This window comes from Pituophis catenifer, unplaced genomic scaffold (assembly GCF_029215685.1).
Source record: "Pituophis catenifer annectens isolate HBS135680 unplaced genomic scaffold, rPitCat1.0.hap2 SCAF_1, whole genome shotgun sequence".
NCBI classification, from domain to species: Eukaryota; Metazoa; Chordata; class Lepidosauria; order Squamata; family Colubridae; genus Pituophis; species Pituophis catenifer.
The window spans coordinates 145,152,870-145,277,238 of record NW_027256881.1 but is presented as its reverse complement, the minus strand read 5'-3'; the positions used below and the strand labels follow the sequence as shown (position 1 = coordinate 145,277,238).

General features: G+C 40.2%; 3 protein-coding genes across 4 annotated transcripts; 1 reads left to right on the top strand and 2 right to left on the bottom strand.

Moving 5' to 3' along the window:
• Positions 1-46,586: 46,586 nt before the first annotated feature.
• ESD (esterase D) lies at positions 46,587-66,165 on the bottom strand. Of its 2 annotated transcripts, none has more exons than XM_070956091.1 (9): positions 66,002-66,165; positions 60,173-60,245; positions 57,805-57,893; positions 56,354-56,452; positions 54,965-55,089; positions 53,599-53,718; positions 49,087-49,185; positions 48,030-48,197; positions 46,587-46,824 (listed from the first exon to the last, which is right to left on the bottom strand). In XM_070956091.1, the coding sequence occupies exons 2-9, from the start codon at positions 60,238-60,240 to the stop codon at positions 46,744-46,746; spliced, it is 849 nt and encodes a 282-aa protein (XP_070812192.1). In that variant the 5' UTR covers positions 60,241-60,245; positions 66,002-66,165; the 3' UTR covers positions 46,587-46,743. The 2 variants fall into 2 exon arrangements, with proteins under 2 accessions (XP_070812192.1, XP_070812185.1); XM_070956084.1 differs by having other exon boundaries at positions 66,064-66,165.
• A 155-nt stretch (positions 66,166-66,320) lies between these two features.
• Positions 66,321-82,931, top strand: NHLRC3 (NHL repeat containing 3). Its single transcript, XM_070956071.1, is given in 8 exon segments — positions 66,321-66,339; positions 66,342-66,475; positions 71,550-71,702; positions 76,033-76,186; positions 77,992-78,192; positions 80,329-80,420; positions 81,116-81,228; positions 82,388-82,931. Coding segments are annotated over 8 exon segments (1,095 nt in total). The 3' UTR covers positions 82,617-82,931.
• Positions 82,932-87,321: 4,390 nt separating this feature from the next.
• LHFPL6 (LHFPL tetraspan subfamily member 6) lies at positions 87,322-114,949 on the bottom strand. The gene is made up of 4 exons (XM_070956059.1): positions 114,839-114,949; positions 112,017-112,615; positions 89,866-89,964; positions 87,322-88,742 (listed from the first exon to the last, which is right to left on the bottom strand). The coding sequence occupies exons 2-4, from the start codon at positions 112,411-112,413 to the stop codon at positions 88,624-88,626; spliced, it is 615 nt and encodes a 204-aa protein (XP_070812160.1). The 5' UTR covers positions 112,414-112,615; positions 114,839-114,949; the 3' UTR covers positions 87,322-88,623.
• Positions 114,950-124,369: the final 9,420 nt, after the last annotated feature.

Genomic DNA, 124,369 nt, shown 5'->3' with positions numbered 1-124,369 from the left:
CAACCGTGTCAGTCATTTCACCACTACTTCTCTTCATCACGGTGACAAGATAGGGCGCAAAACGTAAAATGTGAGGACAGTCGTAAGTTCAAGGACTGGTCAAAAGTGCGAGGACCGGTCAAAAATAACTTTTTCAGCCCTCTGAGTAGTCCATTTACTACCAGTTCTGTGGGCGTGGCTTGTTTGGTGGGCGTGGTTTGATGGTCATGTGACTGGGTGGGCGTGGCCAACTTGACATCACTCACGTCAAGGGTTAGGGTTAGGGTGCTTGGCCTCTCCTCACCTCAAAGGGCTCAACGAGATACAATTTCCCTGTTTATTTATTTACTACTACTGAACATCCAAAATATACTATTTAATCCTATGTACATATGCCATATGCGTACATACATATTACATAGTAGAGAGTGTATATAGGCACACAAAAGGATACATTACCTACTATATATACTGTATGTGTATGTACACAGAGAGCTCTTTTAAAACTATACACATTCAATCTCACTTACTACATTTGGAAAAACACACCCAGAATCCACTTTCTGCCACACATTTAACTATAACTTCTATACATTTAGAACATTACACACACCTTCAGATATTCTTCCCTATCTAGCTTGCACCTGACTGTTAGAGCCAGGAGAGGTCATGGATTGAGTAAAATGTGGTGAAACTCACTTAACAACGCTCTTGTTTAGCAACGAAAATTTTGTGCTCAATTGTGGTCATAAGTCAAGGACTATCTCTGCCTTCCTCCGCATGGCAGCCTTGTCCTAACTTCTTTTCCTTTCTGGCAATTTTCCTCTCTGTTGGAGGCACCAAAACAATCTAGACGATATAAAGTTTCCTGCTGGAGCAGGGGGTTGGACTAGATGGCCTCCAAGGTCCCTTCCAGCCCTAGATTGCTATCCTGTTTCAAAGCATCTTCTGAAACCATGTCTAGTGCCATGGTTTGTGGTCCTTCCTTCCTGCCTTTCTCTTCTTTCTTTCTTTCTTTCTTTCTTTCTTTCTTTCTTTCTTTCTTTCTTTCTTTCTTTCTTTCTTTCTCTCTCTCTCTCTCTCTCTCTCCCTTCCTTTCTTCCCTCTTTCTTTCCTTCCTTTCTTTTTTTCTTTCTTTTTCTCTCTTTTCTCTCTCTCTCTTCCTCCCTCCTTTCCTTTCCTCCTTAAATGCCGGCAAAACCCACTACTTTGCTCCTAAAATGGTCTAGGGCAGAGGTCCCCAATCTTGGCAACTTTTAGACTTGTGGACTTCAACTCCCAGAAATCCTCAGCCAGCAAAGCAAAGCAAAACAAAGCTGGCTGAGGAACTTTGGGAGTTGAAGTCCACAAATCTTAAAGTTGCCAAGGTTGGAGACCCCTGCCCTAGGAAAACAATCCATGTTGCTAAAACAAACAAACAACCCACATTGCATCTGTTTTAGGGGAGGAGGTTCAATTCATTGCCCAGTTGGAAGACTGAAATGAAATGCTCCAAGCTGACAGCATTGCTTCTAATGACATTTAGCTCCAGATCAGATCGGGCTTTTTTTTTTTTTGCATGAAAGAGGAACACAGCGAATGAAAACAAAAAGCCTCCAGCCTCCGATGTGAAGCAAATTAAAGCCTCTTTCTGTCCCCCTCCCCCTGCTTCCCTTTTACCTTTGTTTAATGCTCTGGAAGTTTTTCTCTCCCAGGCAAGAAGCAGCAGGGGACAGAAGCAGCAGCCACTGACTTGCAGACCACATGGAGCCGTTCACGTGTTCTCCGGCAAGCTGCTTTCTCTACCCTGCTCTCTTGTGTCCGGAGCCGGTGGGGAACCACGTGGCAGCCCATGTGGATCCCAGGCAGTGGAACTCGGGCTAGGGAAGGGGTGGGCAATTGTGGCTCTTTTACAAGCTGTGACCTTCAACTCCCAGAATTCCTGAGACAACCAAGCTGTCTCAGGAATTCTGGAAGTTGAAGTCCACAGGTTGTAAAAGAGCCACAATTGCCTACCCCTGGCTAGAGTAGGCTGGCGCCGTACGGGTGGGAGGCGGGGCGGGGCGAGGGGCGGGTGAGCCAGCAATTTAACAAACGGTTCGGTGTGCTGCAGGGCCAATAAATTACAAAAAAACACCAAACCGTTTGTTAAATTGTTGGCTCGCTCGCCCCATTTATTGGCAATAAATAGTAGTGCGGAGGGGCGGGGCAAGGGGCGGGGTGAGCCAGCAATTTAACAAAGGGTTCGGCCGAACCCCCTAGAACCGGCAGAATCCCACCACTGCTTCTAGATAAGGGTCTTATTAGCTATATTCTATTTTGTATTTTGTAAATGGGCATAAGTGATCTAGATAACATGATTTTCTATTTATGATCATATACCTTCCCTATGTCCCACTGACTTTTCCTTGAACTAGAAAAAGAATAAAATAAAATAAAATAAAATTGAAATATAAATAAAAATAAAATTTAAAATAAAAGCAAAAGAATGGCTGAAAATATGACTTTTGTCTCTGTTTGAATATATTGCATGGATGCTGTAAAATATTATCAGCAAACCATAGCAGGAATTTCATACCACCTGCTTTGCCAAAACTAAACCAACCAGATGGTGGTTTAATTTTACTCTGAACTGAACATTGATATGGAATGTTGTCCATCCCGTTTACTGAATACAGGAAGGGGTTAATGTTTCCTCTCTGCACTATGAAAATCCTGCCAGGTTTTGCCCATCAATTGACTGACAGAGGAACTAAGACACAGGGCATTTTGTTTTCTTTTAGTTTTTCTGCCAACTGGCAACTCAAGGAGGGGGCCCAGGCTGTGCCACTGCTTTGGAACTTCTAAAGGGACAACAAGCAAAAATGCTAGGAATGTGATGTTTTGCATAGTTATGCAAACTATTCTGACCAGATTTCTCCAAGCTTGGTCTCTAAGATGTGCATCTAGAACTCCTATCATCCTTGACCGCAGGCCTTGATCTGGAATCCACTAAGCTGGCAAAGTGATTCAGGCATTGAGAAATCCGATAAATTCATTCAGAGCAATGTCTCTGTTAGACTAGTTCAAGGTCATGAGAGATTGTTGGTTGTGTTTGGACAACACACTGAACTTCAAACCAGTCAACCTCATACCACAGTAATGGTACGACTATAATATTACTAAGAAAACAACAACACATGGTTACCCAGTTGTCAGCATGCTATTCTTTCACAATCACAGACAGCAAAAAAGAAAGAGTGCCGTGTTGATTTTGCAGCTATCCTTTTGCAGAAACTGTTCGGACTTTTTGCAGATGCCTAGAAAATTGCACACAATACATGCTGGGATGAGCACTGGCAATTTATTTTACATCTTTTTAGAATAATGTGGCGAATGCACGATTTTTTTGCTGCTCCAGCAAAAATAGTGGAGGGGAGGGGGGTTCTACTTTTCTACTGGTTGGCTGGAAGGATCTGTGATTTGTTCATGCTGTTCTCTGCATTTCAGATTAGGAGAAATGAAGAACAAATTTGTTCCGAATTGGTGGAAACACTGGTGTGAATGTGTTCTTAGTTAGCTGCAAACCTGAAGCCTTTCCCTTATTAACTATCAATCTCTATTTTTCTCTCTCCTTTATAGCTGTTTCTGAGCAGATCAGGCTACCCAAGGATCATGTCACTTCTGGAAAGGGAACTTTTCTTCTGCACAGTAATTTGTAACATTAAGCGACTTCTGAAATGAGAGAGAATATCTTTGGTGTCTGGTTGTCACAAGCAAGTCGGTACAAGTAATATGTCAGAGTTTGATCTTGTTCAGCTGTCCTGAAGCAAGCTTACACCTCAGTTCTCAAATGTTCATGTACTTGTAAAAAAATGATGATAGCTATTGCTTGTAGCATAATTTCTTGCTAGGTTACATTAATTAACTATTTACTCTGGTCCAATATGATAGTGAATCTTTTTTCTATATTCTAAACCAAGAGGAAGACATTTGTTTTGGTCTTGTTCGAAGAGAGAAAACTATAGTTTATAAATAAGAGGATTCTCGAAGCAACTGAAATTCGGGTCCATTGCTACCTCTGGTTCATTTGACATGTCTGAGTACATCTTTTAATCAATATTTGCACAATTGAATTGACTTTAGTGAGGCAGGAATCACCAACAGCTTTTATGTAATCAAATCACAGCCACTTCCCTTAGACATCAAGCAACCTGCCAGGTTTCAGTTAATTTAGATCAGGCCTATCAAACTGGTGGCCCACGGGATGAATGCATCATGCGTAGGCCATGCCCACACCGGCTGCACAAATGCAAAAAAATGTCACATGACATGATCTTTCTTTTATAGAAAAACTGCTGTATACGAAGCTGGCCAGTGATCTAGCTTAGCCTGGTGCAATTGACACAAATTGGTAGCACCTCATCAGATCTTCCAGCTGATTTTTTCCCCTCCCTTATCTCTAGATGAAGATCCAGCCTTAGACCTTCTGCATACAAACCATGTACTCCAGTTGAGCAAAATCTCTCTTTACTATATTGCATTATGTCATATTAAACCCGTGTTTCTCAACCTTGGGAACTTGAGGATGTGGGGATTTCAACTCCCAGAATTCCCCAGCCAGCATGACTGGCTGGGGAATTCTGGGAGTTGAAGTTCACACATCTTCAAGTTCCCAAGGTTGAGAAACACTGTATTAAAGTATATGCAATCTCTGAGATCCTTCAGAATTTTTTATTTAAAGAGTAATAACTTTCAGAGGCTTAGTGTATGTTTTGTAGTTTAAGACCTCAACTTGTATAGCATCTTAGTCTTACAGACAACTTAGTAAAATAACAAGCCCGTAATAATGTGTTATGCTATAATCAGAATATATAGAACATTCACAAATCTTATTTCCTTAGACTGTAAAGGATATAAAAACCCATGTTTTGTTTCTTTGTTGCTGAACTGACTTTCTTTTCTGATGTTAAAAAAAACCAAATGCAGGTTGAAAACAAAATTGAAAGTTAATTTGGATAAGGAAGAAGATGGGATAGGACAGGGGTGTCAAACTCAATTTCATTGAGACCCGCATCAGGGTTGTGTTTGACCTCAGGAGGCCGGGGGGATGTGGCCAGGGTGGGTGTAGCTAGCTTGACGTCACTCCTGTCAGGGGCGCCTGTGGTGGCCCGAGCACTCTGGCAGATAAAACAGGCTCTCAAGCTCTATTTTCACTGGCAGAGGGTTTCAGGAGGCCATGGCAGATGAAAATGGAGCTCAGGAACCTGTTTTCGCTGGCAGAAGCACCGTGGGCCAGTCCTTTGCTGTTTCCAGGGCGGCCCCTTGGGCCAGATCTAAGTACCTCATGGGCCGCATCCGGCCCCCGGGCCTTGAATTTGACACCTCTGGAATAGGGAATCCATTGAACATGACGAGGGATTATTAGTAAGAAGACTGAGGATAATTGAGCAGTTTTAGATGAAAGGTCTGGATGCTGTTAGCCAGTTGTATGTTTTCCTACTCTTTCTTCCACATTTTTTCTTTGCCCCACACAAGTATCTCAAATGGGAAAAGGTGGAAGAGCTGCAGAATGATTTTTGAAGCTTACAGACTGGAATATAGATTCATCAACAGAGTGAGATGACACCGCTCCTGCTATACAGGTAGTCCTCGATTTAAAGCCATTCGTTTAGTGACCGTTCAAAGTTGCAACAGTGCTGAAAAAGTGACTTTATGATCATTTCTCACACTAATGTTGCAGCATCCCTGTCACGTAATTAAAATGTATATGTTTATGACAGTTGCAATGTCCCAGGCTCATGTGATCAGGGCCAGAGTGGTGCAGTGGTTAGAGTGCAGTATTTCAGGCTAACTCTGCCCAGTGCCTGGAGTTCGATCCTGACAGGCTTGAGGTGGGCTTGTGGTTGACTCAGCCTTCCATCCTTCTGAGTTGGTAAAATGAGGACCTAGATTGTGGGATCAATATGCTGATTTTGTAAACTGCTGTAAAGGACAATGAAGCAATGTATAAGTCTAAGTGCTATTGCTACTGCTATCACCTTTTGCATGGTGATATGGTGAATGGGGAAACCAGATTCACTTAATAACTGTATGAATCACTTTAACAACTGTCTTGCTTAGCAACAGGAGTCTGGTGGCTCAGCAGACTAATAGCATTGTGATTAACACCAGCTGTCTGCAATTACTGTTAGTTCGAATCTCACCAGGCTCAAGGTTGACTCAGCCTTCCATCCTTTCTAAGGTAGGTAAATTGAGGACCCAGTTTGTGGGGGCAATAAGCTGACTCTATAAATATACAAAAGTATGAAGGCTATTGCTTAACGCATTGTAAGCCGCCCTGAGTCTCCGGAGAAGGGCAGCATATAAATCAAATAAATAAAAAAAAATAAAAAAACAGAAATGTTGGGCTCAATTGTTGTAAATCGAGGACTACTTGTATTCCCATGATAATACTAGCCCAAGACTTGTGTAGTAATGCTAACTTTAAATTAATTACTTTACACCTACCACCCACCCCCTCTCTCTCTGAATTGCTTCCTGGTCTGATTTAGTCCTTCCAGTTTTCTTGGCATGATTTCTGGCTGGAGAATTCTGGGAGTTGAACTCCACATATTCTAAAGTTAGCAAGTTTGAATGACACTGATCAAGCAGGTACCAACAGGAGCTGCTAAGAGTCATTTGACCATAAGCATTCCATGTAGGAGAACAACCATCACTATGAACTATGGCTTACAAATTCTGCAAGAGGAAGGTAGAGGAGATATGAGCATTCATTTTTTTGGCCATCAAGCAAGATGAATAAAGGTGTGGTCTGTTTTCCAACCACACAGGAGCAAAGGGTTAGGGTTGCTTGTTGTGCCTTTGGAGCCTTTCTGTAGAAGGAAGAGTCATATGTATATAAGATATATATAGAAGAAAGCGGGGAAGATGAATGAGAACCAGAGAGAATCAGTATTGAAAATAAAACATCTAAATCCCAAAAATCCTGAAAAGTTCTTCTATTTTTAATTTAATGTGAAAGGTGATTTTTAGGTAGGTTCACAACAGTAACAGAGCAACCTTAATCAAGAACCCAGGCCTCACTGCATTTCCCCCCTTATTTTAGAACCCTATGTGTTTTAGGAGCAATATTTTGCAAAAGGCTAGGAAAGGGAGTTTTAAGCGAAACCCATCAGCACACAAGAGTCTCACAATGTAAACCCCACAGCCAGACAAACCCCACCATCCTCATATTTCATAGATCATATTATCTTATATTGGCAGCCAGGCATGAAAGGATGTCGGGAACAGGATTTGTCTGCATGTCCGCAGCACAAAGCCAAAGTAGATTATTTTGAAGAGCAGGTGAATGTGATATCTATATAGAACTGTTATCTTTTGCAGGTTGTAAACTGATAGACTCCTTTCTTACAATCTTTGAGACCAATCTGCACCATACATTTGCCAAAAGAAGATCCACTCGATGCATCTCAGTTGGATACTGATCCACAAAAGCATATAATACCATAATCTGTCTGTTAATTTCATATGTCATACACAGTTCTTGTTTGTGCTTTCTTTTTAAATTTTATATTAACACTTGGTTTGTGGTGCAAAACACTTTTGAATGATTAAGACTCAAACAGAGCTTTTAAGTTAGTTTTTGGATAAAGTCTGTATTTGGTGGCGTGAATGTAAGAGATCACCATTTTGTAGTATTTACTATATATGTTGGCTTGGAGGGCTTTTAATGATAATTTATAATGAAAAAATAGTTCTTCTAAAATACCCCATGGTTGAGTAATTGTTGGTTTTTTTACAGTACTGGGATATACTTGAACAAGCTCAGTGTCTGGAAGGATGTCATTCTATCTGTGATATGTAAAGAGAAATTACTACAGTACTGACATCATGCAATGTTTATAATATTTCTTAAGTTTCTACAATTTACTATTTTTCCTTAATAATATGAGATAAAAAAATGCACCAGGTATGTCACTAGGTGTAATATATGAAAACTGAAATGAATATTGTAATTTAATAATAAAGACTTTATATAGGTAAAGAGGTATTGCCAGAGGTGTTATATATTTACTTATCAGCTTTGTGGAGCATATCAACTAGACCAGGGGTATCAAACTCAAGGCCCGCAGGCCAGATCCGGCCCATGGGGTGCTTAGATCTGGCCTGTAGGGCTGCCCTGGAAACAGCAAAGGACCAGCCCGCGATGCCTCTGCCAGTGAAAACGGAACTCAGGAAGGCTGCATGCACTTCTGTGTTTGTCTGCAATGGCCTCCACGCAGCCCTCCCAATCTCCATTTTTTCGGGCAGAACATTCAGTCCCCCACAGGTGCATCCGACACGAGTGACGTCAAGCTGGCCATGTCCACTGGGCCCCCCGAGGTCAAACACAACCCTGATGCGGCCCTCAATGAAATCAAGTTTGACATCCCTGAACTAGACTATATCAAATGCACGCCTGTTTTGATTCTCAAGTTAAAAAAAAATAAAAAAATACTTTTCACCATATTTACTAAGATCTAGTTCATTATGCTGAGCATAATGGGGGTCTTTGCCTTAAGGTCAATATTTATATAAATATAGTCCATCGGCTTTCATGGCTTTGTATATATTGTAAGAATCTGATCTAAATCAGAAGGCTACAACATGTGCATTTACTGAAATGGTGGGAAACAAGTTCCAATTCTGGAAAGTCCACTGCGTTTTTCATGGGTAGATTTTTATATGAAGCTCCTCTGTTGATGACCCTTCCTACCTAAAATCTTTCCGTGTAGTGTGTTCACTGGTAGGTGAAGAGAAGAATCATAATTTTACTTTTCTTCCAGTTATTTGGGCTAAAAGGGAAACTTGACAGAGCCAGTTACAAAAGAAGAATGGGGAGAAGGAGGAGAACATCTACTATTCACTGGTCCACCAGTGAACCTGCTTTTTAAAAAAGTTTCACCAGTCCACTAATGGAAAAGAAGAAAAGTTTTTGACTATTTATTGCCTGTTTGACACACTAGTTGCACAAATGGATAGGAACTAGTAAGCTGAGCAAACATTAGGAAATATATAAATAATCCATATAATATATCTAAGACCTACATCATAGAGAACGGTGGAGTGCAGAATTTATGTGTCCCTGTTTTTTTTTCTTAGAGATATAACACCTCCAAAATGGGTAGCAGCAACCAGTGACTAGAAGGCATGCCAGCAGCTCCATACAGCAGCCAAGAGGAATGCAAATGTGGCTTAGATAAAATTAAACTGTGGAATCCATAAAGCTGGTTTCAATCTGGTACAAGTTGTAACACACCAGTTTTGAAGCAGAGTAGGAAAGCATGATTGTCATTGCCTCTACACCACAAAAGGATAAGCTGAGGTGACACTGCCATTGAAGGCACTTCAATGAAATCGTTAAAGCATTGCTAGCTAGCAGATTATGTGGAAGAGCCCCACTTATAAATTGGATTCACAAATCATAGGTCATGTTTATGAGGAAACATAGGTAAAATTTATGAGGAAAAAAACCCCCCATTTAACTAAGTTTTCCTAACATTCATAACCATAAACAACAGTTTATAAACTACAATTCTTGAATCCATATAATTCTCACAAATGGAGCAGATTTGGAGACAACCCTATGGTTGTAGTGATGTTCACATTTATAATCTCACCTGCTACATGTCCTAGATTAACCACTGAATAGTTTTGAAGCGGTGGTGGAATTTAATTTTTTTTTACTATCGGTTCTGTGGGTGTGGTATGACTTGGTGGGTGTGGCTTGGTGGGCGTGGCAGGGGAAGGATACTGCAAAATCTCCATTCCCACCCACTCTGGGGCCAGCCAGAGGTGGTATTTGCCGGTTCTCTGAACTACTCAAAATTTCCACTGCCGGTTCTCCAGAACCTGTCAGAAGCTGCTGAATTTCACCCCTGCTTTGAAGAGCATCTGGAATCCCACATTTATTCCATTTTTCTATTTATACAATAGTTTTTACATCTCTACTTAACCCAAAGGTGTTTTTTTAAGAGACAACTGGACTTTCTTTGGTTTTTCTTTGAAGATGTTTTGTTTCTCATCCAAGAAGCTTCTTCAGTTTTGACTGAATGGTGGGGAAAAAACAAAGAAAGTTTAGTTGCCTTTTGAAAAACCATGTTTAGGACAACCACAACCTATATGACTGAAAATCTCCACAGGCATCTCCTCTTAAGTCTACAGTGATCTACAGTGTGTGAATCAGTTCCCTTACTGATTATATGGATTCTTCTTCCCTTCTGATTCTTTCTAGAATGGAATGCCCATTTATTCCCTTAGCCAATCACAAAGACCCTTCCGACATATTGTTCCTTTGTCTCCCAGAATGTTAGGTACACCTTGCCAGTGTTTAAGTCCAGCAGAGCATTGCTCCAGTTTACAATTGGAAGGTAAGAATTCACTAGACAAAACGGCACACCATTAGTTTCTCCATTTTCTGAGAAGAGCTAAAAGGGTTAGATCACATGGGACTGAAAAACACTTCCTTTTCCACAACTAATTTCGGAAATCAGCATTGCAAAAGGATTTTGTGTTTATGTGATCCACCACCCGACCAAAGAAAACTGTTTAGATGCAACCCGAATACCCCTGAAATAAATATTTTGATCCTTCTTAACAGGTGCTTCTGATCTATATAGGCATTCTGAATAGACAGCTGGGAGTTGACTAAAGGAAGTTATATACACAGTTTGAGAGCTACATCTTAGTGCTTCTTCTATAGAAATGGGACAAAATTGTGTTCAGGAAGTTTTATTTTAATCAGATCTTCTGAGGCAGGAAATTTCAGGACTGAGTGGATTACTAATGTAAAACATGACATAGATCTGAATCGACTTTCAGGGTCTATACTGATGCATGTGCCTATTTGCATGAATATACAGTTGTTGAGGGCCACATAATTTTAGGTAAAAGTTCTCCCTGCTCTTTTTTTATAGTAATCTATATTACTTTGAAAATGGGGTAAACCACCAGCCTGCCCTTTGGCACTTGGAGATTTCCTGCTCATTTCAGAGGCTTAAATTCCTGTTCTGCCTTTCTGATCACTTTCTTGCACTTAAGCCAGTGATGGCAAAGCTTTTGGCCTTGGCATGTCAAAAATTTGGAAATTGCCTAATTTGACTCTGCTGGTGTGTCATAACCCTACCCCTGAATAAAATACCAAATGGGAACAATTTTTTCTCTTCCCCTATGTAGGCTACCCAAACAGTAGCACTCAGTGGCAGTGCCAAGGCTGGCCCTGAAGTAGAAACCTGGGCCGGCTTTAGCTTCAGCCCTAGTGTGTCACCACTGCCACTCAAAAAGGCTGCTTCTCAGGCCATTTCCCCAAAAAAGTGCAAGCCTTGAGGAATGGCACAATTGCCCTCCAAAGTTCAATGCTTCCCAGGATCTGCCATGGGTCACTTACCTTCAGGCAATGTTATTCTCTGTTGACAGGCCCCTGTAGTAGACTCAAAGCTGCTCCGGATTGCACAAGGCCTTTAAAACAGTGTTGGTAAACACTACTGTGTCACCGAAAATATTGTGGTGTGTCACCTTTGACACGTATATCATAGGTTCACTGTTATGTCCTTATAAGGACATCCGCCCTGATTGGCTGCCAGCCATCGGGCGGGAGATTTGAATCCCTGTCAAGGGGCGGTGCGTCTGCCGGGAGTGAATATAAGGAGAGCTCCGGCAGCGCGCCAGCAGTCTTGTCTTGTTACTTTTGTAGCTAATAAAGTTACTAAATGTATCGAGCTGGTCACGTCTTCATTTCCTGCGCCTGATCTAACACTGGCGACGAAGGACTAGAGAAGAGAACCTGAGCAAGACTCGTGGCACGATCGCCCACCGAGCTGAAGTCACTACACCACAGCGACTTCCAGAATGGCAACCCCGCAAGCCCCGATGACCGCGCTGAACCCATTCGACCCATCCCGGGAGAAGTGGAGGTCATACATGGTCCGTTTTCGACAGTTCCTGCGAGGTAATGGCTACCAGAACCTCGACGATGAGCGGAAAAGAGCCCTCTTCCTGGCTCATTGCGGATCGGACGTCCTGGAGATGGCGATTGACCTCGTGGCACCCAGGGATATTGAGGAGATGTCCTGGAACAACCTGCAGGAAGTCCTACAGGAGCACTACGCACCCACAGGCACCCCTATCGCAAACAGGTTCACCTTCCAGCAAAGAAACCAGCGGGAAGGTGAATCCATCAAGGAATTCGTGGCAGCGCTTCGCCAAATCGCTGCCAACTGCGAATTCGACAACGTGGATAATGCCATCCGAGACCGCATTGTTTTTGGAATGCGAGATGTGGGTCTGCAGAAGAAGTTCCTCAGCCGAAAGAGGATTCCGCTCAAAGACGTCCTCGACGAGGCAACAGCGGCTGAAACATCTGAGCAAGCAGCCGCCGCAATGGTAAAGACTAGAGGGATCCATAAGATCCACAAGTCGGGCCTGACCTCATCAGACGAGGCAACCACGCAATCCGAGTCAGATGAGGAAATGGCCGTCCACAAGGTTTCCCGCTCCCCCAGGCGGGAAAACCCACAGCATGGCGACCGGGGAGAACGATGCGGCAGCTGCAGAGGCGACCACCCCAGGGCAACCTGCAGATGGAGGGACGCGACCTGCCGCCGATGCCTAAAGAGAGGGCACATCGCCGAGGCCTGCAGAGCCACAGATCCAGCCCCGGAACCGCCCAGACCACGATTCCGGGAGAATCGCAAAGACAATCAGAGGACATCCAAACGGTCCTCAAACCAGTCCCGGCGCGGGGAGGAGGAATATCCCCAAAATAGAACGGTGCACCAGACCACCATCGCTCACACAAGCGACGAGGGGACCACCAAGTTCCACGTGACGCTGCTGGCAGAGGGGTCACCGTGCAAGATGGAGGTAGACTCCGGATCCGCCTACTCCATCATGGACTGGCAGCACCTACAGCAGCTGAAGCCATCCTACAAAAAGGCCCAGCTGAAAACCCCGAAGTCGAGGCTTGTGGACTTCAACGGAAACCCCATTGGAATCCTGGGCAGAGCCACCATCCACGTAAAATACAACAACTTCAACGGAGAGCTGCCCATCACCATCGTGGAGCACAGCCGACCGAACCTGTTAGGTGTGGAGTGGTTTAAGCCGCTGGGGCTTTCCATCGAGGGCATCCACGAAATCCACAGGGACGAACTCAACACCATCATCGAAGAGTTCAAGGAAGTCTTCGATGGTAAGCTGGGGAAATTTGTGGGGAGGCCAATCTCTTTTAATCTGGATAAGGGAATCACACCAATTAGGCTTAAGCCCCGCCGAGTTCCGTTTGCCCTGTGGCCTAAAGTAGACGAACAGCTGGATAAGCTGATCGCCCAGGGCGTCCTGGAACCGATCGATCATGCCTCATGGGAGACCCCCATTGTGACCCCACTGAAGCATGATGGGTCTGTGCGCATCTGCGCCGACTACCGTTGTACCATCAACAAGGCGTTGGCACAGAGCGCATACCCAGTCCCAGTAGTGCAACACCTGCTGCATTCCCTGGGATCTGGCTCAATTTTCGCGAAACTGGACCTGGCCCAGGCTTACCAGCAACTGCCAGTGGATGAAAAAACGGCGGAGGCACAAACAATTGTCACGCACAGGGGGGCATTCAAATGTAACCGCCTCCAATTTGGAGTCAGCGCTGCCCCCGGCATTTTCCAATCTATGATGGAATGCCTCCTCCAAGGCATTCCAGGGGTGGTGCCTTACTTCGACGATGTGCTCATCTCCGGTGACTCAAGAGCTCAACTCCTTGAAAGGCTCAGGCTTGTCCTGCAGCGGTTCAAGGCCAAGGGCTTGAGGGTCAGGCGGGACAAGTGCATCATAGGAGTACAGGAAGTCGAGTTCCTGGGCTATCTCATTGATAGCACTGGCATCCACCCCACCAAATCAAAAGTGGAAGCAATCCATGAAGCTCCAAGCCCAAAAAACAAAACGGAGCTTCAGGCTTTCCTTGGGTTGCTCAACTTCTACGCCATTTTCTTGAAACAGAAAGCCACAGTTGCTGAGCCACTCCACCGCCTGCTGGGGAAATCGGCTTCCTGGAAGTGGGGCCAGGAAGAGGAAGCAGCATTCCGGGCCATCAAAGGACTATTGACGTCCAAAAGCGTCCTCATCCAATACAGCGAGACGCTTCCCATCAAGCTGACTTGTGATGCGTCGCCATACGGGGTGGGGGCAGTCCTCAGCCACGAACTGCCCAACGGCACGGAAGCCCCGATCGCCTACTTCTCAAAGACGATGTCCGGCGCGGAACGGAACTACAGTCAGCTGGACAAAGAAGCCCTGGCCATCGTGGCTGGAGTGAAGCGTTTCCATGAATACCTCTACGGAAGACGCTTCACCATAGTCACCGACCACAAGCCACTCCTGGGACTCCTCGCAGGCGACCAACCCACCCCGACCTTCATGTCCCCACGGCTGACGAGATGGGCCATCTTCCTAGCTGGCTACTCCTATAGGCTCGTGCACCAGCCAGGCACAGCCATAGGAAACGCCGACGCGCTCAGCAGATGCCCGTCGAAGAATCCAGTCGAAGACCCAGCCCCCACGCTCCACCTATTCCATATAGATGACGACGCCAGCTGTCCAGTGTCATCCGCAGATGTGGCCGTTCACACCCAAAAGGACCCCACACTCCGCCAAGTGAAGTCCTGGATCCTCAGAGGGTGGCCATCGGAAAAGACAGAGGAGAGGTTCAGCCCATTCGCCAGGAAACAGAAGGAGCTGTCCACCATAAAGGGCTGTCTGCTATGGGGAGACAGGGTGCTGATTCCAAGCACTCTGCAACGGCAAACGTTAGAAACTCTGCACAAAGGGCATCCGGGCATCGTCCGCATGAAGGCCCTGGCACGGAGTTATGTCTGGTGTCCCTCTATGGACAGAGACATTGAGCAATGGGTCTCCAGATGTGACCCGTGCCAAGAAGTTCGCCCAGCGCCGCCGCAATCCGAAGTCACGAAGGGGAGACCCCCAGCAACCCCTGGTCGAGGATCCACATCGACTTCGCGGGTCCGATGCAGGGGCGACACCTCCTCATCGTGGTAGATGCCTTCTCCAAGTGGCTCGAGGTGGTACCCATGGCATCTACCACAACAGAAGCGACGATCCGAGCCCTGCGCCGTCTGTTTGCCACACATGGATTACCGGACATGCTGGTCTCGGACAACGGCCCCCAGCTCACATCCCTGGCCATGGAGTCCTTCCTGGCAGGACTGGGCATCCGCCACGCCCTGTCCGCCCCGTACAGGCCGGCCGGAAACGGACAAACTGAACGCATGGTCAGACTCACCAAAGAAGCCCTCACCAAGATGGGCCCGGGAGACTGGCAAGAACGCATAGATAACTTCCTCCTCACCCAGCACATCACGCCGCATGCCACCACCCACAAGAGCCCGGCCGAACTGCTGATGGGCAGAAGGTTGAGGTCACCCTTGGACCGGCTGCACCCCCAATACAGCCCGGAAGTGACCGTAACTGCCAGCCGCCCGCTTCGCGCCTTCAGCAAGGGAGATTCAGTTTTCGCGCTGAATGTCAACGGCTCTCCTAAGTGGCTGAAGGGGAAGATTGCCAGCACAACCGGCCCCAAATCCTACACCGTCGAGTTGGAAGATGGACAGGTCTGTAGACGTCACATCGACCAACTCCGGAAAAGGTGGGGGGGAGCACACGAAAACCAGCCTGACGAGGGAGGCCTACAACACCCAGATGAGGTAGGCCTCCAACACCCCGGCGAGGTAGACCTACCACACCCAGACGAGGTAGGCCTACGACACCCCGGCGAGGTAGGCCTACGACACCCCGACGAGGTAGGCCTACCACACCCCTGCGAGGCAGAGCAATGCCATCCCGACGAGGTCGGCCCGGCACACTACCAGGTACTGTCACGTCGGCAGTCCAGCGAGGTAGACCGGGGCCAACCGCACGGGGGATGGCAACACCAACCCAGCCAGGTGGGCACCCGGCACGACAGGGCCAGGGACCACCAACCCAGCACACAAGTAGACCGGGACCTGCCCAGAGGAGGAGCAGCGCACCCCACCAGTAACGGCAGCCTACGCCAGCCCAGCCAGGGAGACCGCAGTTCCAGGCGAGTAGACCGGGACCCAGCCAAGACGGGCACCCCACTACCCATGGGCAAGGGTGGCACACGACTCCCCGGCGAGAGGGACCCCCGCCCATCTCAGAAGACAGCCAGGGAACAACAACCCGACCCGGATGACCCCAGGCACCACCCGACGGTAGACCAGGGACTAGGGGGAAGGGAAAGCCGACAACAACCCGGCCAGGGAGACCTACACCACCCCGGCAGGGGAGACCTCCGCCACCCCGCAGAGGTAGTCCCGCAACAACAGCCCGACCAGGTCGACCACCACCAACCAGACAGGGTAGACCAACGCCAGCCCAACCGAGGGGACCAACGCTACCCCTGCGAGGTCGGACAGCACAACGCAAGCCAGCACCACCCGCAGCCGGCGGACCGGACCCGAGGGCACCGAGCGGAACCACCACCCAACCGGCAGCAGGCCGGACCGCAACCGAACCGCAGCGCCCGGGAGACCAGGGAGGAGCAGGCGACAGACTTACCGAGGCTCAGACGCTCTTCCTGGGTCGGAACCGAGCAACCGAGACGAGGCGATAGATCCACAGGCCAGGAGGAAGACCACCAGAACCAGCCATCCAAGGTCTGCGGTCTGGCCGGAGGCGCTGGGGGTGACCCCGCTCACTCGACAGCCGAACCGAGCCCGGTTCCGGAGAGGGAACCAGGAGACGAAAGAGCCCCGTCCATCCAGGCCGGAGACGGAGAAGAAGTGAGACTGCGCAGGTCAGCTAGGGTGCCGAGGCGTCCTACGTACCTGCGCAATTACGTGACTTTTGTGGACGAGATTTGACAGTTCGGACTAAGGGGGGAGGAGTGTTATGTCCTTATAAGGACATCCGCCCTGATTGGCTGCCAGCCATCGGGCGGGAGATTTGAATCCCTGTCAAGGGGCGGTGCGTCTGCCGGGGGTGAATATAAGGAGAGCTCCGGCAGCGCGCCAGCAGTCTTGTCTTGTTACTTTTGTAGCTAATAAAGTTACTAAATGTATCGAGCTGGTCACGTCTTCATTTCCTGCGCCTGATCTAACACTCACAATCACTGACTTAGACCTTTATAAAATCTAATGGCCTTCAGTTAATGCAGACAACTGTAGCAATAGTTGCAATAGTTCCCTGACAATTAGAACTTGGGCCAAATTACATAAAATGTAGGTAATCTAGAATGAGACTTGCCAGTACTTTTTTCTGTAGAACATAGTAGCTCTAGGAGTTATGCATTTCTTTCCAAAGTGGTAAAAGGGTTAAACCAGGAAATCTGGGAACAATAAGCAAAAGTAAAAGTAATCTAAGTATTTGGAATGAAAGTAAAGTGAGGAAAAGTTCAAAGAAATATTTTAGAAATGTGTATAATGATATTTCAAGGATTGGAATTAAAATGAATGCTATAAATACTAATGTCAAAGAAAAAATAAATATGAATATGAAGTTTCTATAATATTTGTAAGGCATCAACAGTCTGTTTGTAGCAGGATAACTACCGATATCAAATAAATAAAGACTGGAAAGGTCATGAGTTGTAGCCCTGCCATAGGCACAAAGCCAGTTATTCTCTCATAGCCCTAGAAAGTAATGGCAATGGCTTCTGAAAAGCCTTGCCAAAAAAATTGCAAGACTCCTCCAGGCAGTTGCCAAGAATTAAAAACTGATTTTGCAAGCAGATAAAAGTGTGTCTAGGCTCCAGGCTTTTAAGTAGAGAAAACCAAGAGTTACTTTTTGTCTAGGTTTGTCAGAGCTCAGATGTGGAGAAAGAATGGATTCAAATGTCCTAGGTGAATGCAGAGCAGAACCTATGTAAGCAATGGCTGGGAAGGGTTGTCCAGATCAGACAAACCAAACTTGAAAATCTGTCTCTTTCTCTTTCCCCAAAGACAGAAATTCAGCAATGGAAACATGGGTGCCTCCCCTTCTCCTGAAAGACCTGACAGCTTCCCATTGACTTATTCCAGGGCTGCCTAGTAGAACCCACCCATGCAATGAGAAGCTGAACTGTTCCAAGACCTCCTTCAAAAAATACAGTAAACACATTCTGAGATGCCTTTTAAAATAGTCACTTCGTTTATTTATTTCAATTATTTGTATACTTGGGTGATTTTAGAAGGTTTGTGGTGTTTCTGCTGCATGATCATGGTATACTTCTATAGCATGCCTAGAGAAGAAGATAAAATGGGTTGGACAATTGTAACTGGGAAATACATACCGAGGTACAAAACAAGAGGAATGAAGTTACTGGAGGATTATATGTATGAATGTATGTATGTATGTATGTATGTATGTATGTATGTATGTATGTATATGTGTGTATGTGTATAGGTATATATATATATATATATATATATATATATATATATATATATATATATATATATATATATATATATATATATATGCATATTCTTTCTAGCCAGATTTTACCTACGTAAACTAAGTTGTTCTACAGCCCTGGTTCTGTGAAATCTCATTCACAAGTTTCTGGGCCTTTTTTCTGCTGACAAACTGCAACTCTGTGTTGCTCTCTGGGAGAGAGAGTTGCAGTTTGTCAGCAGAAAAAAGGCCCAGAAACTTGTGAATGAGATTTCACAGAACCAGGGCTGTAGAACAACTTAGTTTACGTAGGTAAAACCTGGCTAGATAGAATATGCACATAAAAGCCTACGAAAAAGAAAAAGACATATATATATATATATATATATATATATATATATATACACACACACACACACACATATATATATATATATATATATATATATATATATATATATATATAATGTCAACATATATATATATATATATACACATATATACATATATATATATATACATATACATATATATATGTTTTCTCAGGTTTTCGCGGGTGTTTGTATGTAGGTCTTTGGTTATTCGGGTCTTCTCCCACGTAAAATTGGAAGTGTCTTGGCGACGTTTCGACGAAGTCTCATTCGTCATCTTCAGGCTGGTTTTCTCAGCTTCGTGCTTCCAGGAGCAATGTGTGATCGCAGCTGTTTATTCCTTTTAACTGCCAGTGGGGGTGTGAACTGATTGGGTGGGAGCTTGGCTGTGTTCTGATTGGGTGGAGGTGTGTTCTGATTGGTTGAGGGTTTGGCTGTGCTCTGATTGGATGGGGGGTTGGCTGTGCTCTGATTGGATGGGGGTGTGTTCTGTTTAGGTGGGGGCTTGGTTGTGCTTGGGTTAGTCTGAGTTGCAGGGGGATTTGAGCTGGTAAGCTGCGTTGCTGTTGCTTGGCTTTGCGTTCGTGGTCGTGCCACATCTTCATGGTGGGTGTCAGTTTGCTTCATGTATGGATTGGAGGGGTTTAAAGTGGCTAATGATGCAGCTGTGGTCTGGCTTCTGGTTTGTGGTCGTGGCTCATCGGTGTGGGTTTGCTTTTTGTGTGGATGTGTAGTGGTGACATCCTGTGTGGTTTTCGTGAGTGTGGGTCTAGTGTCATTCTTCGTTTGTCAATGAGGGCGGGTTTCCAAATGGCTGGTAGGTGGGACGTATCATCTCGTTTATTAGTGCTGTGTGGGCGTTTTTCTATCTCGATGGCTTCTCTGATTATTCTGTTGTTAAAGTGTTCAGTTTTGGTGATAGTTCTGGTCTTTTTAAAGTCAATATCATGTCCTGTGGCTTTAAGGTGTTGGACCAGGGAAGAAGTTGGTTCCTCTTTTCTGACTGAGTTCTTGTGTTCTTCAAACACAATATCAAGACAGCATTCTGCACAAACCAAAAAATATCCACGATCCTAAGAAACCCCAAAGACAAAATTGAGTTAGAAAATCAAGGAGTATATGAAATCCCATGCACCGCCTGCCCCACCACATACATCGGACAAACCAACAGAAGAATAAGTGCACGCATTGAAGAACACAAGAATTCAGAAAAGAGGAACCAACTTCTTCCCTGGTCCAACACCTTAAAGCCACAGGACACCACACCCACACTCACAAAAACCACACAGGATGTCACCACCACACATCCACGCAAAAAGCAAACCCACACCGATGAGGCACGACCACAAACCAGAAGCCAGACCAGAGCTGCATCATTAGCCACTTTAAACCCCTCCAATCCATACATGAAGCAAACCCACCATGAAGATGTGGCACGACCACGAACGCGAAGCCAAACAACAGCAACACAGCTCACCAGCTCAAATCCCCCTGCAACTCAGACTAACCCAAGCACAACCAAGCCCCCACCTAAACAGAACACACTCCCATCCAATCAGAGCACAGCCAAACCCCCAACCAATCAGAACACACCTCCACCCAATCACAATACAGCCAAGCGTGTATGTATGTATGTATGTATGTATGCTTAACCCTTGGTTTTTCTCCTTGTCCTACAAACCATGATGTATCTTTCTGCCATTGCTTGAACAATGCATACAGTAAGTTGTCAAAATATTGTTTGAAACAGAACATTTTTTCTCAATTTTGAAACCATTTTCCCAGGGGTGAAATGTAAAATTTGTTACTACCAGTTTTGTGGGCGTGGCTTGGTGGGGGGGGGTTAATGTGACTGGATGGGCGTGGCCAACTTTAAAAAAAAAACTTTTCAAAGCATTTTTTTCTAATGCTTTGAAAAGCCTCTCTGCCGATCAGGCAACTCAGCTGGGATCGTCAGAGAGGCTTTTTAAAAAATGCTTTGAAAAGCCTCTCTGCTGATCAGGCAACTCAGCTGGGATCGTCAGAGACTTTTCAAAGTATTTCTTTACCACCTCTCCTGCCAAGAGGTTGCAGAAAAAAATGCTTTGAAAAGCCTCTGACGATCCCAGCTGAGCTGCACGATCATCAGAGGCTTTTTTAAAAAACTTTTAAAAGCATCTTTTCATCGGAAGAGGTTGTAGAAAAAATGCTTTTAAAAGTAAAAAAAAAAAAAGCCTCTGATGATCGTGCGGCTCAGCTGGGCATCATGGGGGGGGAGAGGCGCAGGGATTTTTGCTACCGGTTCTCCGAACCACCCGCCGCCATCACTACTGGATCAGGCGATCCGGTCTGAACCGGTAGCATATCACCTCTGCATTTTCCCTATTAAATCTGCTTTATTTTTCATATTCTTTATTCGTATCTTCATTTTTAAATAACTTTTATTGTTTGCTCATATCTTCATTTTTTGACTACTATATTTAAAACCAGATAAAGTACCAAAGTCTGTTAGTTTTCCATTAGAATTTCTATTCCTTCCAAAGAATCTTCAAAAAGAGAATGACATTGATGGGGATAAGGAGTGAACAGTCAATTTGCTCAAGGAGTCTTTCCCCTCACCCACAGATTCTTAGGCAGAATGTTGGTTACAGCCCCCTCAAAGAGCTCTGCATATACATCCTTTAGTTGTATATTACTTGTGGGTGTATACAGGTAGTCCTCGACTTACAACAGTTTGTTTAGTGACCATTCAAAGTTACGACGACACTGAAAAAAGTGACTTACAACCATTTTTTACATGACACTTGCAGCATTCCCATGGTCACGTGATCAGAATTTGGATCAGTGGTGGGTTGCTACCAATTCTCCCCGGTTCGGGAGTGCTGGTAGTATAGAAATCTTCATAGGAGAGCGAACCGGTTTGCTCTGAATGTCAGTTGGGCCCTCCCCCCCGCCCCCGTGCTATACCTACCTTTATTTCTTTTGTGTTTTGGTCAGTTGTAAGGCGCAGCAGAGTGGATTGCCATGCCTCGGCTATTTTTCTACTCAATGCGCTTGTGCGAAGCAGCGATCGCGCGCAAAGCACGTGCGCGATGCAAACCAGTGGTAAAACTAATTAGAACCCACCACTGATTTGGATGCTTGACAACTGACTTATATTTATGATGGTTGCAGTGTTGTGGGGTCATGTGATCATCTTTTGCGACCTTCTGACAAGCAAAGTCAATAGGGAAGCCAGATTCACTTAATAATTCTGTTACTAACTTAACAACTGCAGTGATTCAGTTTTCAACTGTGGCAAGAAAGGTTGTAAAATGGGGCAACATTCACTTAACAAATGTCTCACTTAACAACCAAATTTTTGGGCTAAATTGTGGTCATAAGTTGAGGACTACCTATATTTGCATGTGTCTGCTAGAAGGTGAGTCTTAAGTCCCAGCATCTTGGGAAGCGGAGCTGCATGTCTTTGGACATTCCAGTTTTAAAGATTGAGCTGTATTTAAAACATTTCTGTCAAGGGAGGGAGGGAGGGAGGGAGGGTGGGACGGAGGGAGGGAGGAAGGAAGGAAGGAAGGAAGGAAGGAAGGAAGGAAGGAAGGAAGGAAGGAAATGAAGTTGTAATTACTTTGATTTCCAGCAGTGGAATCTTGATACTTGTTGTCTGATCTTTTTTGATAAAGGTCCAAGGAAAAATATTTTTCCCAAGTAATTTGTTTAACAAAATTATTTTTAAAATTGAAAGTTCTATTTGTTTATAATATGATTTTCTGTCTTCTTTGTGCTTCCTTTAATATTCTTTCAGATTGTTAATTTTGATTTATTTTTAAATTTTCTTTCTTCCTATGCAAACATAAGACCATGTCTCAGCTTCAGTTGCTCCGGAGACCTTTGTCTCCAAAGATGGAACCTGAACAATATATTCCAAAGAAAAAATGCACGAAAGGTAAGGCAGTCTTGTTTAAGGTTTACTTATATATAGCATTACTTGTTATTGTATTGCTTTTCCAAAAGCTGGTATATAACTCAGGTGTGGGCACACAGTGTTGACTGTGGCTGATCCTGTGCTATGTAATTATAAATAGATGATTATTTATGAGTCAATTGTTTCCTTAAAAGAAAATTTCATTTGTTTGTAGTGAGCATAGTCAAAACTTTTCCTCAATACTCCATTCTCTTTCAGCATAAGCAGCTTTATGCAGAAAGTCCTTAATATGCCAAAGAAATTAAAGATTAAAAAAAAACAGAAACAGAATTTAATCTAGTTTTCACTGACACCATTCTAAATCTCTATTTTTTTCCAGGCTTACAAATCATTCTTGCTTCTGCTATATCCATACATTGCTTTATATACTGAATTCTATTCTGTAAACCTCTTGAGATCTGATCAACACCTCCCAGCCATCAACCTTGTTTTATTGTCTTCCCCTTTGGTATATACTGTATTTGATTTAGAATTCAATCCCCATTCATTCTACTATCACAAACTGGTCACTCTGCTTTTTTGAACTCATCCCATATTCATTCTTGGTTGTACAGTATCTTACCAACAAACACTTCCTATGTGCCCCATTCCCATTGTATTCAACTTATTTTTATCTCTCTCTTGATGTATCCTGGTGTAACTTCCCTGTAACAAAGTGTAACAATGTGAACAAATTTGTACACATCACCATTTTCACATTGTTCAGCAAAATCTCCTTCTTTGCAACTAATCACATACTTGCAATAGTGGCGAATATCTGTAGCTCGGGTGTAGGATGAGGGTGAAGGTTCTCTGAGCTTTTGGGTTGGTTTCTGAACATTTTGTTAACAGGCTAGGTAACATCTTCAGCAGAGTTTAGGGCAGGGGTCCTCAAACTTTTTAAACAGGGAGCGAATTCATGGTCCCTCAGACTGTTGGGAGGCCGGACTATAGTTTGAAAGGCTGTTTCTAAGGATGCTTGTATGCATATTGGTCTTGTGGCTGTTTCAGCCTTCTGGACATGGCTCCTTTAAGAGCTGAGGTTTCCGAGGAATGAGGAGGGAGGGTTACCATAGAGACAAGGAGTTGATGCTCCCGAGAGCTCATGCGGGAAGGTGAAGAATTGGAGGGAAGTGGAGGAATTGCCCCCCCTCCCCGTGGAGCTGCATGCAAGGGGTGTTGCAGTAGTGGGTTTCAAAAAATTTTTACTACCAGTTCTGTGGGTGTGGCTTGGTAGGCGTGGCATGGGAAGGATACTGTAAAATCTCCATTCCCACCCAACTCCAGGGGAAGGATGCTGTAAAATTTCCCCAATCCAGGGGAAAGTTAGTGCAAAATCCCCATTTCCTCCCAATCAGCTGGGACTCAGGAGGCAGAGAATAGATGGGGGCGGGGCCAGTCAGAATTTTTACTACTGGCTCTCCAAGCTACTCAAAACTTCCACTACCGGTTCTCCAAAACTGCTCAGAACCTGGTGAAACCCACCTCTGGTCACTCTGCGGGCAAAAGTAAGTGGGGTGAGAAATTAAGTTGGCAGCACAATTGAAGCTGGGCCCAATGTAAGGGAGACTGCAGGGTTAGTTTGGCCAGGCAAATTATTAACACACACACCCCACTATCAAAGTGGATTCTGGGCACTGCACTGCAATGGAGAAACTGGCAATGGAGCATCTGGCACAAGGGAAGGAGGAGGAGCAGGGAGAAGAGAGGGTTAGGGTTGACTGGCTTCTTCTCCTGGGCCGACTGGCTTCTTCTTCCCAGCAGTTCTTTCTCTGCCTTTTGGCGTCTGCCATCAAAGAAGAGGTTTTTGTGGACAGAAGAGCTTGTCCCACTGCCACCCAGATGCCCTTGCTTCTCTCAAGCAATTCTTTGCCTCCCTGATTTCCAGCTTCGTCATGTTTCTCTGTCGCATTTCTCGTCATCGTGTGAGGGAAACAAAAGTTTGTGGGATTAAAAAATGTTCAATCAATTCTAACTTCGCGAGATCTTTTTTTTTTTTCCACAAGAAGTTGGAATTGATTGATTGAACTTTTGTTTTTAGTCCCACAAACTTTTGTTTCCCTGCACATGACGGTGAGAAACGTGATGGAGCTGGAAATCAGGGAGGCAAAGAAATGCTTGGGGGAACCAAAGGCATCTGGATGGCGGTGGGTGGGACAAGCTCTTCTGCCCACAAAAAACTAATCTTTGACGGCCGATGCTGAAAGGCAGAGAAAGAGCTGCCGGGAAGAAGAAGCCAGTCAGCCCAGGAGTAGGGAATAACCTTCCTCCCCCTCCCTCCATACCTGCCACCCCCAAATTGCATCGATAAAGGGGGATGGGGGGCTAACTGAGGGACAGGAAACCCTGCCATGCCCGATGAGGGCGGGGAGAAGAGACGGCAAGAGGAGCCCCGTCTCGCTCCACATGACCCAATGAAAGGCAGCAGCAGCCCAGCCCTTCCCTTCCCCATCTTTTCTGGTACTGGAAGCCAAGTGTCAGCTGCATACCCAGTTGCCCATCCATCCCTCTCTCTGTGTGTCTCTGGGCTCACCCGGTGTTACAGTCCACCACGCAGGCCGGGAAGGGCGCACCTGGGGCAGGGTAGCAGGTGGCGGCAGTGGCGGCTGGGCGTGTTCAGCAAACTGCTTGATGAACTTGGGCTGGTGGATGTAGAGTGCATCCAGGCAGCATACGTAGGCCAGGAGGGAGGGAGGGCCACCAGCATGCCCAACTACAGGCTGCCACCCATGAAGACGCCTCCCGGGTAGCCACGCAGTGCCAGCAGCAGCTCGTGGATCATGGCAGCACCACACGGGGACCAGGCCTGAGCCCCTCTTCACAGGAGCCCCAATTATGCCACCAGCCTCCTTAGGGCAGAGCCGGCTCCGGGCACTAGATCGGCCCACTGGAAACCGTCATCTGCCAAGGAGCGCGGCCGGATAAATTGCTTTGGCGGGCCATATCTGGCCTGGGGGGCATAGTTTGAGGACCCCTGGTTTAGGGGATGTCAGTGTGGATCCATCAACAGACACATTGATCTACAATCAGCCTACAAACCCCTCAGAATTCAACCAACTGCACAACCAATCAGAGACAGCACCGACCCTCAACCTACCCATGCAACCCCCCACCTCCCAATGACCCTGACCTGATGTAACCTCCTTATCACAAGACCCATCACAAGACTCTCCCTGATGACTCACAGCTGACCCATCACAAGACCCATCACAAGACCCTCATTTGACACACCCATAGCTGAAGCCCTTATAAATAGAAGAATAATGACACTGACATCCCCTAAACTCTGCTAAAGATGTTACCTAGCCTGGTAACAAAACATCTGGAAACCAACCCACAAGTCAGAGAATGACCTTCATCCCCTAATCACATACTATCTATTCCCTTTATACCAGCATTTCCAGATCTTCAAATATATCTATTTATTCTCTCTTCTTTAGTAAACATTATGAATTACAGTATATGAATGTATCATCTTTTTCTCTACTTTTTCACCATTTATATATTATCATTTTCCATGTCTAACCCAATGACCTTGTCTCTCATATTTAATTTTCAAATCCATCTGCTCTTTGCATCATATTTTCTAACTAACATTCTCTGCAAGTCTTTCTGTTTTTGGTAAATAAGGCAGCATTATCTAAAAACATACATAGATTCACATCCCCATCATCACAATCATACATTTATTTATTCATGAATAAACTAAACGACAAGAGAACTTCACACATACCCTGTTTACCCCAAAATAAGACATCTCTTGATAATAAGCCCAATCAGGCTTTTGAGCACCTGGCAATAAGGCCAAGCGCTTATTTCAGAGTTAAAAAAAATATAAGACAGGGTCTTATTTTCGGGGAATCATGGTACTCATCTCATTCTTGTCTCTGTTGACTCTTTCACCAAGCTTTCGATTTATTCTCATGCATGCTTTATTTCCATGAACAGTATATCACTCTTATCATACTGGTGTGAAACATTGCATACTTACTTGATTTATTGAGTGTCATAATAAAAATCATTGGATACGACATGGGTGGCGAATAAATTTCATAAATGGAGTTTCATAAATAGTTGTATTAGACATTTTCTCTAAATCAATAAACCTGCAACAGTTTTTTCTTATCTACAGCAAATATCTGCTAAAAAGCAAAAATCTGGTTTATACACAGATCTGCCAGGTGTGCCTGTGGAGATAAAAGAAGGCCCTTTATAGAAAAAGCTTGTAAAGCTTGTAAAGTAAATGTAGAGCAGTGCTTCCTAATTTTTTTTTTGTTCTCATGATACTTTCCCTCTTTTAAAAATTATGGAGGACCCCCAAAGGAGTTTTTGCTTGAATGGATTGTATTTATCTCCACCCATCTTTTAATCATATTGCTGTACTTTTACTGTTATTTTTATTGTTTCATTGTTTTATTATTGTTAATATTTACATTTTTATATTCTATCGTTTTAATAGCCCCATGGCGAGATGGGCGGCAAATATAGTTAATAAATAAATAAATACATTTATCAATATTTTAAAAATTGAAATTGACACTCTTGTAGAATATGTATTTATTGAATTATCTAAAACTAACAATATTAAATTCATTATACGTCAAGAAAAATAAAGTACTTTTCATGAAATAATTATTTTAACAGGTAAAAAATAATGACAAGAATGACACTGTCTTACATTTTTGAAAATGTCTTCAATATCTGGCAAATATTTTTTATTTTGTGGATCTCTGAGCGAGTCTTGGGGTGCCCCAGGGGTCCTTGGATTATCACACTTTTAGAAAGGTAGAGCATTTCCTGCTAACAGCAAAGTTGGTACCACTTTTATTTTTAACATGCCAGAAGTTCAACAAAGCCCAGTTTTACCCTCTTCACATTATTCTCTTCAGGCTAAAACCTCTAATCTAGAGTCTACCATGCAAGACAGCATAAGGTGGGGAGATATTTACAGTGTACTGATTCAACACTATCCAGGTTTCAGGAATGTTTCAACCAGGGGTGGTATTCATTTACCTTTGCTACCAGTTCGCAGGGCCTTCTGCACATGCGCAGAGTCAAAAATGTGAATAAATGGGACATGATTATGTCCGGGAGGGTGGGCGGAGCCACCCACCACCGCTACCAGTTTGCCCGAACTGGATAGAACCGGCTGAATACCACCACTGGTTTCAACCTATATCAGAGCACAGAAGCAGATATTTTTGTGATGCAGTGTGATGCAATTCTGAAATTGCTATAAACGGTTGTTAAGTGAATCATTGCAGTTGTTAAATTAGTAACATGGTTGTTAAGTGAATCTGGCCTCCCCATTGACTTTGCTTCTCAGAAGGCCAGAAAAAATGATCACGTGACCCCAGAACACTGCAACCGTCATAAATATGAACCAGTTGCCAAGTCTCTGAATTTTGATCATGTGACAATGGGGATGCTGCAATGGTTATAAGTGTGAAAAATGGTTATAAGTCACTTTTTTCCCTGCTGTTGAATCTTTGAAGAGTCACTAAATGAATGGTTATAAGTCAAGGGACTTCCTATACTGCCCCATTACTTCTACTTCAGGAGCAATTGCCAATGGGCTGTTATTTATCATCTTTTGCTGGATGCTGGTTTGAGAATACATACATGTGAATATAATGACTGGAGCCAGCAATTTTGTCCTGCATAATACATGTCAAATTAATACATTTTTATTTTAATGATAAAGTTTACAGATACATAGCAAATATACATTCAGCTTGCAGTTATCTAATTCTGATGTTGTGTTGTTTTATTTTTGGCATCTGTCATCTTTGTTTCTACAAAACAGGCGTTCGTGAAAAAGAGAAAGAACCCGAAAAAGTGCTTGAAGGTGTTGACAGCCAGCCTGAAAAAAGCCAGCCAATTTCTTTGTGCTTTCCAGATGATGATTTTGGTGCCCAGCTTCCAGGCCCTGTTAAGAGAGATTTCGTTATCCCTGTCTTTTTGACTGGTCCCCCTAGCTTCCCAATGCAAAACCGTCGTGCCCCTATGCGGTTACAGCATCTTACGCTGCACCCATTTCACTTACCATCAGATTTTGTGGTGAGCGGTGTGACTATGGTAACCTCTCCTCTCCGTTCTGTAATCCAGAAATCTGTCCCTAAAAAGCCATTCATTTCTCATTATAATTGTGAAGTCTTCAGTAACCGGCTGATTGCTAAACAGATGAAAGGTCCAGAGAAAGTTTCCACCATATATTTAAAACTGAGGGAGTCTGATAGAACACTGGAAAGTCCAGGTATTGTCCTTCCATTTCCCAAATTTGGGTTTGTTTTAGAGAAGAAAGGGGAGGAGTCTCTTTTCATTTTATCTATTCAGAAGCAAACATATGAAATAGTATTGGTTGAATAACTGGCTCAAAGCAGGGGTGGGCTTCAGATCCTTTAGCAATGGGTTCGCTGCCCCATTGCTGGGTGGGCGTGGAGATGGGTGGGCATGGCCTAGTCGGCTGCCTGCACCACGGCACGGGATGGGGGGTTCGCCTTCCCCAGGCTTTGGAGGCTTTCTCCAGCCTCCAGGAGGGTGAAAACAGCTTCCCCCCAGAGTCCGGAGGTCCGTTTTTGCCCTCCCAGACCCTCCCAAACCCTCCCAGACCCTCCTCCGGTAGGCCCGGGTTTTGCCCTCCCAGACCCTCCACACAGCCCCTGCACTTACCTGGAATGATGAATAGGCTACATGGTGACTCCTGGGAGGGGAGGGGAGGGGTGGGGTGGGCATGGCCAGCCAGGGGTGGCATTTGGGGGTTCGCTGAACCCTGGTGATCCTTGGCTAGAGGATCGCCCGAACCCTGCCGAACTCACAGGAGCCCACCCGTGGCTCAAAGTCAACCAAGGAGTTTCTATGAGTGGGAAGGGAATAGAACTCGGGTTTGGGATTCTAATAATATTCTTATGTGAACTCTGAATTGTCATAGGACAAAGTGGGTGGATGAAAGGCTGAAGACATTAGGAGAAATTCTTTCTTTCCTCAACTTAGTATATATGGGATTTTGCTCTAGTCTAGTTGGGACTTAAACAAAAGCACTCCTATTACAAGGCACAAACACAGCATTTTGTTGTAAATCTCATTTGTAAAACACATGGGATATACTACTTCCTAAAATGGTAAAAATATGATACATTCAAGAACTAATTAAAGGAAATATATCCCAGCCTTCCTGGGCTGCATGACTTCTGTTGAGTTATAAGTAAACCATATTAAAATTGACTACAGCAAACACAGTACTGTTAGGCATAACAGTAATCTCTCAGATGCCAATATAAAATATTTGTTTCTTTCTTGATAATTTGAAGCACAAGCAGTTCCAAGCATAGGAGGATACCACACAGCAATACATTCCCTGAATGTATCTTGCGTAGCAAACCTATTTTTAAATTCCTTATACTGTACTCACTTATTTGGGTTTTTACTGTGAATGGCAGAGACAAAGGTTGCAAGGATTTCTCTTCTTTATGAATGAACCAACCATGGTTAGATGGATCATATTTTTCAGAAAAAAGTCAAAGGAGCAAAAGAAGTCAAAAGAGAATGTGGGATGAAGAACAGATCATGCATGATGAGGAACTGATCATGCTGGATAAGGAACAGATCATGCAAGAGAAGGAGCAGATCATGCAGGATAAAGAACAGATCATGCTGGATATGGAAAGGGGTATGAGAAAACAGAGCATGCTCTATGATGGTATAACTTTTTTTTATAACCTGTAGTGGAAGTGACTTGGAAGGGTGTACTAACCAGCCAAATGTAGATCCATGCTTAAACCCACTCTTTCATATCACTAAACATAAGCACATTGACTGATTTATACATTGCATTATGCAACTACTTGATTGTAACCATGGTTTATTGAATAAACCTTAATTGCCTAGATTACAAAATCATAAAACATTATTTAAAAACCACCACAGCTACATTCACCAATTATGCTAAATTTATTCTTAGAATTAATAATACATTGAATTCAGGACAATGTGCACAGCTGACTCCTTAGTTTCTCAATGGTTTACACCAGTGGTGGGTTGCTACTGGTTCAGCGGCGGGAGGCTCTGTGTGCGCACCCACAGGCAAACCGGTAGTGAATGAAATTGAAACCCACTATTGGTTTACACCCCTTCTTTCTTTCATATCATACATTATATTTTGTATGATAAAGCAATGTTTGCTGAGATATCCCAAAAGAGAAGTATGTGTAGCACTGTTGAGGAAATAAATAGGATGATTTCTGGCCCATTTCTGTTGTCTGCATTATTATTATTATTTCTTCTTCTTCTTCTTCTTCTTCTTCTTCTTCTTCTTCTTCTTCTTCTTCTTCTTCTTCTTCTTCTTCTTCTTCTTCTTCTTCTTCTTCTTCTTTTTCTTCTTCTTCCTCTTCCTCTTCCTCTTCCTCTCCTTCTCCTTCTCCTTCTCCTTCTCCTTCTCCTCCTCCTCCTCCTCCTCCTCCTCCTCCTCCTCCTCCTCCTCCTCCTCCTCCTCCTTCTTCTTCTTCTTCTTCTTCTTCTTCTTCTTCTTCTTCTTCTTCTTCTTCTTCCCCCTCCTCCTCCTCCTCCTCCTCCTCCTCCTTCTTCCCAGCATACATTCTCCCATCTGCTCCCATTCCAAATGTAATATATAATCCCTATTTCATTCTCTTTTCCCTGCACTGTTTTACTGAAGAAAGCAAGTGATACAGTTCATAGTCGACTCTACTCCCTGTCATGGATATTGCTAAACCTTTCCTGCCTGAATAAATAAGTTTGATGTCCCTTAATTAGGTCATTTACAACTGCAAAGGCCTAAAAACATTTCTATTCACTAGGGTGGTCTGTTAGCAAGCCTTGTGAAGCCACAGCATATGGTTACCTGGGAGAGTTGCAAGGGAGGGTATATTTATAAAGCCATCAGTTTATAGCCTGTAAAGCCTTCTCTTTACCATGAATGCTATGTCATCATGAGTTCCGTTCAAGACTAGACTGGACTAGACTGGACAGAATTGAAACGTAACATCGAGAGAGTGGCAAATAATTCGTCCAGTGAGCAAGAAAATGTTTACAAATCCAGGATGATGTTGCTTCATGAATGCATCACCAACAATATCAGAAGCTCATGTTTCGCAAGAACTGATGATTCATTATGTGCCATCAAGTCAGTCAGTGTCAGCTCTTAGCAATCCAATAAATAGATTTGTACAACAAGAGTTATAAGTATGAAGATTGGGCATAAGTCACTTTTTTAAGCACCATTATAACTTCGAACAATCCAAATGATCGTAAGTCAAGGACTATATGTCTTCCCTCCTTGCCTATTATATATGAATTGCCTAATACTCTTTGTTATGTTTATTGCAGAATTAAAAGAAGAAATGGATTTTATTAAATCATTTGTCTCTGGAGCTGGATACAATACTGAATTAAGTGCAATAGATAAGACTAACGAATTGCTAGAGAAGGCTGAAATGGCAGTTCTGTTTTGCATCATGCATAGAAAAACTGGACTTAGTCTTAAGGTATAGTCCCAAATAGACAAGTATACTGTCTTGTAAATGTATTTTCTATACTAGTTTTAGGATCTGGTAATAACTGGAATTGCTACTATCACTTTCTTTTCCAAAAAACACCAGATCGTGTCTAGAATTGCTAGTGCAGAATACTCTGTAGGAACACAAAATAGATTTTGCATATGGCTATTAAATAAATATGCCATTTTGTAAGGGCATATATTAATTTTTATGTAATATAATCCTTTCATATGCACACTTTCTGTCCATTTTCATAAGACACAATGTTTTCCGATGAAATTTCCATTTATTGCCTCAAAAATCTTCATGGAAAGTTAGGCTGCACACAATTGCCTTCTGATCTTAATAGATGAGCAAGAATTGAACTTTGGACTCTCCCTTTAAAAATCCAACACTATCATGTACGACACAATGGCTTCATTTACATGACACAATAAGCCATAGTAAAGATTATCTATCTGCCTGTCTGTCTGTCATCTATCATTTAGAATAGCATAGCATAGCATAGCATAGCATAGCATAGCATAGCATAGCATAGCATAGCATAGCATAGCAGAATAGAATAGAATAGAATAGAATAGAATAGAATAGAATGGAATAGAATAGAATTCTTTATTAGCCAAGTGTGATCAGATATACAAGGAATTTGTCTCTAGTCTAGTGCATAAGATCTCAGTATATATATAAATAGCAAGTAATAGATCATAAACCATAATTACAATCAATAATCGTAAGTTACAAACAACAATTGATAAACTATAAGAAATCAATAGGAGAAGATAGTAGGAAAGATGAGAAGAGTTGAGAAATGAGACAGTGCTGTGGGAATTACATGTTCAATAGAGTGATGGCACGGGAAGAAAATAATAATTATAAAGAGTTGATAGTCATAGATGCTATTATCTACTTCCTTCTTGTCATCCTTGGCTTGTTAACCACATATGGAGGCTTCCTGAGATATAATATGTACTTTCCAGTCCCTAACTGGGATTTGGAGTTATGGAAACCAGAATTTAAAAGCAAAGTTTATTGTGGCTTTCTATTCTGGCTTCTACAGTTCCAAAATAATGCCATCTAGTCCAGAAGAAGGACTAAGCCTCAAGCAAGCGTCTGGCAGGTTTTGTGGGAGATGACTTATAGTACATAAATGTTCTACAGGTAGTCCTCACTTAATGACCTCAATTGAGTCTGCAATTTTGGTTGTAAGTTGTTGCAGTCATTAAGCACGTCACCATGTGACCTGATTTCATTTGATTTCATGACCATTTTTTACAATAGTCATAAAGCAAGTCACTGTGGTTGTTAAAAAAAACCCACACACGGTTATTAAGTAGACCCGTTCTCCCAAATGGGGATTTTTTTGTTGGAAAGCGACAAAAAAATCACCAGAAACTGGCAAAAGATGTTGCAAATTACAGTCACGGAACCACAGGATGCTTCAGTGCGTTCACATGAAAAGGTGTGTGCGGCAGGCAACCTCTTTTTTCCCCTTCAAATCACAATTCATTGAATAAATCATAGGGCCTTGTTTATATATAACATAAAATGACAAGGGGGGCCATATCTGGGCTCCAAAAGCCAGACAATCATTACATGGCAGGAGAGAGATATGCAAAATTTGTATTTTTATAAGTAACAGATGAGTTTGCAGATTAGATTTGTATCCCTTTCTTTCTCTCAAACATGCATGCTAATCACAGTCCTATTAGCAGTAGTAATAGTGTCTGGTTGATTAATGAGAGGAAATGATGAAATATTTTTTTCTCTGATAACCATTTTATTGTTCAAGGTGCTGTTAAACAAGTGTGGTGATATGTGGTTATAATTCCAGATCTCCCACACATTTAGCTTCAATACAAAGCCAGTTTGATGCAGTGGTTAAGGTACCACACTAGAAACTGGGACATTTTGAGTTCCAGTCCCACCTTAGACACAAAATCAGCTGTTTTGAGCCAGTCACTCTCTTGAGTGACCTTGAGCTAGTCACTCTCTTTCAGCTCTAGGAAGAAAACAATGGCAAACCACTTCTAAAATCTTGTCAAATAGACACCAGGAGTCAAGACTGATTTAAACACACACATACACAAAATTCATTGGGACTGGTAATCAACAAATTCCCTGAAACTGCACCATCTAATTTAGGAAACAGGTTCTGTTGATGTATCTTTATATACATATATTCAAATCTTGAAGTCTAAATTCTGACAAATCCCTATTCTTTTTAAAAATAAACATTAATTTGATTTTTTTTTTTTTTTGCTTGATAATCTTTAGGCACATTTTCTCTCTCAGCTTCCTGACCTCTTGCCTTTGTCTGATTTCTTGTTGTACCTAAACTTGTCATATAATAATTTGGATTGCTTTCCATTAGAGGTGAGTGTAATATGTACTTTTAAAAAAATATATCTTAGAGAAGCTTTTGTTTATATACTCCATAAACATGACTGTGGCCTTATGATATATATTCCTCACTGATTTGCTAGATGTTTAGAAATTACTGCTCAGTGGTTTAACTGCCGATACACAAAGTTTCTTTGGTTTGAATTGATCATAACCACACATTGAATAATTATTTCACTGTATGTTTTTTATATGAGTTTCTTCTATTAGCTTAAATGGTATACATGGAATGTTCCCCTCACTTTATTTTCAAAAGATCCACTCTCTGAGATAGATGGAGCTAAATGATATACTTCAAAGAGAGTGTGCACCATGCTGATGTAAGATTTGAACCTGAGAATCTCCAGTTCCACTCTAATGTCTTTACTGCTGCATCTTAATAGCTCACTGAGAAAGCATAACTACTATATGTTCCAATTTAACTTTCCCAACTTGCCCTCCAGCCATGCCATATGGCTGAGGAAAGGTCATTGTGAGCAAGCCATCTTCTGCCCTGAGCAGGATGACAAACTACAAAACCTCTAAGGTCCTTTTCAACTTTGTGCTTCCATATTGTTTCCTCATACAGAAACTATGTCCTCAGAGGCCTAGCGATGCAAGGAAAGCCTTTGCTTTCCTAGTATGTCAGTGACATGGTAAAGAAGCAGAGGAATCTACCAGTAAGGACCTGTGGACTGCTAGACCACATCCAGACCAAGTCCGTAGTCCAGATCAGTGCCAAAGATTAAAATCCAGAGAATGATTTCTAAAACTAACTTTATTGCCCAGGAGATAAGCAACTTAAGCTTGTCATGAAGAATTGTCCTCAGTCTTTTCAGCCTATGTTTTTAGGACTGTCTGGGTCAGGGGTGGGCTTCAAAAATTTTAGCAAGGGGTTCTCTGCTCAGTTGATGGGTGGGCGTAGCCACGGTGGGCGTGGCTAGGCCTCCTGCACCACGGTGAGGGGGAGCTTTTTGCCCTCCCCGGGCTCTGGAGGCTTTCCTTGAGCCTCTGAGGATGAAAACGGCTTCTCCAGGCTTCAGAGGCCCTCTGGAGGCCGGAAATTGTTCTGAACTTCCCGAACTTCTGGTAGACCTGTTCTTTGCCCTCCCCGGGCCTCCATGCGTGCCCTGTACTTACCTGCATCCAAAATGGGCCATGTGGGGACTCCTGGGAGGAGCGGGGTGGGGTAGGAGGGACCAGCCAGGAGTGGGATTTGGGGGTTCTCCGAACTGCATAGAATCTTAGCTAGAGGTTCTCCTGAACCCCTGCGAACCCCCAGTAGCCCACTCCTGCATAGTATTCTGACATATATGCTTTTCAGAATATGCTGCCTGATAGTCTTCCTTAGCTACACTTAGTTGTTTTTCCTGACACCTACATTTCTACTCCACAAATATACCATAACTTTCGAACAAATGGTGCTTCTCACAGGGTTTTTTCCCCCATATATTTTCCATATATCTTCTTTTTGTTTTCAGAAATCTGTATTCTGTGGCCTCCTTTTTCTTAGATCCAGTTTTCCCCCAAGATATTTCACTGTTTGAGATGAAGAAGCAAAAGGCCTATGGCTGTGATGGCAAACCTATGGCATACCGAAACTGGGGCGCATGCGTGTGCGCGCAACAGAAGCCAGAAGAGCAGCTGGCCGCCGTGTGCATGCATGCATGTGCAGTGTTTTAAGTAATCAATTCTGTACATTTGAAAACCTGCTCCATTCTATCCCCATTGCCTCTAAGACAGATTTTAATCCAATCACTATCACCATTGACTGGGGAACCTTGGCAATATCCAAAAAAGCTAGAGGGGATCAGGTTGAGAAAAAAATGATTTATTTCCTTGACTCATAATCATCTTTGCTCAGGATTTCTTATCTGTGCTATCCAAATCTTTAATCACCTATGAATTCTTTCATGATTGCTCTTAAAGTATATGTCAATCACTTTGCCACCTACTCAATTGAATAACTCACAATCTTTGCCTTGGCTTTATTTTCAGCTTATTCCTTTTCTGCTCTGCCTTTTCCATTGTTGCCAAGACATGTAATTTTATCATGTACAACATTCTGAAAATCCACTCTTTCCATTGTATTCTATCAGCTAAATCTTTGCTTCATAATCTGCCATCATAATTATTGCCATGTTCCTATCTGCCTTATGAACCTCTATTAGGGAAAAAAAAAGAAAACAACAGTTATGTCATTCCACACCATGCAGTCCTTATGAAGTTATAACATGGTAGTGTCTGACTTCATTTATGTGAATAACACTGGGCCACCAATGTGGTTATTGCCATCAACTGTGTCAGCAGACTCAAGGAAACAAAAATGAGGGTGATTTATTTATTTATTTATTTATTTTAAATTTTTATACCGCCCCCTCTCCCGAAGGACTCGGGGCGGTGAACAGCCAAAATTAAAAACACACAATACAAACATTAAAATACTATAAAACAAAACTAAATTTATCATTTGGCTTCCCTAATTTAAAAACCCCTTACCCATAAAATTCCCCAATTAAAAAATGTTTAACCCAGCCTGACTTGCTGAAATAAAAAAGTCTTCAGGGCCTGGCGGAAGGTCCGGAGGTCCGGGATCAGTCGTATCCCTGGGGGTAGCTCGTTCCAGAGGGCGGGTGCCCCCACAGAGAAGGCTCTTCCCCGGAGGGTCACCAACCGACATTGCCTGACCGACGGCACTCTGAGGACGCCCTCTCTGTGGGAGTGTATTGGTCGGTGGGAGGTTATTGGTGGCAGAAGGTGGTCTCATAAATAACCGGGCCCTAAGCCATGGAGCGCTTTGAAGATGAGAACCAATACCTTGAAGCGCACCTGGAAGACCACTGGAAGCCAATGCAGCTCGTGCAGGTGAGGTGTCACGTGGGAGCGCCATGTCGCCCCCATAAGTACCCGCACGGCCCCATTCTGCACCAGTTGGAGCCTCCGAGTGCTCCTCAAGGGGAGCCCCATGTAGAGAGCGTTGCAGTAGTCCAGGCGGGAAGTGACGAGGGCATGAGTGACTGTACATAAGGAGTCCCGATCCAGAAAGGGGCACAACTGGCGTATCAGGCGAACCTGATAGAAAGCCCCCCTGGCCACGGCCGTCATATGCTCTTCTAAAGACAGCCGTGCATCCAGGAGGACACCCAAGTTACGCGCCCTCTCTGTGGGGGCCAATGTCTCGCCCCCAATAGTCAGCGATGGCACCAGCTGACTATATCGGGACGCCGGCAGCCACAGCCATTCAGTCTTGGAGGGGTTGAGTCGGAGCCTGTTCCTCCCCATCCAGACCCGCACGGCTTCCAGGCACCGGGACATCACTTCAAGGGCATCGTTGGGGTGGTCTGGGGTGGAGATGTACAGCTGAGTGTCATCAGCGTACAGATGGCATTGCACCCCAAAACCACAGATGATCTCGCCCAGCGGCTTCACATAAATGTTGAACAGGAGAGGCGAGAGGACTGACCCTTGTGGCATCCCAGGGGAGATCTCTGATTTGAGGGATCCTAAATTATATGATTAATTTTCTGACTTTGTCTGTGTTCATATAACAGGGTAGCCCATTTATTAATTAATCCTACTGCCTGTGGAACTAGCCAAATTGCTGTATGACCTTGGCCCTTGTTTGACAAGGAAGGGTGATTTGAGTTCAAATAGTTCTGGTTAATTATTATTAAGAAATATATTTCCTGAGATGTATTACATTCAGGGTTTTGCAAAGTAAATGGTTTTTTCACCCTGCTGTGGGAAACAGTAAAGTATTTGTCGGGGTCATCCTCTCCTTGTCCAACAACAGCAGAAACATAACCTAGTAACTAATTTTTATATATATATATATATATATATATAATATATAAACATATATATAAATATATATATGTTTTGTTTTCTTTTCGTAGGCCTTTATGTGTATTTCTCTTTAGCAAGGTTCTTCCTACGTAAACCAAGATATTGGCTGCATAAAAATCTTGGTTTACGTAGGAAGAACCTGGCTAAACAGAAATTATAGATAGATAGATAGATAGATAGATAGATAGAGAGAGAGAGAGGGAGGGAGATGTCTGTCTGACTGTCTATCTATCTATCTATCTATCTATCTATCTATCTATCTATCTATAGAATGGCCATAGACCAAAGAGATATCACAATCAGCAAAATATATGCAATCATTGAAAGGAAGGGAGAAAGACATGAAACTAGCTGACTTCCATAGCTGATGCATTTTTGGAGGCCTACATGGTATAAGTGAGTCCAGTCCAAGAGAAGCTGGTGGAAACAGTCATGTCTGACAAACTCCTATAGTTAGATTAATAGAAGAAAGGGCAATCCACCAATTTCTTTCCTTTGCTGCCTTAAAATTGCAAGAAGAGCCCCAATTGCTGGTTTTCTTACTATAATGGAAGATAGCTCAGCTGACATAATTCTCTGTCAGCTCAAGACCTGTTGAATAGAGCTTTAACACAGCCATCTAGCTGTCCCTGTAGCTAATGACAACATCAAGGAGAGATAAAATCTGACTCAGTTGAAGAAGTGTTCCCCCACATAACTATTGCTTTGCAATGAAGTTTCTTTGAAATAACCCTGTATCTATGGAAACATCAGGAGGAAGAGAAAAGTATTGTAATCATAGTTTTAAATTCAAGTGCTGGAAGGTAACATGAGACAGGAATTCCCGTCAATGAAGAAACCAGACTTACTAACACTTTTTTTAAAAAATATTGCCTTTATGGCAATTCCTAACCCTTTACACACAATTTGTCTTTTATAGGTGATTCATTTGCAATATTTACAAGTGCTAAAGCTCCGAAATAACCCCATCAAATCCATCCCAGGGGAGATCTCTGATTTGAGGGATCTTAAATTCTTGACAATGTCCTTCAACCTGCTCACTACTCTCCCAACAGAGTATGTAATAATTTTAATTAATAATTAGAAACGTATGGAAAGAAGCTTCCAAGTTGGGGGGGGCAAGGGGGCATAGACTTCTCATAAATTATTGTATCATCAGTTATTTTTTTAAAAAAAGCCTATCTGCTTTGATTAGGGTTTTTCACCACAGCTTCGACTTAAGCCTGTCTATCTCATGGGGATGCAGATGAGATGAAGCTGGCAGAATTGGGTTCTGGCAGAAAAAAGAAATTACGTTTGTACAAGTGGAGAAAGGCCTGAAGCATAGAGCCTCAGTTCCATTAAAAATTGAAGCCCTGATACAAGTTGCTTCCTTAGTTTTCAATACTTCAATACAAAGGCTGTGAATTTACTTTTTAAAAAACAGCTATTTTAGTAATCTAAAGAAAGATACTTTTAATTCTTTTCAATACTTAGAGAAAATATGCTCAGGTGGTAAGATGGATCTTATATTCCGTCTCTACTTGCTGCAAATATTCTTTGGCCAGAAGAGGAATGAATTCCAGAAGAAGGCAATAGGCTGGGTGAGGCAAAAATGGCTACAGTACAATATTTCTGCTTTATAAACAGTTAGGAACCTTGTGAGAACTTCAAAAAAGACCTGGGTGATGACATAAGCTGCCCATGATGTGGGCCACAAATATTTGCTTCTTTATTTAATGTAGAGGCCATCTGACTTCATAAGACTCTGGGCAACTAACTGTACAATGAAAAGGGGAAAAAAAACATGCCCCAATAAATGTACCTGTTCACACAACAGGTATAGTTCACTGAGGAAAATTCAACAAACTCTGACCAAACTCTGTTTTAAGGGCTATGGGACTGACAAGATTTTTCCTGCTTTTCAATGATTACCAGTGACAGGAAGGCTTTCTGTTTTTATAGGCTATTTACCCTGCCAAATCTTCAGAGTCTTGATGTTTCTTATAACGAACTCGAATATATCCCTAACGAAATACAAAATCTCAGGTATTGTATTGATTTTCCGGTTTTGAGGAGGACTTTTCTGGTCTTCCAGATGTTGCTGGGGTAGTTTCCAACAGGCCCAACCAGCATAGACAATGGTTAGACAAGCTAAAATCTGTAGTTTGGAAATTATGTCATTTCCCCTATTTTATAAGTAAGATGCATTGCTTTTCTTGAATTGCCTGAAATGTGGGAAGCCTAATAACCAAAGCTTTTCTCTTCCTATATGTTATCTCAGAAAAGACTAATAATGTACAAAAGGGACACAGGATTCTGCTTAGACTTAATGAGACTATCTTGAGCTATTTATGACTACAGAGTCCTTGGGACCATATTAATTTTTGCACAGGCTGCTGTTAAAATAGAGCATTCTGGCAGATTAAGAAAAGCATTCACTGATGCTGAGGCCAGAATGCTCTGTTTTTAAAAGAAGCTCTGTTAAACTCCCCCGTAATTCACTTAAGGATTAAAGTAGTGTATTTCTGACTTGACAACTTTAAAATGTCTGAACTTCAACTCCCAGGATTCCCCAGCCAGCACACCGACTGAGGAATTCTGGGAGTTGAAATCTATATGTTTTAAAGTTGCCAAGTTTGAAAAACACTGAAGTACAGGATGCAAAAAGAGTTGGCAAACAGAAGGACAAGACTCGCACATCTCTAGATTGACACATACTCTGATTTGTCTCTCCCCTTTTCACTTCCACCTTCTCCATTTTCACTGATGGGAAGACCAGAAAGATCAGGCTAAGAATAGATCACCATGGAGAAAATCCATAAGCTCTCTAAGACTTAACAATGGCTTGATGGCACATAACCAATTAATCAATCTTCCTTCGTTTCACTGTATGAGGAAGAAGCTATCCATCTGTCATGGTTCCTGATGAGTGTTGCGAGTAGCTTTTCCCAGCACTTGTCAACTGTGTCTGGTGACAGAGAAATGCATAGATTTAATGTGGTAGAAGGCAGAGATTACTTTCTCCTGTGCACTGTCTTGACAGTGTGAGGAGAAAAGTCAAATGGAGAGTCTTAACTTTCTGTCTTTGCGTGGAGGGAAGCCCTCTACTAGTGGAGGTGGCAACAGTTGCTCCTTGGTGTGGGCTGAAAGGAAGGGCTCTGCCAGCTCCCAGTTGCCTGTAAAATTTCCATGCCAAGATAATTTTGTTCCCCCATACCTGGGCATCCAAGAGAACTATGCTCCAAATAGACATGATGAATGCATAAATGGTGGAGTGTCGTTTTTTAAATTCTCAGAAGCCTTGTCTATCTGAACTTGGAAGGAAATCTGCTTTACTCCTTGCCTTGTGGGATTCTGAAACTTCAGTTGAAACACCTGCTGGTAGAAAACAACTTCTTGCATGCCTGTTTCTGGACTGAGACTTTCCTGATGCAACCTCAGTGCCTTAGGGACATGGCTGCCTTGTGTTTCGTTAAGCACCAGCTGTGGAAAATATATCATCATTTACCAGAGGAGATTCATGAAATCATAAGCAAGTAAGGTGCCATCACTGCAAGGGCTCTGTTGAGTACAAAAAGGAGACAATAAAAAAGCTCACCAATAATCACAGGGCCAAAAAAAAGTCTCCTCAGAGGCAGCCACCAGTCTGTACCAAAATGAGCAGGACCAGGTTCTAAAAAGTGTTTGTAACAAGGTGGAGCCACATTGACAGCCATTTGATGTGATGCAATAAACTATAATTACCTAAAGTAATGGACTATAGATACTCACCTATTTAAGTCATGGTTTATTGAATAAGGCTGAGGTAACAGAAGGATTTAGTAAATAGGTGAAGCAAATATAATATAAGAATTTCTTAAATTGGCCTAATGAAAACAAATTTATTTATGTTTGAAATGCAAACATGTTTTCATATCATTTTTATTTCCACTTTTCCTCCAAGGAGCTCAGCATTATACACATGGTTTCCTCTACCACTCATTTTCTCTTCATAGCCATCTTAAGCTAAAAAACAGCATCAATTATAATAATTTTTATTTATATTCTATCTTGCCACCCCAAAGCTACTCAGATTACATTCCTGTGAATGGACTCTCACAACATATTTAGTCAGAGTTTAGTCATGGTTTACTGGGTAAACCAGAACTGGCGGATTTGTAAAGAAAAATGGCTGGATTTATGCAACGTGCTAATCCAAACCAATCAAATTCTATTGTTGCTTAGCTGGTTATGTGAACCTGTCAGAAATTAGACCTATTGAATCCAATTGGGTTTATTCCCAATTGGATTCCCAAGAAAACACAGGTTTTTCAATGAACAAAAGAAATGACTCTGAGACTCCCTAGTTCCAGTCTGACACTGTAACTGAAGTTAAAATCAAATGCATCAAATTAAAATGCATGATTTTATTTATCATCAGAAGACGTGACTTGAAAGTTGATCTCAGGTCTTTATAACTTTCACTTCTCAGTTTCAGATTTTATTTATTTATTTTATTTATTTATTTTGAATTTCTATACTGCCCTTCTCCAGAAGGACTCAGGGCGGTGTACAGCCAAAAATAAAACCATGACAGTATAAAAATTAAAAGCAATTTAAAACAATTAAATAAATTGGCCAAAGAACTCTAATAAAACAACCCATTAAAATAGTAAAATGTTATTATTTAGGCCAGCCCTGCTTGTTGGAATAATAATGTTTTTTTGGCGCGACGAAAGGTATGAAGGTCGTGAATCCTACGAATCTCCGGGGGCAGCTCATTCCAGAGGGTAGGGGCCCCCACAGAGAACGCTCTCCCCCGGGGGTTGTTATCTTTGCATACTTTAAAGATACAGTATTCAATATGTTTCAAAGTGCATATTAGACCTTAAGGCAATCTTAGTATGGGTTAATAAAGTAGTCTGTGGACCAGATGACTGTATGCATTCGTATTTGATTACCCAAGATGTTTCCTATCTGGTTCATTTCATACTGTAAGAGACAAAATGGAAGCCTTCTGTCTTGCTCTTTGGTGTGCAATGCTAACATTGCAAACTGTGTATCCGCAGCAGTTCCTTGGGCATAAGACATAAGCAATCATAGGCCAATTCCTTCTTCTGAAACCCAATATGAGGCACAGGGATATTTTAACAGTCCTTGATAGATTTCTTCTCTTTCTGCTACAGATTTGTATTAGTTACACTTAGAAAATCCTTTTGAGCAGATTTGGTATCCATATATTTACTGCATAATGTTATATTTGTGCATAAGCCCTGTAAAAACCCATCCATGGATAAGCTGACTCAGTTTTTTTAACCAAAAATGTGCTGCCCATGGGTAAGCTGGTATGCAGTTTTCATGGTATTTTGAATAAAATTTCTAGGGTTAGCTTATCCACAGATGGGCTTATATAGAAAAATATACAGGATACTGTATGTGGGTACTTAAAAAAAAATATTACCATATATTCACACAGATAAGTCCATCCATGGAGAAGCCGAACCCAATTTTGCAAGGGCATTTGGCACCTAAAATTCTCATCTGTGAGTTCGTACTTTCTTAGCATATTTGTGCAGTACTTGATTCCAAACAGGTTCTGGTTCAGCATTAATTATAAATGACAGGTGCCATACCTTTTTTTCCCCTGATTTGATTCCTACTGACTTTTCACCTCTAAATGGCAGATAGGAATTTAATACATATTTGCTAAAACTTCCTGCTTTGTGGAAACACCATGCAAAGAAAGCTGCACCTGTGAAAGAGGGTAGAGCATGGTAATATCACATGATAATATTATACCCTGTTAAGGAGGGTAAAGCATTGCTATAGTATAAACCTTACAAAACCACAGTTGTACTTGGTTAAAGAAAATTTGGAGATGTTCTACATCCTGATCAGGAAGGTTTCTAGAGTTGTTTACTCCGATATACTCTGTACTTAGCTGCCCTTGGAAACTGATACACAAGCAGCAATGCCAGCATACTTTTAGTTCGAATCGCACATCTGGCATAGACTTTCAGTAGTAAGTTTAAAGGATCTGCTTCAATTTGCTCTCTCTAGTATGTGACACTGACCTACTTTCTCCTCCTTTTAGCTTTACAGGCTGTGACTGCTGCATGGGACCCTTGTACGGAAAAGGCTTCCGTTTTATCCTCATTTATAGGAATGTTTACGGGCTAAGGCTTCCGTATCAATTTTCAGCTTGCTCACCCGACTGCTATACAGCCTTTGTCAAGTCAGCTGTGCCAACCTGATGGGTGTTAATATTTAGTCAATTGAGATTCAGGAGAAGTGAATAACCAGTTGAATAAAGCAAGCAAGCAAGCAGTGCTTTGGATATAGAAGTGTATATTTGGCAATGTAAATTTCTGGTGGGGGAGGAGGCCTAAAGATTATTGTGACATTCAAAGTTCAGTTATTTATATATCATATTTAGAAACTACCGATCTCCCTCCTGGGGTGACTCTGGGCCTTCTCTTGATTACTATGCCCATCTGTAAGCAACATTGTGAAAATCCTAGCACCATTTCCAGCTTTTAATTAAAAAAAAAAGAGAGTAACATTATTTTAAGTCTTTTAATGTAAATTAGTATTCAGGATTTGGGGATCCTTTTTTTTTAGCACAAATCTACAATGTCATTTGACAGATTGTATATATGACTAAAGGAATAAATATGTCTGTATCTGATAGGCATAATGCTACTTTTTACTGCTGTATATTCTGCCTTGTAATAAAACAAAACACTATGCACTGATATATTGCTTGATAGCATGATTTTCCTTGCCTTAGGACAAACTAAATAATGGGCATCTAGAATCATGGGTATCCTGTATGTACAGTATGAGGCAACACAATCACAGCCATTTTACTCAACATTTGTGCTGCTAGCTTCTTGTGCTAAACAGTTTATTTAAATTTCTTGTAGAAATTTAAATAAACTCAATCAACCAACAAATGTAAGTGGCAGTGCATTTAAAATGCAGCGTAGGTGGCAATAGATAATACTTTGGTCAGCATACAAGGAGGATACCAGCGGTACTTGACACTTTTGAAATGTTACATTTCAAAAGCGTCAAGAATAGGAATAAAACTTAGTATTATTTTTAATTTATTGTATGTCCATTGCTGATCGGTGACCGTAATAACGTTTTATTCTTATTCTTGACGCTTTTGAAATGTAACATTTGCACAAATCTTTTTTGCATGGCTTATAGAAATATTCACCAGTGGGTTTCACATTGTTACTGGTTCGCTGCACGCACGTTTGCTTTGTGCGCACACACGCCTGGTTCGTGCACGTACCTGGCCTCCTGCGCATGCACTTTGCTTGTGCGCATGCCTTCGGTGCATGTGCCCATCCTCCTGCGCATGCGCTTTGTGCGCCTCCCATGCATGCGCTTTGCTCGCGTGCCTCCCGAGCATGTGCCCAGCCTCCCGCGCATGTGCATTGCTTGCGCACATGCCTTCTGCACACGCACCCAGTCTCAAAAACATTCCTTAATACAATGGCATAGAGCCGGGGTGGGTGGGCAGGCCTACCTGCAATTTCCGCTACTGGTTCGGATGAACCGGTCTGAACCAGCTGAATACCACCTCTGGAAATATTGTTTGCAGACGCATATATTATGCAGACTTTCTGCGAGTCTAAATTTAAATTTGAGATTACAAAGTTTTCTTGACTGCTACCCAAATGGTAATCAAAGTTACTGTAACCCAAGTTGTTTGTGATCATCCTAGCATCGCTTCCTTTGATTATAAAGTAAAAATGCGATGCTGTAAATACCATTTTCTTATTAATTTGCCCATTATGCATCTGACAAAACAAACCCTTCCATGAAGCTACAATAAAATCAGGACTCAAGCTATAAAAGGCAGAATATGCAGAAAAAGACTCCAGCACTTCTGCAAATGTGCAGAAGGTGCTTAATTGTGTTCCTTGCCAACTCTCCACAACTAAATGAAAGTAATGGCCTTTTACTGTTAAAAAAAACAAAACAAAAAAAAAACACTGGTTTTGAAGTGTTTCCACTTTGTCATTTCCATTCAAAAATACATATACTGTAGTAAGATGCAACCATGAGATATGCCTGGGGACATAAACATGAAAGAAAGTGTGTACATTTATATATCCGTATTACAGTTGCAGCCTTTATTGCTTTGTGGTTATCTGAAAGAGTAATGATCTAATTCATTCAAAATTAGACAGGCATGTTAAAAATATTTATTTTGAATCATTAAATCAGGACTTCATTGCAGTTTATAGAAATACTAATCACAGGCAGAGCCTTTGCTGTTTATTTCCACTGATCACTTCAAAATTTTTCACTGTCAAGACATTCCCATGGCGAGACTCAGTCAAGCATTGAGGTATTTGGCATGATGCCTGATATGGTCATTAATGAACGTTGCAATAAAGTAGTAACTGTGATCGTAGCCCTAAAGAGAGAAAAAGACCAGATGGTTTAAAAAAAACCAAGCAACAATGTCAAAAGCATATGCATATAAGATACTTTACAACTATCACTCTGGCAGGAGAAGATATTCTCTACCTCTAAGGAAAGCTGAATCACAAGCACATGGTAAGATTGTAAATCATTTCCTTGTGAGTTTCTTAAATGAACAAGAATTTAAGGCTTTAATCTCATACAATAGATACCCAGTTGTAAACAATCTTCAACGGAAAGCATAGGATTGTAGTATAAATGTTTAATATTTCTTTTAAAACATAATGAATGTCCAATTGGGTGCACGGTGTTTCAAACCTGAAACACCTCTTCAGCATTACTGTAAGCGTGCTGATCCTGTTCCAGTCATTCTGGAAATGTTCCAAATACTTGTAAACTGAAACAGCCATTCCAAGTTTGGAATGGTTCCAGAACAGTCAAAACTCCTTGGAAAACGTTAGAGAACCCATTTCAAACTGTAAACAACTGCTGAATTTGAAAAGTCTTCCACACCCCTAGTTTTCTCCTCTGTATACAGTATTTAATCTCATAGCAGCTTGATATCACAAACCCAGAAAATTACATCTTAAATCTTTAAAGCCATTACTGAAAGCAGTGTCAATCCTAACCCTAATCAGGCATGGCTGTCCTTGAACATTGCACAACAACTGGACTTCTGAAAGACTTTCTATGAATTAGCCGAGTGCCTGACATGTAATTATTTTTCTCCTACTTTTCTCCTCCCTTCTAAAAGGTTTTATTTGAATTGATATTCAATTCACGGAAGACACAGAAATCATCATCCAAGTACACACATTTTTTAATGATTTCTAATTGATTTGGGAGCAACAAACCAGAACAAAGAGTTCCTTCTTATGGAAAAGTAATTCATTTTACTGGTAATGAATGGGCTGAAGAAAAAAAATGATGCTTAGCAAGCTAGAATTTGCCAGGGTAGGAGCAAAGCCCAGAAAAAAAATCTGATTAACCACTAACATTCCTAGATGCTTTAGCTCAACATTTAGTAAGATGGAAAAATCTATATGATACACAATTCTAACACCTAGCTTTTCAGATCCTAGGTCCTAGGAACTGATGTAGTCATTTAAAAATTCATTTAATTAAATAATGACTTATCTGTCCCTTTCCAAATAAGATTTAAGCACTAGATGCAAACAAACCAGTTTCGAGCATTACCTGCTGCAACCTAAAAACTACTGGGATTTTCCGTTCTGTGCAAGCAGCAATGAAATTATCAGGTAGCAACTGTCCTGCTGTAAGGAACTGATCATCTTTGCCTTGGTCTATTAGGATATCCAGAGGAGAGCCTTGATAAGATTTTGCAATGTGTGTGGCATCATAGGCCTATAAGAAAAAAAAAATGCATTTGCTTCTAACAATAGCATCAGCCTGGCCAGATAAAAAGGGGAGAAAGACAGGGAGACTGCAGACAAAAGGCAATTTCATGCAACAGACTTATAACCACTTGGCATCGTTTAGCTACAATGTAATACATATAATTTGAATTCTCTTCTGTTTTAGAAGTCCCAAGAATGGAACAAGCTCATTTGCAGCCACTATCAGCTGGAAGAATAAAATACTTTCAACCTGGCATTCATCTCTCAGAATTATTAAACAGGTGGATCTAGTATTCCAACCTCACATCTCCCTGGTGTCAACAAATAAGGATTATCTATCTTTTTCTGACAGTAGCTGCTTTAAAATCAATATCCAGATTGTAAATTGCTAGCTATAAAACAATAGTTATAATTACAACATTAATAACTCAGTCAAAAATAGATGAATAAGAAACAATAAAATCTACAGGTGTACAAATATTTTCAAACTGAAAACACCTCTGTTGTCTCCCAAACAAACAATTTCCAACCATATCAAAATTGGAAATACTTGTACCTGAAAAAGAAGAGCATTTCTAAAATGAAACAGAATTGCTTTGGATGCAAAACACATCCAAATGATCAAAGCAGTCAATTCTGGATGGGGAACTGATTGCAACTCAGAATGGAAGTTTCAGATTTGAAATGATCTGAACTAAAAATGCTTTATCCATTAACAAAACTAATACAAGTGTTCTTGAATTCTGAAAGCTGATTTGCATACCTTTGTCTGCTGGTGGAATCACAACTGGACTCTGCAGGGTTAGTTTTGAAATGGTAGAAACAGTTTATTGATATTTTTAAAACAATTGCAACTTATTCTATATTATATATGTGATGACATTTTCAGTACATACTTCCCAATTCGTTGTGTTCGATCCTAGATATCCACTAAAAGCCTTTTTCCCCCATGGACACTGTATTGGGTTGCAGATTGGAGCAAATGCTGAAACAGACTGTTTAAATATTGGTGATTAATGATTCAAATTTCTTGCACTACAATGTGAAATTATTTTTCTTCAAATAAACATTTATGAAGTTGCCATTAGTTCCAGAACATAGCTGTTTATTTTCCCAGTTTTATTTTCCCAACATTTCATCCTGTCGTGATTAATGTATGTATGATGTATGTATGTATGTATGTATGTATGTATGTATGTATGTATGTGTTAGGGTGTGTGTAAAAGGTATTTGTTGCTTGTGCAACGAGCAGAGCAGAAACACACAGGGAAGGAGATAAACGTCCAGCTCATGTGAGAAAAATACTTTATAGATAACAAGCAGTCTCGATGTAAGTAAAACAGTCCAAGGTCATAAACAGTAATATCAGTCCAGTAAGTATCTTCCCTTACCAAAGCAAACAGACTTTAGTAACTATTGGTATACAGTACCATATAATAGATGCAGTAAGCAACAGGATACAATCAGGTATCAATCCGGAAGAAGCAGGAAGAACCAGGAAGAGGGAACGCTTCTCTGTGCTGCTTATTTATGCACTGTAGCCTAATTACAGGGTTCAGCAAACCCTGATTACATGGCTCAGTTGTTTCTTAAAGAAACAGATATTGCCTGACCAACAAGTTAGGAGTACGCTGCAAGCTGAACCTAACATTCTCCCCATTGGGCAGGACAATATACACAATAGATACAGAAACAAAAATACACATCCAAATTATACATTGTACAGTGGTATCAGTTACATTTCAGATTCTTAATCCAAATCTTTCACAACAATTGGTGTGTTTAATGGCACCTTGCGCTTTGGTAAAATTATCGGCAATATTGTCCTCTGATGCGCAATATTCCAATGTAATCATGTTATCCTTAACACATTGCCGAACATTCAGATAACGTATATCAGTGTACTTAGTCCTTGTCTTTACAGCAAGATTTGTTGCCATTTTAATGGCTGCCTGGTTATCCTCATAAACCGTGATAGGATAATCCATTTTGAATCCAATATCTTCCATCAACTGTTTATAATAAATCAGTTCAGTACATGTAAGTGATAGACAAGAAAACTCCGCTTCCATGGTAGACAAACTGATGTGTTTCTGGCAAATTGATTTCCATCCAATCAGGCAGTTATCCAACATGATTGCTATTCCAGACGTAGATTTTCTGGCAAAACTGGCATCAGCATATGCCTTTAATATCATATTGGCATTTGGTTCTAAATACATAGCAAAATGTAACGTTCTTTTAAGATACCTAAGAACACGTTTAGCAGACTGCCAATGCCTATCAGTAGGCTCTGAACTATATTGTGCTAGTTGATTAACACTAAAAGCTATATCAGGCCGTGTCCAGTTGCTCAAATACGACAAACTGCCTATTAATGATTGATACAGTTCTTTACTGAACTGTGGACTCTGCAAACTATCCTGCTGGAATTCTTGTGCCATAGGAGTCTTGGCAGGTTTACATAATTCCATCCCATATTTTTTCAACAATTTGCAGATCTTATTAGATTGTGATATTTTAAATCCTCTAGATGTTTTCAGGATATCCAGCCCTAGATAATGCCGTATATGTCCTAGATTTCTAAGTTTAAATTTTGTTTGCAACTGACCGATAATCTCTCTGGCCTCAGCGTCAGTTCTGGTAATTATGGCAATGTCGTCTGTAAAGAGTAACAAGAATGAAACACATCCATCCTGTTCTTTTTTAAACAGACATTTATCTGCTACGCCCTCATAGAACCCAATGTTATGCAATTCTTGCACTATACATTGGTTCCACTCGTAACCTGATTGCCTTAAACCATATAGGCTCTTTTGTAGCCTCCAACACTCAGTTCTATCCTGTGTATCATAACCAGGAGGTTTTTTCATATATATTGTATGCCTTAACGGAGCGTTCAAGTAAGCTGTTTCGACATCTAAATGAGTAATAGAGCATTTATTTCTAGCTGCCCAAACAAGCATCAGCCAGCATAGTCCTAGTCATAGCTTGTAGGGTCTGGCCTCTTCGTTCAATAAATGCATTATGTTCCGGCCGAAAAGGGGCAGAACGTTTATGCTGTATCCCAGCATCCTTCAAAAAACTTAGCCAACTGATGGTTAGTAAACTCAGTTCCATTGTCAGTAACAATGCATTTCACCTTAAACCTCTGCTTCCTTTCAACAAAACGAAGCCAATTTGTGATACATTGGAACGTATCACTTTTGGACTTCATAAGGTAGCAAAAACCATATCTGGTAAAGTGATCAACTATACTCAAAATATAGCATGCTCCCCCTAAACTGGGTTTCTTTGGCCCTATTAAGTCTAAAAAGACTACCTCCAAAGGTTTAGTTGTTTTAAACCCATTGCAGCGGTTTGCAGGTGTAACTTTGCTTTTATGCTGGTTACAAGTATTACAGTTCAGGTATTTGCTGCAAGCCCTTAACTTTATGCCTTTAGACTGCTTAACAGTCAAATTCAACAACCTGAAATTCAGATGACCAAGCCTTCTATGTAGTAAATGTACGCATTCATTATGCGGCTTTACATTTCCAAATTTAGCTTTTGACTGAACTAACAGTAATGACTTATCCCTAATAACAAATAAGTCGTTTTCTAATTCTGCAGTAACTACAGTGCCTTCACATTCCAGCAAACATTTGTCGTTTTTAAAAGTTACTGTAAACCCAGAATGTAGTAATGACTTTACAGATAAAAGGTTATATTTCAAACTAGGGATATAAAGCATGGGTAAAGGGTGCTTACTAATAGAACATTGAACAAGTCCCTCCCCAGCTACAGTCACATTCCAGCCATTAGCTAATTTGACCTTTTTAGTACTTTTCCTCATGTTTAGAAACAGTTTTCTGTTTTTTGTTATTGATTGAGAGGCACCACTATCAATCACCCACCAATCATCTTTTATATTATTAGATGAACTGGTTGCTAAATTACACCCTTTCCTGGGTTTAGCAGAGTTTCTAGCAGACACTTTCTTATTATTACAATATTTTGCAATGTGCCCCTTAGCCCCACAAGCATAACAGCGTTTAACAATATTAACATTCTCATATACAGCTTCCACTTTTGGTTGCTGTTGCATCCTTAACTGGTCTCGTTCTTGCCTACGTTTGGCCTCATCCAGTAACCTACCAGTTATACTGGCCAATGTTAGTTCATCTCTAGACAATACTTCTAATGATGAAACAAAAGAGTCATAACTGTCATCCAACGATGAAAGAATAATATAAACTTGCTGCAGTTCAGTAAACACAAGGTCTTTCTCATGTAGCTCCTGGAAAAGCCCTGTCATGGAGTCCAGGTGAGCCATCATGTCTCCTCCTTTCTGAAGATGTAAGCGAAATAATTTCCGTGTCAAGTAGATATGGACACCCACAGAGTCACGAACGTAGAGCTTCTTTAGCTTTGACCAACACCTCGCAGCAGACTCTTCGCCCCGGAAATGGACAAGTTGCTGGTCTCCCAGTGTCAGGCCAATGATGCATAAAGCACGCTCGTTGTCCCTGTGAAACTTCGCTATCTTTTTGGCATCTTCTTCGTCAGCAGCATTCAATGCAGTTATGTCCGGTGGATTATTAACCATGTCCCACAGTCCTTCTTTTCGCAAAAGTAGACAGCATTTTGTGGACCAGGTAACATAGTTTGTTCCATCCAACCGGGTTATGGTAGAATAACTTGTACCTTGCTCAAAAACCATCATCTTGACTACTACACCCACTGCCTGCACTTCTCTCTTCCACAAAAACAAATTAAAGAGCCCTGGAACGTCCTGGGCCCATAACCAATGTTAGGGTGTGTGTAAAAGGTATTTGTTGCTTGTGCAACGAGCAGAGCAGAAACACACAGGGAAGGAGATAAACGTCCAGCTCATGTGAGAAAAATACTTTATAGATAACAAGCAGTCTCGATGTAAGTAAAACAGTCCAAGGTCATAAACAGTAATATCAGTCCAGTAAGTATCTTCCCTTACCAAAGCAAACAGACTTTAGTAACTATTGGTATACAGTACCATATAATAGATGCAGTAAGCAACAGGATACAATCAGGTATCAATCCGGAAGAAGCAGGAAGAACCAGGAAGAGGGAACGCTTCTCTGTGCTGCTTATTTATGCACTGTAGCCTAATTACAGGGTTCAGCAAACCCTGATTACATGGCTCAGTTGTTTCTTAAAGAAACAGATATTGCCTGACCAACAAGTTAGGAGTACGCTGCAAGCTGAACCTAACAGTATGTATTTATTTATTTAACCTACATTGCTGCTTATTGCACACAGGGAGGTTAAACATCCAGTAAAAACCAGAGTAAAAACAAAACAACCCTTCCCCCATCAGGTATCAGACCAACCAGACGTATCAATTATTCCTTGATTTAATTTGACATGTTAAGTAGTTTGAATCTTACTTTATATTTTCCAGGATTCTTTAGGGCCAGGATGAGAGCCCCATGGCCTCCCATGGAATGGCCTGAAATTGACATCCTTCCAGAATCAACTGGGAAATTGGCATTGATCAGATTGGGTAACTAACAGACAAAGACAAAGAAGAAAGTCAGCATACTTACATTTTCTCCTGCATAAGATGAAAACACATATTTACTCTCATCTACATAAAGATAAATGGTTCTTTACTTTGTCAATCACTGTGTCTAAAACTGGCAGGTTTACAGCATACAAGGCTCTTTTTTTAAAGATACAGATGAATACATCATTAGTAAATTTATCATGGATGTAGTTTTGAAGCCCTTAATATATTAAGGGAGTATTCAAGAAGCATAGCAACTCCTTTCATCCTCAATGAAACATATGTTGTATTTCTTTCATTGAAGTAAACAGAAAGTCACACTGGTCTAAGATCAGATTGCGATAGATGAGAGAAAATTGAAGTAGCACATCTTTACTTAATACTACAGTCTGTAATTATATTATGGTAATGGTAGATCTCTCTCTCTCTCTCTCTCTTCCCCCCCCCCTTTTTTCTTCATTGATATCATTGTTTCTCAAACTTTGGGGGGTGTCACTATCCCTTTACTTGTTTCAAGTTCTTCATAACACCCACTGTCCTGTGGGCATGATGTGCAATTATTTAAAAAAAAACATTTATTGCAGAGTTATTTCTTTGCTAACAATTACAAATACATAGGTTAAGTCATAAAGTTACAAGTCATCATAGTAATAATTTAATATTCAATGTGTAACCAAGTGTGCAGCTCATGTGAATCGTATTGTTGCATTAATATCCAGCACAATCGTATGCTTCACAGCATGCAGTCAAAACAGTCCAAAGCGTGATGCTATTTTAAGCATCTAAAGTTTGATATACAGGAGAACCTCTGGCCATTCGTTCCATAACCTTGGTCGCAAACTTGATTTGGTCGTGACCCGAACCTAATTTTGGAAATTTGGCACTTGCAAAAAAAATGATGTGGAAGGGGAAATCGGCCGCGAAAAAAATGTATGTGAATTTTTTGGTTAGAACCCGATTTGGTTGTGGTCAGAAGCATTCATGACCAGAGGTTCTACTGTATTTATAATAATCGAAGTACACATTTACAGTTTTGCACATAATATTTGATAAGCATTTGATGGATAAGTGATGTGTAATCTTCTGCTTTCATTATCCTAATCCTCCTCCTCCTCCTCTTGGCCTCATGTCAACTAATGCCCCCCAGCAGTCACCCAATGCCACTCAAAATAATTCAAATGTCCTCCAGAGGACAATATCGCTCACTTTTAAGAAACACTAATTTAGATTAATGTAATTCAAATTACCTCATCTTTTATGTAAGAGTACATGCGATAATTTGTTTTCCATAATTCTTCTGTGGCATCTACATAAAAACCAGCTCCAGTGCCAAAATCCCAGCTCTCTTCTTCTCCTTGAATATTGCATCCACCTGCCATGGAAAGCAACATTACATCCATAATCAGCAAAGTATCAGAATAGAGGCCGATACTTTGTCTTCATGAGGGCTAACTCACAAGACTAGGGGGAAAATATCTGTCTCAAAAGCAATATTATATTCTGAAACTAACTGCTAGTCAGAAAAATCTACCTGGTAATTCTAAAATCTTTGCAGAAACTTTGCTGAGCTATGGAAAGTCAGTTCTGAAACTGGCTTTCTGTGTTGTAAGAAAAGACAGATATTCAATGTGGATGCACATTTTTTTCCCAGTAAGAAGACCACTTCTTGGAAAAACTTATTACAACTGGATTTCTAGTAATCAGAAAGAGCCCACTGGGAAAATATTCATTATATCAAGATAGGAATGCAGCCATTATAGTTCACGACCTAGTCTTAAGAGCTATGCCTACAGGACCTCTTTCAAAATCTATCTACCATTCATATTGATGAAAGACAACTCCCCCCCCCCAATATGCTAAATTTAATGGAGCAGGGCCATCCAGTCACTGATAAACTGGCTACATTTATACACAGGAAGCCCATCCCCCAAAGTGATCTGCTGTTCAGCCCCTTTTTGCTAGACAAGCTACTCATTTCAGGAGCAAAATGCAGGGAAGGCAGGGTAGAAAGTTAATAATTTCTACTCTTTCTGTTGAGAAAATTTAAACCAGTTATTTTCAAAAGTAGTGGCAGATACCCTAAACATGAGATTTACAACACATAAAGTCAGTACTATTTACACACGTATTTGTACATGCAGATAGTCCTTGCCTTACAACCATAATGAAATCTGCCCAGTTGTAAATCAGGTCACCCACATGACTGACCCAATATTATGACCTTCTTTGAAGCAAGTGTTAAGTGACCGCCGCAGTCTTTAAGCGAACTAATTGTTTGCTATGGTGCCAGTTTTGCTGAAAAACTGAAAATAAATTCCAGTTTTCAGCAAAACTGTCCCACATGATCACAGAATGTTGCAAGCAGCCATAAAAGCAGGACAGGTGACAAACATCAGGTATGTGGTCATGTGACCATGGGGGGGGAGGGGAACGAATGACAGCAGTCATTGGAACTTCGGAACCAAGTTGTAAGTACCCCTAGGAAGGTACCATTGTAACTCTGAACAGTTGGTAAGTAGTTGGTTGTAAATTGAGGACTAACTTTACAACCTGGCTTAAGTTTACTTGAGTCAGAGCATCTGTATCAAAGCCACGAGTAAACCAATTAAGCTGATGCTCTTTAATAAACCACTTACGTGGGCTGGTATCTGGAACGACTACAACAAGGCCATGTTCAGCTGCAGCTTGATGGAAACCAGCTTTGGTTATGAAGTTTTGTTCTGTACATGTTAGTCCTGAGAAGAGAGAAGAGCACTTTAATATTAACAAGCATTCTTTATCACTAATCCAGACCAGGAAGGTATTCTCTGTGTCTAAATAATAGAAGCTACACATTTTCACTTCATAGGGAAAAAAATAAATCACTTATTTGATTTCTAGATTCCAACGATCAGATCAAATTAGGTATTTTTATACTCAGTGTTCCTCAACTTCGGGAACTTTAAGAATTCTGGGAGTTGAAGTCCACACATCTTAAAGTTCCCAAGGCTGAGAAACACTGTATATACTGTTCCAATCACCAGGTTCTGGCCAATTTAAAGTCATCATAAGCAAATAAGAGATAAATTTATAAAACTCCCAGAACCGCCACAGTGATTCTCATGCAAGCTAAAATAAGGAATATAAAAAATTGATAACCCCCCTTGCTCCTCCCAAGCCCCCAAATCAGAACTACTACAGTCCAATAAATACTCAATTGTGTACAGTGATTTAGATTGGGAAGTAGCATTCAATGCAGAAGCAAGAGAAGGTCAATAGTGAAATCAAGTGCCTTTCTTTAATTTCTTGATACTACAAACAGATAGGATGCATGGTTCCATTTTGCTAAGAGATCTAGGGAAGATCCTGAACTTTTCAGCATGTGACAGATCAGTAGGAAGATAAAGCTGGAAAGGCATCTCTTGAGCAGTGATGCCTTTCATTTCTCTCTCTCCTTTTTTTCTCTCTCTCTTTCTTTCTCCCTCCCTTCCTTCCTTCCTTTATTTCTCTCTCTCTCTCTCTCTCCCTCCCTCTACCCCTCTTCTCTCTATTTCTATTTCTATCTCTCTACTTCTCTATTTCTACCTCACTGTCTCTCTGTGTCTCTATCTCTATCTCTCCGATATAAACATCTATTGAGCCGTGGTGGCACAGTGGTTAGAATGCAGTATTGCAAGCTAATTCTGCTGCCTGTCGGCTGCCCGCAGTTCAATTCCCACTGGCTCAAGGTTGACTCAGATTTCCATTTGTCCAAAGTTGGTAAAATGAGAACCCAAATTGTTGGGGGCAATATACTGACTCTGTAAACCACTTAGAGAGGGCTGTAAAGCACTGTGAAACGGTATATAAGTCTAAGTGCTATTGCTATTTCAACAAGCCAGAGGATTAGAAAGATGTCAAATTCTGCCTAATACTTAATAAGGCTCAACTGACAATACAGAAAACCTGTCTTCTTCAATACTGATTCACATACAAAAGGCACACAAAGATTTGTAACCTAAGGACCCATGCTACTCTGCTTTAAAGACCTGACTTAGTTGCACTAACTAAACAACTGAATGTTAACCATCATAAATACACCTTTCAGAAATAATTTTGAAATACTCACCTGACAGCCAGTACAACACAGGACATTTCTCAGTTACTGCCTTCGGCGGTAAATAAATCCCAAACTTCATTTTACATTTCAGCTCCACACTGTTAAGAACAATACCGCAGTTAAGACAGAACATTTTTTAAAAGTCTAATGTTTTTACTTGACTGTTTATTACTGCTTCAGTAGTTTTGCAACTTGCTCAGAGAACTCTGGCTTTGGGGGCTGATTAATATATAATAAACCACTAAATCATGGGTGTCCAACCTTTTAGCTTGCCTGTGCTGCATTGAATGAAGAGGAACTGTCTTGGGCCACATATAAAATATATCATATAGTTAATGCATATAAATAACAAACTTCCTTTATTTTTAATATTTTTATTGTATCTTGTGGGGCAGCGTTACTAGCTATCCAGAACTGCATACAGCCCATGGGCTGCGGGTTTGACACGGCTGCACTAAATAATCTAATCTAATCTAATCTAATCTAATCTAATCTAATCTAATCTAATCTAATCTAAACCAAAATAATCTATTTAAATTAGAGCTTGTAAAAATTTATTGTTGAATGAGATGTTTTTATCATTTAGTGTATTATTCTTGGTAGGAATGACTATACAGCTAACGTGACAGAAAGTAACTAAATTATTGACACATGTAAAAGGAATGGGATGCACTCCAGCACAAAGACTGAAGGAAACAGAGCAGGAACACCTAATCAGAAATAACGTCGTATCTTTTCAAACTAACCAACATTTTGAATATTGCATTTTGCACCAAAAAGCCTAATAAGCCAATGATGCAGTATGAAAATAAAACTGCTAATAGAGAGTCAGTTTGGTGCGTGAGGGTTAAGGCATCAGCCTAGAAAGCAAAAGATTTTAAGTTCTAATCCTGTTTTAGGCATGAAAATCAACTAGGTGTCCTTGGGCCAATCCCTCTCTCTTAGCTCAACCCACCTCACAGACTTGTCGTTCTGGGGAAAATAAGGGGAAAAAGGAGTGTTAGGTATATTCAGTCCCTTAAGTTATTTATAAAAAGAATAAAGATGGATTAAAAATGATAAATAAATTAATATCATTAACGAACACAATAATATTTAACTATTCTTTTAATATCACAACTGCCAACATATTATTGGAAAGACGACAAGCATATTTCTAGCGGAACTTGGGTTTAAAGGACAGAATTAAGCTATTAGGAAAAGAGCTAGGAAGAAACTTAGTTAAAAGAAAAAAACATAATGCTTTTGGAATGCAACTTCTATTAACAAAAGAATCTTGAAGCAGTGAATGTTTCCAATTTTTTTATGGGGGAGGGAGGCGTTTTTGCTGACCCCCCTCCCCCCGCTGTACTTTCTGTTCCAAATCTGTTCCAAAGAGACCATTTGGAACAACAGTGAGTAGTTGAAGAAATGGTGATTTGATAAACATTACTTTCTCTGCTCCCTTCCATTCACAGAAATCTTTGCTAAATCACATAGCTCCCTCTAATCAGGACCCACCAAAATGTCAAGATGGTAACCCAGGTTTCTTTTTTCTACAGAAGGGCTGCTCTCTATTTTAGAAGCTCTAGTCCCAATACATTTTTAAAAAACAATATTTTGGCTGTCATTTTGAAAAGAAAATTTGCCCAGATTAATTATAAACAGACTATTCAGGCTAGCAGCATTCTTTTATGCAAGTTTTTTTTATAAATCTCTGTTATACACAATGCAATTTCTTCCAAGACAAATGTACATAGAATCTCAAGTGTAGTTGAACTTTGGTGTTATAAAAGTTTACGATCCACAGATTTCAGTGGAACTTAGATGCAACTTAAATTAATCTGGATTAATCTACAATGCTGGACCTTAAAGAAGCAGGACAAGAAGAGTATTGACCACTTTGAACTTTGCTATTAGAGAAGATTCTTAAGAATACTGTGGACAGCCAAGAAAGCAAACTGATGGATCCTTGAACAAATTAACCCAGAATTCCCACTCAAGGCACAAAATGACCAGGCTCAGCCATCCTATTATGTAAAGAAGGGAAGAGGAAGACAATCAGCAGCAAGGTGGATAAATTCAGTGAAGACAAGTCCAACATTGGGAGACTTAAAAGAACAGGTTATGGACAGGTTGTCATGGAGAAAATCAAATAAATATAATGTTAGTGCTCTCCTTTTGATGAATTCAGTTTACAAGGGAAATTAGCTTCTTCTCTTCATTTTGAAAGAAGCATATTCTTATTATCCCAGGTCTTTCTATTCAAATGTTTTCATTGCTACTTTTACAACTGCAGTGTTTAAGTCCTTTTATCTGTCTGTCTGTCTATGTACATTGTGATCAGTTTGCCAACAAGAAGTCAGTATAAAATTATTTAAATAAATAGCATATTAACCTGTCATGTTCAAACACTTTCTGAAAACCTCCAAAGCATTTGTTGCTAGAAACTTCTTTCATGGCCATGATCTCTGTTGAGAAAAAAATGAGATTTCATAAGTTAATTTTCTTCAACAAAATCACATCATCGTACATAACATCTGTGTTATGTTAGAAATATTTAAGTTGCTAAAAAAATCATACAGATTTTGAAATAACAAAATTGCTTTAAAATGCTAACATGAAAACATACATAAAATTGTTATCATTATCTCCCACTAACCTTCATTTTTTCCCTTCACAATTGGACAATTAAAACTCTCTCATCACATACAATATTTCTTGTTCAGCAGAAACTTTCACAAATCCGTAAGCCAATAAATTTAAGTGCAGAAGACATGAGTAATAGCTACTTTAGAATAAAGAGAGCTGGTAAGACTAAAGATACTGGATTTAGGATCCAGGAGACTCAAGTTCAAGTCCACACTCAGCAATATAAACTGACTGGATTAGTTTAGATCTACTGTTAAGGGGAAATTCAGCAAAGGAATGCTATACCCACCTTATTATTAGCTTATTATTTTATAACACACCTTTCACTTAAGATTTCTTTCCATTTTTTCCTTAGTTTGAAGTGGGCTGAGAAAGTCCAACATTACCTAGTGAAATACCTAACATTACCAAGTGAAATTCTGTGGCTGAGGGTGGACTAGAATCTGGGTCTTCTGATCTTACTTTGACACCTTAACCACTATACTACACTGCTTCTTACCTTGAGCTTCTGGAAGAGAAGATGGGGACAGAAATCACCAGCCAAATTAGACAAAATAAAGCTTAGAAAACAGAATTATTTCAATAGTGCAGATCTTTTCCAACCAATACAGTTGATTAAAAGGTTTAAGCATTCATGAGTTGTCAAGATGGCCTTCTCTGCCCTCTCCCCATTCTAATTTAAAGTCTACATGAATAAAACCACTCTATTTATCTGATGAAGTGAGTTACACCTCACAAAAAGTATGCCTTTTAATAACATGTGTTAGTTACAAGAGGTGCTATCAGATTCCTTTTGATTTTTTTGCTATCAGACCTGGTGCTTTGCTTAACATTTGACACAGAAACTCTTACTACTTCAATCTGATCCCATGGACCTTCAGGCGGGTAGAGAAGCACTCTTATATTAATATTTACAATTGCTTTACAAGCCTTTGATAAGGAGGAAAGGTTTTGGAACACAGCCTTGCTTAAGGCCTAACTCAAATTAGCCCGTAGTCTACTTTGGGAGGTAGGGCTCCATGCCAGGCATAGAAATCTGACTGAATTCCATTTAGAAGTTCCTGCCAAGGAGCTAACAGAAAAATGCTGTTGAGAGGGAAGGGAAAAATTCAGCTCTTTTGCAGTTACAGTGCTTACATCCATTTACTACTATTTTCATTTTAATTTTTTCCCCCAAGACTTTGCAGAAAATAAGCCAGCACCACTTTCTTTTTTCCTACCAGTATTTGTGCTCCATGCAAACTGAATCTGATAAATGAGTTTTGCCATAATAATTGCTGTCATAGGAGGAGAAGGGTATAAAAGTTATAATAATGCTCAATTTCCACTTTCCGTAGAAATTATCATTTTACTTCTGGAATAACCATTTACAGAATGAAAGTATGGATTTTGTTCATCTGTCACACCTGAGCCGTTTTAACACACACATCTTCATTTGTCATCTTCATCCATTTAACATAGCACAATTAGAGCTACACCACACTAAACTATTGATTGGTTTGCTGAGCAACAAGCCATGATCTGCAAACCACAATAATAGAAGTCTGCCCAGTCCATTAAACCAAAACTAAAACAAAATAAATCACAGGATTCGAAATGCCTATAGCTATCTAGGGAGCCAAACAGATGAAGTGAGCAGAAACATCCTGAATCCTCTCTCGTGTAAGCAGGTTCCATAATGGGAAGGAAATAATTCACTCAGTTCTGATTTATATACCGCTGAAAATGGTAAATTCCCCAGAGCAGTTTGCAGCACCTGTTTGCTCTTCATAAATTCAAAGCTCTTGGCATCAGAATTACCTCTCAAAGAGGGAAACAGAGGCATCCACAAACAATATTTTGAAACTTTATTTGCTCTTTAGAAATTTATTAAAATGGCCTGGTGCAACATGGACAGAATGAACAACATCCGAAAACAAGATTATCAATTAAACACAGACATTTATGGCTTCTGCATGTTACACTTAGATGCAAGAATATGGGTTGTGTCATTAAGAAAAACGAAGTGTATTAAGAATATATCACGGACGAAAATGTTCTGATGAAAAAAGAAGCAATCTTCTTATAATCAGTGAGCTATGGGAAGGGTGATTCAACTTTAACAAAATCATGTTTTCCTTTTCTTAATCTTGTCTTAATCTTAATTTCTTGCATTTTAAAAAATAAATTCTTATATATCATCTGGCTGCCTTATATCCAAAGATCATAAACAAAAAACCTTAGACTGCTTCCCCCCAGCTTCAGATATATTGGCACTGCAAATTTCAGGGACATATTTCAGAATATAGGGCTAGGGGGTTGAAGGTTAAAACGTACCAAGAACAGTTACAGGGATTGGGCGTGTCTACTCTAAAGAAAAGGACTAGGGGAGACATGATAGCTCTGTTCCAATATTTGAGGGGCTCCTATGAAGACGAGGGAGTCAAATTATTTTTCAAAGCACCAAAAGGCAAGATAAGAAACGATGGATGGGAATTAACCAAGGAGAGAAGCAACCTAGAACTAAAGAGAAATTTCCTAACGGTGAGAGCAATTAACCAATGGAATAGCTTCATTGATGGATCACCCAGAACTTCTGAAGGCTTTCAAAAAGAGATTGGGTAAAGAATCCCATCCCATCCCATCCCATCCCATCTCATCCCATCCCATCCTCCAATCCCGTCCCGTCCCGTCCCGTCCCGTCCCGTCCCGTCCCATCCCATCCCATCCCATCCCATCCCATCCCATCCCATCCCATCCCATCCCATCCCATCCCATCCCATCCCATCCCATCCCATCCTATCCCTATTCCACTCTATTCCCATTTATCTGAAATGATATAGGGTTGTCTGCTTGAGCAAGGGGTTGTACTAAAAAACCTCTGAGGTCTATTATTCTATGTTCTATGTACGCAACAATTACTGGAGTCCAAGAAGATTTGTTTTGACAAGGATGGGCTTACACTAATATTAGTAAAAACCACAAAGCAATCAAATTAATAGAAAATGAAGAAGTTACAGTACTCTGGGTTTTTAGAATACAGTCAAGCATGTGCCACACAACAACCCAGACTTAACAGTTGTTGATAAGAAACACAAAAAAATCTGGACAGTGGACACTGCAGTACCTGGGGACAGCAGAATAGAAGATAAAGAATTGGAGAAACTCACACAATACAAAGACCTGCAAATTGAAGTAGAACTCCTATGGCAAAAGAAAGCAAAGATCATAGATGCCTTGAGTGCCATCCCAAAACATCTGGAGCACCACTTGAACGCCATTGGCATTGACAAATTTACCATCAATCAACTGCAAAAGGCAGCTTTATTGGAACAGTTTATATTCTGCAACAATCCTATTAACACCATCAAACATCTGCCTAATCAAGGTCCTTGGGAAGGACTTGAAGGTGGACAAAAATGCCAAATCCAGTTTGAACATCCAGCTGACTGGATATGGACCATATTAAATATATATCCTGTCCGACTCCCAGCAACTCTGAGTCATTTATTTAATACCAACTTGCTTAAGCCTAATAGCATAATAAGCTGTTATGGCATTATCTAATATTTTGCTCTCCCATCTATAAAATGAAATGATAGGTGATAAACTCTGCCAGTATTATGTTATATTTCCCACAGGTATCTATAAAAAGATGCCCTGTGGAGTAAGTAGCACTGAATTTGTACCATCAAGTGAGGACTAAATGTCCAGTAAATGACACTACATTGTAAGGATTTTAGTGCAATTTACATTTCCTTTAATAGATCATAAGAATGATTTTATCCAGTAAAAAGTCCACGAAGTACATTATTCGTTGTTCTTCTAAAAATTGTCCTACAGATAGGAATGAAAGAGTCCTTATACAGCTTGCTAATGACATTTTTAAATATTGCCTTTTCTTATACACTACTGACCACAGAGATGTAGATTTTCTGGAAACTGTTAAACTGAGTACTATCCCAACTGACATTTTCATCTCCATATCCATTGCCCACATGTTATATTACAGGTAGTCCTCAATTTACAACAGTTCATTTATGACCGTTTAAATTTACCAACAACACCGAAAAATGTGACTTATGAGCATTTTTCACAGTTACAACCTTCACAGTTACAACCTGTAGCATCCCCATGATCATGTGGTCAAAATTCAGATGCTTGGCAACCGGTTCATAGTTATGACTGTTGTTGTATCCCAAGGTCATGCGATCATCTTTTGCAACCTTCTGACAAGCAAACTCAATGGGGAAGTAAGATTCACTTTACAACTGGGTTACTAACTTATCAATTGCAGTGATTCACTTAACAACTGTGGCAAGAAAGGTTGTAAAATGGGGCAAAACTCACTTAACAAATATCCCAGAAATTTCGGGCTCAATTGTGGTTGTAAGTTGAGAACTACTTGTATTTGATATGAAAAAAATTAGATTGAGCCTATTTTATGGGATTTGAATAGTTCTTTTAAAGAAACTAAATGCTCAAATGAGAAAAATCTCTCAGTAAAAAAATCATCCAATTTTTTATAGTGAGTATATATTCTTGCTACTAGATTTTTTTTTCATACCTATTTTCCTAGTCCAGTAAGGAATGTAGAGCACATATTAGAAGTTATGGACACAGTCTCTAGATTATATATGTAATTTTATGGGCTAGAACTGAGAGACTGAGTTCTAGTTCTGCCATAGATATGAAACCTTGCTGGGTGACTTTTGGGCCAGTCATTATATTTAGTCTTCAATGTCAGGCTTGGGCAACAAGGCAGTCAGTTTCAACCAATGGATCAACACTTTCTTTTTTTTAAAAAAGCCAATTCTCACTGGTGTGGAAAAACACTAGGAAGGAAAATGTATGGATTGAAACAGCAACAATATACAATACAACCTGGTTGGCCACATGAATGTGACAACATAGCATTTAAAAGTCAACAATATTCTATAATTAATTCATGGGCTGACTTCATTATATGTGGAACAAAAAAAGTAACTCACAATTCTGCTTAAATATCTATTCTGTATAGAATCCAATTCGACTAATACATCTTCATTTACTTGTTTCAGTTATATATTTTGCATTTGTATGTGCACGCTTTGTTTTAAATTATAAGCTGCCACATCTTTAACAAACACAGCTTTTTTTTGGATTGGCATTACTTCAGTGAGACAGGCAATTCTGGAAAGTGGATAGGGCTCTTTCTCTTTTTTGGTTTTGTTTAAATTGGTGTGCATTTGTAAAACAAACCGATTGGAAGAATGCAGGCTTTGATACCTCTCTCTACTCTCCACTTGCTGTTTCCTCTATTAAAAGCAAAAAAAATAAATAAAAATGAAGTCTCTCTCTTTTTAATAGCCTTGTAACTCTGTAACCTCCATGTTTAAGAATCACGTGGAAAAATTAGAAATCATTAATTTATCCCAACTAATAAAACCGTTTTAAAAGAAAGTTCAGCGGGAGAAAATATAGGTAATTTATCCCTGGTCCTTTTATACAAACCCAAAGTGAGAGTGTGTTTGTGCAATTATTGTTTCCCCCATTTTCCCCTTTTTTTAAATACCAGAAGTGTAGCTTGCACATGAAGAAAATAAACCCAGCTCACCAATCTTTTTTATAACGACCACGGAAAGAGCGGGAAACCAGCACCGTTGCAGGAACGCTCACCTTTTTAATGGGTTTGCAATTGTTGCTTGCGCTCGAATTAGTCACTTCAGGCCCCGGATGGAACCAAGAAAGGTGACTGATTTATAGGACCCAGCTTAGAGCCTTTCCCTCACTTTGGATAGGCTCGCTCACCCAACCCCGATGCTTTCATGGGAGTCGTAGTTCTCTAAAGCCCTTCTCCGCATGATTCGGAACGAAGAACAGCACTCAATCTCCCAAGAAGCTTTTCGCGAGCTCGTTGTTGCTGCGGACTGAGCATGCGCGAGTCAATGTGCCTGTTTTCGTAAGCGGCCGCTGCAGTGATTCGATGGGGGCTCACGATCATTCTCGGGTGCGGTTGTTTGCAGGACTCGGAGGGGTTGGTTTGTTCCTGTTCTTGATAGTCCTGTATAGAGTCGGGTCCGAGTTGGAGGTGGGTTGTCAAGCCGGATAATAACAACAACCAGTTATATATGTCTCTATATAGCAGTGTTCAAAAGGCTTTGCAATGATTATGCCATTTTTAGACCGTATTCGCATTTTAATTCGTTCAGAGGTAGGTTCAATTGTAAATAAGGCTGCCAGATTTTTGCATCGCAGATCTGATAGTTTTAACAGTAGGTCCGTGATTGTCCTAAGTGATTTTTGAGGAAATAACTACAAATAATCAAAAATGATTGTCTTATCTCTTTGACAAACTTAAATTATTAATTGATTAAGAAGTCTTGAATAAGGTGAGAGCTCTGATAAAATAATTTTGGATATTGAGTCCAATCAACCCAAAAAAAAAATCAAATTTGCCATTACACTTTTTGAAAATTTCAGTTGCCCTCAACCTCAGGCAGCAGGATCAGTAGATTAATATTGTGGCATAAAGTAATATATCTGTAACACACACACACACACACACACACACAAATGATTGTATTGTTTAGTTCATTTAGTTTATTGTGTCAATGGAAAATGGAGCAAGGGCAAACATGGCAGTGTTTTCTTTGGACATACTTTACACATTAATTTCTATATTTAAAAGAAAAAAAAATATTAGCAAATCTATGAGTTTATGAACTGCAGGTTATAACTGATATTAGAAAAAAGTATTTAAAAATTTCAATAGATGAGTTAATTGAAAAGTTTCATGGAGTGTCAGCTGAAAATAAAACCAAAAAAGGAAATGAGACAGAGTAGTGTGGGAATTGACTGGCTAGGGCTCTTGAGAGCTTAAGTAAATATTCTTGATGCTGGGGGAAAAGAAATATTTGGAGGCTTGGGCCAAGTAATGCAAAGTTAATAATGTTCTTTATATTCAGAATAGAAAAAATATTCGGAATAGAAAGTTAATTTTCTTCTTTATATTTCAGGAGAAGAGGAAAACTTGTGTCCTCTCCACATACCACCCTGCCCAAATTAAAAAAATATTAAAAAATATTAAGGTTTGAGGCTGGCAAATCTCTGAACAGTTTAAGACACTTGCAAAGGCTCAGTATGAGGAGAGGACATTTCCTTATTTCTGATAGCTTTATAAGGTTCTTCTGATGCCATTTAGAGTGGTATCCTTGTGCCCCAGCTACTATGCTTATCCATAAATGGTTGTAATTTACTTTTCTCCAGATAGTTATAGCATTCCCATTTTGTAGTATCTCTCTTCTTTTGCTACAGTAAGCTTCAGAATCTGAGGAAGTACAATGCAGTGGCATCACCTTCCCTTTTTCCATTCAAGATGAAGCTATGGAAAATCTGAACCAGTGTCTGACATTTAGGAATGGATACAGTGAGAGCCGTACACTAAAACCTACTCCAAAGAAAATTTATTTTTATATTCCCTATTTCTAAATTGCCCATCTCCCTCAGATGCCAATAGGGTATCTGGGATAGGGGTTGCCTAACCTGGAATATGTCTTTCATTGTCTTTTAAATGGAACTGTATTTCTGATATGGATCAGTTTTAAGTTTTAAGGATATTAAGACCTCATCTTTCATCGGGTGCTGCTCCAGCCTATTTTAATCTGAATAAGGATAATTTAGTACAGTCATAAGAATTTATGAAGGGCCCAGTTGGATAAGACCAAAAGCCTAGCTGATCCAAAATTCCAATCCATTACACATACCTAGTCAGATATACCGTATATAAGAAGCTCTAAAGCAAGGCTCAACTGAAGCAACCACATCTCCTTATATTCAAAATGAAATGATCTGCAATTCATGATGTTCAAAATGAAATGATCTGTGATTGGAAGCTAATGTATTCCTGTCATGACTTGTAGCTATTGTTTGCTGATCCTTGTTTATAAAACTGATTGCTCTCCTTTTACGATTGTCCCAGGTGATAGCAATCACTACATCTTGTAGCAAATTCCATTATTCCAATAGGTCCTGTATAAAACTTATTTGTTCTTGAATCACTGCCCAGTTTTATTAGCCTCTAGATTTGTCCACATGACACACTTTTCTGTACCTCTTGACATTTTTTTCATTTAGTGCTTTTGTAGAACCAGATATGTCCCAGCAAGAGGGACAAATTCTCAAAGAGAATTGCTCTAACTCTGCCAAGAATGTGTAGATTATAACTCCCTAAATTAATCAGCCAACATGATTATTGCTGATAATTCTAGAAGTAAGTATCACAGTAGGGCATAGGGAAAGATGCTCTAGTCCTCTGATAATTTTGGTTGATGCTTAGTGCTTTGGGGGGGGGTGTTCTTTGATTTCTTTTGGGGGGGGACTGCAGTAACCAAAGCTGTATACTGTACAATATTCCAATTGTGATTACATTTTTTCTTCCATTCAATTAATCATGTCTGATTCTTGGAGACTGCCTAGACAAGGCAGTCTCCAATGGCAGTCTCTGCCATTTTCTTGGCAAGGTTTTGGGGAAGTGGTTTGGCACTGCCTCCTTCATAGGACTGAGTGAGAGTGACTGGCTCAGCTGGTTGTGTGCCTAAGGTAAGATTAGAATGGTCTCCTGGTTTCTGATGCCTTCAGCACTATACCAGACTGATTACAAAGTATATCCATGCAAAATCCAGAAGTATCATACTCCATATTTTACATTCTGAATTCAACTAATATTTGCTTTAAAGTATTGATTGTGTGTTTATTTATTTATTATTTATTAGTTCAATTTATATGCCGCCACTGAGACTCAGGGCGACTCAGTGTTGTTTGAGTGCCCTGCATACTGAGGAGCAGCTCTGCCAAAGTGTTATTTAGTGCTTTTTATAAATGACAAGTTCAACCACTTCACAATCAGTTGTAATTATCTCAGAGCACCTCACTGTTATCACCTCTGATGTTGGAAAGTTTTGTGTTAATATGCAGGATTCACAGTTAATTAGCAAATCATATCGGCTGTTATAACATTCAGTTTCCCAATTTGAAGGGAACCTTTTGAACTATTTCACGTTCCTTTTTAATTCTGAATTATTTATGCGTAAATATGCTCAAATTAGATTTTTGGAAGCCTGTGATATTTTTTCTCCTTCAAGGAATTGTATTTACATTAGCCTTCCCCTGTTGAATATCATTTAATTGTAGTGAGACTGAAACTCCAAGAAGTCTCAACCAGATTTCCATATTATGGAAATGATGGGAAATGCAGTTGAAATGCATCTTTTGAAAAACTACAGTATATAAACATGCTTTTCGATTAATCCAGTGTAAGCCGCCCTGAATCTCCGGAGAAGGGCGGCATATAAATCAAACCAATAAATAAATAAATAAATAAATAAATAAATAAATAAATAAATAAATAAATAAATAATAATAAATAAATAAATAAATAAATAAATAAATAAATAAATAAATAAATAAATAAATAATAAATAATAATCCCTATTCATGTGCCGCTGTCCAACCGAATTTATCTTAACAGAATGATGTTGATTTCCTAGCATTATTTGGTCTTCTCTAGCCAAAGTAAAGTCATTGGACTTTACAGTATAAATATTGATGGGGATAAGTTATAGTTTATGAGTGTATGGATAGTGACACATTCCAATTTTTGTCTGTGTTGCTGTCATTGGCAGATTTCTGCAAAGCTAAGCCAGGTAGGTTGTGAAGGAGATCTCTCCTCTTGTAAACTATACTAGGAAGTGGAGAAAATTTGAAGAACGAAAGTGGAAAATCAGTTCCATAGTATTGCCAGGTATACAAGTAGTCCTCAACTTACAACCATTCGTTTAGTGACCATTCAAAGTTATAGTGGCACTGAAAAAAGTAACTTATGATCCTTGTAACATCCTCATGTCACATGATCAAAATTCAGATGTTTGATAATTGGCATGTATTTATGATAGTTGCAGTGTCCCAGGGTCATTTGATAACTTTTTGCGACCTTCTGACAATCAAAGTCAATGGGGAAGCCAGATTCATTTAACAACCATGTTACTGAGCCTGGATAGCTCTGCAGACAAGGCACTGTAATTTAACACCAGCTGTCTGCAATTAAAGTAAGTTCGAATCTTGCCAGGCTCAAGGTTGACTCAGCCTTCCATCCTTTCTAAGGTAGGTAAATTGAGTACCCAGTTTGTGGGGGCAATAAGCTGACTTTGTATAAAATATACAAAAGTATGAAGGCTATTGCTTAACGCACTGTAAGCCGCCCTGAGTCTCCGGAGAAGGGCGGCATATAAATAATAATAAAAAAAACCCTAATTTAACAAATTCAATGATTCACTTACCAACTGTGGCATGAAAGGTAATAAAATGGGGTAAAACTCACATAGCTGTCTTTCCTAGCAATGGAAATTTTGGGCTCAATTGTGGTCATAAGTATTTATTATTTATTATCAAATTTATAGACGGCCCTTCTCCCGAAGGACTCAGGGCGGTGTACAGCCAAAGTAAAAAACAGAGATACAAACATTAAAAACAATTTAAAAAGATATATATAAATTTGGCCCCAAAGTTAAAAAACAGTAACAAAACATATTAAAAACATTTAAAAAGCATTAAGCCAACCCGGCTTGCTGAAAAAGGAAGGTCTTCAGGGCACGGCGCAAGGCTCCGAGGTCTTGAATTCTTCGTATCTCTGGGGGCAGTTGATTCCAGAGAGCAGGTGCCCCCATAGAGAAGGCCCTTCCCTTGGTTGAGCATTAACTGTATGCACGTGTCTATATAGTGAAAAGGAATTGCTCAACTTGGAAGGAAACAATACTTACAACCTTGTCTCTGGATAGGGCTGTTTGAAAATGCTTCAAAGATAATTTTGTTTGCAAATTAATAAAGTTGTTTAAAAGGTGTTTTTTCCCCCTCAGCTAAATCGTATGATTTTTAGAAGGAGGGTTCACTTAAGTTGGACCTAAACATTTGTGTCTTATTGTTCTCTCAGCCTAATCTACCTCACAGGATTGATTGTTGGGAAAAAGAGGAAACAGTGCAGCATATAAATCTAACAAAGAGGTGGACTTAACCCTTTCTGGAAAAATCCATTTACTAATGGCGGAATGATGCTTCATGGTAAATCAGACCACCGTTTAACAGTATTGTTTTTGTGTTTGATCTGTAAGGTGCTAAATCAGTGGACTACTTATTCGTTGTGGCAGATACAGAAACCACTCTACAAGCTTGATCTAGAGTGGCCAAAGTTTTCAGAAGAATTTACTGGTCAAACATTTTGTGTTGCTGTTGATCATCTCCAGGGATTAGTCTACGTGGGACAGGTAAGAAACAACAAAGTCAAAATGTTTATGGAGCCACTATTGCTACCCAAGATATAGTTATTTCATTAAGGAGATGAATAATACAGTGTTGTAATCCTGCATGATTCTGCTTACTCCTTCAGGTTATTTCACTTTTTTTTTTAAAGAAAAAAGCTAATGCAGATTTATCGCTTGACCATAAATCACTCTTTTTTTCATTTACATTTTTTGGTTTGGTTTACCATTTTAAAAGCTTACGCATTGTTACTTTACATTGTTACAAGATTTGGCTTAGTATTGATGTTCTAATTATGTTGATGAATTATTTCTTAATTACATTTCTAGCCTCCTCAGTTTCAAAATGACTCCGGGCAGTTTCATACAGTTAAAAAATATTACATTAAAAAAAAAACCTGCATGCCTTTTTCCTATAGTTCTTCAAATTACACACACACAAATGTACTTGAAATTAGCAGTTCAATAGCAACATTTTATAGCAGAAAATTTTACAGCATCTGAGATTATCTAAAATATTTATTCTTCCAATTCTACATAGAGCCCTTTATCTGGCTTCTGGTGTCTGTGGTTCCTTATTACAATATCAAAAATTATTCTCCGCTTTATTAATATCGAATGTGTTTCAATCACTTTATTGTCTATTGTCTATCAAACTATGGTTTTCATTGAAAAATGGAGATACTGTCAAGTTAAAAGGTAAATTTTACATTTCCAGAGATGTGACTGTGTTTTTATTTTGGCAGCTTTCTTTCAGATTGCATCCAGATTCTCCTGTTTCAGCATCTGATAGTACTTTGCTCAGATATGCGGAGTTTTCTCACAGTTTCCCTTTGAAGTCTGTGGTCTGGTTTGCATAACCTATTGTGACTTGGCCTAAAATACTGTTTGAACCCAGACCATAAGACAGGCTGATCATGATCTGAAACCATGATTGGTTTTAATTAGTTTATTCAGTGATGGTCCTATCTGTCATCTGAAGCATATGCTAGCATATGGATTTTGGATTTCTAAGAAGATGGTGCAGGGTAGCAGGAATAAATTGGAGCTAATCCTACATAATTGAGGATTGAATTAGGGACACAGAGGAGTGGGTATATTACCCCTCTCTCATTATATATGCTGTTTTGCGAGCATCAGTATGGGCTTGTGGTTTGTTGCAGGGGTGAAATGTTACCAGTTCGCTCCGGTTCTGATAAAAACTACTGGTTTGGTTGAATCAGTAGTTAAAAAAAGCTACTGGTTCTTCCGAACCGGTATTTCCGTTGATCAGCTGTGCCGCACGGTTTAGCTTTGCTAGAAAGTAGGAAACCCTGCTTTCTACAGAAGCTAAATCACATGGCACAGCTGATTCCCGCCCCTCACTGTTCTACTTACCTTCCCAAGCCTCCTTTTGGTGCGTACTGTGTGTGTATGTGTTTGATGTGCACTGTGCATGCACACGTGCAGCATGCGCTTGGTGCGCATGCGTGGATGTGTGGCCAGCGAACCGGTAGCAAACAGGTTCAGATTTCACCACTGGTTTATTGGTATGAAAATAAATTAGAAGGGCTGGTCATTTATCCAACATAAAAATGCAGACATTTTGATTAAAGACTGGGAAAACATGCCATGCCATATTTGGCTTTTGTACATATTCACTGACTAAATGCCTTACTCTGATCCACAATCTTTAGCGTGTTGTGTGAACGCATCTGTAACTAATGCAAATTCCATTTTTTTCAATACACTACCCCAAGAGGAATCTGATTATTTCTTTCTTTAAATTATACAGCCATCCCTCTCATCTGACTCTGTAAACCTTGCATAAGTGAACGTGCTGTTTTAAAGTTTATTGTGTATTTTCTTAGTAGCTTAAAAATATAATGCTAGAGTAGTGAACCAGCTGCTGTACTGTTTGCTCAGTCTCTTCATAGGGACAGCCCCAAGTACTCTGTCTTAATGTCTAGTTTTCTAACATAAATTTGACAATAAGTACATTGCAGGTCTGCATGTATTTTTAAATCACAGCTGCAATGGCTAAAAACAATTACTGTAAACATTGAGAAGGCATTATATAATTGCATCATTTAAAGATCAGAAGCCAAAAGTTCTTTAAAGCCTGAAATGTGCAATGTCTGAATTTTTAAGGGATGTAATGCGTCTAAAATTAATCTGAATTCCCACTGTTCTAATTGCAACCTTTAATAAAATTACTGTTAAAAAAAATTAAAATTGGCCTGAATTCCCAAACTATTGAAAGACTGCCAGGGTAAGACAGATTGATATAAGGAAAATTGAAGACCAGACAGCTCGACTTCTGGATCTCTGAGGAATTGCTGGAAAACGTGATCTGTTTCCCAGCTGTAGCTTTAACAAATGATACCAACGTGGCAGAAGCAGCAGAGGCTGCCTTTCTGTAAAGAGTTTTTGCTTTGGGAAATATTTTGTGACTGTCAATTAGAGACGTAAGTAGAGCTGCCTTTTTGAAAATAGTCAAGGAATTTGGGGTTAGTACAACAGTTCTAACAAAATCCAGCATTATATATATATACAGTATATACCCTACGCCAGTATTGTAGGATTCCTGGTGAATTTCTTGGGGCAGTTAAAAATTACTAGTTGCAATCTTTAATGTACTTCCTAGCTTGGGGGCTTTGTTCTTGAAATCCCCGACATCTACCCATTGAACCATTCTTAGAGTATGGTAGGTGGCTAGGAGAGCCAGGGCTTTTTTTTTTTTTTTTGGTCATCACTCTGACAGGAATGCTCATGGGAGTTCAGGTTTTCTGAATTCTCAATCTAAAGCCAATATGATCAGCACCAACCAGGCTGATGTGTTAAGTTGGAATGCAATTGCCTTTCAGTTTGCTCATATCTCTATTGTATAACAACATTCTCAGTTTGGGGAAAGTACCTATTATTAATGCTAATGTATTAGCATGCTAATGTATTTTAGCTTTTACTAAGCTTATTAAGCTAAAATACATTAGCATACTTTGTGATTAAAAAATATGTTGAAATGTGGTTCATTTTTATGTGGATATTTTAAAAAGAGAGCCAAGTTGGTGTAGCGGTTAAGGCATTGGACTGGAGACCATGAGTCTAGTCCTGCCTGGGGCACAACCCCATTCCAGGTAACCTTGGCCTTTTTATTCCTAAGAAGTAGGCAGTGACCAACCACTTCCAAAATCTTGCCAAGAAAACTACAGGGTTTAGTCCAGGCAATCGCCAGGAGTCAACAATGACTCAAAAGCATTTAAAAAAACCCTGCATTTATGTGGCAATAATGTGACAGTTTGAGAAATGAATAAATAAAGCAGTACTGGTTGGAAATAGTCTGATCTCTGCTCTCTGTTTATGAAATATCCTTAAGTGGCATGGATGGAAGGGCAAGTGTGCATGGTGCCAAGTTTGAGGTATTTTAAGCCAAGCACAGGATTTAAAAATAAGTGGATCTTTTAAAATGTATTGTGATACTTTAACTTTTTTTTAACCGTGCTTTTATTTCACCCTGTTTTAGTTCTGCAAAAGTTAATTTGGAACCCTCTGTTGTTAAATGTTGTACATATAGTACAACTCTATAGCTCTTTTGGAATATTTAATTATTATTTTTGGACCTGTGATTTTTACTTAGTTACATTCTGTTTGTCATTCAGAAAGGCTTCTCATTGAATAGCGAAAGAAATAGATTAAATTTGGATTTGTTGGAATTTTCGTGTTACCGTAGGTACCTGAATCTTAAATGTTCAAATGCTGAGAACAAGTAAGAGGGAAAAGCCATTGCCTTCTTGGGCTGCTGTAAAGCTTTCTGAAAGTACTTTTCTCTGTCTTTTGACAACAATGCCTTGCGCTAAATACTTCGGTACCTTTCTTACATTTGGCATTCCAAATGCAGAATTTCCCAGCCAACATGGCCATTGTTGAAAATTCTGTAAATTAATGCCTGCATAATTGAAGGATGCTTGGGTTATGGAAGTGTGGACTAACTTTCTCAAAACAGCTGTAACAATTTTCTCAATCCGCACACAAAATGATGGATGTCATCTATTGTACTGCTACATTGACTCTTTAGACATTAGTTTCTGTGGTCTCCTCAGATCCACCAATTACTTACCTAGCTGCACTGGCACACTCTGAAACTTGAGAGAGGCGAAATGACTAGTATTTATTAAATATATTTATTTTCCTTGTTCGTTTTTTGGAGGTAACTATACCAAGCTCTTTGGAGTTACAATAGAATAATGCTTAATTAAGGCTATTTACTGTATAAGGGGCTGTAATGAAAAAATGGTTGGGTTTTTCTGTCTGCCATACCTCTCTGATTCTCTTTTTTGTTATCTTTGTGCTCCTTGAGAGAGGTAACGATGACGTGCCAAAGGTCTCAGTATACTCTGAGGAAGGCTATCTTGTACAAACATGGAAAACAGCCACCATTGAGATGCCCCATGGAATCTTTGCATTGAGCACACCCAATGGAAGCTCTGTGTGGATCACAGATATAGGAAATGGTGCGTAGAAATATTGTTGTTTAACGTGGATAAAGAATGCTGTTGCGTGTCTTATGTTTTGCAACTGAAGTGTATTTTGGATTGAATTTAAGTTGAGATGCTGTCCTTCCCCAAAATAAATTGGAACCCAAGATTAAACATATAGGTCATATATTTTTTACAATAAACATGTATCAGTCTGGTACTCATCAGATATTTCAGTTTTCAAATCCCATACGCCCAATTGAGTGTGGACAATGGCAATGAAATCTGAAGGATAAAGTCATTTTAAGACATCATACCAATATTTAATTTAAAAAGCATCAGTAATGAGAAACTCTCTGTCACCATAAAAATGTCAGCGTACAATAACCAATAATCAAACCTAGAATGAGTGTCTTCAAAACTCAACAGTTGGTTAGGTAGCTTACTTCTGACCCAGGTTGACCTTCTTCTAACCACCTTAGTTTGTTTCTTAAGAGTTTCTTCCATATTCTTAAGCCATCATCCCTCCTTTTTCAGATAAAAGAAGATAATGTGCTTTTCATCTGAGGGATAGCAAGCCAAGCATGCTTCCACCAAGAAGGTTTTTAGCCATAGTAATCAAAAGTCCTTGATGTATCTATTTCATCTCCATAATGGGTTTTCAGTGTTAGAAAAATATGGTAGGGATACTTAAAGGGAGTTGGCATCAGCTCAGCAGCTGGTGTGCTTTTTGTAATTCTGTGAATGAGAAGAGGTGATGGCACATCCGTGCAAGCCCCAGCATCTCACTTTGTGAAAGTTTCTGCAGGTAATGCCTAAATGAGTGTGCAGTTTGGCTACGATACCCGTCATACAAAGCACGCAGTGCAAATAGCTAATGTCTGCATTCCTGTTTTAGTAAGGCATTTCTCCCCATCACAGTGGGGAGAAAGTGGGTTGTTAATGGATAGTAGCATTGAAGGCTTTGGGCAGTGTGAGAGCAAAAGGCACGTGGTGCTGTGGCAGACCATTTTCAGTGTCTTCGCAGGTATAAAAGCACGACAGTACAACCGATGTGGCTGCAGCCTGATTCTTTTTTATGCTTGGCAAAATACCTGTTTCCAGATATTGTAGCATTGATTGTTTATTTAAAATTCGGTTATATGGGCTATCTGCAGCTTGCACCCTATTCTTGAACGGAGATTTAGCCACGTTCTTTTCACACGTCTGCAGATCTTGTTATTTATTCAAAGTTTCAGGAGAATGAAGAAGAAAAGGATTTGCTAATCAAGGGGCGGTGAGAGAAAGAACAGGAACAAGGGTTCATTATGAGCAACTCTCTGTGATGCAGAGCAGAAAGGTTCTATGCAGGTAGTCCTCAACTTATGACCACAGTTGAGTGCAAAATTTCTGTTGCTAAGCGAGACATTGTTATTAAGTAAGTTTTGCCCCATTTTACGACTTGCAGTTCACTGCAGTTCTTAAGTTAGTAACACTGTTAAGGGAAGCTGGCATCCCCATTGATTTTGCTTGTCAGAAGGTTGCAAAAGGTGATCACATGACCCCAAGACACTGCAACCAACAGAAATATGAGCCAGTTGCCAAGTGTTCCAATTTTGATGATAAGACCATGGGGATGCTGCTACGGTCGTTAAGTGTGAAAAGTGGTCATAAGTCACTATTTTCAGTGATGTCGTAACTTTGAACGGTCGCCACACAAATGGTTATAAGTCAAGAACTACCTGAATCCAGAAGTTCTACCAATTTTCCTCTGAACAAGGTAGGGAATAAATTATTATTTTGTTTGTAAGTCCGTAATACTTGTGACCTTGTTGGAAAGTCTCAACTTCTCCTTGATGCAGGAAAATATGGACATACAGTGAAACAGTACAGCCCTTTTGGTGAACTCCTTCGAGTCATAGGTACTCCAGGTACAGCAGGTTCTGATACAGACCCTCTACAGTTTGACCAGCCAGCAGAGGTTTTTGTGGAATCAACCGGAAACATTTACATTGTGGATGGTGATGGAGGATTAAATAATCGGTTGCTCAAATTGACAAAAGGTAAGCAAATGTAGCAAATCAGTGAATGGCTAAGACGCTGAGCTTATCAATTGAAAGGTCAGCAGTTCAGCGGTTCGAATCCCTAGTGCCGCGTAACAGGGTGAGCTCCTGTTACTTGTCCCAGCTTCTACCAACCTAGCAGTTCGAAAGCACGTAAAAAATGCAAGTAGAAAAACAGGGACCACTTTGGTGGGAAGGTAACAGCGTTCTGTGCGCCTTTGGCGTTTAGTCATGCCGGCCACACGACCACGGAGACGTCTTCGGACAGCGCTGGCTCTTCGACTTTGAAACTGAGATGAGTACCGCCCCCTAGAGTCGGGAACGACTAGTACATATGTTCGAGGGGAACCTTTACCTTTAAGCAAACATATGTTGAAAATGTTGAGGCTGGCTTTTATTTCTAATATGCTGATGTACCATTTCCTAACTGGGTATGTTGGTTGGACTAGCGGCCCCCCAATCTTTTGGGCTCCAGGGACGGTTTCCATGGAGAGAGGTTTTTCCGCCAACTGGAGGGGGCATGGTTTCATTTGCTGCCTGCATCCTGCGGATGGGGCTTTGCTTGTTTGTGCGGCCCAGTTTCTGGCATGTTGTGCCCGGGTGCTGGTCCACAGACTAGGGGTTGGGGACCCCTGGATTGGACTATGACTTATAGAATATGAGATTTATATCTGAAGACTGGGAAAGGCTGCCTTAGTGGCTTTTTCTATGATAACAGAACACATTAGGAGTGGTTAAGTGGTTTGCGTTTGATGCAATCAGCATTAGCTGTTGACCAAATGAACGTCTCCATGTGGTTTTCTTGGCAACACTATGCCAACGTTGTTGTCTTTCGGGAATATTATTTTTAAACTTTACAGTCTAGCCTACAATGATGGGGCTTCCAGGTAGCCTCTCATTTTCAACCATTAACCAGGTTCAATCCTGCTTATCTTTTTTGAGATTAGCAAAGGTTTTTGGAGATGCAGCCACTTGCCGTAAGACATTTCCACAAATTATGAGATTCTAAATAAGGAAATTGAGTCTTCTCCCATGTACCTCAATTCTTGGTGACCCATAGATTATGATTTTAGGGCCTCTGCAGACATAAGCCACCAATATGCATACAATTAATGCTGCAAATTTACTGGTATCTTATCTTTTTATAAGATTTGAATACTTTTTCAATAATATTCTGGTGATATCTTAAGATATCTTAAATAGCTTTATCTCACAGAAAAAAATAGATACCGTATTATATTAATAGTCAGAAAGCTGAACTCCTAATGTAGTATTATACAATGGAAAGCTAGATTATATCATTTAATGCATATCAGTGAAATATAACTTGGTATTTTCTGAATATTTATGACACAAATATGCCTGCTTTATTTTTCCTAATAGGAATTTTTTTTCCTATTTTTCCTGATGTTAGGCCCTCAGTTTTCCTGTTGTGATAGAATAGCATGGCTATTCCATACAATTACGTTAAACTCCTTTAAATTGGGAGTCAATCTTTTTGGTTGTAGATGAGGGCAAAATGTTTGATCTTTTTTTTTTTTTCCCAAAAGCAGTTTAGTAGTTTTTAAAGTAAAAATCGAGTTAAAAGTCTCAAAGTGTCTGATTGCACTCATTTTTATATACTTTATATCCTGATGAGGTTTGTGAATTAGCACTGTAAAAAGTCCATACGTATCCCTGGACTGTGGGTTCTCTACTCCTGCTTTTGTTTTAATCCTAATACGGTAAAGGTAACGTAAAGGTAAAGGTAAAGGTTCCCCTCACACATACATACTAGTCGTTCCCGACATTAGGGGGCGGTGCTCATCTCCGTTTCAAAGCCGAAGAGCCGGCGCTGTCCAAAGATGTCTCCGTGGTCATGTAGCCGGCATGACTAAACACCAAAGGCGCATGGAACGCTGTTACCTTCCCACCAAAGGTGGTCCCTATTTTTCTACTTGCATTTTTTTACGTGCTTTCGAACTGCTAGGTTGGCAGAAGCAAGTAACGGGAGCTCACCCTGTTATGTGGCACTAGGGATACGAACCACTGAATTGCTGACCTTTCCATTGCCACTGAGCCACCACGTCCCTTGATACTGTATTATACTATAAACTCACTTCAGGAAATGCTTGATCAACCACTTTTTACCCACAGACTTAAAGATTCTATGGCTACGTGGAGAAAACGGTACTGCTCCTACACAGTTCAGGATTCCACACAGTGTGACTGTGGATTCGGTTGGGCGGGTAAGGAAGAAGTGATAATTTAGACATAATAGTATATAACATTAGAATACCACCAACCACATTGATGAGGATATTGTTGGCCAAGCTAACAGCCATATAGCCTTTATTGTCTCAGCACTTGGTATGTGCGCAAGATAACACACATACAAAAGGAGGAGGGTTTTACTCGTGCAGTTTGACAACTTTTTTTAATCCCCAGCCCTCCCTCCGCTCCCAATGTCCTTAAAAGTAATGGCTGAACAATTGCCTCAATGGCTATTCAAACCATTTGGGTGGATGAAAAAGTTATACCGTGTTTCCCCCAAAATAAGACTGTCTTATATTTTTTTGAACCCCGAAATAAGTGCTTGGCCTTATTTTCACGGAGGTCTTATTATTTTGGGGCGCATGGAGGAAACCAGTGGAAATGGCGGGGACCGGCTGCACATGCCTTTAAATATTTTTGGGGAGGGCTTATTTTTGGGGTGGGGGCTTATTTTAGTGCATGCGCTCAAAAGCCCAATTGGGCTTATTATCAGGGGATGTCTTATTTTAGGGGAAATGGTACATATTTACTTGAATGTCAAGATTTGGTTCCTCTCTGACATAGGGTAATGAGATGCTGATTATTAATTTAGAGAGCAATCCGCTTAAGTTAGAAAATGTTTTGTGTATTTCTTTCTCGGTGCTCAGAACAGTGTCTTTGTTTGCACCAGGTCTGGGTGGCAGACAGAGCCAATTGGAGAATCCAAGTTTTTGAAAAAAGTACTGGGGAATGGTTAGGATCTTGGGATAACTGCTTCACAGAAGATGCCCCTTACTCTGTAAGGTATAGTATCTGTGTGTATATGCGTGCCAGTGTGTGTTTACTGGATGGAAGAGAAAAACTTTTCAACTATAGAACAAGAATCCCTTTGTGTATAGGATTTCTGATGAAGGTTTCAATTCCTAGGATAGAGCCAGATAAGAGTTATGTAGCACTCTGAACGCATCAGTGGGTTCACTAACAATTCACATCCCCCTAATTTTGAAATGCGATCACCTTAATTATAAATTTTTCATAACCAGTATACTTTTTGAAAGTGAGCTGCCAGTGATTGGTAGCCCTGGCACTTTATCCTGTGACTTTGACCTTAAAAAGCTCAATTTCACTTTCCTGGAAGATACCATTAATCTGCCTGATATTTTAAAATGGCATTTGGGTGGGATCCAAGTATTCACTGAGTGGAGTTGGAAACAAGCTAAAATGGGAGATGATATTTCTGTTTGTTTTACACACACACACACACACACACTCACTTCAGTGTATTTTATGCTGCCAGAAAGCAAGGTTGAGCTCTAGGAAGGGTAAGATGTGGATGAAAATTGTTTCCTCAAGCGAGAAACCCCACACACTGTTTTGGATCATGGACCATTTGAATAATTTCCATTCTGTTTAAATGTATACTTGCAGTGAAGAGGATTAAAGTGAGATTTTATGCATTCTTTTATTGACGTACCCTTTCATGTGGAGTAATCTCACACTATTTTGGAACTGTATGAAAGAATTGTATCTTGTCATGGGCCAATAACAGTTCGCAGATCAGCACCGGTCTGTGGATTATGCTTTCTTAGTATTTTTTTTTTTAAAGGCAAAAATACTTATATTTCATATATTCAGATAATACCTCTGAATATTGAAATTTGTGTCCAAAGAACTGCATGGGTTTTTTTTGTTTTGTTTTTTTTTTTGTTATTGTCAACTGTCACTTTTCTCAATTTGCACCCAACATCCCTGTTGAAAATTGGTTCCAAAATACTGAAGCCCACCAATAGGATTTTCAAAAAGCTCTTAAGGCAGCATTTCAGGCAGTTGTGGGTATCTATAGAGACAGCAATGTTACCTCAGATCCAACAGAAATGCATATTGCTCACAGAACGAGAGCTTTTAAGATTCGACAATTCTTTTTTTTAAAAAAGTTTTCTTTTTCCCCCCCTTCCACTTACAGGTTTACTCCTGATCAGAAGTATATAATTGTGGCCCACCTAAATATTAATAAGATTTCTATTTTGGCAGCCCCACCAGTAGGATTAATTGGGGATTGCATTGTAGTGGACACAATCCAGCTTGCAAGAGAAGTCAAGCCTCATCTTCTGGATGTCAGCTTAAGCACTGGAGCCATATATGTGGCAGAAATTGGAGCTGAACAAGTACAGAAATATGTACCCTTGGACTAATGGGATCTTTCATGCCATACAAGCAAGTGTGGAATCTCTTGTCTGTCACAACCGGATGGGATTGGCTGCAATTCTTGGACTCCTCTCCGTCTCACAGCTGATTGCTGTGCTGGTTGGGGCGGGGGTGTCCCTAGGAGCAGCTGGCGGAGGGATTTTGCTCTACTAGATGGCCTGCTCGCTCATTGCGCAATACTTGAAATAACTAAGGATGCATTCTGTGCATTTATCTCAGGGACTGGTTCGTCTTTCAGTATTTTAGCCGAGTTTTACGGACCGTGTTTTAATTGGTTTTTCATATAAATTATTTCTCTTGCAATACAATTCCAAGAGTTTTACTGCTCGTTCTTTCAACACAGAGTTATGTGCTTGCAGTGGTTTTATCGCCAGCCTTAAATTTGTTTACAGTCAATGGGAAAAAACAGCATATTCGATTAAATAAATAAACAAGTAAACAAACAGGAAGGAAGGAAGGAAGGAAGGAAGGAAGGAAGGAAGGAAGGAAGGAAGGGCTATTGCAGTAATCTCAGGGAGCAACTCCTACTCTATGAGCAGATAAGATCTTTGAAAAACATGCATTGTACTCTAGCATTAGCAGAGCCTGGACCAGTGGCGATCCACATCCACTGAAGGTTTTTCTAAGCACAGCCCCTATTCAAAGGCAACTTAAAGTGTTTCTTCAATTGCTGATCTGTTTTCCTGTTGTATTTTGGTACAGTATTCTGAAATGAATATTTTTAAAAATACGGTATGTTGTGACTGTTCAGCCTACCAAACCAATTCCATACATTATAGTTGCCTTGTTTTATACTCATCATTGTGATGGTTCTCACCTTTTAAAGAAACTTTTCCTGAATTATTATTATTATTATTATTAATTTAATTTGTATACCGCCCTTCTCCCAGAAGGGACTCAGGGCGGTGAACAGCCAAAATTAAAAAACATACAAATGCAAAAGTTAAGATAATTAAAAGAATTAAATCATTGGCTACCCAAATTTAAAACCCCAAATCCATAAAATTTAAAATCCCAATTAAAAAACCATTTAGGCTAGGCCGGCTTGATGAAATAAAAACGTCTTCAGGGCTTTACGGAAGGTCCGGAGGTCCGGGATCAATCGTATTCCAGGAGGCAGCTCATTCCACAGGGCGGGTGCCCCCACAGAGAAGGCTCGCCCCCTGGGGGCCGCCAGCCGACATTGCCTGACCGACGGCACCCCGAGGAGGCCCTGTCTGTGAGAGCGTATTGGCCGGTGGGAGGTTATCGGTAGCAGCAGGCGGTCTCGCAAATACCCTGGCCCTAAGCCATGGAGCGCTTTAAAGATGAGAACCAACCAATAATGAACGTGTTCGTTATTTTTTTAAGCAGAGCAGAACTAACAGCAATTTATAAAGCACTGCTTGGGATATTGACATGTTATAAACATGTTAAAGACAGCATATGTAAATATTTGTGATTAACTTAAATTAAATGTAACGAAGACCAATTTAAGAACTGCAGGTAGAACAGCCACCTTAGAATTGACAGTAACTTTATCAAAGTAGTGGATAGCCTCTGCCTTTTAGAATCAACCATCAACAGTAAAGGAATAAGCAGTCAAGAAAAAGGCTGCAGATTGGAGCTCCGTAGAGCAGCCACAAAGGCCTTGGAAACGATATTCCAATGTTGAGGTGCATCCAATGTTGAGGTGATGTGGTCGCTAGGAATCAAAAACCTGATGACACGTACTCCATCTATCAATTAACTAACATTGTTCCTCTGAACTTTGCATCTTTGTCACTCTGCTCCAAAAGTTCCTACAAGATATTTTTATTAATTTATTAATTAATTTATTATTTATTTATTTATTTATTTATTTATTTAATTTGTATACTGCCCTTCTCAGGGCAGTTTATAATATTAGGATACCTACGTTGCTTTGAACCTGAAATCGCAGAATTGTGAGCTAAAAGAATCCTAAGAGGCAGTGGCAAATCACTTCTATTTTATAACACACACACTGGAAAAAAAGTCCAGCATGGAGCTCCTGCTGATTGGGAACTGACCTCTGCATGAGGAATATCTGTTACCTTAGTTCTGGAATATTTCCGTATTATTTTAGTGAAAGTTCCTCTGGTCACTAGAATAATTCCCCTTTCTAGTACAGGTAGTCCTCGATTTACAACAGTTTGTTTAGTGACCATTCAAAGTTACGTCACCGAAAAAAGTGACTTATGACTGTTTTTCACATCCCCACATCCCCCTTACAACCATTGCAGCATCCCCACGGTCACACCATCAAAATTCAGATGCTTGACGACAGACTCATATTTATGACGGTTGCCGTGTCCCAGAGTCACGTTATCCCCCTTTCGCAACCTTCTGACAAACTCAATGGGGAAGCCTGATTCACTTAACAATCGTGTTACTAACTTACTAATGACTGCAGCGATTCACTTAACTGTGGCAAGAAAAGTCATAAAATGGGGCAAAACTCATTTTAACAAATTTCTCACTCAGCAACATAAATTCTGGACTCAAACTGTGTCCGTAAGTCGAGGACTCCCTGTATACTCTTTCCAAAATATTCACATATATTCTGATATTTCAGGTCCTACAGCTAAAGACCGCGGGTTCAGGGCCCAAAAACATTCCATGTACAATGGCAGCTGCACAGGATGGAACTCCCCTTTTATGACCATTTTGGAACTTGATTCCACATACAGAGACAAGGGCTACTGTCGGTACCTCTTCTCTGCTGCCAGAGGAGCCAGGCAGCTTTGCTTTAGGAGGCATAAGTGGTTGGGACCTTTTAACCCTTCCCTTTTTGTAAAAGGAAGCAAGGGCACCAATTTCCCCCTTATTCTGTTGAGTTCTGTTCCAGCATGTGGTGTGGCATCATGTCTGCAAATATCTCGTTCCTATGATCCATAGAGGGAAAGTTTAAAGCATAGGCCAGTGATGGCTAACCGGACCAAGTGCCCAAAGCGCAAGTGAGCCTGACCCCCCAAAATGCAATGTGCATGCGGCCCCCGAGGATGCACGTGTGACCCATGTGCATGTGCCCTGCCCCGATGCATGCATGCAAGGGCCCCCCACCCCATGCATGTGCACACAGACTCCTGCACACGCCCCCACCCATGTGCATGCACGAGACCTGAAGACCAGCTGGCCGGCGGGAGGTGCACGTGCATGCGCAGCAGAGTTGAACTGGGGCGACGGCTTGCGTACCATCAGAGGGCGCTGCATGCCACCCCTGGCACGCATGCCATAGGTTCTCCATCACGGCCATAGACAGTATTTGCTTAAGTTTGGACTAAGCCAAATGTTTGATTATATGGGGGAAAATGTACCGTTGAAGAAGACATTTATTTATACAGATTCTAAAGTACTAACAAAATAGTACGTTTTATATTGCATTATAAAAATGAATATTAAAATAAACAATACAGCACAATACAACAATAATTACTAACAGTATTAGTAATAAAACCTGGAAGATGCTTTTCATTGCCCTTGTATAAGTAGTAATATTCTACTGTGCCATACACATTAGTGTCACTGGACAGAGGTGTCCCTTCGTAGGAATACTCTTTATCTAAAAGGCTACATATGCTGAGTATAATATTGCATTTTTAATAACATAGAAAATGTTGAGATTAATAAAATTGATATAGTTCTGAAAACGACAATAAAACTTGAGATCACATCTACACTATATAAAATACTGGGGGAAAAAATGGCCCGTAAGTCCATTAGAGTCGTTTGTTTAAAATGTGGCATAATACTGAAATTCAAATTTATCACACCCACACGCGCACACACACAAAAAACAAACTAAGTGCACAGAGTACTTATTGCAACTGCTCTATTCCACAGTATTGGTATTTTGGGGGGGGGGTCTTTCCCCCATAATGCAAGGGAGTGGGAGGGGCAAAGCCTTTTGTCCCTGACTGTTCCAACTCCAATACAGGTTGTTTGCAGATCTGATCCCTTCTGAAATATTTGGGTTGGAACTTTCAGGTTGTAGCCTTTGCATCCCGTAGCAATGATAAGATACGCAGGGAATGTAGTGGTTGCAAAGAAATAAAACTGGCCCAGTAAAAGTGGTGGCCTGACCTTTGTGGTCTTGTGCATCATCGAAAGAGGTGTGCTCTGTCTACGAAAAACAGATTTTGCATTGCAACAAGCATTGTGCAACCCTTCCCTTCACATGAGAGTTATGAAGCAGAGGTAGTGGCACTTCCCCTGCTGTCCTTCCCAGTAAATATATAAGGAAAGAGAGGAGCAAAGGGCATATTTATACCATATGCTAATTCTCTCCAAGGGAAGGAGTAGAGGGAAAGCTTGGCATAGAGGGGTTAATGTTCCCTTTTTCTTGTTTTAATTACCTGATGAGGGAGGTTTGTGTATACTATGCTTAAGAAAAAGGCATAGAGTGTATGCTTGATCATAGATGAAAATGGAAGTTCAAGGGAAAATACATTGGTGAAGATTAAGAAAGATATGGATTAAATAAGCTGAAGGGACATATAATATCTAAGAGGGAGGAAGGATAATAAGATTATAATTATCTGTTGAAAAGCATGTCAGAAATCATATATTCTTTAAATTTAGTTTCCCCCCTTTTTCTTTCTCATTTTTTTTTAAATTTGTCCTTAAATCTATGAAAAAAAAATTCTTAATAAATATTTTAAATGTATAGGGAAAGGAAGTTCAAGAGAAAATACATTGAAACGATGTATGTGGCTTTGTTCATTTGGATGAAAAGTCTTTTGAATATGTACAAATCATGAAGTATGAAAATTAGGGCTGATCATACTTTATACTACAGGTGTGTGATTATGAAAGATTTTTCTGATGTGAAAATCTGCCTCGAGGCATTTAGAAGTTGAAGAATATGTTCGTGTGGTCTTAAATTCATTCTACACCCACCAGCTTACTGTTTCCAATTGTCCATTAAAATCAGGTTTTTTTTTTCATTTGAAAAAGCAGATGTATTTCACTACCCAGGCTTTTATAAAATAGGTAATTTAGCCAAATCTGCATGTAATCTGTAAATGAAACAATGAGCTGGTAATATGCATAGGTGAAGACAAAGAAATGTCTGGAGTGAATTTCTGTGTTTTTAGGCAGAGGTGACAAGATTTATATTGGCTTTAGAAATTTGCCTGAGTAACAGTAACTGCCACAGCAAATTACTGCTCAAACTGCTTTGTTTTACACACACACACACACACACACACACATATACAGGCAGATTGGTCAAATACCTGAAGGCTGTACATTTTTTTAAAAAAAACCACAAACCTGATCCACGAGGATAACATTTGTTGTGTACGTTTGAGGAGGAAAGTGTCTGTGCAAATGTAGGAAGCTGTGCTTTTAAGAGTCCCACAAAGAAGGCCCCTGCCTACTTCAGATTCAAATTTGAGGGGGGGAAAAATCATACTCTGTAAAAGGCCCATCCGCCAGCCCCGTGATGCCCTTAAAGGCAAACTGTGTTAAGGCCTAAAAACAGGTCTCCCTATAGATACGTAAGTGATAGCCACACTTCTAAGAAAATTGGCACTTGCTCCACAGTACAAACAGGTTACAAAGGGGAAGAAACGCCACCTTTCTTCTTTCTCTATTTGCTGAGAAACTTTTCTAAGACCCAATCCTTGTCTTTGAAGACAACGTTCTTCAACTCTTTTCAACTGATGGTGTGCTAAAATCCCATCGCTTTTCCCCACCCTTCATGAGAGGGGATCCTTCATGTGGTTGGACGATGCCCATAACCGGTTAGGAAGAATACAGTTAGAACTTAGGCCCCCCTAAGATTCTCAGTCTGAGATCCTCCTTAAGACCCAAAGAACCTCCTTCTTATTCACAGTATCACACATCGGTTCCAACTTCACTGACTCTTGTTTGCATTTATCTGGCTACAATAAAGAGTTAATATGCATCTTCTCAAGAAAACATACAAACTGTCCCCCCCTCCACCCCTATCCCCAAAACTGTTTGCTTTTGTTCTGTTTTGCTCTGGCTTTAATAAGGATATTGTTTTTGTTTCTTGCCAGAGAAACAGGCCAGCCAAGTGCATATCAACATTGCCCCTGCAGCTCCTCCTCCTGTACAATAGTAAGCCCAGCCAATTTCACAGGTGCCTGCAGGGGAGACAAAACACACAAAGACAGTATTATTGGAAGTCCTGCCCTCCTTTTCTCTATTCCCCACCCCCCTTGGATTAATACCGGTAGCATTTTAATGCTGTATTCAATAAGTGAAGGAAAACACATGTATTCGTAGGCCATATTCATATGTTCCTCACCACCAAGTTTGTAAACATGCTGGCTCCTTTGTGTGAAGATAGGCAAAGGTCTGAAGTTTTCTTACCTTCAAGAGATGCCTGCCCAGATCAAATGCCTAGGAGTTTGGGGTGTTGCATAAAAACGCACTCATCAGAATTTTTTAGGGATTAAAAACTCATTTTAGATTCAAAAACGGTGTCCAGATATCTGCCCCTAAATCTAGTTCAGCTTGCACTTGGGTATATCTTCAGGAATCAGGAACCATCTCTGAAAACAAGGGCATTTCCCCCTCTATTGCAGTATGGTTTGGGGGACCCAATCCTTTTTGATTTCTGTATGTAGGATCCCCCATATTCAACTCAGGATGACCGTTTCAAAATGAGTTAAAGTTTACGGGATAGAGGACTCACATTACAAGACTTAAAGTAGTAGAGCAGGCAGAAATTAGGGAAGAAAATATACTTAAGGAAGCAGTTCACACTATGGTCTAAAAACCATAATGGGTTTAAAAATTATATACACAACAATGTGAAATCACAATTGCCAGCTCTGTAGCTGGTGTTGACCTTCATACACATTGAGTTTTTCCCAAGAACCTAGGATGAGTCAGCAATGGTATATGTGCGGATCCAAGCTGTGTGGTCTCTTGCAATCAAAAGACGGAAATTTTGTCTAATTATATTATTATTGCTTTACAATTTTAGCAAACCCAATAATTGCAGTTTATAGATGATTTATATCTCAGCATGTTATGCAAACACAGCCAAGACCAAACCACAGTTAAACTAGCACATAGGCATGAGTCTCTGAAATGGCTTTACTTTAGTCATAGATTTTGGCTGGGCAGCTGTTCCATTTCTTAAGGATTCTTAAGATTCTTTCTTCACTTATTTCATTCTTGTGTGTTTTTCTCTTTCTGGTTTTGTTTTGTGATTCCATTTCATTTAAGGCCATTGTCCACAAGGTTAGGATTACTCACCTAGTTCAAACTGGTCGGAAAGATTGCCACAGGCTTGTCTGACTTCTTCACTGTCCCAGCCCAGAGGATAGAGAGCACACCCAGAACCAATCAATAAACCTACAGGTGAAAGAAAGCAACATAATTTTAGCCGGACTATAGTCAATGAATGACATGAATGAAGATTGGTGGCAGACCTAATTTTCTGTTTATCTTCCCATCTCTGTGTCCACAGTTGGTGGACCCTTGAGAAAAAAGTGGACTACTACTGAGTGCTCTAACTTCCTCTCTACTGAACAAACAAAAATCCAAATGTAATGTTCATCTTTGGAATTTATAGAAAGATTAAAATATATGAGTTGAACATCATGCTCTATATTGACAGCAAGACGGAAATTTGTATCGTACCAAAGAAAAATGGACCAAATTGTTGCTCTTTCTTAAAGAGTTTCCATCGGGTTTAATTTAGCTTAGGGTGATGTTATGGGCACATCTATGTAGTTTTCCTGACAACAATAGGAAATGGTTGACAACTGCATTCTTCCAGAATGTATAAATCCAGCTTTCAGTTCTGGAGTCTTCGGAAAAGCTCCTATCAAGTACAAGTATCTTGCTTAGCTTCTCAGGCTAGACAGGGTCAACCAAGTATCGCTATCTGCTGAGGCTGCTCTGATTCTCTGCCCCACAAAAAAACTAATACAAATGTTGAAAAGGAGTACATGTCAGCAATCCAAGTGAAGACGTTATCTTATCAATTGTATATAACAATTTACTTTTTGCAATTCATCCTGCCCAGCATCCATGCATGCATTTATGATTCTTGGTATCTTGATAAATTCTTCAGAAGTGTTTGCATCTAAGAATACATAATCTAAATCTAAATGTATTGGGTGCCTTAATTTATGCACTAGGAAGCAATTCCTTAGGCATAGCCATCAGTAAATGCAATGTATTTAACATCAAATCAATAAACCTATCCAGACAGATGATCACTGGTTATTCCTTTGAAGCATTTTTTTGTGGGATCTATTTTGCATTCATTTCAGCTTTATGTCACATTCCACCAGAAAATGGTTTCTCTTACATCAGCTGCACCAGAATAATATTTAAAAATGGATTTTTTTTCTAAGACTGACCTCTAAGTGTGATCACCCCCCAAACCAGCTTTATTTAAGATCCTACCAATTTTAGTTAACTTTCATCCAGGACAATTTCCTCTCTCCTACCCACTTTGAAGCCTCAAATGATGAGATCAAATAGGAAAAACTAAGAGCCAATTAGGGCTCCCTCCAGCTGAGTAAACTGACAAAGCTCTCAATAAGTGTGCCATTTCCTAAGATATGGCAGTTTCTGGGTAAAACAAGGCCTTTGCCTTTGCTTCACAATGAAATGGGTAACATTAAATTGATGCTTCATACTTGTGTGTATGTATTTGGGAGGAGGAGGAGGAGGAGGAGGAGGAGGGATCTCCTGGCCATCAAGGTTTCGTTCTTTTTTCTTACATTTAAATACAAAGTGCTGAAATCTGTAATGACACTATCATTCTGTAACCAGGTACTGTTCCAGACAGCTACATATATGACTAGAGTTTGCAGTGTAGTCTCTCTGCTTGGGTGAGTGGGATGGGAGAACAGTGGCTCATTTGAGCCTAAACTAAGGCTAAGTGGATGGGATGAGGCAAGCATCTGGGGTAGTCGACTGCTCATATAAGCAGAAGAAATGAAGTTGCACATTTTTCATAAGATGTGAACCTGAATAGAAACCAAATAGAAAAATCCAAATTATATTCATTCATAAAATTTAATTTTACTGATGAGTTGTGAAATTAGAGACCAGGAAGTTTACAAGAGTTTGTCAGATGAGAAAACCACCTGCTCCTGAGCCCTCTGGAACTCCAGATGGAAGTTTTCCAATCTGAACTGCCCTGTAGTTGACCAGAAGAAAAGAGGCTACCAAGAAGGAAGAACTCAGAGGGACACAGAAGTTCATGCCAATGTTAAAAAAGAGACACATGTAGTCCTCAACTTACAACCATGATGTAGTGACTGTTCAAAGTTATAAATTCAAATTATCACTGAACAAATGTTAGAAGTCAAGGACCACCTGTAGAAAACGTCACTTTATCAGTACACTTATTTTAAATTATTTGCAAACATTTAGGAGGAGTTCAGAAGAGCAGTGTGGTAGCCTAGGGGTGGAAGTCTTGCCTCACAATCAGGAGGCTGTGAGTTCGATCCTAGGTAGCGGCAGATATTTCTCTCTCTGGCTGCAATGAGTAATTGTCTGCTGTGAACTTCACGTAGGCATCAGGAAGGGTATCCGGCCAAAACGTTCAGCTCCATTCAGTCGCCCCGACTCAACCTCGATGCAAGGGATTACAGGATCATTAAAAGAAAAAGGAATAGGAGGAGTGAAGAAAGTCATTTTCTATAACTATGGGTCTGTGCAGTAATATGCACTCCATCTTCAAGCTCTAAATTGGATGGGGAACTATGGCCCTTTTATAACTTGTGGACTTCAATTCCCAGAATTCCTGAGACAGTGTGGCCATAGCTCCCCACCTCTGCTAAATGAATGGCTGAAGCAGCTGAATCCAAGGTGGAAAAATAAATAAAAATAAATTTTAAAAGATTGTGGCATATGAATTCATGGCATAAACCCCAATATGTATTTTCTTACAAATCTTTTTCATAGTTTGGAATTATAATTAAAACAGTTCATAGAACAAAGAGAGATTTATATACAGGAAGAGCTATTTAGAAAATTGTTTCTTTGTTCCCAGTATTTTGAGTCACAGCAAGAAGAACATAAAATAACTAAAAAGAACCATTTCCAAAGGTCAAACAACATATGGAGAACTTGGTGAAAATTCAAACAAAGGAAGAGTATGTAAGTCATATACAATTCCTGTTGAAATAAACTGCAAGGATGTAAAGGAATAACCATCCGCTGAGCTATCCCATACAATAAACAGCAATTTAATCTTGTTTATACAAATGAATGCCCAGTTTCAAGTTGAATGAATAAAGATTAAGTTACAAAATAAACAGGAAAGAAGAATGAATGGGTGGGAAGGAAAGTGAAGTTAGAGAAAATCATGGCCAAATTAATGCAATCCTCAAAATGTTAAAGAACAAAGGGCAGTATATAAACCAGTGTATGGATTTGGTGGAAGCCAAAATTGGTAGTTTGCATAAATAGAAAGGAATGGAATAATATAGTAAATAGGGTGAGTACAGTTATACAGGTAGTCCTCGTTTAATGATAGTAATTGGGACACTGGAATTTCGCTAAGCAGGGTTGATAAAAATCCACTATTTAAAAAAATAAAAATAACACACACACAACCCCTGGAGAATAGATAGTTTTCTATTTAAGATGCATTAATAATTTAGTTTATTCAGCATGAAATGGAGGTTAGTTATGTAGCATGAGGCTGTATGTTCTGCAATATTTACATTTTTGGTAAACTCATTCAATGAATCTTAGCTCTGCAAGCTGAGATAACATGCAGTCTAAATAGGAAATCTTCATTTTGTTTGCATATAATAATATTAAAGATATTTAATATAAATATCTATATAATAAATATAATAGTAAAGATACCAGCAAGAATGAGTCCTTACATTTAAAGAGCATCTGTCGTTTCAGATCCATCATGGCAGTGCCCGTTAACGGGCATCCACTCATCTACTGCCCGCCACATCCCTCACCTTGTTGTGTCACTGCTGCATCACCAGCCATCCCATTAAAGTGAATGGGACTGTTGGTGAGTCAACAGAGGGTCAGAGGAGGAGTCGCTGCGGGATAGAGATGATAGCTGCTCTTTAAAAATTATGATTTAAATCGAGTTGATTTAAATCAAGCCTTTTTACTACTGATTTAAATCATGATTTAAATCATGATTTCAATTGACTTGATTTAAATCAAGCCTTTTTACTAGTGATTTAAATCACAATTTAAATCGTGATTTAAATTGACATGATTTAAATCAAACCCACCCTGTTGCTAAGCAATGTAGACATAAAGTACAGTGTCATGTGATCACATCACTTACTGACTGCAATCCCAGCAGCCCCTGTTCCCATTGTAAAGCAAGGATCACAGGTTGCAAGGATCTCATCTGACTGAGATTTGGGATTTCCTGCCAGCTTCCAACAAGCAAAATCAATCAGGAAGCCAGCAAGAAATTACAAGTCCCAACCATGAAAAGTGTTCCCTTAGGCAGCTTGCAGGCAGGTCAGTGGGAAGTGTATTCAAGAGAGAGCAGGCAGGGAGTTGCTGCAGTGCAGCTGGGGTGTGGAGTGTGGTGGTGGTGCTGCAGCTTGGTGCAACTCAAAGGCATCAGGAGCTGGAGCAACAGACAGGCCCCGATCACTTCCCCATTGACTTTGCTTGTGGGAAGCCAGCAGAGAAGGTTGCAAATGGCGATCACTTGAACACATGATGGTTGCATGCTGCAACCATCATTAGTGAGAGCTTATGATGCCAAGTGCTTGAATCATGCTCATAAGGAGAGTGCAACTTCCAGAACTTTGAGGACCAGTCTGAAGTCCCCCTTCATTCAGCGTAGTATGACTTCAACGGTCGCTGAACAAGTGGTCGTAATGGAGGACTACCTGCATTTCCTTTTCTTATGCATTTAAGATTTTTCGGGTTGTTATTTCTTTTCCATTTTGTACTTGGAATAGCAGAGTTTGCCCCAAAAGGAAATAGTGTAGTGATATAATTAGAACTGCAGCAAAAACAATTGCTACCAATCTGCCTTCCGTTGAGGACCTGTATGCTGCACGGGCCAGAAAGAGGGCTGTGAAAATATCTACAGACCCTCGCATCAAACAGTTTCAAATTCTACCCTCAAAATGATGCTATCGGGCACTGCACATCAGAACAACTAGACATGACAGTTTTTCCCCCCATGCCATCACTCTGCTAAACAACTAATTCCCACAACACTGTCAAACTATCTAAAAAGGCAGTATTACGGTCATTATTCTCATCTTCCCTATTACCTATCTCCTTATGACTATAACTTTGTTGCTTGTATCTTACGATTGATATTGTTTACTTAGTATCCTAGTATGATTAATGTTGATTGCTTATTTAGTATCCATGACTATCACTAAGTGTTGTATCTAATGTTTTATGATCAATGTATTTTACAAGGACTATGTTAATGATCTATATTGTTGTATGTACATTGAGAGCTTATGCACCGAAAACAAATTCCTTGTGTGTCTAATCACACTTGGTCAATAAAGAATTCTGTTCTGTTCTGTTCTGTTCTGTTCTGTTCTGTTCTAACATATATCACACTATTCCTTTTTGGAGAATGATTACAGTTGATGGAGAATGATTAAAAACCCTCAGCTAGCCATCATGAAGAGGGGATATACTAATTCAATTTACTGATAGTGTCCTATTTTAAAGGATAACATTGTTAATTGTTAGTCTAGGAATAGTTGCATGGATATTATTAAGTATATAATTGATATTACAGTTCTTCTGTAATATCAAAGTGATGTCAGTAAAGCCTAAGAGTAAAATCCTAGGGATAATAAATGTACACAATGGACTATAAAAGTGGTACTGGCTTTTGACTAACAGTGCATAGGAGTGCACCTGAATACTGAACACACTAGAATGAGAGAGCAATTCAATCTAATTTATTGATTGTAGCACAGTGCTTGATTGCATACTGGTAGGAAAAGAAGGTTGTGGCCTTATTTAAAACGTGAGGAAATAAGTGTTAGTGCTCTTTGTTATCTGAAGACCACATCTTTATTAGAGACAGAATTGATACAATAAATATATTTAAGAAATCCTCAAAGACATTTCAAAACTGAAGTAGACCCATAGAATACTGAAGATGACCCAAATAAGATTCTATTGTATTAAGATTATGGTGTTTGTTATAATCATGAAGCACAGGAATTGATATTCAGAAGATTTGGTCTGCATGTCACTGTGTTATTTTCATTATCTATAATGAAAATCTATAATACATAAAATGGGAAATGTTGAACAGGAAAGAATGCAACTCTATCCTTTGTGTACTTGTGTTCCATGTTACAATGGAAGTACCAACAAATATAACTTACATCATGATGCCTCACTGCACATTACATTATTTTGCCATCATCATGTCTAAGGTTGCCCATGTAACATGTGTTGGCAGATTATATAGGCTCAAAAATTAGGGTATAAAATGAGGAGGGGTGTCCATACCTTCTTTTGGACTCAAATCCTGATGAAATGGAAGCAGTAAATATTATTTAACATCTACACTAACATGCACTCTCTTGAGGTGTTACTAGAATTGTTTTAACATATGTTGTATAATCATTTGAACAAACTTCTACCGCCCATAACATTTAGCACTATTAGCACTATTAGCAACATTTAGCACTATTATATAGATATGTAGATTCTTTTCTAAGCTAGTAATGCAAACCCACACAAAAACGCACAGTCTTCTCTGTACAATTAGGAAAGATCTGTTTCCTATTCTAGTCTTCCTTCTTAGTGCAGTTATTCACAAGCTGCTACATACTTGCTTGTGAAAGCTTCATCAATCACACAGGAAAGGAATGGAAAATACAAGTCACATTTTGCTACGACTCAAAAAAGTACAATGCAAAAAGTCCTGAGAGAGTTCATAAATTGGACTGGATGCCCTGGGGGAAAATGTTGTTGTTCTCTTATATATTCCTTACACGGAATGACTTTAAAGACATATACACATGTTTAGAATTAAATAATCTTGAGCTGATGTTATGATATTTAGAACTGGAATTCCACTCTCTTCAATGGTGCATGAAATGCATGCATGATTTGAGAACTACTATAAAAATGTTTCTCACTATTTGTTAGGCAGAACCGAAACAGCAGCATATTGGTCTTTACCAAAAAGCTAAGGAATATAGATAGTTGCAATGAATTTTCAAGATGGAAGTTAATAAACATGCATTCTGCTTGCAGCAGAAATCTACAAGCACTTCTATTGAAGAATTAATCGTATTCTGCTCGTTTTAGAATATCTTCCCTTGGTTTTTATGCTTTCAAGTAAATATGTAATTTTAATTGATGCAACCATATCATCACTGGAAAATTATTTTAACCCTTCAAAGTAGCCTAACTGCACATTTTATGACTGTTTAAACATCATGTACCTTCTCAATCCCAATACTTTTATATATATGTACATAGATATATACATAGATATATACATAGATAGATAGATAGATAGATAGATAGATAGATAGATAGATAGATGATAGATATAGATATATATATCTCCAAAGTGAATTGTTCATCTCTCTTTCTCACTGATCTTTCTAAAGATTTGCATGCAAATACTGCAAGCTGGCTTGTGAGTCAGCTCTGTTTTTATTAGGCAAATTGGCCAGGGTTCATGAAAAATTTAGCTACAGCTGAAGAGGAAAACATTGACTGTTGTTGATACAGCACACACAATCTCTTTGGAAAGAATCCATGGCCCGGGGAGAGAAGTGACCTAGCTATTATCTGATCTGCTGCTTAGATGCAGCTGCAAGAACGTAACTCTTTATTATTGAAACAATTATTTCTGAACAGCAGGGGTCCAAGAAAGCAGGAATTAATTTAGTAATATATATTCATGGATTGTGAGGGACACAAGCAATTGCATTTGGGGATAAAGGTTGTGCCAGTAATTGCTGAATTGATTTTTTTTAAAGCTCCACTGACACCCAAGCTGCCATTAAATTGAGCTTTATTTTTTGCGAAGCAATGTTAGGACTCTATTTAAAAAAACGCCTGTTGGCTCTCAACCTAGCGATTAAATATTGTGCAAAGAGCAATGATGACTTCCCATGTGACCATTGTTCACAAAGAAGTGTTATAACCAAGTGTTTACGGCAGACTCTTCAATCCACTAAATTAATAATAAAGGTTACACACTGCACTGCTCTTCTCAAACGGCATCTAAAATAGCTAATTAAATCCCCTTCATTCCAGTAAGAGGTGCCCAAGCCAAGAATAAGGAGCAGTGTCTGATAATGCAATTAAATGTTCAACCCGGACAAGTGTTTTAACAGGGGGGAAAGAAGGATGGTTTTAGCCCTTTTGAAATCCTGAAAAAGTGAGCTCCTTTGGGAGGCTGTTTCACAAAACCAAAGCCATCAAAAACTCTGTTAGCTCTACTTGAAATTCTGTCTTGATCAGCCTTTCCTTGATCAACTATGTTGCACCCTCCACAGGACACCAGACAGGGGAAAGCCGGTAGAGAATTGGAAGCAAGTTCATTTAACATAAGAAAGAAACTCTGAGAGTTTTATAGAGGACACTTTGACCCCTGGTTTTGTGCCTGGAAACTGGATGGTCAGGGCAGTGACTACCAAATATGGTCTTGCTTGTTCCTGCCAACCCCATTTCATCCGCACAAGTTGAAGCTTCTGACAATGCCTCACGGGCAGAACATACATACAGTTGATTGCATACATTCATCACAGACAGCAGACCGAGTCAATCCACTCATGTGCGACACAAATGGGAAGCTTTCTCTTTTCAGTGGCTTGTTTTCCTGCTCCTGGACAATGAGGTGCTGTGTAAAATCCCGGCGTTCCAAAATATCAATTGTTTGCTTTAAAATCGCCATGTGATTCTGGGTAGTGTACAGAAGAGGAGAAATAAAGGTTTGTTGCCACAAAAAAATAACAAGAAACTTGTGGCATCTTAAAGACTGGCAAATCAACTGTGGGATATGCTTTTGTGTTGGGATATCTTTCAATATTTTATATATTATGTATCTGTCAGCAGTTTTAATATTGGGGAAACTGGAGTGTGTTTACCAAAAAAGATTAGAATCTCAAATCAAGCTTGTCTTCTGGAGATGTCACGGATTTTACTGTTTTCTTGGCAGCAATATGGAAGCAATTTGTCATTTCCTTCTTCCAGAAATTTTTAACACATTCTTAGTTTGATTTACAATCTGCTTTATTAAAGAACTAAGAAGGTCCCACCTCATTTAGTTTTTTGAGACAGCTCAAGGTCAACTTGGTGCAGCAACTTAGCTGGTCACAGAAAGTACAGTGAGCGTTAATTTGAGATTAAAAATAGGCAATAGCCAAAAAATTACAAGTGGAACATTTTGTTTCTCAGGATGCTATTCCCTAATCTGGAGATGCCTATCTATTCAGCAAAGGAATTCCAAAGACTTCCATTATCAATCAGAACGTTAGAATTCTTCAAGTGACTTGTGCATATTTGATCATATTCATATTCCATGTAGAATAGCTGAAGTAATCATTCCGAATATCTTCCCACATGGAGAAAAGTGCTCTAAACATAGTTATACCCTTCATTAAGCAGCGGGAAGTTTTCCCATGGGAAAAAAATGGGTAGATGGTAAATGGATTGATAGGGCTCACCTAGAAATTTCCCCAAAGCAGAAGTAGAAAAAACGACAGTGAAAAGGACTTCAGTTGAGATCCTTCAGGCAGGATAGGAGTAGTAATCTGGTGAGTTTGCTAGCAGTATTGACCAGAGGTTTCCTATATCTGCATAAAGAGTTGCTTTGGGCTATCTCAGTGGTGAAATCCAAATTTTTTTACTACCGGTTCTGTGGGTGTGGTTTGGTGGGCATGGTGTGGCTTGGTGGGCGTGGCAAGGGAAGAATACTGCAAAATCTCCATTCCCTCCCCACTCTGGGGCCAGCCAGAGGTGGCATTTGCCAGTTCCCCAAACTACTCAAAATTTCCACTACCGGTTCTCCAGAACCTGTCAGAACCTGCTGGATTTTACCCCTGGGCTATTTCAACTTATTGGGGGAGTGGGGAGTGAGTTATTTTGTTGCTTTCATTGCAAATAATTCTGGATTAAAAATAAACTTTTGTTACTCCAGGGTTCATCCAGACAAATGTTTTAGTATGCTGTCCTCCAGCCATGAGATAACACAAGGTATACCAGTGCAAATTGATTCTGTCCCCACAGCCAAGCCTTGTACTGCCTTGTTAATAAAGAAACTGAGTGGCACTGTCATAAAAATTTACTGTGGGGCAACTTAAGGAACAATGATTGGTAGATTTCCCTGTGAGTGGAAAACAAATTCCACCTATCATTCTCCTAATGTGGGGCTGGGTAAGATCTGAGTTTGACAGATGGCAAAAACAGCAGGTTTAGCCATCAGATTTAGACAGTAAATGGAGCCTTACATTCCTGTTTTCACCCATACCAGAGATCATTTGGGAAAGGAGTGATCTCTGTAAAACAAAGGAAAAATAAGGAGCCAACAGATCCCACTTCCCTATAATAGCTCATCGTGCAAATAGCAAAGTTTATGTAGAGAGAAGATGGCAAATACTACTTCAAACATCACTTTGGACAGAACTTGGGAGTATAAGATGTATAAGATGCATCCAAATTTTCACCCTCTTTTAGGGGGGAAAAGGTACGTCTTATACTCCGAAAAATACGGTATATGCTTTCTTTGAATTATAGATTGATCTTATCCATTTTATGAAGTTCTTTCTAAAGTTCATACCTTCCAAAACTTTAAACAGGAAAGCCCAGTTCAAATTATCAAAGGCCTTCTCTGCAACTACAGTAAGAAAATCAATGCTAGCTTTCTGTTGTGTTGTTCCAAGTACTCCAAAATTTCTGATATTATTCTGTAATTATTTTTTAAATAAAATACATATTGATCCTCATTGATCCAATAAATTTTTGTAAAATTATTTTCAACCTATCAGCCAAAATTGTTCTAAACTTGTAGGCGTTATTCAATAATTATATTTGCCTACATAGTTTCTTGTTAAAATCAAATCTTGTCCCTCTTTATTGTTTACTATTAATTCTGTATTGGCTTCTTTCCAGCTCTCTGACATCCTTCCTCCCTGTAAACTAGAATTCACTATATTTTGTAAAGGTCATAAAAGACATCTGCAAAACATTTATAATAAGAATCTGGTAATCTATCTGCTCCAACCAACTTTCCAGTTTTAATCTTTTTTAAAGCTTCGCAACCCTCCCTCCACCATGTAGTCAGATCCATTCATAATCTGTTTTTGTTCCCCTGGAATCTGCAGTAATTTTGTTTCTTAAAATATTCATCTATTTTTTTTTCAAGAGAAATATCTTGTCCTTTATACAAATTGGAATAGTATTGATGAAATGATTTTCTGCATAGCCACATTATCCACTAATGCAATCTCTCCCTCTTGCAATTTCAGTTATCTACAACTTGTGCAGATGTTAAGCATTTTGATAAAAGTTTTTAAATCTTTGAATTTCCCCCCTCCCCTTTTAATCCAATAAGAGTGCTGACTCACCAAGTAGACTGCTTTATCCTGCCACTCAGAAAATCTCTCTTTATCTATAAATTGATTACATCCAGAAATGTTTACAAAAGTGAGACTTTTGCAAACATTGTGTTCAGATAGGGTGCCTTACGTCTGTGCTTAATTGTAATTCCTTGACTCCCAGCTGCTTGACTCATGAGTCAACCAAAAAAAAACCCTCAGTTCCTGCAGTTTCCTCAGAAGGAGCAGCTGTCTGGAGTGGGCGATCTCACAATCTCTCTTTGTCCAGGAAGATTACGCCAGCCAGAATTCACCTTCTGGTGGCCAATCTCTGTCACAATGTTGTCCTCCAAAAATCTTCACTTGGAAGCTCAGGACATGACATATATTATTGATGGGTCTTTTCCTTGACCCAAATTCCAAAAGCCTCTTCACTAAAATCTGTCACCTTCAAGGTTGCTTTCAAAAGAATTGGCAAGATTTGCCCCTTTGGACTGGTTATCTAGAATTTGGAGTTAAGCCAACAAAAGAATATTGCATTTTATTTGTTAGATTTATACAAAGCTATATTGTTTGTGCATCTTTTCAGCATGCATTTAAATCCATGTTTAATGATTACCTTAAGAAAAATACAATAAAATTGGAGTACACTAAGAAATCATCTGAACCTCTTCATTTTAAACATGAAGCTATACAGGGAATCAATGAAGTATGGAAGAGGGATGAGTTGCCAACATTAGAGAAGAAGGAAAAAGTATTTTTGCTTAGCAAGAATCTCCAATTTGGCAACAATAAGAACTATGTCTCTGAACCCAAAGGTGCTTTTTCAAGAGGCAACTGGACTTTCTGGTTTTTCTTTGAAGACATTTTGCTTCTCATCCAGCTGAAGAAGCTTCTTGGCTGAGAAATGAAACATCTTCAAAGAAAAACCAGAAAGTCCAGTTGCCTCTTGATAAGGCTCCCTTGGGATAACCATGACCTGGATGACTGAGAACCTCCATAGACATATGTCTCTAAACAAAATCTATCTAGTATTTCAGGAAAGGGAGAGAAAAATCCTAGAATCCCAACTGAAGGTTAAGGCACAAAAGTTAAAAATCATAAATTGATTACCAGCAAACTTTCTGGATCATTTTCTGGCTACTATAGGTAGTCCTCAACATACAATCACAACTGGGATTGGAATTTCCATCATAAATCAGTGTGGTCATAGAGCAAGTCAACACCTGACCAGACCCCATTTTATCACCATTTTTACCACAGCTGTTAAGCAAATCACCAGGGTTGTTAAGCGAATCCAGCTTCCCCAATAGGCACTGTTTGTTGGAAACCAGCTAAGAAGGTTGCAAATAACAATCACATAACCGCACGATGCTACCCAGTTGTAAATGTGAGCCAATTGCCAAGTGTCCGAATTGCATCCCGTAACTGCAGGGGTGGTGTGATGGTCTTCATTTCAAGGAGAGGTCATAAATATTTTTTTACAAGGAATAACTTTGAACTGTCATCAAACGAATGGCTATAAGTCAAGGACCACCTATATGCAATACTCCAAGGAGTAATTTTCTCGGAATACAAATTGTTATTCGCCATTTATATCAAAGCGCTGCCTACTGATGCCAGGGATATTCGCTGGCAGATGAGTGCCAAATGCATGTCTGGCGCTTGCCTAAGCTGGCTGATATGATTACTGGAAAGGGAAGCAAGAGATTATTATGATCCCCTGCTATTTTTCTGCAATGAGAGGAATCTCTACTCCTGGCAGTTTGGCAACACGAATGATAGTCGTGTTGGACTAATGACAGCCTGCGAGGGACTAATCTATCATCTTCCATTTCTTAGAATGTTAGACATATGGCTAAATATTTTATCATCTCCCACATTTCATGGGAATGTGTTCACACATGACAAATACATGGCTCTAGGTGGCTATATAAATCGAAATAATAAATACATAAATGGGAAAAAGAGCTTTCAGCCATGTGTGCAAAAGCGGGGACTAAGAAAAAGGACCTTTGTCAGAAATGTTTTATGGGGCAGAGAGATGTTGCTAATAGATCACACATTCCCATGAAATGTGGAAGGCAATAAAATATTTGGCCTTATTTTTTAATGCAACACAATACTGAGCTAGTATATTTTTTACAGATACTTTGCAACAGCCTGTCTCTCACTAAGTGGAAAGAGAAAAGAGGCTAAAAATGTTTGGATGAAGGAAATTTCCCATAATAAAGTCTAATGAAAGCTTAAGCAAGTAGGAAATTTTTGTGCTGTTCCTTCTACAGAGGAATCATAGGAGCAATGGTTATTTAAGCACTTGGGTTTAATCATTACAGCTGATTTGCTAAAGATATACCTGAAGTATACCTGGGAACTTGATTAAAGATATGTGTCATGGTTGACTTAGAGCACTACCTTCAGTGTTATGTGAACTACCAGCAAACCAACTGGTCTGAGCTTTTGCCTTTTGCGGAAGTGGCATATAACAACACTGTGCATAGTAGCATTGGGTTTACCCCTTTCGGGGTGGACTGTATATGTTTGGTCAACAATGGACAGTGGGTGGCTCAGGGGGAAAAGGCAATTTTAACCTAAGCTGCTTTTCGCGCGAAAAAAACTCAGAACTGGCTCTGCTTTTTCTGTACCCATGTGGAATTATCAGTAGAGCTATATTTTTGGAAAAACAATGCCCCAGAAGTTTCTTTTGCAGCATGTGCCAATCAGACAGTTGACATTATGTCAGCTCCCCACAAAAGAGAAAGAACACACTGACAGATGTTTCTGCATGCCATGCATAAGAATTGAACAGGAACACAGAACTTCAGAAAATAAATAAATAAAGCAAACTTGTTCACCTTCTCTTCAACTCACGTGCTTCCCTGTGACCTTAGTCCAATTGATGTACCAAATATATATCCTAGTAAACGTTTCCTTACTAAAAAAAAAAACTATAATCCCAAAGCAGAGATATAACATAACAATTACATTACAGACGCTTACATTCGTTTTACAGGACAGCAAGACCAACAGCAACGGTGATAGCAGCCAAAATCAATAATATCGGCCACCTAAATTCAACAGAAAGCCTGCAGGAGCTGATTACCTCAACTGGTACCAGAGAATGGCTTTCCATCAAACTTAATTGGCGGAGGGAGGTATTTGTGGAAGGACCCCTGAAACAGGTCTTCTTTTGGATTACTACACTGTGAATTCTTGGCAGGTAGAACATCAAAGAAATGTGCCACTAGATCACAATGGGAGGACTGGCAGGAAAACAGGTAGAACAGCATCTATCAGATATTTAGATCCCCAGCTCTGCATGTATCTGGGCTCAGCAATACTTTGGCAGCCTAAATGGGTTCTACATACTGTAAATGTTTATGCCAAGTTTACAGAAGCTCGTTTCCTTTGATAACTTTGCACCAATATGGCAATTAGTCTTAGAGTGAGGAAGTGCATTATATTTCAATTTAATGGTGCCTGATTTATCACTTTCAGATTGAACTGTGTATGGATCGTAGGATGATGGAAGGTTCCCACCTGTTTTTTTTTTTTCCTTTTGTGCCAGTTTTTGTGCCAATTTCTCTGGACAGAGTCCAGAACCTATAACCTATAAGGTTGGACTGGTGTGTAATTGGCATTCAATTACACACCAGTCCAACCTTCTCCAAAAGGTTACCTCTTAGTTATCTCTGTTGGTGAAATTAGTTAGTATTGTGGTCCAGGATATTTGATACTTAATCTGGATTTAAAAAGTAATCAGGAAAAAGGAAAGGCTTAGATGAGCTAAAAATACTTGTAAAACAACAACTTCAGATTCTGCCTAAATTGCAGAGCATCACAGAACAAATGAACCAACATGTGAAATAGTTCACAAAATAGTTCACTTTACGGTAATTGGGGTTTTTTTGGGGGGGGGGCACACAAAAAACATCAGCAAGAGCATATTTTAAAGAGAGATTTGAGAAACCAATTAAAATAATAACATACAATATTACCCTTCGCAATATTGTTTAAATAATAGATATTTCATAAATGTTTATGGAGATTCTCAGTCATCCAGGTCTGAAAAAGCACCTTTGGGATATCTTTCATAAACTTTTCCATTCTTACTATTTCATCAGTCTAACTAATAAATTTTCATTGTATGAAAATGTATGAAATGCTATGGGCTGAATATGTCAGGCATCCCTTTTTAGTTGAAAGGAAAAGTGTTATTTAATACAATTTCTATTACCCGTGAAATAAAATTAACCATATGCTTTATTCCTGCCATTTCACCTCTGTCTCTCTGCAAGTCCAGGCAGGGCTGGGGAAAAAAAGGATCTGAAATTTTGAAAATGCAGTCAATATTCACATCACACACCCAAAGTACAGTGTAATTTGTTTAATTAATCTAAATGCTTAATTTATTTTGTAAATTGAATAATAAGCTAACTTACATGCTAGGTTTGCACCAAAGACTATGCTAAAAACATGGTTGCCGGCCTTGCAGTTCAGAGCAGAGGTGGGTTTCAGCAGGTTCTGACCAGTTCTGGAGAACCGGTAGCGGAAATTTTGAGTAGTTCGGAGAACCGGTAGTAAAAATTCTGACTGGCCCTGCCCCCATCTATTCTCTGCCTCCTGAGTCCCAGCTGATCGGGAAGAAATGGGGATTTTGCAGTAACCTTCCCTTGGATTGGGGAAGGAATGGAGATTTTACAGTATCCCTCCCCTGCCACGCCCACCAAGCCACACCCACAGAACCGGTAGTAAAAATTTTTGAAACCCACCACTGGTTCAGAGCATTGTGTGAATCTGCTAGCAATCTGTACTGGTGAAAGGTTTGATTTAGGAGAAAACATTTGATATTTTGCTATTTCCTGTGTTTTCCATTTCTCCTATTATTTCATCACTTATATGTCTTGTCTTTTTGTCTGTAAAGCCTGAAGAAAAGGCATGCGTTATATTTGCTGTCATGCACAATTTTCTTCCATAGTCACTATGCATTGATTTTTAATTGTTGTAAAGATACATTGAGAAAAATATTTGCTTAAAAACTAGTGCAGAATCAAAATGTGATGAGCAAGAGAGAGAAATAAATATAGAATAACTGAGACAAACATTTCAAATGAAGAACAAACAACAATCACCTCTGCAACAGAAGTTAGGGCTGTGTGAGTTTCATTGCTTTGATACATTTTAATGAGCCATGGGGGAATTCCTAAGACAAACATCTATCCCCACAAAAAAGAACTGGAGTTTGTTGCTTGCTTTATATATAGTAAGCCTCAGGACTAGCTGACTGACATATTTCTGCTGTTGGGGAACTTCCCAATGGATCAATTACATTTATATACCCCATTTTTTATTATTTCAAAGCAAATGACTCACATCCCTGACACATGGTACGCAAATACCGTGTTTCCCCGAAAATAAGACCCTGTCTTATATTTTTCTGAACCCCAAAATAAGTGCTTGGCCTTATTTTTGGGGAGGTCCTATTATTTTGGGGCGTATGAAGCAAGACGGGGCTCCTCTTGCCATTTTACCTGATTTCCTGCTCTGTCTCCCTAATCCTAACCAGAGGAAATGGCAGGGATTGGCTGTGCATGCGGTTAAGTATTTTCAGGGAGGGCTTATTTTCAGGGGGAGCTTATTTTAGCACATGCGCTCAAAAGCCCAATTGGTCTTATTATCTGGGGAGGTCTTATTTTCAGGGAAATAGGGTAAGGTATCTGAAGTTGAAAAACTGATATCATTTCTCACCTAGCTCTTTGTTATGAGGTCAGGTAAATACATCAAAGAGAAAATGGAGGTGAATAAGATTCTGGCATCTCTTGAGATCTGAAGCTGCAGGGACAAGGTTTTTTTAGAAATAATTTCAATCATATACATTTTACAGACTTTTGGGTCTCATTAACTTGCAGTCCACCAATGTATTCTAGGTTGTACTTAAACATTATTGATTCCTACTATTAGACACCCTTGACTTAAAAATGACAGATCAGAATGACAGATCAGACTAGGGCGGATGAAGCTTGGAGACGGCAAAGAAGTTGGAGAGAGGGACAGATTAGGAATCACAACTGAAGAGGAGAGAAACCTAAAGGTGTTTTTTTTCAAAAGGTAACTGGACTTTGTTTTTCCTTAAAGATGCTTTACTTCTCATCCAAGAAGCTTCTTCAATTCACTGAAAAAGCTTCAGTTCACTGGAGAAGCGTCGCTTCAGTTGACTTTACTGAACTGAAGAAGCCTCTTGGATGAGAAGTGAAACCTTCTCAAAAAACTAAGTCCAGTTTCCTTTTGAAAAAAGCACTTTTGGGACAACCGTGACCTGCATGATTTATAATCTCCATAGACAGAAGGAGAGAAAGACAGATCAATCTAGACTCAAGAGACTGAGCAAATCAAGAAAAGTCACCCTTTCTAGTGGATATAATAAAACTTCCAATGTGTCCCTCTGAATTAATAATACCAAATCATTTAAATTTCCAAACAAAAAAGAATGATACAGTACTAGAATTTTCCTCAACTGAACTCAGCACAGAGAAAGTAACACCTTAAATAGGCTGTGGTATTAATTGCAAGAAGAGCAAATCACTAAGCACTTAAAATGTTGGCACTGACCTTTCTAGCCCTTAACAGCTTACAAAACCTACCGCTCAGTCATTATGGTTTTATGGTTTTTTTATTGTTGATTTTAGTCCTTATTTTTAACCCTTTATATTTTGTCTTGTTTGAAATTTTGTTAGCTTCTTGAACAGAGAAGCAGGTATAAATCAAACCAGTGTTTTTCCTCTACATTAAATGCCCTGCAAATCCACTCTGTAGGAGGTTTAAGAACAGAGATTCAGCCAAAGTAATATTACTATAAAATACAGCACGAGAGGAGAAGCCATCCATTCAGATTGTTTTTAGCTGGCTATTCACTCTGATACTAAAATTGTGAACTTTGAGATGGACCATGCCTTGGGTACAAGCAGAATTTGCTTTTTATTAAACACAGAGTTCCCAGGATGTGTGCCTCTGGCTCTTTCTTTGCATCCTGGCTCCAATGCAGTAATTTAGCAACTGTTGCTCTTCATAGAGACTGGCCAACAGGTTGGAGGGTACTAGCGCTCCCATGTGACACCTCTTCTGCGCGAGCTGCACTGGCTACCGGTGGTCTTCCGGGTGCGCTTCAAGGTGTTGGTGACCACCTTTAAAGCGCTCCATGGCTTAGGGCCGGGGTATTTACAAGACCGCCTACTGCCACCAATAGCCTCCCACCGGCCAGTATGCTCGCACAGAGTGGGCCTCCTCAGGGTGCCGTCCGCCAGACAATGTCGGCTGGCGACCCCCAGGGGGAGAGCCTTCTCTGTGACGGCGCCCACCCTCTGGAATAACCTTCCCCCAGAGTTACGTATAATAACAGACCTCCGGATTTTTCGTCGGGCCCTGAAAACCTATTTATTTCAACTAGCTGGGCTGGCTTGAGCTAAATTTTAAATTGATTTTAAATTGGGTTGTTTTAATTTACGGCCAGAATATTTAATTATTTTAATACTGTTTTTTAAATTTTGTATGCTTTGTTTTTACTTAGGCTGTGCACCGCCCTGAGTCCTATTTGGAGAAGGGCGGTATAGAAATTTAAATAAATAAATAAATAAATAAATAGTAAGGATTAAATTTAATTCAGTCTGAAAAAGGTTCATATATGAAAAAAGGGGAGCAATGAGTAATAATGAATGAATGAATGAATCATATATTTATTCACATCCGTGAAGCTATATGCTAATAAAACAAACCCATTCTTCTTTTTGTTGGGTTAGACTTTTCCTTAGAAACATAATTTCCCTTCATAGCCCTTCTGTACGATGTTAAAAAGGCATACACACATAAACCCATTATTTTCTTTCTCCAATGCCTTGCTTTACCACTGTCCACCACACTTCTGCACAATTACATAGCAAAATGTTTTGTATGTTATACTACAAAAATCTTGGTGCGTTAAAACATGATGCAAAATTTCAAACCCTTGTTTCTCATTGGTCATTGTGTCCCCATGGAGCTGCAAGTCAAAAACTGAGCAAATCACACAAAGGGCCTTTTTAAAAAAATCTTCAGCCCCAGCCATTAACTAAAGGATGGGGAAACAAGGGGTTAAATGTCATCAGTTTGAGTTGCTGTCCAAGTTGGACCTATTGATTGGGGCTTTCCAGCCCAGGGTTGCTAGGGGCGTAATCTGTCCCTGTTGTTGCAACTAGAGGGAATAGCCTCTGTCTGGCTAGTAGTTATAGTTGCCATGTTTGCTATCCTTGTCACATTGTTCAGCTGCTGAATGAAGGATCCTAGGATACTAACTAATTTGCATGGGGCAACTTGTTCCTCTCCACCAACCATCTTAGTATGACACAGAATAGCACTGCTCAACTACTGTTATGAGAACAAGACCACTGGGCAGGGGAGGGTCCAATTCAACATTCACAATCTCATTAAATAACCAGAATTTGTAAGCTGTTTTCTGGAGTAGGAGTTATTCTTCAATGGGTCAACTAAACAGGACTGCAAAGCTGTTAATATTAATCATATAACTAATAAGACAATAAAAAGATTTGAATTACAATTCACAATTACACTGTGAAACAATTCACAGCGAGGCACACAAAGCATTGAACTTGATTGCTTTCTTTGATTTTCACTGCCTTAAGATATATTCCTAGTGCTTTTTCACTGACACACACACACCCCAAAATCAAGTTGCTAAATTGGCACTATATACTATATAAATCAGTGCAAAGAATTATCGTTCCAGTCATTTTGACTGCATCAAAACTACATTAAAATACTTTCATTCTGCCTCCCATCAGCAGTACTTATGGAGCTAAGATTACTTAATTTCAAGTAGACTGCAAGACAAATGCAAATTGTTAGGGTAAGATTTTCCATTAATGAAAAAAGTGAAATTTGGTAAAAACAGCTACAAAATGAAACTCTTGTGCAGAAAATTATAAAAAAATATGTTAGAAAATGAGGGCAAAACTAATTTAAAAAGCAGACAAGTATTACTGTGTAAGCATCTATTTCTTTGGTAGAAATGTGAGTTTTTCTGGAACACTTCACATCTTTTGAAGCATGTTTTCCAGTTCCCTCAGTCAATGGAAAAATGAATATTACGGGTTCATTTTTATTTAAACGTAGTAAAAACAAAGCTAATTATGAATATTATGTAAGTTTCTCAAAAATCTTCCTATGAATAGCTGAAATAAATAATTTATTTGGCAGAAAGAGTAGAAACTGGGAGAGAGATGAATATGTTATATTCAGATTAAAACCTTTCTTTGGGAATTATTTTATTATGGTGCTTATAATTATTTTAAACATAGCTAATGAGTACGTTTTCCTTAATTAAGAAAAATAACAGTTATACTGCTACACATCACAGCATTAATTTTAGCATGTGTGAATTTTGCACCTAAATTTATCTGCTTCCATAAAAGTCATTTGGAAAAGATAATTAGAATTTAATTAGAATTGTCCAATTGAATTTACAACAGGTTCGTGTTACTTTATTGCTAATTTATTTTATCACCCAATCCACTTTGAAAAGTATGCTTGTAAAGTAGAAGAAATCCCCATAAAATAGGTGAGTGGAATATTTTCTACTGACATTGGAGTCCATCCCGTATCTTCATATTTTTAAAATCAGCTTGGATGGATGTGGCTTTAAAGAGAAATTGCAGAGGCAGCCACTAATATTAACTTAGACCATCAGAGTAGAAATTTGATGTACTCTATAAGTTCTGCATTGCAACGTTGTTTTTCTTTCAGAATGCTTAGAAGGGAGGAGATAAGACCATTATCAGCAAGCGATTTCCATTTCTACCACCATCACCTCACTTTCAGAAAACAAAGTTCCCATCATTCAGCAGGGGATGATAGCAATTGGCTAAACTTATCCAGATCTGGAAGCTAAGCAAGCTTAAACCTGGTCAGTGCTATGATGACACATCACCAGGGTATTCCAAGGCTGGAGGCAAAATTGGGGAAGTCAAAAAATATGCCAGAGAATGTAATGGAAAAATTCACTTCTATACTGTTGACCAGGAAACTGCATGGATATGTCTGTAGCCAGAAGTTCTCCTCAGCTCAAGGGAGGCTCTGCTTTACCGCCTCACAAATGTCATAAAATTTGATTTCTTACATAATTCTTGGTTTTTTTTTCCCCTTCACAGCTGCAGAAGTTGGAATTGAAAACAGTTGCAAACGTGTGCGCACACACACACACATACACAGAGAGAGAAAGAGGGATTACAGCCACAGACACACACAAAGGAAAAATCAGAATTAAAACCATATGGTCAGAAACAATAAACTAGAGGAAATGATCTCTGAGACTTGAGCAGACTTTGGGGAAGAGAGAATAACTTTCAAAATGTGATATGAAATCCAATCTAAAAAAAATCTATTTTCTAATACATTATGTTTCCCATTTTAATATGAACAGTTGAGGGGATGTTCCAAGAAACACAATGTTCTTTCTATTTAGTATTAATGGTTAGAACTGTGGTATATTGTGTTCTCCCCAGAACAATTCCTTCAGGTAAACATGACTGAGTAGCAGTCAAGTACTCTTTCCCTGCAAGTAATGGGTGGAAAATCTCACTACTTCAGGGACAAGAGATTAGAGTGAACTCTGAAACAGTTCTTTTCCCCACAGGAAAAGTGATAGTACTGTAATAAAAGGGTTCAGCATTGGAAATTCCATTCACTGTCTTTTTTTCTTTATAAATATACCCCTCCCATATTGTGGAGGCTGGCCCTAGCAGAAAAATGAATATAAGAGAGAATTTGATTCAGCAAGAACAATGGAGGCATTGTGTCTGCATTGGCAGGCATTGGTTCCAAGGTCAGGAGTTTGCAGGTACTTACCCCCCAAGAATTGGATGCCTCCAGCCACCCTGCCCACAGTCCTGGAGATCAGCTCATATACGCAGCATCCCATAAGTGCAGTTAGGGCCACTAGAAGAAGGAGGCCACAGCCCAAACCGGTCACCACTGTGCAGATCTGCCATTCCACACTTGGAATGGCCTGGAAGGATGCATAACGTCCACACTGCTCCACCATGATGGTAATCTGGCGGCTCTCATCTCGAACAGGATAGGAACATCTCCGGAAAGTGCCAAAAGAGACTGGTTTCTCCAGCTGAGAACCCAGCAGCCAATAAGGCATGAAGAAACCCACACAGGAGGCTCCAGCACAAAGGAAGGAAAGCAATGCCCAGATCACTCCGGTATAAGTCAGGCTAGAGGCCATTTTCCCAGTCATGATGACCCAAAGGAACTTGGAACAAAATCCACCACCTGATATACTAGTTTTGGAGATCTGTAGATATTTCCTCAGTCCCAGGAACCTTGGAGTCCAAGGAAATCTTCCATAAGCGCCGTCAGACTCACTTCTTTTATCCTTAAGATTCCTGGTATGGCAGAAATGGAACTTCTTCTTGTTACTTCTTCATCTCCAACGGAAGCTGTAATTTAACGAGAAGCATTAAGGAAGGGAGAAGGATAATGAGGTAAATTATCATGAGTTCTTTGAACATGGGGAAGGGGGCCAAGAAAAGCAGCGATGAAAATTAAGTTTCACCATGAAGCCAAGCTGGGGAGCAATGCAAGAAATGCAAGATTGAAAGTTGGGTTAGAACAAGAATAGTGTGTTCCAATCCAACAACCCTTTAATGGAGATGACCAGAATGACAGGATGGGTAGTCCTGTCAAGCATCGGGCTGAGGGAAGCTGCAGGAAGGTTACCAGATCCAGCCTTGGATACTGTTCTTATGGCTTTCAGTGTCAAGTGGAAATGAACCCATGAATCACAAAGCCCCACCTTCTAGTTTGGTAAAGAAACAGGTCAACCCCTCTCATTTTTCCTACCACATCTGGATGTCAGTCGGCAAACAAAAAGAGCTCTCTTGTTCTTTTGACATGAGGAAGTCAGCAGTGGAAGCTTTATGGAGCCTGGAAATACCACCCAACAAGGCCCAACCATGGTCACATCACAGAAGCCAGCTGGGCAGCCCACATCTGCCTTGCCTCCTGACTGAGACAGCAGAAAACTACTAATCCCCTCCTCCATGACTGTTGAGGGCAGCGAGTAGATACTAAAAGCTCTCGCTGCTGCTATGTATAAAGGTAAAGGTAAAGGTTCCCCTCCCACATATGTGCTAGTCGTTCCTGATTCTAGGGATGGTGCTCATCTCTATTTCAAAGTCGAAGAGCCAGCGCTGTCCGAAGATGTCTCTGTGGTCATATGGCTGGCATGACTCCACGCCAAAAGTGCACGGAACATTATTACCTTCCCACCAAAGGTGGTCCCTATTTTTCTACTTGCATTTTTTTATGTGCTTTTGAACTGCTAGATTGGCAGAAGCTGGGACAAATAACGGGAGCTCACCCCGTTACGCGGCACTAGGGATTCGAACTGCTGAACTGCCAACCTTTCGATCGACAACCTCAGCGTCTTAGCCACTGAGCCACTGCACCTCAATATTATGTAGTGGTATGCTGTGGTCATTTTTGCAGCCTGGTTAGCCTTGCAATATCAACCCTGAGTTGCATGGAAATCAGTGCTCAATAATACCTTGCCAGTAACAACCCCTGGAATTGCTACAAAACCCCTTAGGGCAGAAAGACTGGAGGTTAGAGAAATAAGATAGCAATGTACCAAGACTTTTTCTTCCTATTATTTCCTCTTTGAGTAAAGGAACAAACTGAGCTTCAAAGATCAGGAAGACAATAGAACAAAAACCCAAATGGTCTTGCCTTTGTAAGAGGCTTGTAAAAGAGGGAAGTTAACCCTTTCCCAAATTAAACTCTGTCTCCACTGTTTTTCTTCCCAGAGTTATAGCCTCTGCCTAGATCCCAACTGAGAACAAACACCAGCCCATCACCTTTCACAACAGAAAGGAAAAGAATGGGCTTGATCGCATTTGACAATAGGAGGAGGAAAAAACTGCCAATCCTTTCAAATCCAAAACCCAGCCTGCACCCCTGGGAAAGAAGAAGGCCCGGACCAGGCAGAGGAGCCTTCTTTGAGCATCCCGTGTTGTTTTGTTTTTTTTTCTCCCCACCCACGGCAAAGCGAGACGCACGCCGCGCCCCTCCCCACTCCCCCCGGGTGCCTCCTTCGCCCACTCCACGCGATCAAAGAAACTGTAACGGGCAGCCACCGAGATGAAGAGGCGCAAAGGAGGGGAAGGGGGGCGGCGAAAACAGCACCACCCCCCACCCCCCAAACTCTTTGCAAACTGTCCCGCGCTGGCTGTCAATCCGGGAAAACGGGGTGGGCGGGGGGGTGTCGTCCCCCCCCCCAGTGCTGAGTCACGGTCTTTCTCCGGACGGACGGACGGCAACGCCGAAAGGGCGCTTTCCAGCCTGCCCCGCTGGACTTGCCGCTAAGTTTGGGTTCCGCTGGGCTTCCCACTGCCGCCTCGAAAGGCGACGATCCGGCACTGAGGGAAGACCCGGGGCTGGTGTTTTGGGAAGGGGCAGGAAAAGCGGGCGGAGGTCCGACCCCACCTTCCCCTGCTCTTAGAACTGGGACAGGCAATGTCTCTTAGTCGCCTTTAAAACAGCTTCTCCGCCTGCCTTGCCTCCAACTGAGCGGTGCTGGGCAGCGGCGGCTCCTTCAATCGGACGAGGATCGCCAATCGGACCACCCACCCACCCCCGGTTAACTCTAAGCCTTTACCAACCTGCCTGCGCCGATCCGGCCCCAGTACACATGGAAGCTTGCAAAGCGCGGCCTTTCTGCAGCTGCTCGGCACGCGTCGGAGTCGGCGGCGGCTTTTGGTCCGGAGCGCAGGACCAGCTGCGGCCGCCGCGCTCGATTCTGGGAGGGAAGAGCCAAAGCAGGGTCCCAAAACCTCGGCGCCAAGAGCTCCGCCCCCTGCCACCTACGAGAACGAGGAGGGGGAGCTTCGCGCGCAGCCTTGTAAGGCGAAGGAGGACGACACCCGAAGAGAAGCGAGCGCGGCGAGGCGGAAAACCAGAGCGCATCTCTCCAGCATCCTGGCGGGCGGGAGGGGGAGGGGGGGGACGACCGCGCAGGAGACTGAACGGGGGCTGGGCGGGGCGACAGAGGTGTGAAAACCCCACGGCCCGACTTGCCAGAGTCCCACTCTTTGAAGAGCCGAGGGAATATCGATAGTGTCACATTGCTGTTACCGCTAAGCGCGTGAGAAGCCTGAAGGAGTAAGGGGAATTGGCAGGACCGAGCGTCCAAAATCCCTGAAAACATTTGTCTGGCAGATAGGAGGGGCTCCTGGGAATCTCTTGGTTCTTCAGTTTCTTTTAAAGAATAGACTGAGCAAATTAACCCCTTCCCTTTTATAGTTTCGGAAATGCACTTCATAAATTCAATCAGTCGATGAATCAGAATAGAGGTTTCTTAGCAAGAGAGAGCTACATAAGAGGTTTTAAGTTATGAAACTGCCTCTTAATATTTGTTTCATAATAAGAGAATAACAGAGTTGGAAGGGACCTTGGAGGTCTTCTAGTCCAACCCCCTGTTCAAACAGGAGACAATTTAAATTTAAATTGTGATATTTATATTGTGTTTTTACCTGGCTGTACACCGCCCTAGTCCTTCAGGAGAGGGGCGGTATAGAAATAAAATTATCCTTATCCTTATCCCTTTAATGGAGAACCTATGGCACACATGCCAGAGGTAGCATGCAGAGCCCTCTCTGCTGGCACGCACACCGTCACCTCAGGTCAGATCTCCATGGCATTTCTTTTGTGAGCTTCTGTTTCCCTGCAAACAACGAAAACAGAAGCTCATGAAAGAAAAATATCTTACCTCTTGCCGCACTGCCAGTGTTGGGATGCCCCACCTCCCGCCGACCAGCTGGTCTTTGGGTCTCTGCTGCACCTGCGCGCACATCCACTCATGCACATACGCAGTCCACACATGCATGCGTGCACGTTCACGCACACACACCTTTAAATTTGGGCATGTGCGCGCATGCAGTTTGGGCACTTAGTGTCTAAAAGGTTGACTATCACTGCCCTATACCATTTCAGATAGGTGGCTGTCCAATTTTTTCTTAAAAACCTCCTGTGATGAAGCACCTAGAGCTTCTGAAGTTATACTTTAATCATAAATTAATGGAACTTCTGAAGTTATACTTTAATCATAAATTAATGGAACTTCTGAAGTTATACTTTAATCATAAATTAATGGAACTTCTGAAGTTATAATTTAATCATAAATTAATGGAAGGAACCCTATCTAAATTAAACCTGACACATTTGAATTAATTATTTTAGACAATATAGGAGAATATTTATAGCTCAGGGTTGAAATGAGGGGTCCTCGGTGCTCTAAACTTGGCTTTTTTTTGCCGTTTCATTACCCAAACTTGGTAACATCATCAGTACTAGCACTGATGATGTTACCTAGTTTGGGTAATGAAATATCCGCAAGAAAACAACCAAGCTCAGAGAGCATCAAGGATCCCTTATTTTTAGACAGCTAAAAATGACTGAATTTATGAGCCTGGCTCTTCAATATGTTAATATTAATATACTTATTTTCAGCATATTGCTTTTCTTAAAAAGTCAGTATAGAGAATTGCCTACTATTCCCTGTTACGTGTTTAAGGATTCCAGTAAAATGGTTTTTATTATCTAACCTTTCATTATTAAAATGTATCTCAAATTTGGCACAAACGTTTGCACAACTTTGGGCAACTTTAAGTCTCACTAAGGACGTCACATTAAATTTATTTATTTGACTCACATGCATTGCAATCAAAAGAGACTCGTGATTTGCAATAGTTCTGTAATAATACTGTAAAACATCAACTCTTTGCTGAACTTAAATACTTTAACTCGACAAAGTTTGGATGTTGAAAAAAATGTTGCAGTGGTTATGCAGCTTGAAACATTGATATGCTACATATGCATATTACTTCAAGTTATAAATTGTTAAGGCATTTAAATAATTGGTTTTTTTCCCCAGAATCATAGTTTGTTTTCATTTAAGAATCAAGTAATATTGATAGAAAATAAGATGGTCTTGATTTTAAGATGTCCAATTTGCACTTCACATGTAAAATTTTAAGTTAACAGGAATTTGATGTGCACATCTATGACATAATTCTGTGTTCAAATTTAAAAACAAGTGCAAGTATTAAGTTATGGCTTGCCCTTGTAGCATTATATGTCATCTTGAATGTCTGTGCCATCATGATTTCCAACATCTTCATAGGCACAACTTTTTCCAGGCTAAGAGTTATATGTGGCCTTTGATAGCATGCTAAGGACCCCAGTACTTTATGAAAGTAATTGTAGTAAGGATAGGGAAAATTAAATTTGATTTATTTTATATAGGGATCATTAAAAAACCCTCCCTTTTTACTGTAATCCCTTAGTTCGGGGTAGAGTTGAGGCAACTGGATGGAGCTGAGCGTTTACTGGCCTGATGCCCTTCCTGATGCCACACAGAGTTCACAGCAGATTCTTTTTTTTGAGCTCTAGGAAAGAAACATCTGCTGCTACCTAGGATTGAACTCTCAACCTATTCATTAAACCTATTGTTTTATATGTGTTTCCCCGAAAATATGACCTACCCTGAAAATAAGCCCCAGCCGGGTTTTTATGCATGCGCTTAAGACCTCCCCCAAAAGTAAGCCCTAGTGAAGGCGGTGGGCATGACCAGCATAGGAGGTGGTGAGCACACATGGGCTGACAATGTCTGGTAGCACAGGTGAGTTGAGTACCTGTGCAAGCAGCAGACAGAGGCAGAGTTGGCGGGAGGGGGGAAGGCAGGTGATCCAGATACACTATTTCTTAGGAACTCCAAGAAATCAGACTGAATGTGGATGCATACATCTGAAGAATTATTCTACATTCCAAATATAAATCCCAATCCTATAATTAGACTGTGCAGAGAGAAAAGAAAGAGGCTAAATAGATGGTAGATGGAGCACTTGAAACAAAACCTTTTGAAGACTATACTTTACTGGCATATCAAGCATTATCTACGAGGCAGCTGCAGAGGCCCCAATGAAATTTCACATAGTTGGGGAAATTCACAATTGGCGACTATGCCGTGGTTAGATTTGGCCTCCTCTCTGATGATGCTAAAACAGTTTGTAATTTTAGTTTGCCTTCTGCCATAGCTGTCTCTGAGTTCAAACAGAACTTGGCAGGAGCTCCTAATTCAATGAAGATAACGTTACTGCAAGCTCAGAAGGCAGTTGTTGAATATAATTTCAACAACTCTTCACTCTATCTTTCTTCATCTAGCACCTTTGAATATTGGAATTTAAATAAACTAAAGAAGACATTTCTCAGGTTTTATTCTTTGAATCAATCTTCCCAAAAGCCAGAGGACTGATCCTCAACTTATTAATTGCATCAGCTAAAAAGAAAGATGCAGCTGGGTAACATCAGCACAATGATGAGAGCCATTTCCAAAAGTCTAGACCAGAATTTTTCAAACTGTCTTCTACAGATCCCTAGAACACTATAGGCAGTCCTCGACTTATGACCATAACTGAGCCCAAAATTGGTGTTGTTGAGACATTTGTTTTGCCCCATTTTATGACCTTTCTTGCTATAGTTATTAAATGAATCACTTCAGTAACACGGTTAAGTGAATCTGACTTTCTCATTGACTTTGCTTGTCAGAAGGTCGGAAAAGGGATCACACGACCTCAGGACACCGCAATTGTCATAAATATGAGTCAGTAGCCAAGCATCTGAATTTTGATCACATTATTTTTTTCAGTGCCATTGCAACTTTGAACGGTCACTAAATGAACTGTTGCAAGTCGAGGACTACCTGTATAAGGACTGGCTGGGGTTCCATGAGAGACTAGAGGTAAAAAAAACACGTTAACTCCAACACAATAAATCTTCTGTCACCAAAGCTATGCTTTTTGATCACGTATTCCAGATTTTTTAAAAAAACTTAGAGATGCCATACCCTGAAGAGCGAAGACATTAAAAAGCCTCTGCTCTAGATCACTTCCTCTAGCCAATTCATATCATGCTATTATGATGGACATAGCTGGCTATGAAACAGTATTTATCAGAAGATGAACTTGTGATGTACTTTAGTAGCCTTGATAATACCTGTCCTTTTTTTTAAATAAATAATTTTTATTAAACAGTTTTTTTTAAAACAAAAAAAGAAATTTTTACAATTTTATGTATGAAGGACTGGATTTCAGAGATGTATGACTTAGGAATTTTTGAGAAAATTATGTATTTGTTTTTATTGAAAAAGTTTTTCAAATACAGATTTTTCCCCCTTTTTTCCCCCCCTCCTCCCTAACCCCCCTCCCCCTCCCCTCCCCCCTTGGCTTCTCCAAAATAAAATCCAAATTGATATCACATTGTATAATACTTTACCATCCTTTTACACCACCACCCATATGCTAACCATTTCTTTCTAACATTATTATTATATCCCCCCTATACTATACATTTCAAAGCAACATTCAGCTATAAAATTATATAATAAATCCTAATTTGGCATTTATTCAACTCATAATCTACCCATTTCCTCCACCCCCTTTTCCTAGACTAAACAATCAGTAGCCTAACCTATCTCGATCCACTTTCCTACAGGTCTACCATACATAATATTTTTAATATCTTTGTTCTTCTGCCCACACCACTAAAAGATATTTCCATATATAAATAAAATCCTCAAATGACTTTAAGTTTGTAATCCATATAGTATCTTCTGTAATGTCTTTCAACTGGATTGTTAATTCCATCGCCCATGTTAGGGTAACATCAAGTTCTGCTTCTAACAGAATATTCAGTATCTTCAATTACCATCTGCCCCCATCAATAATAAGTGTTTTCATATATAAAAAACCACCCGAGTGACTTTATATTTATATTCCATATAGTATCTTCTGTAGTGTCTTTTGTCTAGATTATTAATTCCAACCATATATTTGGTTAATCAGGAAATGTCACATTATCTCTTCCTTTGGAAAACTTTTTTGAATATTCATGGTCAATATTAAAAAAATAATGTTTCTTTTTAACAATTTGTAAAATCTGGTGAATTTGGGATAAAGCTGTAACTATAGCTTTTGTGCGAGTTTCAAATTTATTATTACTTAAAAGTTGTTCTATTATATATGGTAATTTTATTTAATGCATGTCTGAAAATGAATCAATAAAAGTACTTGGGTTGAGAAAAAGCCTATCAGGTATTGAGAAAGATCACAAGCACATCAGTATGATGCTCAGTATTCTATCTTCTGCTGAGATGAAGAACAGGGGACATCAGAAGCCCCAAGAAATCCTATACCCGTGATGGCGAACCTATGGCATACGTGCCAGAGGTGGCACACAGAGCCCTCTCTGCTGGCACATGCACCCTCGCCCCAGGTCAGATCTCCATGGCGTTAATTTCATGAGCTTCTGTTTCCCTGCAAATGACGAAACAGAAGCTCATGAAAGAAAAAGATCTTACCTCTTGCCGTGCTGCCAGTGTTGGGATGCCCCGTCTCCCACCAGCCAGCTGGTTTTTGGGTCACTGCTGCGCATGTGCGTACATTCGCTTATGCACATGCGCACATCCATGCATGCAGCCCAGGGGTGAAATGCTCCCGGTTCAGATCGGATTGTTTGATCAGGTAGCAAAAATTCCTGCCCCCCCTCCCCCCCAATGCCCAGCTGAGCCGTGCAATCATCAGAGGCTTTTTTTTTTTATTTTTAAAAGCATTTTTCTACAACCTCTTCAGCCGAAAAAATGCTTTTAAAAATTAAAAAAAGCCTCTGATGATCGCGCAGCTCAGCTGGGGTTGTCAGAGGCTTTTAAAAACATTTTTTTCTACAACCTCTTCGGACGAAGGCAAGTCAGCTGTGAACTTCAGAGGCTTAAAAAAAAGAAAAAGCCTGCGGATCAGGCAAGTCAGCTGCGAACTTCAGAGGCTTTTTAAAGCATTTTTTTTACTCTTCGGCTGAAGAGGTTGTAGAAAAAATGGTTTTAAAAGTAAAAAAAAAAAAGTTGGCCACGCCGACTCAGTCATATTACACCCCCCACCAAGCCACGCCCCACAGAACCGGTAGTAACAAATTTTACATTTCACCACTGATGCAGCCGCACCTCTCAGTTTGGGCATACGCAACACGCACAATTTGGGCACTCGGTCCGGAAAAGGTTAGCCATCACTGATCTATTCTATAGGACTTATAGAATAGATCAGTGATGGCTAACCTTTTCCTGACTGAGTGCCCAAAATGTGCACGCATGCGCATGCCCAAACTCCCAAAATGCAATGCACGCATGCCTCCCACGCATGCCCTCCACCTGCACATGTGCCCCATGTGCCTCGTGCAGGCCGCATTGCCCCCTGTGCGTGCCCTGCCCCCTGCACATGCAACCCCCCCACATGCAGCCCACCCCGTCCATGCACGGCAGAGACCCAAAGACCAGCTGGCCAGATGGAGGTGCACACATATGTGCAGCAGCGCTGAATTGGGTCAACGGTTCACATGCCCAGAGAGAGGGCACTGCATGCCACCTCTGGCACGCGTGCCATAGGTTCGCCATCACGGGAATAGATCATCAGTCCACTGCTAAGCACCAGTCCTGCTGGCAGTTTTTCAGGGAGAACTCCAGGAGCAAATTAAGGTTGGTATTATTGAATGCAGCTGAGAAGTCTCTCAGATCCAAAAGTATGTATATCTTTAGTTCCCAATTACTTATCTACCCATATTTATAAGATCTCTGTTGCATTTTATCTCCTGTTCTTGTCAGGCAACTAGTTTTCTGCATGATAGAATTCACAATGTTGAAGAATCAAATAAGTCATCTCCTACTGTAATCATCAAAATTTTAGATATCATCCTTAGTATCAAAAAGTGTTAAAAATGTAAAAGGCATTTGCAGAATGACATTGTTGTTTCCTTGCTCTTTATCTCAGCTCAGTGCTTTATTAAATGAATGCCAGAAACCGACCCTTGGGGTGACTAAACTCATCAGAGTTCACACAAATTCTTGAACATATATGTAAGACGCTCCCAAAATTGTGAAAATGACTGAAAGATTAAATTAAGGTAGGCAATTTTTTCTCCACTATTTCATACATTTACAATTTTGAGAGCATGTTGCAGGCTGTTACAAAATGGTAGCTATGATGGGCATTGCCCCCACATACAAGAAAATAAAAGTATTTCTTCTAATCCCCAACAGTATGTCCTGATTGATTCCAGTTTATCTCCCCCGACCCCATGGACATACTCATAAATAAAGTACTTCCCTTCAGTCACCTACCTTTTAAAAGAAAACACCTCCCCCAAAATGCCTGGAGATTATATAAATAAAAAGAGGTTCTGGTAGGTGCTAATGGAGATGGTTGAAAAAATGTGCCTGATGCTGGAAGAGTATACTGAACAGATTTAATAAAATTTGGCCATGAAATAACTCAGGATTTATATGATCTGAATTGTGCTTTTGACACAAATTAGTTTGATGGCCCTAGGTAAAACCTCTCTTTCAACCCCATGCAATATTGGAGAGCAGCATATTATTTTTAAATACTTTTAAAATGTTATAGAAATATACACATTTTCGTATGATCATAATTTTTCCATCTTTCAAAGGATTTATGCTTTTCATTTAGAATAGAATAGAATAGAATAGAATAGAATAGAATAGAATAGAATAGAATAGATTCTTTATTGGCCAAGTGTGATTGGACACACAAGGAATTTGTCTTGGTGCATACGCTCTCAGTGTACATAAAAGAAAAGATACATTTGTCAAGAATCGTAAGGTACATCACTTAATGATAGTCATAGGGAACAAATAAGCAATCAAATCATATTAGGAAACAGTCTATATAAATTGTAAGGATACCAGCAATAAGGTTACAGTCATAAGTGGGAGGAGATGGGTGATAGGAACTATGAGAAGATTAATAGTAACGCAGACTTAATAACTAGTCTGACAGTGTTGAGAGAATTATTTGTTTAGCAGAGTGATGGCATTCGGGAAAAAACTGTTCTTGTATCTAGTTGTTCTGGTGTGCAGTGCTCTATTAACCAAAATAGCACTACTTTTGTATGAGAGACTGGGTTTTAGATTTCTAAAAACCAGTGTTTATTTATTCCTTCTTCTGAGCAGCTTTTGTCCCAGTTGTGCAATTTGTACAATTGAACAACTAGTTTGGTAATTTTGGAGATAGTTTATCTTCATCAAACAATATAATCTTGTCACAAATATGGCCCATATCCTGCCATAGATAAGATAGATATGGATCATCTTTCTCAATCTGCCACAAGGTCTTTGACGTTAAGAGGAGATGTCATCATTGTTCTTTGAGTAAAAAGATCTTGGGAACTTGAAAGGTTGTGGTCATAAATAATTAAGGCAATGCAAAAATACAGATCCCATCACTACGCCTGTTACAATAGGATTAAGTCTTGTGACAAATTATTGCTATAAAATTGCTTGCCAGATCACAGCAGGTGGCAGCACCTTGCCAACTTCAGCTAAGCAGAAAAAAAAGCTAAACACCATAATAACTACATGGGAAACTACCAGGAATTCCCAGAGCTATAAGACTACACTGGGAGAAAGAAAAAGCATCCCAGAAAATTATGACAGAGAAAACTACATGTTTGTGTTAGTTGAATCACCTGGAATTAGGATGAACTAGGAATGTTGTCAACAAGAACACACATTTGTCAGTTGTGCCTCAAATTTCTTTGAGAGTTAATTGTTTCATGCATGTAATCAAACTACCAAATTTTGAAGACGACACAAAGATAAAATCACACACCAAAAAGGAGGAAAATCTTGAGTTCAGCCCTAACAAAAATAAGTGTTAAATACAGGTGGTCCTTGACTTATGACTACAATTGAGCCCAGCATTTATGTTGCTAAAGGAGACATTTGTTAAGTGAGTTTTGCCCCATTTTACGACTTTACTTGCCCCATTTGTTAAGTGAATCACTGCAGTTGTTAGATCAGTAACCTGGTTGTTAAGTGAATCTGACTTCTCCATTGATTTTGCTGGTCAGTAGATTGCAAAAGGGGACCCCGGGACACTGCAACCCTCTTAAATATGAGTCAGGTGTCAAGCATCTGAATGTAAATCACGTGACCATGGGGATGTTGCCATGGTCATAAGTGTGAAAAATAGTCATGTCACTTTTTTCGTTGCAACTTCAAACAGTCACTAAATGGACTGTTGTAATTCGAGGACTATCTGTATCTCCTGCATGCAAGATCCCTATTAATG

Coding starts and splice junctions, on each gene's coding strand:
- ESD (XM_070956091.1), bottom strand. CDS start 60,240: ATGGCCATGAAAGAAGTTTCTAGCAACAAATGCTTTGGAGGTTTTCAG. Junction 56,453..57,804: donor TGTGTTGTACTGGCTGTCAG/GTGAGTATTTCA, acceptor CTCTCTTCTCAG/GACTAACATGTACAGAACAA. Junction 46,825..48,029: donor TAGTTTTTAGGTTGCAGCAG/GTAATGCTCGAA, acceptor TTCTCTCTTTAG/GGCTACGATCACAGTTACTA.
- LHFPL6 (XM_070956059.1), bottom strand. CDS start 112,413: ATGACTGGGAAAATGGCCTCTAGCCTGACTTATACCGGAGTGATCTGG. Junction 89,965..112,016: donor AGGCATCCAATTCTTGGGGG/GTAAGTACCTGC, acceptor TTTCACCTGTAG/GTTTATTGATTGGTTCTGGG. Junction 88,743..89,865: donor TTCCGACCAGTTTGAACTAG/GTGAGTAATCCT, acceptor TCTCCCCTGCAG/GCACCTGTGAAATTGGCTGG.